Genomic DNA, 122,824 nt, shown 5'->3' with positions numbered 1-122,824 from the left:
CTTCCTTCAAAAGCAGATACCAGGATATCCTCTGCCTTATCACAATTAAATGACCCACATACAAGAATTTTAATTTTCTTTCCAGTTCCTAGCTTATATGCTGCTACGTTTTTGGTCTTGCTGTCTTGATGGGAGATTAAAATACATACCTTGACACTGGTAAAGTGTAGAGATTGGAGGGGATGTCATGTCATAATGGAAACAGTTAATAGGATAATTCTTGGCTCCTTGAGGATAATTCTCACACCATATCTGAGGATGTGTGTATGTGAGTACAGGTGTTATCAAGAGTACGGAAGTTTTGAACCTCTGGAGCCTGAGTTACAGGGCCTCCCTATGGATGTGGGGTTACCTGAAAGATGAGTACACTAAAGTTCATCTGGCTTCCTATGGTTTGTTATCTTTTTCTTTCTTTTCTTTTTCTCTGTGTAGCCCTGGCCTGGAATTTGCTTAAACCCATCTGCCTCTGGCTCCCAGGTGCTAGGTGTATTCCACCACCTGGCTTGTTTTCTTTATTTTTTTGCCAGGTGGTGGTGGCACATGCAGGTAAACATTCATGCACATATATAATGACATAAGCAATTATTTTATTTTTTTAGTGTAATTTTTTCCCCTCGGAGACAGGGTTTCTTTGTATAGCTTTGGAGCCTGTCCTGGAACTCACTCTGTAGACTTGGCTGGCCTCGAACTCAGAGATTCACCTGCCTCTGTCTCCCAGGTGTTGGGACTAAAGGCGTGCACCCCCAACACCCGGCTTAAAATTTAAGTAAAGAAGTCTTTAATCCCAATACTCGGGAGGCAGAGGCACAGGCTGGATCTCTAAGTTGAGGCCAGCCTGGTCTACAGGCTTGAGTTTCAGAACAGACAAAGCTACATAAAAACAAGGAAAAAACAAAACAAAACAAACAAAAAAGGATGTTGGCCTCTATGTGTGTACGTGGTACCAAGTGACAGTGCACCAAGGTACATGCCTGGTGCCCAAGAATGCCAGAAGAGGGCATCAGATGCCCTAGGACTGAAGTTTCAGATAAGCAAGCCATCCTAGTTTTTTTTTTCTTATTTGAGAATCTTAACCCAGGATATACTGCAACTCAGTCTCCCAAATGCTGTGAATATAAAATTGAACCACTCTGTCCAGCCAGATACTATCTGTATATTTGGCAGTAAATATTCATTCTGTTTTTTTTTTTTTTTTTTTTTTTTTTTTTTTTCTTTTTGGTTTTTTTGAGATAGGGTTTCTCTGTGGCTTTGGAGGCTGTCCTGGAACTAGCTCTCTTAGACCAAGCTGGCCTGGAACTCACACAGAGATCTGCCTGCCTCTGTCTCCCCAGTGCTGGGTTTAAAGTTGTGTGCCACCACTGCCCAGCTAACATTCTGTTTCTAAAATTATTAATGCATTAGCAAATATCCTTTTAATAGAGCACAAAGGGCTAGTAATAATAACAGTTATTGTTGTTGTTTTAGACTAAAATCTCATGTGATCAAGCTTGGCAACAGTTCCAGATTCTCTTCTGAAGGAAGACTTTGCAAAGGACCCATGAGTCTGTGTCCTGCTTGCTTCCTTGCATCTTTTCCTACGCTATAGCCATGCCTCGGTCCAGCCATGCAAAGCCTTCCAAATCCACCAGGACGGATCTACATAAAAAGGAAAGCACCCTGAAGAAGACATTAAAGCGGGTTGCTAAGCATAAGTTGTCAGGGAAGATGAACCCTGGTAAACTGAAGGAATTAATTCAAAGAAGAGATGCTAAGAAAGAAATAGAAGGCAAAACTGTCACACCCTCCAGAAGCCTCATGACCAGAGCTGGGGCAGCCCGAATGAATGAGGATATGATGACCCAAGACCTTTTTCAGAATCCAGAGTCCTTAACTTGCAAGGGGTTTACAATGGCTCTCCGAAGGACCTCTCTTAGCAGGCGACTCTCCCAGTGCCCAGTAGTAACATCCATACCTAAGAAAGTGCCACCTTCTAAGAGTGTTAAGAACCAGCAGTGTAATCCTAATACCCAGGATGACACAGTGGTAGAGCACTCAGAAAATGATTCAGTCCCCAGCCAAGACCCCATCGTGTCCCCAGACACAGAGAACCTCATTGGTGAAGAGAGCTTGTGTTTAGTTGAAGATGAGATCCAAGAGATAGCCCAGTCTTGGCCTCAAAGGGTAGAAGAGTCCCAAAGCTGTCCTTCAGCATATGGGAGTCCTGCAACAGATATTCTTTCTGGGCCACCTGAAGGGACACAGTGTGATGGACTACTCTCTCCTGAGACATCAAATGATGTTGTCGGCACCTCCCCTCAGGAGTGTGCTCCTTTGCTTCAAAGATCAACTCCTGAAGTCACCTCGCAGAATGAAAGTAGCAATCAGTTTGAAGACTTGGGGCCACAAGTAGACTGTCTTAAGCTACCAGAGCCTTCTCCCATTCCAATGGGAAGTGAACATAATTGCTTTCCCACCTCTGGTTTTAAGATCCTACCTGAACTGGATCTTAAGAATTGCATGTCTCTTGATGGGTCTATATATCCCACAGCTCTGATAAAATTCCTCTTGGCAGGCTCACAGCCAGATATTGTTGGTGCTAAATCCCAAGAAGAAACCCTCAAAAGTAACCCCGATCAAGCTGGGTGCTGCCCAGATCAGTTTCTGGATTCCACTTCTGTCCTAGGACAGGCTTTCAGTACTCTCCCACCTCAGTGGGAACTTCCTGGTGCTAACTTGGTTCCTGGTGAGGCCCTGGACAAGGTCTCAGACTCACCAGAGGATCTTGGTGCTATTACTTTAGTAAACCAACAAGAAACTATGAATGTGGGCATGGGTACTTCCTCAGACCTGCCTACCTTCCTTCCTAACCCTTCAAACACAGTTGCTACCTACAGTACTCCTCCTCCTGGGCCTGAGCCCCACAGCTATGCCTCCTGTGGGCTTGAGGACCAAGGTGCTATACCAATTTTAACTTTGGACTCAGGACTTGCTCCCCAACCCCCACCAAATGCCGAGGTAAATTCAATACCTCCAGTAATAGCTACAAACAGTATACAAGATGAGAAGCCTTGTGTAAACCCTTTTCCAGTTAACACAGGGTTTACATTTGCCTCCGAGAATGGGCTCCAGAATGCTCCATTGGATCTGACCCAGTGCTCTCAGGCTGCTTCCAGCAAATTGGAAGGAGGGATGATTTCTCAGGCCAACATGGCCAGTGCAGCTGATGTCAAAACCACAGTGTCACAGGCCAGTGCCTCTTCATGTAAATCTACACCACCCATTGTGGAGAGGAAGAAACGTAAGCCTTGTGGGGTCTGTGAGCCCTGCCAGCAGAAGACCAACTGTGGAGAGTGTACCTACTGCAAGAACAGAAAGAACAGCCACCAGATCTGTAAGAAGAGAAAGTGTGAGGTGCTCAAAAAGAGGCCAGATGCCACCACATGGGTACAGGTAAGGGAGCAGCCATGGGGTTGGGGGTATTTTTAGGGCTTGATGAAGCACACCCCCCCCCCCATTTCCCTGACATCTCTCTATAAGAACTTGTGAATGATATCTTGTGGTGGAGTGATGCTGGGGATTGAACCTAGGGCTTCTAGTAAGCTAAGCATGTTCGCTACCCTTACCTGCTTCCTCAACCCTTACCTAAATCATTTTTTTTTTCCTCTTGAGATTGGTAGCCAAGGTTGTATGTAGCTAGGTGAGGATTACCATAATCTCTCATCCTGCATTAGGTAGATAAGGACTGCCCACACTCCTGCTCCAGGTTCTGAGCACACCTGCATGAATGTGAAAGAAAAAAATCCTTTTTCTCCCAGACTGAGTCTCTAGCTTTGGTGTCTGTCCTGGAACTCTCTTTATATAGACCAGGCTGGTCTGGAGCTCACAGCAATCAGTAATCTGCTTCCTAAGTGCTGGGGTCAAAGGCATGTGCCACCACTGACCAATTCTTTTCTTGATTTTTTTTTTATAATTTATTTTATGTGCTTTGTTGTTTTGCCTGCATATATAGGTCTGTGTGAGGGTGCTGGATTCCCTGGAACTGGAGTTACAGACAGTTGTGAACTGTCACAAGGGTACTAGGACTTGAACCCTGATCCTTTGGAAGAGCAGTCCTCTTAACCACTGAGCTATCTCTCTAGCACCACATTCCTGCCTTTGCTTCTGAAATACTTAGTGTATGTACTGTGCTTGGCTGACCTCCTGAACTATTCATATATCAGATGGACCATAGTCTCTTAGCATTATTTAGTTTGAGCGATCAAATATATATGGCTGTTTGCATGCTAAACATGTATTCTTCCTATGATCCATATGCCCCAGTCCCTTCTATTTAATACCCAGATTATCTCAAAATTAGCACAGCAGTACCTCCAGCCATTGTATTCTGGCATAAGACTGTGCTGACAGTGTGTATACACTCTTTACTGCTCCAGATCCCAAGTCAGGTGTTTATCAAAGTGTAGTTAGTTGGTTTTAGTGGAGAACTGCAGCTAGGAACCACTATCTCAATAAAAATATTATTGCAATGTTAGAAGGTTGTTATGGGGACCAAAGAGACCGATCATTGATTAAGGTGCTTCAAGTCTGACAACTTCTTGCTATTCCTGGGAAACATATGGTAGAGGGAGAAAATCCAGGTCATCTTGGTGTGCATTTTTTGCACCATGATGTGCAGGCCAGCCTACCAGTAAATAGTTTTTGTTTTATTTTGCAACAGGGTTTTGTCAGTGCTGGAACTAGCTCTATGGACCAGGCTGGCCTTGAACTCAAAGAGACCTGTCTGCCTCTGCCTCCTGAGTGCTGAGATTAAAGGTATGACCTGCTAGCACCACCGAGCTCCAGTATATAAATGCAATAAATTTCAAGAAGTCATAATTTGTTTTGAGACAAAGACTGGCCTCAAACTTACTATATGGAAGACTGGCCTTTAATTGCTGATTTTCCTGCGGCTTCTTCCCAATTTCCCATGGGGTAAGGTCATGCTTCCTTTGCTTTGCTTTATGAGACAATGTATCACTGTGCTGCACAGGTTGACCTGAGGCCAACATCATCCTCATCTGGAGATCTGGCCAGTGTGGTGGGCACACATTTTAATCCCAGCACCACCAAGAAACAGAGTGATAGGGAGAGAGGAAGGAGGACAGAGGGGACGGGAGGGAGAAACAGAGGAGACAAAGAGAAAATAATCTGTGTTCCTTTTATGATGGGTGGTGACTGGAACATGGACGCCTAAACAAACCCTTTCTTCCAAGAGTTGGGTTTTGGCAGCATTTGGCCAGTGTAGGCAAATGGGTGAGCTCCTGGTTTCACTGATAGACCCTGTTTCAAAAAACAAGGTAGATGGCTCCTGAGGAACAATTTAGGTTAACATGACTTCTGGCCTTCACACATGCTCACATTCACACAGTAGTGTGGGTCTCAGAAGCAGCAGGGGACTCACCAGATCTTCCCATCTGTCCATAAGGAATTCTGCCTGAGCATTGCACATAAGCTATTTTGTTAAAGAGCAAAAGTGAGGTCAAGACAGGAGAAAAAAACCAGAGTGCAGGACAGGGGACGATGTATACAGTGCATGTAGGATACACGCAGCAAATAGTTCTTGCCTTTGTGTGTGAATCTCTTCTTAGAGAGCTAGTTTGCAAGATTTGTTTCCTGGGTACAAGAAATTAAAACAATTTTGTAAAAAGTTTGACTATTTTTCTGCATTTGAGTGTTTGCCTACATGTATGTAAATGCACTGCATGCATGTTGTCCACAGGTCAAAAGAGGGCTTTAGATCCCCTAGAACTGCAGTTACAGACAGCCATGAGCCACCATGTGGATGCCAATGATGGAAGCCAGGTCCTCTCTGCAAATGCAGCAACCACACTGAACCTCTGAGCCATCTTTGTAACACTTTAAAAAAAATTTTTTTGGTGGCTTTTTTGAGACAGGGTTTTTCTGTAGCTTTGGATCCTGTCCTGAAACTAGCTCTGAAAACCAGGCTAGTCTCGAACTCAGAGATTTGTCTGCCTCTGTCTCAGCAGAGATTAAAGGTGTGCGCCACCACCAATCCTTAAAAAGTTTTTGAGCTGGGTTTTCTCTGTGAAGCCCTGGCCTGGAACTCTTTAGACTGGACTGCCTCTGTCTCCCAAGTGCTGGGTCTAAAGGTGTGGGCTAAAACTTTGCTTTGAATTGTGCTTAGTTTTACTGATTTCAGGCTGTACACCCAGCTCCTGGGAAGTGGAGATAGGAGTTCAAATCAAAGTCATCCCTGACTATATAGAAAGCTAGTCAGGGCTATAGGAGATCCTGCCTGGAATCAAATCAAGGGAGAACAAAAATGAACCCATACCTGGCTAACCATACAACTTTTTAACCACATTTAGATTTTGGTTTGCAACACTCTAAACTGGAAAAGGAATGGGAGAGTGGGCAAATCAGCATGAGTTTGCTTTGGGCCAGATGCAGGTGGTGCAAGACGAGGTTATCCTCAGACAGGGCCTCAAGTAGCCCAACTTGGCCTCAAAATATTTGCCATGTAGTCAAGAACTACAAATTTCTCATCCTTCCTTCTGTCTCTACCTCTGTAATCCTGGGATTGTGTGCCAACATGTGTTGCTGCAGCTGGAATCTGGAGGTTTATGTAGGTTAGACACATAACTTTGTTAACTGCTACACTTGCAGCTCAATTCTCCAAAGCAGGGAAAGTTTGTCTGGCTTTTTTCTAGTGGGGATAACTGAAACAAATGCTAATTTACTGCAGAGATTTACGAAGGATTTCATAGGGCATATAAGGACAGCTTTAATTTATTCCGTCTTATTAACAAATGTAAAAATTTGAAGTGTGTGTGTGAGAGAGAGGGGAAGAGGGAAGGAGGAGAGATACCATAGCACTGCATGTTCTGAGCATCACAGCCCATATGTAGAAGTCAGAGGACAACTTTCCAATGAGTCTTCACCTAATGGGTACTGGGGACTGAACTCCCAGCTTGGTAGCAAGCACCCATTACCCCCAAGCCATCTGCAATCTTATCTGATTGCGTATCTGATCTCCACATCACAGTATCTCACTTTCTTTAGTATTTTCAATGTTGAGTGTCATAGCAGTGCCAAGGCTTGTGAGCTTCCTGAATAGCTCTGTCTACAGGGCATGCCCGTGCCTTGCTTTCACTATAATTTTTGTTTCACATGGCAATTTTGTTTAACATGACAATGCTGTCACATTCCTTATGATGTGCTGTGATCTTTTCCCCTCCCTTGAAGTGCTTTCTTGTTGAACTTTAGGTGGCTTGACTATAATCTTAGTACTCAGGAGGATTGGTGACAGGATCAGTTAGTTAGGCTCATTACCTCAGGACCACCCTGGGAAACAGAATCTATCTCCGAGTTAGATACACAGATTTGCCTTCAACACTAAAAATTGAGTTCTCCTTTTTATTGAATGCCAAGAGTCCTTATGTTCTAGAGAGTAGGGTGTGTAATTTTTCCTAGGATGCTGGGTTTTGTTTGGTAGGTGCATGCATGCGTGTACATGTGCACACATATCCTTGCATGCTAGCAAATGAATTCAGGTCCTCCTTGGGCATGCTGGTGACTGCTCTACTATTGAGATACAGACTCAGCCTATTTAATGTCATTCTTGGAAGCACAAAAGCTTCTGAGGGGCTGCAATGCTTAATTATTAACCAGTATTCACAAGACCCTGTGTTAAGTCCCCAGCAAGAACAACAAAAACAAAAACAAAAGTACAAAAGGTTTCCCTGTCATTTGTTGTCCTGTGTTGCCTGACATAAAAACCATGTGGTGTGTCAAACAGCTAGCTCTAAAATGTTGCTAGTTTTTGTTTGTTTGTTTTTAATTCCCTGGTTGCTTTAGCTTTTTCATCCAACCCTCATATATATGAACTCATAACTGCTCTTTGTCCCATGTGCTCACTTCAGTGGCAGGTTTGTGAGGCTAGGATTTTCTTTTTATCCTTCTTCATTCCTTTCCCTATTGTGCCTGGTGGGTACCAGAACCTGCAGAGGTGGCTGCCATATAGATGTTGGTTGAATTTGGTGATTATAGTATGGAATTATAGTATGGAACTGTATGTATATTAGTGAATATTGGTTCCTGTGGTTTTTGCTTGTTTTGGAAAAGGGTTTCACTGTATTCCTGGCTGGCCTGGAACTAGCTATCATTTTAGCTTCTAAAGTTCTGGGATTACAGGTATGTCCTGTCAAAAGCTGGCAATATTGGTGTGTTGGAAACAGCATTTAATATTTATTGGGTCTCCAATGTTGCATTAAACATTTGACTCACTTTAATCTTACAGCAGTCCTGCAAGACTTTCTGCCTCCAGCTACTGAAGAGGCTAGATGATTTGCCTAGGCTGTAGCTGATGTGGAATCAGGATGTGGTTTGGAAGCTCTGTTCAATTTATCCTCCATTTCTTTGAGCGGGGGTGATAAGCAGGCTGTGAGGGCGGGAAGAGCAGAACCCAGCAGTAGTAGCCTGGTTGAGGGATAGTCATTGAAGGAGATACTTTGTAATCCTAAATTCCTTTCAAGTATAAAAATATTTTGTTTCACTGAATTTGTATTGACAGAGGTCAACAGGAATGTCTTCCTCACTATTCCATAGACTGGGTAGTGTGTCTGCCTCCCCAGTGATAAGATTACAGCTACTTCCTGCAAGTGGCTTTTTTCTTCCTTTAAAAAAGAAATCCTGTATGTGGGTAGGGTGGTGCTCAGGATTCACTGTGGAGCCTGGAGCATGTGAAGGTACATTCTTCTCTGCAGTCTTGATACCAGATTTAGCTGGGAGTTTCTAAGAACACAGATTTTTTTTTTTTTTCTCTCCCTTTAGTATTTCTCTGTGTATGTGGCCCTGGCCTGCCTCTACTTGGCCCAGTGCTAGGATTTAAATGTGTACACCTCCAATTCCTGGCATGGACAAAAAACATTGGGTTTTAATTGTTCATTACATTGTTGAATTGCACATGGGTCTTAGTAATTGACGGATGCCATGATTCAAAAGACAATGACACTGGCTACAAGTGAGGGGTGCTCAATTTAATAATGGCACCAGTGGAGTGTGGACACTTGCAAGGACATACTTACCTTGTATAAGAAAGACCGCATTACCCCTGCCCTTAAGACATGAGTCTAGAATATCTTTGAGTTCAGAGTCAGCCTCATGTCTCAAGAAATAGTAGGGTGTGGGAGAGAAATTATCCATGTTAACAGCATTGGAAGACATGAGCTATCCCTCAGTGCAGTTGTTGGTCTTGCAGGTTACGTGGGTTCCAATCAACCACAAGACAGAACACAGCCATCTCTAATTTCAGTTTTCAGGGCAATCAGATTCCCTATTTCTGATTTGGACATGCCATATATATATGTTTTTGTTTTTTGAGATAGGATTTTTTCTAGGTTTGGAGACTGCCCTGGAACTCACACTGTAGAGCTGGTTGGCCTGGAACTCAAGAGATCAGCCTGCTTCCAAAAGTATGCACCACCACCTCCTGGCTGTTTTTTTGTATTTTTTTTTTTTTAAACATGTGTTTCTGGTGGAAATAAGGCAATTAAACATTTTTGCATCAACTTTAATCTAGCACTCCGGAGGCAGAGACAGGCAGATCTCTAAGTTTGAGGCCAGCCTGGTCTACAGAGCAAGTTCCAGGACAGGCTCCAAAACAATACAGAGAAACCCTGACTCAAGAAAACAAAAATTTGTTTTCTGCATCAATCTGTACTGTTAAATGCTTGTAAGGTTGGGATCAGCACTGCTGGGTGTTCTTGACTTCTGACCCCAGACCTCAAACATGTGCACTTCAACACTGTCTACCAAGACACCAATTGCCTTTTAAGGTGGCCTGTGGCAAAATAGCCCTGATTTATTTTCTTGTTCAGGAAAGCCCTTCTGCTCCTGACACCTACAAGCTATCCCTGAAGGCTTTGCATTGCAAAATCCTAAACAATCACCCTTCCAGGTCCAGAAATGGAGCAAGCATAGGAGGGTTTTTATTTTAAAGTTTTTAGCTATGTATCCCAGGTTGGTCAATCAAGTTCATGAGTGCTTTGACTTATTTTTTACTACTGATAGTGTGTGTGTGTGTGTGTGTGAGAGAGAGAGAGAGACAGACAGACAGACAGACAGACAGACAGACAGACAGAGTGTATACCACCTATGTTTGGGTGCCTGGAGGCCAGAAGAGGAAGGAGACATCAGATGTTCTGATGTCCTAGTGCCGAGTAACAGGAGGATGGTTGGAGCAGCCTACAGTAGATGACAAAGAACAAAACTCAGGTCCAAGAGCAGCAAGCTCCTGGGCTCCTGTTCTAGACCTGGGATAAGAGTTCGGGGTTCCATTATAAAACATAGGCTCTCAACTATAATATATATATATGTGTGTGTGTGTGTGTGTGTGTGTGTGTGTGTGTGTGTGTGTGTGTGCGTGCGCGTGCGTGCGTGCGTGCGTGTGTGCGTGCATGTACGCGCTCTCTCTAAAAACATGGTCTCTTTTACCTTAGGTCAGCCCCTCCATTCATTATGTAGCAAAGGACTTCAAATTTGGAAGCCTATAACCTCCTGAATGTTGAGAGTAGGTCTGAACCAACCATTCTGAGCTTATTTCTGATTTTTTTCCCCACATTTGTTTCTCCCCCTGAGAAACAGTTCTTTTTTCGGGATATGGGGACATGTTGAGACAAAAGTCACACAAGGCAGCTATGTCTGTCCTGGAACTTGCTATCTTTATTAATAAAGATAATAAAGTAAGGAGATTAAAGTGGTTGGCCCAGCACAAAACAGCAAAAAGATTTTTTTCTCTGTGTAATCCTGGCTGTCATAGAATTCACTCTGCAGACATGGCTGGTTTCGGAGTCACAGAGATATCCCTGCTGGAACCACAAGGTGGTACCAACATATCTGGCTACCAAAGCAAATTAGGGCTGAGACATTTAGGGTTTTTAGGTTCTCATTTGCCTTCCACCTGACTCTAAATAATATGGCGGTGGCTCTCTGGAACCTTCATTAAATATTCATTTATCATATAATATATATATATATGCCATGACATTAATGATGTAGAATCAAAGACAGATTTGTGTTAGCCAGGCAGTGGTCACCATGCTTTTAATCCAGCACTTGGGAGGCAGAGGCCAGCCTGGTCTACAGAGTGAGTTCCAGGGCAGTCAGGACTCTCACACACAGAGAGAAACCCTGTCTCAAGAAACCAAAAAACAAACAAAAGCTCCATTGTTATCTAAGCTCTGAACTGAGCTATCAAGTCTTCAGGATGCCAGCAGTGGAACAGGTTGCCATGGGAATAGACAGCTTGAGCCTCTGCACACTTATCCTACCCCAGAGGTTTGATACTGGAAGCCAGGGCTCTGGGCACATTCATGCCACTATTAACTAATTTTTCAGAACCGTGCATGTTTCCATATTCCCTTAAGTCACCAAGTGCAATATTGTGTGGATTCACAAGAACTCTACCTACTCACTAAGCATGAATTATTTTGTGGGCATCACAGTTAATACATTCACATAAAATATATATAATGTATCATGGTGACTTGCTTAATATGGAGCAATCAGTGGGAAAGATACTACTTTTTACAAGTGGTAGGAAAGACGTAGGAAGGCAGGGTACTCTGTCTAGTTAAAGGCATGGGCTGTCCTGAGTGATTGATTGGTGTGTGGCCTGCTGATGGCAGAATGCTCTGGTAGTTCCTTGAAAAATACATTGGACCCTATGTATTTCAAGCCTGATTTAATTGATCTCTGGACCACTAATAGAGAAAGGAGACAATTAACTCCAAAACTAGTCCTTTGAACTCCATGTTATGGAGTATGTGCCCATACAAACACATACATGCAAATAAATGCTTAATGATTTAAAGGAAAAAGAAGTGTAAGACCCTCAGAATGAGGAGTCTTCCAGGTTCGGTCGATACCCCAAGATTGAACTTTTGAAACTTCAGCTAAATGATGCGTATGTATGTGTTGACTGTGAGTTCTCCAGCCTGGCCATGCATTTTCAGCTGCTTCATGGTTGCTTGGCCTCCTCAGAGTCCCCATCCCAACCCCCCAGCAGAGCTCTGGGTAGCAGTGGCTATCTTGCCTGCCTCTGCCTCCCCTGCATTGGGATTGATAATAGGGGTGTGTCACTACATCCTTTTCCTCATAAGCTCTTAGTGAGTGCTTGCTATTTTTGCATTGGTGTTACAGTTAGGTCAGAATCCCTTGGTTTAAAACTGAGTAGGATGTGTACCATTTTCTTGTTCCCTCCCTGCCTCCCTCCCTTCCTTGGTTCCTTCCTTCCAGATAAAATCTTACTTACAACATGGTATTTGGTATGTGTCTCAGGCTGACCTTGAACTGAACTCATTGTAGGGCTCCTGACTCAGTTTGCTCTAGATGCTTTCAATGTGGGCATTGAGGACATGTTATTCTTCTTATTATTTGAAGACTGTCTCATTTTAGGTGAAGCTCCTGCCTCGGCCTCCAGAGTTAGTCAAAAGTGTTGTCACCATGTATAGCTTCAGTAGGTCTGCGCGCCCCCCCCCCCCATCTGTGAATTAGTTAAAATTTGTGGATGGCAGGGCACTTGGGAGGGGATGTTCAGTGGGAAACCTAGGAACAGGGGAGTATGTAGCTCATTAGTAGAGCATTTGCTTTAACATGCATGAGACCCTGGGTTCAAGCCACAGCATAAATAAATAAATAGGAACATAACACATGCTGTACAAGGAACATGAGTTTTAATGGCAGCCTCAGAGCCTCAGAAGGGAGGGTAATGAAAACACACCTTCCGGCCCTCACTCAATTCTGAATTTCTGGTTGTGGGAATCTGCAAGTGGAAAACCCATTTTTGGCCTTAAAGCAAGGCAAGCTATCCTGCCAATCCTGCAAATGCACTGCAGAAACTTTGGCCCCAGGAGGCAGGAGCTTAGGCTTGCTTCCCAAGATCTGTGCAGCTGTCAAGGTGGCTGGGATGGGACTGTGATCTGTCCCTGTACAGTCTTTTGGCAGTGTCCTTGGTACCAGCCCAACTTGCCAAGCCACTCTGGTCCTCTGCCACTATAGTATTTTCAGCTGTTTGTTCTAAGAAGAGCAAGGGAGCTAACGGAGGGAGACTGCTCTTGGTACCACCTTTCCTGGTGTCTGACAGGTGTCATGTCACATGCTGCCAGAGTCTAATGGCTACCACCTACTGAGATGGGGTGCAGTCCAGGTGTGTGTGTGTTTACGCACTCACATATGTAGATGTGTGCATGCTTGCACACGGTTGAGGGAGTTGATGGTATAGTCATCCCAGAGTCAGGTTCAGCGTCTGTGGAAGGTGGGTGGTTGACTTCTAACATGGTGTGCAGGCAGGCTCCACCTGGGAACCGCTCTGGAGAGAGAGGCTTGGTTGCTATTGATCTTGGAGAAGAGCCAGAAATGCCCCCTTTCCCCCAAAGGTTCCGGTTGGAGTCTGAGACAAATTTCTTCGGGCACTGAAGGTCACCAGCGCACAGTCTTCCATCTATGTAGTCACCCAGAGAGTGGCAAGTGTATCTTGATAACGCCACCCCCTTTACTGTCTACATCCTGTCCTGTTTCACTTCTAAGTGGCCGATATTTTTGTTGTTGTTCGACTTTGTGGTTGGGCATTTATTGACAGAAATCAAATCCCGTTGTTTCTGGGCTAAGCGCCGCCGGCTGCACCGAGGTGTGGTTCCCAGGAATGAGACACGCAGCCCAACAGCTGAGCTTGCGCTGTCCTTACTTAACCTCCCTTCCTTCAATATCACCAATATTTAGTCTTGCCTTATAAAGTAAAAATGCACAATACCTTCCAGGGTTGCTGTGAGCCCTGATGCCCCCTTAGGCTCAGGGCTATCTCCTGCCGGGTGATACAGAGCAGCGTGACCCTCCCTGCACCAGCCTGTCCTGGTGCCACCCAGAAGTTCCTGCTCAGGGAGACTCCGCCATTGATCCAAAGGTGGCGACCTGGGGGATTTGCCAACATTGTCTCTTACAGAAGCCTCCTGTGATTTTGGTGGCGGCGACCAGATCCTCTGCAGAGAACTCCATGTCGCAGCTTGTGGCTGCCTGTGTCCTGTGGTGAGAGCCCAGCCTCACAGGAGATCCTTTGTCTGGGATAGTGCTAGGCTGCGAAGATCACTTTGGAGTCTCTAAGCTCTGCCTTGCCATTGGCTGCACTCTTTGTGGGGCTGTTTTTGCAAAAGGCATGCCCAGCACGTCTACAGTGCTGGCAGGCCAGGGCTGCCTTTAAACACCATGATAATGATACCAAAAGCAGTTTGCAGAACTGCTCTCTGTGGAGGCTTCCTCTGCAGAAGCAGGCAAGATGGCTACCTCGTGGGCTTCGCCGTGAAGAATGCAGAGGCTAATTAGGAAAGACTTTTAGGGGGAAAAGGGGCATTTCCCTCCATCTTTATTTATGCAAGGTTGTTGGGTTTTTCTCTACCCCCTCCCCCAGTGACTTTTAAAAGTATACATTTTACATGAGCTATTCAGGGACTGACTGACTAATATGTTGATGGTAGTAGTTTTTACAGAGAAGTAGCAAAAATTTTTTGGGGGAAGGGGGGAGCTGGTGTGTGTATATCAAATTAATGGAGGCTCATATTTCAATTTTGCTTTATTTATTTTTTTTTTAATTTTAGGTTACAAAAGAAAACCAGAGGCCCCAGAAGGAAAAGAAGCCCAAAGTTTCAAAGGTAATCAGCTGTTGATTAAATGATAATATCTTTTTTTCCATTTCATATAGTATTTTTCTGTCACATGAGGGTGAATTTGCAATATAGTGGATGTGGATTCTTCCAGGTTGTCAGTGGATACATGGATTTTCTCAACTGAAGTCTCCTTCTCCCTCCCCCCTTTCCCCTTGCCCACATTAGCATTTTTATACTCAGCTTCTTATAAGTCTTGCACAAAAGAAAAAGTTTATATGCATAGCATTGAGTAATTCCTTTTCCAAGTGAGCTCCTTTTGTACCCACCTGCATCTGTGGTTTTGCTCCTGTGGACTTTCAGCTCTATGATAGAGAGAAATTTCTTTTTAAACAACCAGAAAATACTATGGTAAATTTGCCCCCCAAAAGTGTGGGAAGGATAATGTCCTTATGCATGAGCACCTTAGAGCTACACTATAATTGCTTGATGTGAGGTGCTTCCTATGCCATCCTTAGTTTTGGCTGCCTTCAAATTTAAGGAATTCACATCTATATAGATATTACATGCTGATATAGATTGCATGCTGAGAGTTCAGGTGAACCTGATTTGGTTATCTCAGAATCTGTTTTCAGCTTTGTCCATGTTATTTACAAGAGTTAATTTTAAAACCTATGGTCTCACGAGAACACTAGCATCAGTCTAGCAAATTGCTTACAGGTTTAAGATTTCAAATGCTATACAGCAATACTATAAATGCTAGCAAACTTTTAATTTGTAGAAGAAATATTTAAGCAGTAAAACACCTGGTCTATAGAATTATTCTGTATGTTTAATGTAAAGGGACTTGAATAATCATAGCTTCGTGTTTGCAGATAAAGTTTTAGCTTTCCAGCATTCTGAATTGTGATCTCATTGGCTGCCCTGTTGTGTCCATTGGAAATGCTGGCGCTGACAGCTAGAAATTGCTTTGGCTTGCTGGTTTTACTGATCACCTTGAGGTTTCTGTTTCCTGTGTGCATTCAGAAAGGACACAAATATTATTCATCAAAGGAGAAGTGCTTACTAGAAATTGACCACAGAGTCAGCAAAGTGGTAGGCTCTGTGGAATGAGTGCAGCTCATTCTGTGAGTCCTGGACAGATCTGGTAGGTTGTTGTGTTTGTTAGAGCATTAAACATATTTTTCTTCCATCCACCCATAACCTATTATACATCCCAACTATATACTGTCACTGACTTTAATCACTCTTGTTGTCAGGCATTAAATTGTTCAAGTGAGAATGTTATTGGGTTGTGGTGGTTGCACATGTGTAATCCTAGCACATTGTATGTGGGAGCATTCAGGGCCAGCCTCAGCTACATAGTTAAGTTTGAGATTAGCCTGGGTTGTTTGAGAGACCCTGTCATTTTCGAATAAAGTTTTCTCTGCCAACTCTAGCTGTCTGGAATTCTATAGCCCACCTCTATCTGCCCTCCTCTATCACTCCAGTGCTGGAACCCTGTCTTAAAACAAAAAAGAAGTGATTTAGTGTTGATGTTGTCAATTGCTCATGAAATGGGTAGGGATGATGCACGTGTGCATGCCTGCATGCCTGTGCAGAATGTATGCAGAACTAATTGTGTTCTCTAAGTTCCACCCTTATTAGGCAGTGGGAGTTCATTTAATTCTGTTTTGTTAATCTATGTGTGTCTGTCACCTGTTATTTGTCAAGTAAACAAAGCACATATTTCTTGGGGGTTGTCTGTGGGTGTTTTGGAGGGTGTCTGTGGGTGGCCTAATTTATTTTGACCCAGGAAGGACTGAATTGTTGCTTACTAGCCATCCATAGTTGGTGTATGTTGAAGAATAGTAGAGATTGGCATAAACAACAACACCAGTACATATTTTTACTAGAATGAAAAGGTTTCTTTGGGGATGTGGGGGCAGGACTTGAAACAGTTTATTTGTAGACGGGGCTGGCCTCAGATCCACCTGCCTCTGCCTCCTAAGTACTGGGACTAAAGGTGTGCACCATCACCACCCAGCTGGAAAATATTATTGTTATTATAGTATATTTCTGTGTATGTGCAAATGAGTGCAGGTAACCATGGAGTCCAGAAGAGGGCGTCAGCTCTCCAAGCATTGAGTGACAGACAGGTGGAATGGGTGAAACTAGCTGAGTTGAGTGCCCTTAACTACAGAACCAGCTCTTCCATCAGTCATTTTATCCATTTTATTGTCTCCACACAATACTTGTGCATGTGCCCATAGAGGTGAGAAGAGATCTCCCATGGAATACTGATTTGTGAGCCACCATGTGAATGCTGCTATTGGACCCAGGTCCCGAAACAGGGACAAGTGCTCTTGGGAGCCATCTGTCTAGCCCCATCTTCCCAAGGTCTTTTTTTCTTCTTCTCATATGGTGATGTATATCTAAAATCATTTTGAGCCAATGGTGGTTTATAGCTGTAAACCCAGCATGTGGGAAGCAGAATTCAACCCCTGGACTCCACTTCCAAAAGCTGTCCAGGGATCCATATATAGTTGGACGTGGAGGGTAGTAGTAGATGAGGCTAATAAAGGGGGATGTGATCAAAGAACAGTACACATTTGTGAAGTTACTGTTTTTTAAAAAGCGGCAAAGGTGAGGTAGGCTGAAGTCAAGCCTATGCCACTTTCAAAACTTAACCTGTAAGTCTTAACCATCACAACCATGTGGGTATTCTGGGAAGTGTGCACATAAGTCTTCTCCCGGATCCTGTTCCTTCATCGCCAGGAGATATACTCCAATTATTTGAAATAACTGAGAGAATACATACAGCAATGTCAATGAATATTAAACCAGAAAGCAGTCTGCATTGGCATCTTCTAAAGACATGATCTTGTATCAACCCTCCTTCCTTGATGATGCTGATAAGGAAAAACAAGAATGGGCGTTGGGAGGAGGAAGACATCAGTCTTGCTTGACACTAGTGGAAGACAGGACACTTGCACATATCATATATCTTTGCATACATGAAAGCATGGTCTTGAATGGCACAATTTTCAGAAGTAATCCCTTGCCTCATTTGAATATTCCCTAAAGGATTCTAAGTAATATGGGTGTTTGTAGTACACGCGCGCACACACACACAGTCGTCCAATGTGTTACCTGCCGCAGCTAGGAAAAAAATCCAAGTGAATAAATTATAAATTGTGCTCACTGCTTAGAAGGAAGGAAAAGTAAAACCTAGTGCTTTTTAGGTTTTTGTTTCATGGTGTTTTGAAACAGGATGCAGGGTGGTTAACAGAATTATCAGTTGTATCTTTGAGACATACTATTTCCTTCATTTTTCAATTGTTTCTAAGTGCTCTAAGGCTGCATTACTTAGATTTCATACCTTTTTATTTTTTAAATGTTTTGCAACAGTTTAGTTTTGTTTTTGTTTTTTATTATTTTCCAAGATAGGGTTTCTTTGTGTGGCCTTTGCTGTCCTGGCAATAAGTCAGAGATCCTCCTGCCTTTGCCTTCTGAATGATTGAAGGCATTAACCAGCACCTGAATTATTAAAAAATTTTAAAATGATTTTATTTATTTTTTGTTCATCGGTAGTATGTTATGTCTGTGGATTCCCTGGAACTGGAGTTACAGCCAGTTATGAGCTCTCCATGTGGTTGCTGGGAATTGAACTTGGCTCTTTCGTAAGAGCAGTCTGTGCTCATAACCACTGAGCCATCTCTGCAGCTAATTGTTAACATTTTTAAAAGAAATATGGTGTCAGGGTGTGTGTGTGGGGGGGAGGAAATGGTTGTTGTTATTGGTGCCACACTCCTTTAATCCCAGAATTCAGAGGGAGACCAGGACAGCAAGCACTGCACAGTGATACCCTGTCTCAGTCACCAAAAAATGAATGAAAGAAAGAATGCTAAAAAGGATGTGGTGTGTGTGTGTGTGTGTGTGTGAGATCAGACTTCCCATGATGTAATCATACCACTTGACATGATAGCCTTTTTCTGTTTTCTACATAGAACTCACAGCTATGGGCATGAAATCTCAGAGTTCTACATGTAAGGGTCCATTGGGAGGGAAGTCTGGGGAGTTTCCATAAGAAATATCAGCTTGCCCGGCAGTGGTGCACAAACCTTTAATCCCAACAGGTGAATCTCTTGAGAGTTAGTTCCAGAACAGGCTCCGAAGCTACACAAATCCTGTCTCTCCTGCTGACCCCCCAAAATATTATCTAGCCAGGCAGTGGCAGTCCATCCCAGGGGGCAGATCTCTGTAAATTCAACGCCAGCCTGGTGTATAGAGGTAGTTCTAGGGCAGCCAGGACTGTTACACAGAGAAAACCAGTCTGAAAAAAAAAAAAACCAATAGTAATTCTATCACTGAAACCTATTCTAAAAAAGAAATGGCAGTTAATCTGGACATGATAGTAATCCCACCATTGTGGAGATAAACACAGGAGGAAGCCAGCCTGCTCTATCTACATAGTTGAGACCTCATCAAGAGTTGCTCAGGGACATGCTCAGGAATGTAGCTCAGTCTGTAGAATACTTGTTGCTTAAGTGTGTGAACAAAATCTTGGTTCCCCTTCCAACACCTCACAAAACAAATGGTCCCAACCACCGAGATGGTGGAGGCAGGAAAAGTAGGTTCCAGATTATCCTGTTATATTGAATTCTATGTTAGTCTAAATTACATGAGACACTGTTTTGAAACACACACACACACACACACACAGAGCTAGGAGAGAATAATTTCAACAGAAGGGGTTGTACACACAGAGCTAGGAGAGAATAATTTCAACAGAAGGGGTTGTGTGTGTGTGGGGGGGGGGGTCAGCCTAGCACAGTTTAAGCCATGTGCTCTGTAGCAACATTCATTCACAGGCACACAGGGGGTTTCTGGTTTGTATTCTTAGAACTGTAACCAACCATTTTGCCTAGAAATGATTAGACCTATCTCAAGGCTGGATTCATGGTGGACCTTCCCATGTGTAACCATTTGTTTACCACTGCATTGTGGAAATCTCTAATAATCTAAGATGCAGGTCCAACTGTGTACTGATTTGCACCTGTAATTCTAGCCCTGGGGAGGCTAGGAGAGAATGATTCCTCTGAGGTTGAGGCCAGCCTGGCAACCTCCTGAGAACCTATGGTTTCTAGGAATTATTGCAGAGAACTGGAGTAAATACAAGGCAAGTGGGGGCAAATGGGCAATTCAGACTCTTCCAAAACAAAATAGCTGTCATTCTGGAGCACAGAAGTCTGTGTTCACTGTCTTGCTCTGCAACCCAGTGTTCCACTCCACTTTTTGAAGCATTGAACCTGGGAGCTCACAGATTGGCTAGTCTGGCCAGCCAGTGAGCTCTAACAGTCAGCCTGTCTCTAGGCCACATGTCTCCTAGTGCTATTATTACAGACATGCTAGCACATTAAGCACCTTAGGGACTTAACCATCTCCCAGTCCTGTATTTTTCTGATAGTGCTGATACCTGAGGTCACTTTCCTTATTATATATAGTTTCCCACATATTTATTATAGTAATTCAACTGTGAGACACATAATTTCAATAAATGTTTGTTAAGCATTTAGTCTATTGGCTTGACTTCACTTTCAATTAGTAGAATGTCTTTGGCATTAATCTTTTTAAAATTACATTTATCTATGTATTGTGGGGATTGGTGGCTGTGTGCCAACTTGGAGGTCTTTTTCTGATCTATCTCTGTCCTGTCTCTTGACAGTTTTCATAGTAATTCCAGCCTCTCCTAGCCCAGCCTCTTCTTCCTCCCACAATCCATCCACCTTGGCCACTCCATTGTTAAGATTAGAAGTGTGAACCAACATGCACAACACATGGAATAGCTTGTTGGGTTTTCTAAACAGCATTTCTCTGTATATCCTTGTCTTTCTAGAACTCACTCTGTAGGCCAGGCTGGCCTCAAACTCACAAAGATTCACCTGCCTGCCTCTCAAGAGCTGATATTAAAAAGGCACGTGCCACCATCTCCTGACTCAGTGATAATATTTCATCTTCATCATTGTTGTTGTATCATAGGTGATAAAGGACCACAGCTATTGTCCTATCATCCTTGCTGTCTGGGTCAGAGTCTGTTCTTAACACATTGTTGGTACATTCCAGTATTTCTGTTCCTCAGTCTCAGTATCTTTTTAAACCATGCGTCTATCTCTCTGATTCTTTTTTCCTAGACTGAATTCTTATTTGCTAGTTTTGTGCATCTCATTTCATTATTGCTTTGTATATTAAATGATGGAGCTTTCTCCGTCATTTTCTATTTTCTGTGTTTGCATAGAAGCCAGAGGATTACTTGAGTCTGTTCTCCCTACATATTCCAGGGCCTGGCATCCAGTGTGCCCATCCACTGAAGCATCTCACTAGACTTATTTCATTTTTTAAAGATTTTATTATGTGTACAGTGTTCTGCCTGCATGTCAGAAGAGGCAACCAAATTTCATGACAGATGATTGTGCGCCACCATGTAGTTGCTGGGAATTGAACTCAAGACCTGGAAGAGTAGTCGGTATTCTTAACCTCTGAGCCATTTCTCCAGCACCTTCCATTTCATTTTATATTTCTGGTTGAAAGTATGCCTGTGGGTAAGGTTCATACTTGTGAGCTCATAGAAACTTTTGAAATTGTTGTAATGGGCAGGGAGACAGGATATTGTTCTTAAGGAATAGCAATGGCAAATATCTTTTGAAGTTTTGAAGAATGGATAATAGGGTATGGTTTTAGCTAAGTGGTAAAATGATCATCTAGGAAGCTCAAAGGTATAGGTTTGTTTGTGATAGGATCTTGACATAGCCCTAGAGCTCACTATATAGACCATAGACCTACCTGGGTTTGGAGGAGGCAAATGCCACCATGCCTTCAAACACTTCTGAGACAGGGTCAGAGGCCACCCACTCACCCACTTAGCTTGTGGCTCTAGTTAATTTACAGATGACTGTAGCTGTGAAACTACAGTTAGGTTATCACAGTGGTAACCTAGACAGTCTGGAATGTGAAACAGACTTCATTCTTCCTTTATTTATCTGCCTTTTGTTACCCCTACTTGCCCTTGCTACCTTATCTTCGCTGTAGAACACAAGAAAGAATCCCAGCTTGGAAAATGAGACTAACCTTCAGCCTTACCAGCCACTTCTCCAGACTGGGGTGGTGGGATTTCTGAGGGAAAGATTTGCCTCTGGTCAAGATAAAAAAGTAAGTGCATCAAGTTTCCCAATAGCAGACAAACACCATAAAACACCTTAGGACCCCTCTCATAAGTGTATTGGTTTGCCAAGCCCAAAGCTTATGCATTGGTTGGCAAGTTAGCCCTTAGGTAGGAAAAACAAAAGATTTGTCAGGGTTGCTTTTGTAACTCTGATTTTCCTCTGTCAGGCTGCCCTCTGCCATCTGAATGCTGGGATTGAAGGTGTGCACCACTTAGACAGACAGACAGATAGACAGTCAGTCACACACATACACAGATTTCAGGTCCATGTCCTCTTATCTGGGTAATAGTCCTTCTGATATGTTTCTGTTCTTGGTCCTTGGATCAAGAAGAAAGTATCCATTCCCATTCCCCCCCCCCCCCCCCCCCCGGTCTCTTCATGAAATCGTCCTGGCAGGAAAGTTCTGAGCCTCCTTTCTAAGCCATCTGGATGTATGGATACCCAAATATGAGGATTATATACATGCCAGACCAAAGGAACACTTTTTATGGTATTTTTTGCAGGTTTTTTTTTTTTTTTTTTTTTTTTTTTTTTAATTATAGAATCTTGGAGTCTCAGGCCAGTAGCTTAAACCTAGCCTAAATAGTAACACAATTTCAAAGCAAAACAAAATACAAGCTAATCTTGAAAGATGTTTAAAAAATATAATTAAAAAGTAAAATTTCCACATTGTTTCCTATTTTCATGTCCTTAGTGTAGGAATTTCTGTGTTATTTTTGAGACAGGGTTTTTCTGTGTATTGTAGACTTGGGTGTCCTGGGATTGAAGGTGTACGCCACCACAGCCTGGCAATTACCGGTGTTTTCAAAGCAAGTCTATTTATATAGATGACATTACATATCATTGCTATTTGAATTTTATTTTAATTGCCAAATTATAGTTGGATACATTTGGTTTTTTCTATGATAAATTGAATCTTCATACTGTGGGGACACACAGGTTTCTCTGTGTAACAGGTCTGGTTGTCTTGGAACTCCCTGTGTAGACCTGGCTGGCCTTGATCTCTGAACTCGAGATCTGCCTTTCTCTGCATCCCAAGTTCTGGCCTTGTGTCAACACACTCCCAGGGTGTTTGTACCCTCTTAAACATGCATGTGGAATGATCTTTTTCAAGTACATATTACATACCATAAAACATTCAGGTTGTAAGTATAATGTATAATCAGTTTTTTGAGTGTGTATGGGGAACATCAGTCATTGCTACCATCAAACATGTGCTGATAATTGATAAGTGGGTCAGTAAATTGATGCAACAGAAACAGGTTTAGTGCTGTTTCAACACATGGTCTCTCTAGGTCTCAGGTTGCCTAGATTGGCTACAATTTTGCTCTTCAGCGTTCTCCTGATCTTGCATCTGTTGCCTGATGACATTATAGGCATGCTCCTCCTGCTGGAAGCCTACATACTAGGCGATTGCTTTGTTAGAATATAATTCCTATATTATATATATTTTGAAAATAATCCTGCTGCTTTTGCTATATTCACAAACGTGTATTTAGCATTACAATCAATTTAAAGGTATTTCCATTACCATATCACCTTGGTTTTCACTGTCCAGGTCTTACATCTGCCTCAACCCTTGGTGGGCATTCTAATTAATCTATTTCTGTCTCATATATTCGCCTCTTATATTTCATATAAATGAATCGTATAAATCTTGTCTTTTACTCTAAACGTTTGTCTATATAAATCCAGCAGTTGGAAAGATGGAATAGAATCATATGGTTTTCAAATCCAGCTTGGTATATGGCAAGACCGACACAAGGGACTAGAGATGTTTCCTTTGTCAGTGAGTTCACAACCACCTAAAACTCCAGTTCCTAGGGATCCAATTACTTCTACAATACCTAAACCACACTTTTGAGGTTGCTAAATAGTTTTTCAAAGACCTAGCTGGTCTCAAACTTCGAGCTGGCTGCGTCTGCCTTCAGAATGCTGTGATTTAAGACAGGTGGACACATGCCTGGCTATGGACTAAGCTCTTTTAAGTGTGTATGAGTGTTTTGCCTTTTAGGATGTGTGTACCACATGTGGGCACAGTGACTTTGGAGGACCAAAGAAGATGCCATCTCCTGGGGCTAGAGTTGGAGATAGTGTGAGTCACCTCTCCAGCCTTTGTTGCCATATTTTAATAACTGAGAGTTTCTGCTGTTCACCATTTTTTTTTTTTTTTTTAAAGCACTATATTTGTCCCCTTTTGTTTCTGGGCAGTGTTCCATTGTTAAATTACTATGTTGTGTTTATGTATTATGCCCCTTTTGATTGACAGTTGAATTGTTTCTTTCCCTACTATGGAGAATGCACTGTGAAGATTTTATTCAAGGTTGATGTGTGGAGGGATGGAGCATATGCTTCCATTTGTTCTGGATAAGTGGAAGTGGAATTGCTGAGGCATGGCAAGATTATGACCTTCCACCAGCAATAATGAGTTTCAGTTGCAGGTTTTGCCTTTAGTAATTCTAAGCATAGCTACATCATTTTAATTCTTTACCCAATGTGTGCTTAGAGGGTTTTATATAACACTTCTGGCACCTGACTGAAGGAAGACTTCAACATCCTGATTCCCTTAGCTCTAGATTTTTTGGGGGGGGGGCGGGGGACAGACTCTTACTGGCTAGCCTGGGAACCACCATAGACCTCATGGTCTCTTAAGAGCCAGCATTTTTCTAAATTGCTCTGGCTACAGGTGTCTGCCACCATACTGGGATTAGGCCAATGAGATGGCACATTGCCTTTAATCACAGCACTGGGGGTGAGGGTGTGGCAGGAGTTCAAGGTCAGCCTGATCAACAAAGCCAGTTCCAGGCCAACACAGAGAGAAGGGGAAATTGGATTTCACTGACAAGCCCAGAGTAACCTTAATTGCACCTAACCCTGCCTCACTTTTCCAGAATTTCAGTCACTACAAAGCATACATCTGCAAAGAACCCATGAACCTGTTTTTTTTTTTTTTGTTTTTTGTTTTTTGTTTCTGTGTCCCTCCCCTCTACCATCTTCCTTTCATGGATTTATTTGTTATTTATTCTGTGTGTAAGCATGCTGGCTTACCTGTTCTGATGCACCATGTGGAGGTCAGAGGATATTTTTAGTAGTTCTTTCTCTCCTCCCCCCCCCCCCCCCCCCCCCCCGCCCCAACCCTCTTCACCCCCATGTGTGTTCTGGGAAAAAAAAATTCCATCCTCATACTCTGTGACAATCCAGCCTTTTTGCTTCTAACCCTTTTTGCTTCCAGAAGAAGACTGGCATTAAAGGTGCAAGCAACCGCACCTGGGTGCATTGAATCCAGGGCATGTGAGTTTTAAACAAATGCCAGGCAATTGCTCCACTAAGGTATATTGCCATACACACATCTTGGTAAGGCTTCTATGCAGTTGAACCTCCTACCTGGATATCCTTTGACAATAGTTTAATCAGCTTTCTCAAGCTGATGTAATGTACCTGAACCTAAATTAGTTTACAAATAAAATACCAAGAGGCCTTCTGTTAGTGTGTAACACCATCTTGTTAAGTTTATGTTCTTGACACACACACTCTCTCTCTAAAAGGCAGGCTGTGGTAAGGCAGAGATCAGAAGATCTCTATGAGTTTGAGGCCACCCTGGTCTACAGAGCGAATTATAGGACAGCTAGAGTTGTTACACAGAGAAACCCTGTCTCCGGAAAACAAAAGATTTTCTTTTTATCCAGGTAGTGGTGTCACATACCTTTTATTCCAACACTTGGGAGACAGAGGCAGGATGATATCTGAGTTCAATGCCAGCCTGGTCTAGCATGTGTTTCTGTGGTCATGCCGGTGCTGGGAATTGAACTCCGACCTTTTGGTTATATAATGTCAAGGTTTTGGTGAGAAAGTAGTCACGAGAATACATGGAATTCAGAATCCTGCTTTGATTTGTCCTGTAGGCCACTCTACTGAGGGTGTTCAGATCTTTCTGTCTATCTCCCTAGTCTGGTCTGCCTGAATAATCCCTGGTAGCCTAGGGTTGTCTGTGGAGATCAGGCTGTCCTTGAACTTGTAGCCATACTTTTCTCCTGTCCAGAGCGATAGTTCACAAACTTGTGCTTTGTGGATTTTTTAATTTTTGTGACAATATTAATTATATATTCCAGGAAATTAATGCCAATCTCCTGACTCAATCTTCCTTCTGCTGGCATGTGGTGGATGAACCTAAGGCCTCAAAACAAGGGGAAACCTGGGCTCCAGAAAGCCCCTGTTAGGAATCTATTATCAACACTTGTGCCAGTGTTCACAGTGAAATCTCTTTTGAGGAATTTCTGTCCTTAGAAAGCAGTAATCAACTGGCTGGAGACTTGATACGACATGGAAAGACCCAACCTTCCAGGTTCCTGTAGGGCCCTGCATCAGTTATTAGGTGACCTTCAGGATGGAATTTCAAGTAACACTTGGAGAATGCAAGGGGAAACATGGTGAATGACACAAGGAATGGGAACAAGGGCAAAAACCACAAAGCCCTGAGGAGTTTTATAAGGGAAATAATAAGATTTGGGAGCTTGTTCCAATCTAGCTCTGGGAAGCAAAATAAATAAATATTCTGGTCACCTGACCCAGCTCTTGTGTTGGCACTGGGGTACCTAATAAAATATTAGAGGGGGCAGTGAGGCGGTACAGCCTGGGAAGTATCCTGAGACTTCAGGGTGAAAATGAAATCTGGGAAGTTTGAAGCTCTCTTTATACCCAGTGTAGCTCAGGGTGGCCTTGACCCTGTCTCCTGCTGGTGAGCCTGGCAATGGGAAGGACTACCTTCCCAAGTTAGGCTAACTTGTCCTAAAGGAGCATGTCTCAACAAACATTAATTATGGCCTATGATGAAATGCTTTGAACATCAGAGATTATATAATTTCATAGTGTTGTATTTAAGTTCCAGTCATCCATGATAGAATGACTTAAACTTAGTAAATATTGATAATATTCTTCTTAGGACGAATAAATCTCCACTGTGTAATACATGCCACGTTGAACAGCAGCACTGTCCTATTTGGCTACTGTTTGTTACGAGAGCCACAATAAACAGGGATGGATGATGTTTAGGCGTCACTTGTGATTTAGCTTTCTTTCCTTCTTTTTATTGCATTTACTTGTGAATTTGTCTTGACAACCAGGCTTGCTTTAAAGGAATTAATAGGGAGGTCAGTAGGATGGCTGAGGACAGTTCAGGAATTGTTTTGTCTAATGAAGTTGCCATAGCTTACTCAAAAGGCAAATATGTGTTTGGAAATGGTTACATTATTTCTATATATTATATGTATATGCATGTCTTATTTTTTTCGATACAGGGTTTCTCTGTAGCTTTGGAACCTGTCTCTGCCTTCATTGTGCTGAGATTAAAGACATGTGCCATTTCTATATTTTTGAGGCAGGGTTCTCAACTCATAATTTCCCCTAACTCTTCTTCCTGTACCTACTCTTATTTCTTCTTAAGACTGCTTTTGTTTCTGCATGAAACTAAAAATGGATTTGTTTTGGCTATGTAAGAATAGAAAGGTGTCCTACCATCTTCAGGGTGACTCATTTTAGGCCGAAAAGTGCAGGAGCCACCATTTTTAACAGTCACTAGGCCTGATGAGGAACCAGGCTACTGAGGAACAATAGGGTTTATTCATGGGGAGCACTCCAGCCCTTGGTTAGACTGTAACCCTGGCTGTTCTGGAACGTACTCTGAAGACTAGGCTGGCTTTGATCTGCCTGCTTCTGCTTAGTGAGTGCCGGGATGAAAGGTGTGCACCACCACCACCACACAGCAGGTTGTTTTTAATTTGTATTTGTGTCTGTGTGTGGGAATGTGCATGTGAGTGCCAAAGGCATTGAGGTGTAGGATTCTTCCTAGAGGTGGATTTCCAGGCAGTTGAGCTGTGACTGAACGATGAGGCCTGCAAGGTCAGTACACTTTAACCACTGAGCCATCCCTCTAGTGTCTACTGTGGATCCCCTTGACTTCCGGTTCCAGGCCAAGCAGATGGAAAGATCTCTGAATATAATATGTAGAATCCCTTGTAAGGTGTTGCCTTTTTTACTTCTTGAAAAGGAAATGGTTTGTGTTCTTTTTGGAAAACAATGCTCCTTAAAAGCTTTGCCGTAGAAAGGACTTCTCGATCTGAATGAAACCAGAGGTAGGAGCACAAATTAACTATATTCTCATTCTCCCATTGGAGAACTACTGTTGTTCTTCAAGATTTGTCAGTTTTCATCTTTATTTATGGGTGTAAGAATGTTGTTTGCATGTTTGTTTGCTGCCTGCTTATCTGATGATGGGAACATCCAGGAGAGGGAGCTAGGTCCACATCTCCAAACAAACCAAAAAAAGATTAGTAAGAATGGTTATGGTATAGGTCAGTAGTAGAGCCTTTGCCTAGCATGCAGGAAGCACTGGTCCATACGTCCTCAAGTATGCCTGGGATTTCAATGCCACGCTGGACTATAGCCTTGGCTGATTTCCCCTGTACTGTATACATGTGCATGAGTCATATGACAATTTTATTTTTCATCAGATTTTGACAAAATTTGAGCTTCTGTATAAGATACACTGAGATCAAGAGATGAATAAGTTGGACTGGCTCAGTGGATACAGTTTAATTTCTGAGCAGCCACAGAACCCTGTAATTCCACTTCCAGGCATTCTGATACCCTCTTCTTCCCAGGACAGGATCCTGCATACAGGGTGGGCATCCAGGCTCACAGAGAGAAAATACAGTATGCAAATTGCTAATTCTAATGTACAATACTTGGAACTAATTGCCAGGGAACATCCTAAAACTGCTAAAGCTAAATATTCAAGCAGCACACACATCACAACTCATCCACCCTCTTGTATGTATGTGCTTGTACCAAATAAGAAGATTTAGAAAATTCAGTACAAAAAAAGCGGTATCTCCACAGATGAAGTAAAATATTCAATGTATGAATTACTACATAGCAGTTAAATCAGTGAACTACACTTGCACTTAACTTAATGAACAGAATGACAAAGCATCTTTGTCAGTGACAGGAAGACAGTCAAAGAAGTTCATTTAATATTTATACCACATCCTCCCATATCTTGTGATGCTGGGTATTGAACTGAGCACTACAAATCCTTTGCTACATGTTGACCACTGAACTAATGTACTGCTTTTGATTGATTGCTTTCTTGACTGGGGTGTCTTTATGTAACTCTGGACAATCTATCAGACAGGTTTGCTTTCATGCCTCTGACTCTCTGGGATTACAGGAATGAACTGCTATGTGTGGTTTAAATGGGAGTGGGTGTGAGGTGGAGGCAGGTCCAGGACCTAACAAATGTGTTTGAAGCCATATCTCTAAGCTCATTTTAAGTGCTATTAAGTTGTTGAGTTCCAGCTGGGCATAGCTGCTCTCACCTTTTGTAATCCAAGTACTGACACTGAGTCAGGAGCCTTGCCCTAAATTCCAAGTTTGCTTGGATAGGTAGCTATGAACAAAGATATAACAAAGGGGATATGAAGTATTTGTATTATTTCAGCAGGTAATGGGAGACATTTCTGTGCTTGCTTTATAGAAAGACTGTAACAACAAACCAGTAAATGGCCCCAAGCCAGAGTCCATGGAACACAGCCAATGTGGTCATGGGGAAGAAGGGCAGAGATTGGATTTGATCACACACCCCCTTGAAAATGTAGGAAAGAATACAGAAAGCATGACAGGAATTGATGTGGGGCAGTGGACGCCAACCAAGAAAGCCCACTTATCAGGACAGGTCAAGGGAGACCCCGATGCAAATTTAACTGAGGTTGAAAATTCCCAGCCCTCTGAAGATGACAGGATAGAAAACAAACCTTCCCCTATGTTAGCACAGACCATAAGAGACTTCATGAAAAATGTACACTGTTTACCTGCAGACACAAACCTTCTGATCAACAAATTGGATATTCAAGAAATTAGCAAGGTATTGGGAAATAATTCCTCTAAATTGCTGACTGACCCCTCAAACTGCAATGATGCCATGAGCTCCATCATTTCTGATGGAAGTTTTGATCAACTCAAGGAGACAAATGACATCTTGCTCTTCCAGAAGCCTGGCTTGAACTGCCGATCTGGTGCAGAATCCACCATCTATAACAATCACCCTGATACACATAGTGCTGGTAGTCAACCCCAAACCCCTGAGAAGGCACCTATTAAAGAACCTAAAAGTGACTCTCCAGTTCAGCCAAGTCTTTTATCACTAATGAAAGACAGGAGATTGACACTGGAACAAGTGGTAGCCATCGAAGCCCTAACTCAGCTCTCAGAGGCTCCATCAGAGAATTCCTCCCCATCCAAGTCAGAAAAGGATGAAGAGACAGAAGAGAGGACAGCTAGTCTGCTTAATAATTGCAAGGCTATACTTAGTTCTGTGAGAAAAGACACCCAAGACTTCAACTCACAAAAGAAATGTCTTCAGCACCAGGCCACTGTGTTTTTCAATAGCCAGAACACAATGTTCAGTTTGTTGGATAGTTCAGCTACTAACGAAGCACTTATAAGGTCACATCAGCAATCGAATTCACTGGTATCCAGTAGGAAAGACACTGCTGGAGGCAAATCTACCCTTCATAGTTCTGAGATTTCATATCTAATGCCGGTAAAAATTCATAATCCGGAAAACTGCTGTCCGGCAGTAAACAGTGATCCATCATGTCACGATGCACCCTACAGTCAAATTGAGGAGGATGTCGCAGCACAATTAACCCAGCTTGCATCCACAATTAATTACAACCTCACATATCCAGAAAGTGAGAACACTGAAAGGCCACTGGGGAGCCTTGCTGCCAAGACTATACAGCAGAAACATAGTCAGGAGAAAGGCATAGCACAACAGAAACCACCTTCAAATATACAAAACAAACCTAGCATACCGCCAGCCAAGCCAAAGAACAAGAACCGGAAAAAAGCAAAATCAACTCCCAAAACAGACAAACAGAAAAAGGAACCCCCTGTACTTAGCTCTCAAGAAAATGATCAGAAAAAACAAGAGCAGCTTGCAACTCACTATAGTAAAATGCACGACATTTGGATGTCATCAAAATTTCAAAGATTTGGCCAGTCTGGTCCACATGATGTTCCTGTGATAATGGGAAATATTCCTGTCTTTGACCAAATATTAACACCGGTGGCTCATAGTGACATACCCTTACAACACAATACGCTATTTCCTCCTGTCAGACAGATAAAATTCACAAGACAGTCTGAATTGGCAAAGGAGGAAGTAAAAGTTGAACCATCATTCCCCTTACAAATGGAATCCAGCAGGCAGACATTTGAAGATCTGGCAGATGTATCTCAGGTAGAGACTAAGGCAAATGTCACTGAGAAAGCTTTCCCTCTGCCCCAGTCTTCCCCTCCAGTTAACCCGTGTGCTAACATGCCTGGTGCTAATAAAACACAGATTCACCTAGGCGCTCAAGAGAGCCTGATGCATCAGATACCACCAACGTTGCCTGGTACTTCTCCTGAGACACCCTTTCTAGACCTACAGTCCAACCCTAGGAAAGTGAACGTGTCAAGTTCCAATGGAATTACAGTTGTGAATGCAGAACCACAAACACCAAGCGATGGACCATTGGGTGACACCACCACACCCAGAGCACAGGCAGAATTGAATGAGACCATCATGAACTGCCTTAGGGAACCTGCAAAATTGCTGCTACCTGGAAGGAATGAGAAGGACTCTGAGTTGGAAGAGCCAGCCTGTGATTGTAAAGGTGAGTGCTATTTGTCTTTTGGGCAGGGGCATCTTTGGCCCTTTCTAGTCTACCTATGATGCACCAAGTATTTTCCTGTGATTCTGTTGACGTTTTATTTTACTTTGCAAAATGGAAGTTTCAACTGAAACCTTTTTTCAAGTAGAGAACAGTTTTAAAGCAGTTCATTTCATGACTAAGGATGAATTTCCTCCGTGCTTAATTATGTTTGCTACTTGTTCTATCTTTATTCAAATTTTTTTTCTTGTTAAATCAAATATGCATAGATAGAATGTAAAAGCATATAATTGCAGATAGTTGAAAATATCGACAGCTTCTGTCTGTTTTGTTTAAAGATTTTGTTGGGTAACTGAGGTGTCTTGGTGGGTGAAGCACTTTGCCCCCTTAGTGCCCAGAAGCCATTATGGCTGGAGGCTCTCTGACCTCCACATCTTTCATTTTATTTTTGTTTGGTTTTTCAAGACAGAGTTGCCTGTCCTGCAAATCTGTACAGATCCTACGTGCTGGGTCTAAATGTGTGGACCACCACTGCCTGGCTGACAGAAGGGTTTTAAGTTTGGCCTGACCTTTATAGCAAGAGTTTGTCTCATAAAACAAAACAAACAGAAATAGGGTTAGAGAAACAACACAGTATTTTAAAACACTTTTAAAAACTGTAGGAGCTGGTTACTGATCATTCTTTTTTGATAGTTTTGCTCAATGAGACTTGTAGGCTGACTAGTTAGTCACTGTCATCCAGATTTCATGGAAGGACTCTGTGGGGGGTCAGGCCTGTAATCCTAGCCCCAGGAGGTAGAGACAGGAGAGCCAAGGATCAGTAGTGAAATAAAAATAAAACAAAGACAGGGAGATGGTACAGATTGTGTTCTTGACATTTATCTGGCTTGAAGTTTGTGATATAGACGGATTAAATTTCTCCAATGCACGTTTAATTATTGCAACATTTTCGGTCACGGATGGCCCAAACAAAAGATTGTGTTGAACCAAATGTGATAAGTATCTCTCATACTAGAGAGTCGAGTATTGAGAGTGAATTGTTAAATGACAGCTCTGGACTGGAGATGGAATGTAATTAGTTATCTTGAAAGAATACTAAAAAGTGGCTGTATTGCCAGTATATGGTTGGGGTCACAGTGTTAGGAAGATTGAGAAGTGCTTGAGCATCATAGCAGGTGAGGATCTTGTTTTCAGGATAGTGTCAGAGTAATGCATTTCCAGGCAGGTGCTTGTTCAAGTTAGCATAGTATTCCTGGCCCCTTTCATTAGATGGAAGCTATAACACATGCATATAATATTTATACTAGACAGAACTCAAATAACCAGTGATTGTGTCATGGGCAGAAAGTAACCCTGTTCTTTTGAGGGTTGCAAGGGTTCACACCTTGTTTCTCTGTGTAACAGTCTTGGCCATCCTGGGTAGACCAGGCTGACCGAAGTCTGTGTCCCAAGTGCTGGGATTAAAAGTATGTCTCACCCGCTGCTCAACAATCAAGTCTTGTTTTGTTTAGGTTTGGTTTTTTGAGACGTTTTCACTGTATGGCTTTGGAGCTTGTCCTGTAGACAAGTCCGGCCTCAAATTCACTGAGATACTCCTGACGCTCCCTTCTGAGTGCTGGGATTCAAGGGGTGTACCATAACTGACATGTTCACCCCTCCTTGTTCTTACTTCCACGCATCTTCCCATGACAAGGACTGGTGAGATGGTTTCATGTAACCAACAAAGCATTCAGTGATCTTTCAGATGACACAGATTCAATTTCCAGCCTCCACAGGGAGGCTAAACCTTATAGTCATATTTTAGCACGTGCTCTCCGGTGCACATGCAAGCATACAAACCTACAACAACTGGGGATGACCTAGATTCATCCCTTGCTTGCTATAATGCTTGCTGCACCTTGCATGTGCTGGGGAAACACTGCACATTTGACCTATGCCCTCAAACCAAAATAATGACTTGTAAAAATACCATTGTGCTGATAAATTGTTTATTATCTGATAAAGCTAGCCACAGATGTAGAGCCAGGCATTGGTGACACACCAGCAGCCCATACTAGTTAGTGTAGAAGCCAGGCACATACCTTTAATCATAGCATTCAGGAGTTGAGCTATAATGGCTGGGTGGAGAAAGGAGAATTCCTGGGTACAGGATTGCCACTTCAACTTGTTGTGGAGCTATCAGCTTGGCTGCTGCCCTTTTCTGATCTCCAGTGGTTTTTATTAAATCAAACAACTCATCCCATAATACAAAAAAAGAAAGAACATAACAAACATAAGGAACTATATGCAGTAAGTACAAAAAGTATATACAAGCCTGCTTGCTATTCCCAAATTTTACAAATTCAAAACAAACTGGACAAAGAGGCGAATGTCTGATAGGCATTGGAAGAAAGTTTTTATCTTATCCTCAAAGTCTGATTTGTCTTTAAACACATGGGTTATTTTTACTATCATTGTTATTATTATTATTTTGTTAATAGTGCCGACGACCTCTGCTGCCCCCGGTAGCCAATATTTTTGTTTGTTTGCTTTTTGAGACAGGGTTTCTCTGTGTAGCTTTGGCTGTCCTGGAATTCACTCTGTAGACCAGGCTGGCGTCTAACTCAGAGATGCACATGTCTCTGCCTCCCAAGCGCTGGGACTAAAGGCATGTGCCACCAACACCCATTAATAGATAAGGCAGCACAGGCTTGACCCCTAAGACATCTGTTAGTTCTCCTTCCCTGGTACTATGGTTGAAGGTGTGTATCTCTAAATTCAGCTAGTGACTTACCTTTTGTAAGTCACCTCCCAAGTTTTTAAGACAGGCTGTCATGTAGTTGAGATTGGCTTCAAACTCTAGTCCAGACTTAATCAAGCCTCAGCATCCCAAATGTGTGAACAGTGATATTTAAAGTACTTCAGGATTGCTCAAGAGCTGTTGTATTAATATATAAATTACCTGTCACTTACTCCCTGTTTGCAGATGAATTTGGCTATCTTTGGATAGTGCAGAAAATCGAAATAAGTAGCTTTCTCATACATCTTCATTATAAAAAGAAAACATAATTGTGGAAATGTGGTGGGGTATCTTTTACCTGCAGCATGTAGGATCCTGAAGTTAACCAAGGTTGAACAGGAGCCAGGTGCAATCCCAGACCTTTGCCATAGACCAGGGGCATCAGGAGTTCATAGTCATCCTTTGCTGCTTAGTTGAGGCTCTACCGAGAGCTTATTTTATAACATTTGCTACTCATATTAATAAAAAGGTAAAAGAGAGAGGAACTAGGATCTTCTCTCCTTTTACTCATAGAAGAATTAGGAAGGTGGCAACAGGGACAAGTCCAATATCAGTACCTGTTGTCTTATTCTTTAAAGTTGAAACTAATGAGTGAGAGGGGGGAATGAAAGAAAAAGCCCCTGTGCTATTTTGAAAAATTGGGTCTAATAATCTTATTCCTTCCGCAGATCAATCAGACAAAGGCCCATATTATACACAACTGGGGGCAGGACCAAGTGTTGCTGCTATCAGGGAGATCATGGAGACTAGGTGAGGAGATTTGCTTCCCTGCTAAAATCATTCTTCACCATGGACTTGGGTCAATGTAGAGCAAAGAACTTCCTGAAGTGAATGAAGACATTCAGGAGTGTGAGTTGGGTGGGTCTTAGGTTCTCGGTATGACTTATCCTCCTGAGTTCTTCCTCCAAACAGCTCAGAGCCCTGGATATATGCCCTAACTCAGCAAGCCTAAGTGATAAATCAGAGACATGTATTTTTCTACTGTTGTATAGATTACCATCACCAGTGCTTTAACCCTAACTTCCCAACATTTGTGTGGAGGCCAGGCTATTTTCAAGTCAATAGAACTGGGTTACAAGAACAATCTACCACATAGGAGATGGCTTTTAGCCAACATAAATGATAACTGGTTCCGTTTTAACTGATGTTCAGAGGTGAAAATATTAATTGGTCCCACTCTTTACTGTGTTCTGTATTCAGATACGGTGAAAAGGGAAAGGCGATACGGATTGAGAAGGTAGAGTACGTGGGAAAAGAGAGCAGGAGCTCACAGGGCTGCCCAGTCGTCAAGACTGTGAGTACCATTAATCTAACAAACTTTTCTTGATTCTTTGGAGCATGGCTTTTTCCCATGGGTTGCAATAAAAATGTTTTCTTTTGGCTAAAATGGAGACTAGAAAACTTGGCCTTTATTTCGACAGGAAGATGAGAAAGTCTTTACTAGGTTTTGGATTTTCAACAGAAAAGAAATTTAAGTGCATAGTTGGGTCACACATTTGCTCTGGGCATTGAGTCTGTATAGGTATTGAGCCCTGTCTGCCCTGGAACTTAACGTTGTAAACACAGTTGGCCCAGAACTCCCATGAGCTTGGTTTAAAGTTGTGTGCTACCACTGCCCAGTGGAGATTCAAGACCCCTTGAATGGGTGTGGTGATGGAGCCAATGGAGTTAAGGTCACCCAAATGCAAAATGGAGTGGAGGGGAAGTAGGGAAAATTGTGTAGAGGGATGCTCAGAATACCCCTTCCGTGTTAATGCTTAGCAGAGAGAGAGAGAGAGAAACAAGTAAGGTTAAGGTGAAAGTAACCTGAAAAAGTAAGCTGGGCAGTGGTGATACTTTATTTAATCCCAGCATTCAGGAGGCAGAGGCAGGTGAATCTCTTATGGGTTTGGAGGCCAGCCTGGTCTACAAGAGATAGTACCAAGATAGGCTCCAATGCTACACACAGAAACCTTTCTCAAAAAAAAAAGGGGGGGGGGAGGTGAGGAGGGAACTGTAATTCCACTGAACTTTGTAGTTTTAATTAGTTTAACAAGTGTTTGTTCTATCCTTTGAGACTAATTGTCAGTGTAATTTCTGCTGCTGCATAACAAAAAACCTGAAACAGCAAAGTCATTCTTCCTGCCTCCTTCCCTCCCTCCCTGCCTCACACCACTCCTTAGAGAGAATCTTAGAGGTGAAGAGATGTGTCATTGGTTGAATGTATACATACTGTTAATGCAGAGTATCCAAATTCACTTCCCAGCACCCATGTTGGGCATCATGCATGTGTTAAACACACAGGTGCACACAAGCAAAGTTTTTTGTCTTTAAGCTAGACAGTTGTGGCTCACACCTTTAATATCAGAACTCTGGAGGCAGATCTCTGGTCTAGAGTAAGTTCAAACCTTGCCAATGTTGAATCTGCGATAACCAGGAGCTCAATTTCAGTTTTCTTTTCAGTTAACCCATTTGTGCAAAAGGCCCCAAGTTACAACATATGTCTATCTTCATGTAGAAGTTGTTTCCTGGGATAACCTTCTCCCACTTCTGCTATGAGGAGGGGAGTAGGGAAGGTGCAATTTTGTAACTACAGATGGAACTCCTCATCTTTGGCCTCCAGTACATGCTGGTGTTTTTCGAAGTTTTCATGTTATCTTTCATTTTAACCTTTTTGTGTGGGTCTTCTATTTTATAATTTTCTACTTTATCCCCTTTTTATCTCTTGATCTACAATGGATCAAACTCAAGGCCTCTTGCATTCCAAGCAAGCATCCTGCTCCTGTAATAGGCCTCCAAATATTCAAAACCCCTTTTCTATATGTCTGATTGGCTGGCCAGGAACTCTGTAGACCGGAAGCCTAACTGTTGGTTCTGGGGACGCAGTTCCCATACATGTTGAACGTCCTTGCTGGTCTTACCTCCAGCATTTTATCATGTACGTGCACACGCACACACACACAAATGACTATAATGTATACTTAAACTATATATGGTTTTTGTTTTTCATTAGTGTGTATTATTTTTTGGCTGGGTATTGGTGTACATATTTCATGGCACATATTTGTTGGCTAGAAGATAACTATAGAAAGACAGTGTTCTGCATCTGGCTGGCTGTGAGGTCTTTGAGACAAAGCCTCATATTTCCTAGGCTGGCTTCAAACTAGATATGCAGGCAAGAATCATGACAGACTATGCCGTTGCCCCTGCTCAGGAATGCTGGGTTTATGTGGTGTTTGGGACTGAACACAAACATGTTACACGAGACTAATGCAAGGAAGGCAAGCTGTATATCATCAGTTGAGCTATATATCCTAGCCAAAAAGTCTGTACTTTCTACATTGAAGGTCATGTTTCTTTCTTCCTTCTTCCTTCCTTCCTTCCTTGCTTCCTTCCTTCCTTGCTTCCTTCCTTCCTTCCTTCCTTCCTTTCTTTCTTTTTCTTTCTGCCTCTCTGTCTGTCTACCTATCTATATCTGCCTCCCAGTCCTAAGATTAAAGCACCACCTTCACCTAACTTCACCTAGCTTCTTCTTAGGTTATTTAATTGCTGTATTAACATGGTAGAAACCTTTTTAAAACCAAATACAAGTTTCATAAAGTTTGCATGAAACCAGACAAGTCCGTGTTAGCCACATTTCTTTGGCCCTCAATATCCGGAGAAATTACACAGCTCCTAACTATGTATTTAATTTGTTTTTCATCATAGATTTCTTCAAATAAGACATGTCCTAAAGATGTTTCCCTTGACATATAGGGCCTTCATGGTTGTAGTCTCTACATACTGATCCTGGGAAATAATCAGTTCAACCAAGCAAGGCATTTGAGGCCATCATGGATAACATTGGAAGATTCTTTCTCAGAATGCTAGCCTTTCCAGTGCAAAGTTGATCATTATAAGTTAGGGCCCCCTTTTCAGTTCCCAGAATCGACATGGTCTTCTAAAACTACATGTAACTGACATTCTTTTGGCATTCATAGATAAACACTATATATTTGAAATTTAATTGGCTGGGTAATGGTGGTGGTCGCCTTTAGTCCCAGCACTCTGGAGGCAGAGGCAGGCAGATTTCTGTGAGTTCAAGACTAGCCTGGGCTACAAGAGGACAGCCTCCAAAACGACAGAGAAACCACTTCTCGAAAAACAAAAACAAAACAACAACAACAAAAATTTCCTTTTATTATTATTATTATTTTTACAATGAGTCTAAGTCCTACGACACTGTATGAGGCTCCTCTGTAAAAGCCCTTCTTGGGGTTGGAGAGATTGCTCAGTGGTTAAGAGGTCCTGAGTTTAATTACCAGCAAGCACAACCATATTAATGAGATATGGTGTAGAGGCAGGACACTTAACAATTAAATACATCTTCAAATGTGTAGCTGGTGTAGATGAATATATTCTGCATTTCCAGGTACTTAGAAGAAGCAACGATGATGAGAAGGTTCTCTGTTTGGCCCGGATACGTGTAGGTCACCACTGTCAGACAGCTGTGATAGTTGTGGCCATCGTTATTTGGGATGCCATCCCCCGACCAGTGGCAGACAATATGTATGATGAGATAACAGATAACTTAAGATCCTACAGCGGACATCCCACTGACCGAAGATGTACCTTCAATGAAAAGTAATAAGATTGTCTTTGAACTGCTTTTCCATTCTCTTTTGTATGTGGTAAATGTAACTGGGTGTGGTTTTGCTGGAGGGCAGCTCAGACTGCACGGTGAGACCCTTGTCTCCTTTAGAGTTTATTTGGGGGGCGGTGCACTAGTGATTGAATCTCAGCCTTGTTCATCTTATTGAGAACATATCTATCATGCATATATACACCCTCAGAACCTAGAATATTCTTCTATTTGTTACTGTAAGTGACCCAACTCCATGTTAGTATTAAAAGGAACATTCCTCGTTAGAATTTAAGGCCTCTTCCTCATATGAGTGTAGAGGTCACATCAATGGAATCTTGCTTTGGCTTCCATTATCACTAATCTCCTCCCACCATGTGCCCCCTCCATGCCATGTCTATGAAGATGTCACTCCTTTGAAAAGGAGTCTTCTTACCCTCTAGCGATATCTATGCTTGGCCTATCAACACTCTTGGCCCTTTGATCTTTATACCACTGTAAGGTAATGATTCTGAGCCTATTTGGAGACTTATTGCCAATATATAGTACAGAACCGTGATTCATGATTCTCCTGTGTCTTCATAGCATGGTCTTACTGAGTAATCATGTTTTGTTCAATTTCTTATTTCCCAAAGGTGTATAAAGTATGGTATAGTATATTGGTAGATTTTTATCATTTAAACTGAATATGAATTATTTCTTGTCTACCAAATTTAAATACCCTTTGTCAATAATTTGGTGCTTTGTTCCTTCTTTCCAAGTTCATGGAGGACATTGTGCCGTGGCCATGTCTGAAGATTATTCTACATTGTTTTGTGAAGCATATTTCATTTCATAGCTAACATCACATTTATCAAACACTAGGCTTAAAGAATGCATGGCTTTGTGATCTCCGGATTGCTGGGAATACGATGAGTCAGCACAACTCCTTGCTCCTGACTACACTTATTCTAGATTGTCTTACGATATTGTCTTGACTTTCATATCTATAAATTCTGTATAGAATTTAAGGTGATTTTAAAATAAATCCAGAGCTGAGGAGTCTCAAAGTGTTACATTTATAACAAAACAGCCTTTCTATTCCATATTCCTGTTCTAATCCTCAAAGTCATTTCATTGAAATGGCCAGGGATTGCAGTTATGCATCATCATTATTTCCAGTTTCATGCTAAGGAAAATGATGTCATTAATTTATATTATTTATTTATTTATTTATTTATTTTGGGTTTTTGAGACAGAATTTCTATGTGTACTTTTGGATCCTGTCCTGGAACTAGTTCTTGAACTCACAGAGATCCACATGCCTCTAACTCCCAAGTGCTGGGACTATAGGTGTGTACCACCATGGCCTGGCTAAAAGATGTCATTTTAGACAAAGTGTAACTTTTCATTTATCCCATGTATCCAAGTCATGAAGATTTGTTTGTTGTCTACTTGCATTTAGAAGCAACAACTTTAGTTAAATAAGAACCAAGAATGGTTTCAGAGTGAAGAGGAGTGATTTGAGGCTAGGGCATGGTAAGTATTGTAACCTGCTCATAATCCATCCATCTGTATGTCTAATGTCCCCAATATCTTCCAGACGTACCTGTACCTGTCAAGGCCTCAATCCAAAGACATGTGGAGCATCTTTCTCATTTGGGTGTTCATGGAGCATGTATTTAAATGGCTGTAAATTTGGGAGAAGCCCAAACCCAAGAAAATTCAAACTTGCTCCAAACTATCCATTAAATGTGAGTTTCCTTTTTAATCTTCAGTTCATCAGCTATAGTATATAACCAATTATAGTCCCCAATGTTAGCTGTCATAAATTACTAAGACATGTATATAAATTCATATTCTAATTTGTGGGTCTGTCTTCATGCTCTCCAACACCATTATCAGAGCAACCTAGGACTTAACAGGCAGCCTGAGTAGAACAAACCATTTGTCAACATGTAAAGACTAAGAAACCTTCTTATCCACAGAACTACTATAAGAGAATTACTGGAATACTACGTAAATCCAAAATAAGACGCAGAAGATATGTGAGACCTCTGAAACCCAGGTGGTTGATTCTGGAACACAAGGCCCAGGTGAGTACAAAAATTCATCTAGTCCAATTGTAGGAGTGGTTCCGACTAAGTAGGTACTAGTTAAGGGTATATATTTGAATTTTGTTAGGTCAAAGGAAACATGGGTTCATTACCAGCACTAAATCACTACATTTAAATAAAACTAAGTAATGTGCTGCCTGTCAAGGCTTCATACTGATATCTCAATCAAAGGACTAGATTTTTTTGTTCATAACTTAAAACAACAATTTATGAGCACTTGGTCAGTCAAGGTTGCTTCCATGAAAGCATGTTTCATTTTGTCATGTTTATGGGGGAAGTTTTGGAGACAGTTTCTCTAACTGTCCTGGATCTCACTTTTAAGACCAAGTTGAAGTTGGCCTTGACAGTTGCTTGCTGTCTCTTGAGTGCTGACATGAAAGATGTGTACCACCAATGCTCAGGAAAGCATGTTTTAAAAAACATTCATCAGTAGAAATTATATTTCATTAAATATTCAAAGAAAACCACATAATTCACCACATTGGAATTTAATGGAAGGTAAGAAATACATATATTAAACGTCATAAATGGTTGGTGTCAGATATGAGGAAAATCCCTATATCTGCAGCTAAATAAATGTATATAGACATCAGAACAAGAATGAAGTGTATTTGACCTGTAGATAAGTACAGAACTAGTTTCAATAGATGATAACTGTAGATAACTATAGATAACCATAAAACTAGATGTTCTCCTTAGAATATCTGTAGTGTGTTATTAGTACGTTTAAAGCCAGGTGTAGTAGCATTCATCTTTGATCCCAGATCTTGGATGTCAAAGCCAGACAACAAGCCAAGCTATTATCTCAAAGAAACAAGGCGATAAGATTTAATTTTCATCCTACTATATTTCTGAATTACTTTTTTCATATATAAAAAGATACTGTTAACTATTTATTACTCTTATATTGTATTGTAAACATCAATGTCACTGTTTTAAGTGTTGGTTATTTTTAATGGTAAGTTATATTGTAAGTAACATTATACCAAGGCAAAAGCCATGAACTACCAATAGGAGTGTGCATCAGCTGTATAGGCCAAACCTGAGGAATTGGGGAAGACTTGAAGATGTCAAGAATCCTTGGTTAGAGATGTAATAAATAGATGAAGTTACCCCTAGTTGGAAATAATGACAGACTATGGCAGGCGAGACAGCTCTTCCATACAAACTGGAATGTTGGTTTGACATTTCCATGAGGTGAGGTCTGAGTGCAGACCCAGTGCTCCTAAACATCAGAAATTACTGAGAAGAGTAGATGTTTCTAGTTTACACACCAATAGGCAAAGCTCTGTTAAAAAGCCATGATTAGAGCTGGAGAGATACTTCAAGGGTTAGCCTTGAACACAATCCTCCTGGGCTAACCTGAAAAGTGCTTATTTGAAATTCTCAGGACAAGATACATGATATACTTTATATATATTGTAACCTGGAAAACCTGTGCCTCACCTGAACCTCCTCTGTGTCCAGTTCTAATAAGTAATAGGTATGCCTTTTATTCTAAATATCAAGAGGAGTGTTAGTTTATTTTCCTATATATATGTTCATGATGTTAAAATTTCCATTTCAAAAGATAACAATTTCTTGTATTCTACCCACTGTATTATGGTAAGCGAATTATATGTCAGCCACATTATGAAGTTACTTGTAGACTATTTATACCTGAAACATAATTATCTTATGATTATCTTTTATTATAGGAAAAGAAGATTGAAGGGATTTTAAACAAAATGGCTGACAAATTAGCTCCAATATATAAGCAGATGGCCCCAGTTGCTTATCAAAATCAGGTATGTTTGGTTTTTTGTTTGCTTGTTTTATTTTGTTGTTTTTTAAAAACACCTTTCAAATGACTTTGAGCGTACACATATTAAAAAAAAGTTTGTATATCAAAATAGTTCTCATTAGTTGAATTACAACCATAGGCAAATGAGGGATTTAATTTTCAGGTAGTGCTCACCTATCCCATTAGGCGCTCCAGAAGTCTCTGAGGGGCAACAGAAAGTTGAGAGGCCATTATCATCTACAAGGTACCATGTTTCAAAATCAATAACATGGGACAGAAACGATGGCCCAGGATTTAAAGTACCTGCTGACCTGGAAGGGGCAGCTCATGCCCTTAATCCCAGCTTCTGAAAATCCTCCAGAAGCACAGAGTTAAAGGTTAGCCTGTTTTACATGGAGAGATCCCAAATGTTCTTAGCTGCAGAGAGACCATCTTGTCTCAGGCTTTGCCACCACCATTGCTACAGAAAAAAGCAGCTAAGGTTCTTCTATAAAGCACTCACATGATTGCTCATGACCAACTCCAGTTTCAGGGACGACTCCATGACCTCCTGCTTTTATGGGCTATGAATGGATGTACATGGTGAGCTGCTTCTTAGCACATTCATTCTGTGTGTTTTGTGCTGAGGGTTCATTCCTGTTTGTAATTCAAGTCAAATGCCAAAGCACCACACTCCTTTATCACCTGAGGCATCTTGTCTGCCAGCCCTTAATAACACACACACACTCACACACACACATTGGAGGAAGATGTAGGTTCAGTATCCAGTACAAACAAGGTTGTAAAAATCTGTCCCTGATTCCAGTTGTTAACCCTTTTCTAGCTTCTGTAATTGCACACATGTGACACACAGACACATGCAGACAACACCATCCATGTGGATTTATTCATTTATTTTGTCATTTTTAAGGTGAAGTATGAAGATGTTGCTGCCGACTGTCGACTTGGTACTAAGAAAGGCCGTCCTTTTTCTGGTGTCACCTGTTGCTTGGATTTCTGTGCCCATTCTCACAAGGATAATCACAACATGATTAATGGAAGCACTGTGGTATGTACCCTAACCCTTTAGCAGGTATCCCTCCCCACTTCACCCCAGACTGGATTTCCTAGGCTCACTCTGTAAACCAGGCTGGACTGCTTTTGCCTCCCAAGCGTGGACCACCACAAATATAATTGTATTAAAAATATTGTAATATATTTGTTGCACGTTTAATCCTCCCAGCAATCTGGAGGCTAAGTTACTTGGATCTTTGTGAGTTTTATACCATTGTGGGTCTACATGCCTATTCCCTCCTCCCTGTGCCTCAGGTTTGTACTTTGCTTCGAAAAGATGCCCGAGACAGAAATAATCCCCAGGATGAGCAGTTCCATGTCCTTCCACTACACCGGCTTGCAGACACTGATGAATTTGGCTCCCGGGAGGGGATGGAAGCTAAAATCCGCTCTGGGGCCATCGAAGTCATTAAGCCATCCATGAAGAAGCTACTGCATTTCAATGAGCCTATTCCTCGATGTGGGAAGAGGAGGACCACACCAATGAAGCAGAACATAAATCCAGTTGCTGATGAAGTCAAAAGGAAGAGGAACTCTTCTAGTAAGTGTGGCCCACTGTTGCCCCAAATGCATCAAGCAGGTGTTCCCTGAACACCTTTCATCCCCAGAAAATCTGGTATTGCAGCTTTCTTTTTTGTGGGGGGGGGGGACATCCCCTACACTCACACACAAACACACACACACACACAAATGTGTACTTGTATTGTTGGGTTTTACTTTTTGGGCTCCTTAGGGCACCTGCCACCTCTTTCCCAAATAAGTCACAGCCTTATCTTAATTGAAGTTACCTCTACCTCTTGCCTCTTACTTGTGCCCTTGCTGGCTGTGTGTCTGGGTGTCTGGCCCCTAGCATCCTACCTCCTCGTGCTCTTTCTTTCTTTTTGATCCTAGATTTCTGCTATTTATTCTGTCTCTGGCTGTTCAGCTTTTTCAGGGTTAGGGTTAGGTATTAGAGCTAAAGACCCCTGCCTTTTGTGGTTTTTTATTTTTCAAGACATGGTTGCAGGGTTTCTTCATGTAGTCCTCCTCCTTTGGCTTATCTAATTACCATGCTCAATTAAAATTAAATACCTCGTCCTAACATTCAATTTCCCCCTTTACCTCAATAATCCACCTTTTGTCTGTCTTCTCTATCCAGAGCCAGTCCTTTGTCCGTTTGGGACAAATACCCTTAACCCCTTTCCCTGGACCCTATTCATTTCTCTCTCATTCCCATCACCTTTAACCACGTATCTTTCATACACAGACCTCCTCTTAAAAGTTACACCTGCAAAATCATTTGCTGCTGTTTTTCAGCCTGAGTCAGAAGGCAGCCACTTTAAATTTTCTTCTGCCCTGCTTAATCAATGTGGTTTGTTCCTAATCTGTGGCCCCAAAGGAAGCCCCCACTGTCCTCCTTCAGTGTTGTCTGCCTAATTGAGAAAGGTTTTACATTCTTACTGCAGTTTGGCCTATTTCCTAAGATGGCAATTGCTTCTCACCAGTATCATTGTCTTGATAATTCTTAACTCTGGAACAGGGTGTCGTGCATGCAATGGTCACTATTGTTTTTTATTCTCAGAATGCTGCCTTTTAGATATGGCTGGCCAGCAAAAGTCCGTGCTTTTTTCCTCTTTGTTCTTGGATTTTGTTTTTACAGTTCCTCAATGTTTTAACAAAGACCTAATTCTGATAGCTCCTGTTATGGGAGTATGCATTTTCAGGGTTTTTTTTTTTTTTTTTTAATTTTGAAATGAATATGATGAGCAACAGGAAAGATGGCTCACTGGTTAAGAGCACATAGGCTGAGGTGTAGCTCCAAGGCACAATACATCCCTATGACCCTAACATTAGAAGGCTGGTTATTTTGGTGTATGCTTGTAATCCAAGCACTGAGACAGCAGGACTCATAACCAATATCATAATGACCCTGTTTCAGACATACATTTTGCCTGCTTGTATGTCTGTACACCACATGCACACCTGGTGACTGAGGAGATCAGAAGATACTGTCTAGAGTTACAGACAATTATGACTTTCCATGTGGGTGCTTTTTACTCTCCCAGAGAGTAAAAAGTGTCCTTAACAGGACACGTTTTAAAAGACTGAAAAGGCTGGCAGTTGAGAGGCAGAGACAATCAGATAACTGAGCATGGTCTGCATTAGTGGTTTTCAGACTTCCTCATGCTATTTGCCTTTACTGACCATAAATGTTATCATCCCTCCTTTATATAACTGATTTTGCAACTCTGTGAATCCAAATGTAACATTCTTATATTTCAGTGGTCTTAGGCAACTCCATGAAAGTGTTGATGCCCCCTTACATACAAAGGGATCTCGTCTACATAGTGAGTGCCAGGACAGCCAAGTCTATATAGAAAGACACTGCTTACTACAGGCCTAATTCCGGTCAAGTGAATGCTTGCCTATCCAAAAGCTCAAACCAGGAGGCAATAAAAGCATTTTAACATCTGACAAGTAAATGCTTTTCACATTTGTTGTAACTTTCTGTTATGAACTAATAGGGAGATTCAGACAACACAAAAATGAAAGCCTCCTCCATGAAAACAGCTTCCTGTATGTACAATAAACAGGCTTCAGGTGTGTTTCCAGAAACAAGTAGCGTTCTACACTGCACAATGCCTTGTGGAACACACAGTGGTGCTAATGCAACTGCTGGTGAATGTGTCGGATGTGTTGGCAAAGTGGCTCCTCTTCCTCACCCATCTCTCCCCATAGCAGATTCCCCTGTTGATGCTGAGCCTCGGACTAGTCCATCTGAGCAGCTAACATCCAATCAGTCATACCCTCTGGTGACAGATGAGCAGCGATCTGCAGCAGATGAGGCTCTCTCAGACGACCTTTCCTCCGATGAGATTATCATCACTCAAACTGAGTTTTTGTCAGACAGTGAGGAGGTCTACTATGATCCTAGTTTTGGTGGAGTAGCGATAGCAGCTACTCATGGTTCCGTGCTGATTGAATATGCCCGGGGTGAGGTTCACGCTACCACCTCTCTGAAAAAACCCAACCGAGCTTTTCCTATACGTGCATCCCTTGTATACTACCAGCACAAAAACCTGAATTTGCCCCGACATGGTTTTGATCTTTACAGGATTAAATATAAACCCCGTGATTTAAAAAGAAAAAAGCCCGTAGTCAAGGTGGGTCCTGATTTATCCCTTGAATCCAATTTACACCACACAATTCCTTCTCGTATTGCACCGACCTTAACCCACAACAATGTTGTCACTGTATCTTCTTATGCTCTCACTAACATTGCAGGGCCCTATAACCATTGGGTCTGAAGGCTTTTCTCTCAAATTGCCTTTGCTAGAGCAGTGTGTAGTTTCTACGGTGCTGTTCAAAAGAAAATCACATTGGTGTTTACTGTATCTTCATTTCACCCATTTTAATTCTGAGGTAAAATTTAAATGGGGGTAGTTAACTGTGACTATATTTTGATATTTGGTGGAAGGTGTACATTTTTTGCAAAATTTTATAGTTTTAGGTGTTTGTTGACCATGATTGAATCATAGTTTGGTGCTTCAAATTAAGTGTTTACTATGAAGAGGATTTTAACAGGTTGCAATAAGTTGTGAAAACCAAGATACAGTGTTAACTCTATACATACAGTTCCTGGTGCTTAAACACATCAACACATGTAGTAATGAGCTGAATGACTGTGTCATGGGGCCATCCTTCCAGCATCTGATCATTGCTATCATGTCTGCACATTTCATTGAAATGCTTTTTCTCTTAAAAAATCTCTGGTATAAAATAATTCTTTATTCTAGTGGTGGTTGGAGGCTGCTAATTAACTGTAAATATGTATTTTGAAAAGCACTTTCTATTTTGAAAAGTAACTTGAAATAGTATGGTAGCTGAGTCCTATTGTCTACAATGTGTGCACATTTGCATACCAGAGAAGTCACTTATTGTAGTGAAGAGTCACATACTGTATTCAAATGATCTATGACTTATGAAATACAGGATCTCCAAAAAAATTAAAAAAAAATTAAAGTGCCATCAATATCAATTTCACCTTTTTAAATATGAATAAAAAAATTGCCTTCTGAAGTGTCCTCATGATTGAAGTTTATATATGACCCATGAGACATCCTTTTAAAAGATGGGACACATTGACATCAAATACTCCTGGTGTTTCCTTCCCAAATGAGAAGAAAATAGAAATAATTGAGGGGAAAACTCAATTACCATTATTGCTTCTAGCCCAACGACACAGTAAGAGCATAACTATTCATTAATCTGAACCTTTTGGGTTAAGGCAACTACTTCAGTATTCCAAGGTTCTTCCCATTGTTTAATTGATTTATATACCAAGAAAAATTCCCCAAATAAAAAAAGCTACAGTCAGGAAACTCAGTGACATCCAAATGCACGGGTGCTATGACATTCAAGGGATTGGAACAGAAATAATGGTGCTTCTCAGATGCCATAGGAAACCTGCAATTACTATCACAATCTCGGTGCAAGTTTCACCATGCTCTCTAAAGAATAACTTATTAAAATAATATATGGTGCAAAGTTTCTGACTAAGGGAAAGGGATTGTACATAAGGAAGTATCCATCAGCATTCCATTTGCAAGTAGCTTTATGCTCTTCTATTATATACAGTTATGTTGTCCTGATTTAGTGTTTGTGTGCCTTAGATTGCTGTTTAAAAACATCTATTTTTAGCTTAGGGTGTTTATTCATTTTCAGCTGCTTCAGTAAGGTATTTGTTGGTGCATACTATCAGGAATATACTCCCTTGTGAGATTAGCTTTGTGATTTTAGTGCTTATCTCCCATTAGAAATTGTTTCCTTGTCATGCTCATGGGGGGGGGGGAATCTTCTCTTCCTGTGTTTAGTCATTCCTCTATCCATCCCTCTAATGCACATTTAATTGATTCTTCTGGATTTAATTTGCTTCTGTTTTCCACTTAGGATTCAATATTATAAAGAAAATAACAAATTAGCTTTTAAAAACAGCAAATTTTTTTATTTATTTTTTATGGAGACAAATTCTTTCTGTCTTAACAGCCATAGCTTTCCTGGAACAAGCCTTGTAGACCAGCTTGTCCTGGAACCTGTATTTGCTAAGATTAAAGGTGTGGTGTATGCCACCATGTCTCATTCAAGAATGGTCTTTCTTATGAAACACCAAAATAAATTGATTTATGATGACAGTTATTAAACTTATGTCTATTTTAGTGAAACTACAAATTTTTTTAAAACCTTGCTCGTAAAGCTCAAGTTAAGGCTGTTCATAGTCTGAATGTTGAACACATTGTTATATCTAACTTCTATGGTAGCCCAACTGATGCTTTATGAGACTGGGTCTATGTAGTCCTGGCTATCCTGGAACTCACATAGTGAACCAGGCTAGCCTACAATTCACAGAAATTTGCCTGTCCCTGCCTCTGTTGGGATTAAAACTGTGTCACCCCTCTTTAAGCTGTTCTGTTTTTCTTAATGATTGTCAGTCTCATGTGTATTTATATACTGTTTCCAATTTGTTGGGACATTAGGCTAATAAAGGTAAATTTTTACCGCCTGTTCATATCTTAAATGACCTTGCAAATGTAATTCATTCACCTTCAGTTCTTAGCTTTATGGATATCTTTGTGTAACTGACTTGATTCACATTAAACTTTCTGGTACTTTTAGTCCTTCTGATGAGCATTTCACAATAGCATGTGCAAAACTAACCCCAGATTCGTATGTGGGACAAAGCTATGATGACATTTCATGACATCTTTCACCAGTTGTAGTCATATTGACCTGGAATGTGTAGGAATATGCGATTTTTAATACGATGTTGCCTTCGATCACTTGCTCAATGCATGAGATCACTTAGCAATCCCACTGCAATAGAAGTCATGAAGCTTAGGCCCTGTGCCCACAAAGCAGATGTCACGTGTTTGCTTGAAGCCTCTGTTCTTAGGTGGACTGTGCAAAACAAACTTTAGTTTTCTCACCAAGAGAGTACTGTATTATTTTGGATTATCCTCTCGCTTTTTTTTTTTTTTAAAACAAGTCCTCCAAGGAGCTTCAGAGCAAGAAAAGTCATGGTAAAATTAGGTCAAGATTCCCTGATTATCAATATCCTGGGCTTTGTGCAGAGAAATTACTGATGTTACCTATGAAACTAGCCTATTAACTTTCTCATGAGCAAGGCAATCTTTGTCCTTGCCATTCTCCCTGGAAACCAATGTTCGGTTTCTTAAGGACTGGATGGTGAAAATATGCTGAGGAGAGCATATTTTTCTTGTATATACTTCCTAGTCGTTGCACAATTCCTTCCTACCCCTCACCTAGTTAAGTGCCAGCTGTGAATTGTGATGTGGTCATCTTTGTAAATGGGAATGCTGGGTCATTGCACATAGCACTCCTAACCCTTCTCTGCATTGTCACGTCAGTGTGACATATTTAGCCCTGTTGCATAGCCATTACTTGCTTGTGTAATATATTTCTCACAGCATTATAAAGTAGTGCCGATCCTGATGTCAGGAAGGCCATTCAGATATAGTCAGTTCTTCCATGTTTTTCTGAGCATGTTAGGACAGGCTTCTGTATTAATTGTAGAGTCTTGTCTTCTGTAGCCAGTCATAACTATGACAAAATATTGAGAACTTTTTTTCCTTCTTCTTTTGAAACTCTCTCACTATATCGCCCTGGCCTGGTGTTGAACCTAACAGAGATTCCTCCTGCCTCTGAGTACACCACAGACGGTTCTTATAATACTGTGAACTGAACCCAGGGCTTTGTGTGTGCTGGGTTAGCACTACTATTAACCTTACTTCCCATTCTAGACCTTGGTTTTTTGTTTTTAAGGGAATCATGCCTGTATACAATCTTAACAAGTAGCCAAGACTTTTTCTGGAATTCAAGTTGCCATTTGGGTCCTCTGCCTTCCTTTTTGAGATATTATCTCATTATGTAGTTCAGGCTGGCCTTAAACACTGTTTTGCTTCAGCATGCAGGATGATAGTAAAACAACACAGACAGGGAAAAGAGCTCAAAATATGGTGCTTGCCTACTATGCTGGAAGAACCCTGGGCACAATACCCAATATTGCAGAAAAGCTCAAGTGTGTTAGGGGTTAAAAAGAAAAAAAAAAAAAAACACTTCTTAATTGTAAATTAAATATGCCCATTCTCTGGTAGCTTTTCCATCCACATTTGGTAGTTTTTAATCTCAAAACTACTAGCTCAGACCTTACAGCCCCATATCACTACACATAATAGTTTCTGAAATAAATCCTTGGTGGTAAGCCAATAGAAGCTATGGTGATGAAGTCAAGGTGCAGAACATGGTATTGGGCTCATTTCAGCAACAAAAGTGAAATTTCCACATCCTAACAACACCTTGTATTTCCTATCTGCTCTCTTTAATTTTTAACGAAAGTAGATGCTAAAATCAAGATAGTGTTTTGAAAACAAATAGGACATTAACAAAGTAGTATCTCTCCCTAAGTGTGGTCCACAAACCTTTAACTCCAGGTCATGGTAGAAGCACTCGGATTTTAGGTTCAAGACCAGCCTCAGTTATAGACTTACAGACTGCTTTATACAAGCTTCCCCACCTGCCAATATTTATAAATGACTGAAAGCAACAAGAATGGCCAGTGGCTTACTCCATGTGACACAACAATTCAAAGAATATTAGTGATATGTTTATGGGTCTTTTGCTCTCATTGTATGTGCTGTGCCCATAGAAACCAGTAGGGTCCCTTGGAAACTGGAGTTAGACTGTTGTGAGCTGCCATCCTGGTGCTGGAAATCCTCTGGCAGAGTAACAAGTGCTCTTAACCAGTGAGCTACTCACATATGAAATGCTCTTAAACTGCTAAGTGTTTCATGTAGTTATGCAGGATAAACAATTGGGGTTTTACTGAATAGAGCTATTAGGAAAATATAAAAATTATAAAGGTTTGGTTTCCATTGTTTACCTAGCTGTTTTCATTCACATATTAGTAAAGGTCTCAGATTCTCATTTGTTAGCTTAGGCTTATGGTTTATATTTTGTTTTATTATTTGTGTATGTGTATTTAAGGCATGTTCACAATATAGCTATAGCCCCCCCCCCAAATTCAATATATCCCAGGACCAAGTGCTCTGATCCATAGTTGTAGGGGTTGCATGTGTGAGTCACTTTATTCAGTGATCAAAGGCATAGAGATTCCCTAAGTAGTATTTTAAATAGTACTTTTAAAAGCCCCTTGCAATCAAAGTTTAATATATTTGTTTAAATGTACTGAAATGAAGGTTTATTGAAGGAAATGGTGCTAGCTGAACAATTTTAGTTCCTAGCCTTTTGTTATGATTATGCAAAATTACTATCTAACAGGTTGTATTGTCTCTAGATTGTACAGGTTGTCTTGTTGGGTTGGGTTGGTTGAGTGTGAGTGTTCTGCTTTGTGGCCAAATAGACCTTTATCTAGCGAGTTAACAATACTGGATATGTTTGTAAAGTTTTTAGTACTCTCCTTATATGGGGCATTTTACCAACCTCTATATGGAAGTAGTATATTTTGAATATTGTGACACATTCTTTGGTGCAAAGTGGAGGAGGCAGTCCAAGTACCTGAGTATTCAAGTGAGACCTCCTCTTAAGCTGGAGAGTTCTCTTCCCAGCACCTGTTTGTGCAATGATGAAATAGCTGACTATATTTGACTTTACAAACACAGCTCATAGGAAAGATTAAATATTTTTATTGCAATGTATGGTCCTATTTTTTTTAGCCTTTATGGAGTTAACATTGTGATAGGTGCTTTAAGAGAAATATTTTTTCAGAAATGGTTTTATAGCTAAAACTATGGGCAGCTTTTGCATTGTGATGTATAGGTATCATGAAGTGTTCCCTAAGGAGAAAGCTATATGATCCATGAATTTCTAGTTCGATCATTTTCTCTCATATAGTGTAGATTAAAACACTTGCTATTAGCTTGGTTTATAAGAAAGAGCAGAATATTTTATTACCAGTTGGTGTGAAATATTCATTCATCTTCCTTGCCATATGCAGCTATGCTAAATTTCCTCTAGTCACATAATCATTTTCCTGAGTTTTGGGGGTCTTGCCACATAATATGTTGATTTTCACCTATTGCCATCCTATTGTATCTTGTTAATTGAAATTTTTATTATAGAAAATGCTGTTACGATTCCAAAAAATGTTTAATTTAGTTCTTCATATATGAGGGAAAAACAGTTAAGGAGAACACCTCATGTCAAAGGGAAAGAAAATCTTATGGTTCTAATCCACTATTAATACTGAGTTCACTGCACAGAATGGAATGCTTGCTAGCAGTACTTGAATACTTGGGAGTTGGAATTGCATGTTACTTGAAAGATCTAATTAAGCTAAATTTTGGTGCACAGCGCAATTGTACATGATTTCATGTTTATGTAGCAAAATGCATTGAAATGTACCTGTATTGGAATCATAAATGTAAAAATAGTTGTGGAAATTTTCTTTATATCTCATTTGTTTAAAGCATAAATTTTCTTTTTTATTATAACTAAGTAAGGATAAATGAATACTGTAACTGAAAATATATTTTAAATCTTTGTGTGTGTGTGTGTTTTCTTTTTAAGCTATTGCAAATTGTATCATTCCTGATTATACACAATTTTGTGGGTGGTATAAAATAAATTTTATACTTCTATTTTGTACCTGGTAGTCTAATTTTTCTTTCCTCAAATTCCCTGTTTTTTTTTTTTTTTTGTTGTTTGTTTTGTTTTTGTTTTTGTTTTTTTTATTTCTTTAGCTGCACAGTGGTTGTGCCGAGGGAGTGAGTTCAACACCAGCCTGTTGTCTACAGAGCTAGTTCCAGGACAGCCAGGGCTGCACAAAGAAACTCTGTCTCAAATACAAACCAAAAAGAAAACACAGATCATGTTTAAACAGAAAAATCTGTGCTACATAATATATCAGAGGTGATGCTTAGCATATGCAAAGCCCCAAATCAATCCACAGAATCCAAAGAAAGGGTTTTTGGGTTTTGTTTGTTCTCTTTTTGGTTTTACTTTGGAGCCTGTCCTAGGGCTAGCTCTGTAGACCAGGATGGCCTCAAACTCCACCTGGGACTAAAGGTATGTGCCACCAATGCCTGACCTGGTTAGAAAGGGTTGTTTTAATTGTATTTAATGTAGGTGTTTTGTCTGCACCAAGTACATGTCTGGTGCCTATTGAAATTGGAAGAGGGCATTCAATTCTCTAGGACTGGAGTCACAGATGAGCCACCATACAGGTCCTGAGAACCTAGGTCCTTGGAAAGAACAGGCAGCGCTCTTTAATGCCCATCTCTCCATCACCCCCTCAAATGGTCCTAGTATGTTTAGGCATCTATTGGTTCCCATGTTACCGTCGTCATTGGTAATGACCAAAGTAGCTTAACTTTATATAGTTTTTGCCATTTGTAGAATAAAGATGGACTGTTCCCTAGATTAACCAATACAAAAATCTGCTTTGTGTTTTGTTTTAAGACTGTGTTGTGTTACAGTCCATGTTGGCCTCAACCTCGGTGTCAATTACTCCTACTTGAACGTCCTGAGATCTGAGATTACAGATATATGTATATCAGTGATCTTACAGATACTGATCAGATGTTGCCCACACTTTTTCCCATTCCTCTGATGGTGATTCATATATCTGAGCAGAAACAATTTTTGTGGCTTATTGTATACTAGCACTAGTCCTCTCCATTATGAAATGCACCTAGTCTTCAATCCTGTCACTCTGGAGGCAAAGGCAAGAGGATCTCTTGAGTTGGAAACTAGCTTGGTCCAGAGTGAATTCCATAGTAGACAGGATTATACAGAGAAACCCTGTCTTAAAAAAACAAAACAGCTGCAGTGAGGGAGGAGGCGGGATTGAACCTAGGCAGTGATACAGCTTACCTCGCCTTTCCTACACCATTCCCAAATGCATATGACTACCCTTAATTTTGTGATAAATTCCTACTGTTGTGCTCAAAACCAATAACAATATGCAATTTGCTTTCTCCTTTCTGCTGTGATTTATTATTATTATTATTGAAACCAGATCATACTATGCGTAGTTCAGGCTGCTGGCTTTTGAACATCAAGTTCTGGGCTCGCTTTACTTGCCTACACTACCAGAATACCCACTCCCCAAACACACCCTATACTGCCTGAGAGTCTCTCTCTTCTCTCCTATAGGGAAGTAAATCCAAAGCCTCAAACTTGCCAGGCAATTGCTCTTAATACTGAGCTACTCCCACACGCTCCCTTACTTGGGTGTGTGTGTGAGAGAGAATGAAAGTGACAATGATGGCAACTCTTGCTTCCTCAATAGGATATGAGTTAGTATTTCTCCTATTGATTTTACCAGGCATTGAACCCAAGCATCTCTTATTCTACCCAAGTACTCTGCCATTGGGTTTCTCCGGTAGTCCCCTCTACTTTTTACACTATTTCCCTAAATTAACCATGGCTGGCCTTTCCATCTCATTGTTTCCTCCCAAGGTGGAGCATTGTTAGAGTGCTTCACCATGTCCCTCCACAGAATTTCTCTAGTACTTAGCAAAGTGATAGGATGTAGTTAATAATCCAAGATTTGCATGACATACTACAAAATAAAAACATCTTTTTGTTTTGTTTCTGTTTTGAGACAGTTTCTCTGTGTAACAGCCCTAGCTGTTTTGGAAGTAGCTCTGTAAATCAGGCTGGCCTCAGCCTCCTGAGTACTGGTATTAAAGGCCTGCTCCACCATCTCCCAGCAAAACCACATCATTTTAAAAAAAATGTTAGTTTTTCCCTTCCCTTAGATGTGTGTATGTCTAGTCTTTCTTTTTTCCTCCCTTCTTCCCTCTCTTTTTTTTTCTTCCTTTCCCCTTCTTTGTGGTGTGTGTGTGTGTGTGTTATCCCAGGCTGGACATGTACTCAGAGGAATCTGTCCTTAACCCTCTAATTTCTGGAATTTACAAACATGACCTCCTGTATGCAGACCTACATATAAACTTTAATGGGAATATAAGGGCCTGGCACTCTCTCTGTATTTCATGGTTGTTTGGTAGAGGTTATTGACTCTGCATTCTTAGACGGTAAAGAAAAACTATATAGCATAGAACCAGAATGCTTTTCCACCTACTGACCCTGGATTGTCCAGGGATTAAATGACATGGTACCAGAGCCCCAATTATTACAGGCAAAGGTGAGCCCAGAGCAGCCGCTGCCTTTCTCAGTTTGGCCTCCAACACTCTCTGATCTTTGTAGTTTTTATCTTCCAATTCCATTTGTTCAGAAATGTTGACAAGCCTTTTCTACCTTTATCATTTATATATCTACTTCCACCTGTTTCTGTTTCTTATTTTTATTAAAGTGAAGAAAGTGTCCTTTCCACCCCAAAGATTTTATTCTTTCCTGTGCCCAGTAGTATATTTCCCTTGGGGACTTCTCTACGACTGCAGCTTTTCTCCTTCTGATGAAAATTCTCTTCTTGGATCTTTGCGTTTTTGTTTTTAAGACATGGTTTCTCTGTGTTTCCCTGGCTGTCTTGGAACTTGCTGTGTAGACCGGGTTGGCTTTAAATTCTCAGATATCTGCCTGTCTCTGCCTCCTGAGGTCTGGGGATTGAAAATGGACCCCATGGCTCCTGCCACCAACACTGCTGCCAACATCACCACCATCACTACCACTACCATCTTCCACACCCCACCATCACCACCACCACTGCCCTACCCTAGCTTAATAATTGTATCAGTCTCTAAATACACTAGTCTGATGTAAAACAAACAAATCCTACCTTTCATCTTGCATCCTATTTTAGCATTACAATTTCTCTTCTAGTCATAGCTATTTTATAAAATGTTTTTGTATATGTACTCTTTATACACTTAAACAACACTGGCAAAGTGTTGTTGGTGTTGTGTACCTTTAATCCCAGAACTTGGGAGGTAGAGGCAGAAGGATCTCTGAGTTTGAGGACAACCTGGTCTACAGAGTGAGTTCCAGGACAGCCAAGGCTACAAAAGAACCCTATCTTGAAAACCAAAGGAAAAGACAAAACAAAACAAATGAAGTAAACAACACTCTGGGCTAAGCAGCTATGACTATCTGTCCTCCAGCCACAAATTTCATATAGTGACATCCTAAGCACTAAGTTAATTGTCTTTAAAGCTTTAACCTTCAAAAGAATAGAATTTAAAAGATAAAATCATTGACTTTATAAAAGAAGTTCCAAGGATGATACCTTTACTCAGTTGGAGTACTTACCTAGCATGCATGGAAACTTTGTACCATAAGAAGACAGGATGAGAACTAGGCAGTCTATCTGCTGGAGGGACCTCAACCAACCATACTGGCATCCCAAACTTTAGACTATTTTCTAAAGTGTTTTGCCTGTATATAGGCATGTACAATATGTGAACATGTGAGTGTTCAGTGCTTGTTTGAAGTCAGAAGCTGGTATCAGATTTCCTGGAACTGGAGGTTATGACAGTTGTGAGGTACCATGTGGGAGCAGGGAATTGAACCCAAAGTCTTCTGCAAAAGCAGAAGCAGAAGCAACAAGGGCTCTTAACCGCTGAGCCAACTCTTTAGCCCCTGTCCTCAGACTTTTAGTCTCCAAAAACTTGAGAAATAGTACCAACCATTTTGAGTTTAGTTAATGCTCAAAATGGCAAAGAAAGTAAAAACCCAAGGGAATATTTGAACTGCAGAGGGGAGGGAAAACAACAAAGCAACTATGCATGATAGCCCTCACTTGTTATCAGCCTACCGGAGGCTGGGGCAGTAAGATCATTGGAGCCTATGACCTGACAACCATCCTCAGAAGAACAAGGAAATTACTAAGAGGAAAGGGGTGGAGTCCAGTTGATAGAGTGCTTTCCTACATACATAAAACCACTAGGTTCCACCTTTATTAGTGCATAAATGGAGCATGGTGACACAGATCTGCAACCCTAATTCTGAAAGATAGAGGTACAGAGATCAAAAGTTAAAGGTTCATGGTTATAGTGAGTCAAGATTGCCATAGCTGCATGAGACTGTCTACAAAACAAAAGGCAAGAACAACTGTGATGGTTAAGGTTAGGGGAGACCCCTGCCAAGCCTGAGCAAGCTCTAAATTCAATCCCCAGAACACACATACTAGGCTAGAACCAGTTCTCACAAGTTGTCCTCTCATCCCAACATATATTTTATATGAACACACACACACACCCCTCTCTCTCACACACACACACACATATATGTCCTTTTGAAAGATTGGATTATTAAAACAATAGAGACAGTACCCACACTTTTCAAAATGCAATTGAAATCATCTGGGAATGGTATGAGCATATATAGGTAGATAAAATAAAACTGAAAGTCCACAATTACTCCCATGTGTACATAGTCAATTGTCTTTCAACAATATATATAACAAAGTATTAAGCAGAAGAAATCACTATTCAATAATTGGTGCTGTGGAAACTTCTTTTTCTTTGGAGGGGAGCGACAGTGCAGGGTTTTTAGACAGGGTTTCTCTGTGTAGCTTTGGAGCCTGTCCTGGAACTTGCTCTCTAGACCATGTTCGCCTCAAACTCATAGAGATCCCCCTGCCTCTGCCTCCCTAATTCCCCAATGCTGGGTTTAAAGGCATGTGCCATTTAGCCAGCTTGCACTGAGATAGGGTTTTTCTGTATAACAGCCCTAGCTGTCCTGGAACTAGCTCTGTAGACCAGGCCGGCCTCAAACTCACCAAGATCTACCTGCTTCTGCCTCCTGAATGCTGGTATTAAAGGCATGCACCATCACTGTCCAAATTGCACTGGATTTTTAACTCACACACAAAATTAATTTGAAATGGATCAATCAGGTTTATGTTCTTAAGTTGGAAATCAATCTCTAACTTATGTGTATAGTGACTTCTTTTATTGTTCTACTAATAAATAATTCTTGGGAGTCAGATATTAGGGTATAAACCTTGTAGATTACAGAGTGACAGAGAAAATGATCAGCTGACCCTCCTCTCCAACTTCCCAGGTTGAAAAAGCTGGAGATTATTTACAAGCCCCTCCTTATTCCTCCTTGTATCTCTATCTCTTCATCTGGGTCTGCTAGAAAACTCTATGTCCTTTATTCTGGCCAGCTGAACATGGACTCCACCTTCTGAATCAAAGTTTGACCTCATTGGCGGTCTTGGAGTGACAAACAAATCTGCAACATTCATGAGGTCCAGTACTACAGACTGACTTTAGTTTAGTCCCTGAATTCTCCAGTGTGGAAGGAGAGAACAGTCTCTCTAACCTGCTCAAATTCTCCATGACTCCTTAGTGTTGTCACACAGAGACACATCATATATACACATGCCACAATAAAATTGCACACACATGAACCGGGCAATGGTAGCATACACTGTTAGTCCTAGCACTCAGGAGGCAGGTGGATCTCTATGAGTCCAGACTGGTCTACAAAGCTAGTTCCATGACAGGCTCCAAAGCTATACAGAGAAACCCTGTCTCAAAAAAAGAAGTTGTAAAGACAAAAATAATGCCATATGGTGGTGGCACACACCTTCTATCTCAGCATTCAGGAGGCAGAGGCAAGTGGATCTCTGTGACATTAAGGCCAGCCTGGTCTACAGAATGAATTCCAAGACAGCCAAGGCTACAGAGAAACCCTGTCGCCAAACAAACAAATGCTGTAGGGATTTAGAGATGGCTGAGTGGTTAAGAATTACTAGCTGCTCTGTTCTTCTAGAGGTCCTGGGTTCAATTCCCAGAACTACATTAGAGTATGTAGTTTCTAATCTAGTACCCTCTTCCAGTGTGCATGATCATAAGCAGATAAAGCACTCATATACATAAAATACACAAATAAACCATGGTCGTGGCATAGGCCTTTAATACCCAGAGGTAGGCAGATCTCTGAGTTCAAGGCCACCATAGATTACAGAGCTAGTTCCAGGACAGTCAGGACTGTGCAGATAAACCCTACCTTGATTAAAAGAACAAACAAACAATAAAAAAATTGCAATAGAAAAGACATTCAGTGTTGACCTCTGGCTGTCATACAACCATACCCTGGCAAGCACACATGTAAACATATCCAAATAGATAATGTGAATAAATAAAACTTTTTTTTAAGTGGCATTGTGGGGGAGGTTGTCAAAGATATGACACATTTCTTGTGGGAATGTAAAACAGTCCAGCCATTGTAAAAATAGCTGAACGTTATGTCAAAAGATAAATATAGGATTATCATATGACCCAGAATTGTACCCAGTGGATACAGTTTATTCCCCCAAAGAATTGGAAACAGTTCAAAGAAAAGATTGCGAATGCCTGTGTTCTGCAGAGGAGGGAAATGAAAAAAAAATTTTTTTTAAGCAGGGTTAGATTATATAACTCTGAATAAACTGCTATTTACTGTGTCATATCCTCAAGGCTGGCCTTCAACTTGCACTAATCCTCCTGCCTGGGAATATAGGGATGTACCACCGTGGCCAGCTGGAAAACTCTTTTCCTTCCATTATTATAGGTTCTACTGGGGTCCTATAATAAAAGATAGACTATAAAACAAAGGTTTATATGTCATCAAAACAAAGGAATAATGAATTTAGAATGTGGTGGGCATGACAAAAATCCCATATCAACGTAAACTATCCCTTGATCAGAAAAAAAAAAAAAAAAAAAAAAAAGTAGCATGAAACACTGATTATGGCTGTGTAAGTCTGTTATCTCAGCTACTCAGGAGGCTGAATTAGAAGGAGTACAAATTCTGTTATAAACTGAATTCAAGTCCAGCCTAGGCAACTATATGAGACCCTGCCTCCAAGAACAAAGAGGACAAAACACAAAGAAGATTGAGTAATAGAGTGTTTTTGCAGAATGTTCAAGTCTTGCAATAGTCTCTGATAACACACTCTGTCTCTGAGAGAAAACATCATGACAAAGAAAAAAATAATTTTGGGTTTCTAATGGCTGTATGGGACTAACTAATGAAGCTATAGTTTGTGTGTGTGTGTGTGTGTGTGTGTGTGTGTGTGTGTGTGTAAGACTGCCTGGGGCTCCTGGCTCTAATCCCAGAATTTGAAGCCAGAAGCAGAAATGCCACACTTTGTCTATATATTAAATTCCAGTCCAGCCAGAACCACTACTACTACAATTGTTTGTAGTCTCAAAAAATAAAAGAAAGCCAATCATAATGAAGAAATATAGAAATATTTTCACTGGGCAGTGATGGTGCATGCCTTTAATCCTAGCACTTGGGAGACAGCCAGGCAGCCAGGAAGATATCTGTGAGTTCAAGGACAGCCTGGTCTACAAGAGCTAGTTCCAGGACAGGCTCCAAAGCCACAGAGAAACCCTGTCTTGAAAAACCAAAAGGAAAGGAAGAATATTTTCATACAGTGATTTTAATTACAGTCTATTACCTGATGGAAGTGTAGGGTCACTTTCCGTAGAAGACATTTTATATTCTGTCACTAAGAAAAATAGAAAATGATTGAGATGTTCTTGCCTAATTGCTTTTGGCTAAAATTATTATTTTTTGTTTTTTGTTTTTCGAGTCAGGGTTTCTGGGTGTAGCCCTGGCTGTCCTGGAACTCACTCTGTAGACCAGGCTGGCCTGGAACTCATAGAGATCTGTCTGCCACTGCTTCCTGAGAGCTGGGGTTGAAGACATGTGGGATTAAAGACTGCCTAGCTAAATGTAAGTCTTAAATCAGAGAGGAACTTGTTGGTGTAGCATTCTGGTTTCCTTGAAAGTAGAATTAACCTGCCAGATGGTGGTGCACGCTTTTAATCCCAGCACTTGGGAGGCAGGCAGATCATAAAGTGCTCTCCATTGCTGAACTATCTAGGTCCTTTTTGTTTGTTTTTAAAAACTGTTTCCCTACATTGCCCTGGATCTCCTGTGTCTTACTATGTAGAGCAGGCTAGTCTGTAAGTCACAGAGATATCTGTTGCCAAAGTACAGAGATTAAAAGTATATGCCACAATGCCTGGGCTTTCTTTTGGAACTTTTTGAGAAGGAATATCAGATTTTACTTTACTTTATTTCTTCCTTTTATTTGAGAAACCTAGTCTAGGGTGTTTTGAATATATACAAATACCTATAGTTTGCAATAGTTTGACCTCAGGGTGACCTTAGTATGGATGAAAAATAATTGATGAATATTTCTTCACAAAGCTATACTTTACTAAATTGCTATAAATTATAGCTAAATTGGGGAAAAGGCCACTCAATGCTTCAAAAACATTGACTATGTGATCATGTGATTATAAAATTTAACTGAAAAGATACATGTAACAACACAAAAGGTTACATATTCTATTACATTAGTTAGTATTGTTGAGACTGAATGAAAAAAAAATGAAAATGACTGCTCCTCTGTATGGTGGAAGAGGACATTTACTATAGATCTGTGGGAGAGCACAGCCAGAGGCAGGGACATCTAGGAGAGGCCAGGGTGGACATGGCCAGAACGACCTGGGCCATGTGGAAAACCAGGGGTAGAAGAAGGGACAGAGGGAACCAGGTGCAGCACCAAGGTGGGCAAAGGTCCTAAAATGGCCAGTAACCAAAATGTCTGGATTATACAAAGAAGCCCCTGGGGTGAAGAGTTCAGGGTAAAGAGTGGGTGTGCCAGCCATTCCCTGTAACAGATAGGGACTGGGGAATGCTGGGAGAACCTGGCAGCCAGTTTGTCCTTGGTTTGACACTTCGGAGACAAGGTGTCACAAAGCCTAGGCTGGTCTTGAACTCCTGCTGCTCTCGCCTGCTACCCCAAAGGCTAAAATGACAGATTTGCTGGGCAGTGGTGGTGCATGTCTTTAATCCTAACACTCGGGAGGCAGATCTCTGAGCTCAAGGCCAGCCTGGTCTACTGAGTTAGTTCCAGGACAGGCTCCAAAGCTACAGGGAAACCCTATCATCATGCTTGGCTCATCTGATTGTACTTATATGAAATCTACTGAATTGTAGACTTGTAAACATTCTGGTCTTAGTGCTGAAGAGATGGCACTGCAGTTAGAAGAACTTGTCTCTCTTGTAGAGGATCTGGGATAGATCCCCAGCACCCCTGTGGTGGTTCATGACCATTATTAATGACGGTTACAGGGAATCCTCCATCCTCTTCTGACTTCTAAGCATTCACCCGGTGCGCATACATATATGCAGGCAAAACCCTCTAGAAATGAAAACAATAAAAACATTTGTAAAAATTCTGCCTGGTGTAGTGGTTTGTTCCTGTAAGTCATGGGCACTATGAGGCTGAGGCAGGAGGATTATTTGAGCCCAGAAGTTCAAATCCTGTTAGGGCCAATGTTGGAAAATGTATACACATATGTATAGCAGGTCTTTCTTTGGATCACAGCCCTTTAATAATTACACTGGGGCTGTTTTTTTTTAATTCAGGGTTTCTCTGTATAACAGTCCTAACTGTCATGGAACTTGCTCTCTAGACCAGGGTGGCCTCAAAATCCAGAAATCTGCCAGCCTTTCCCTCCTGATTGCTGGGATCAAAGGCGTACGCCACGACCACCCTGTCCTGTTGAGGCATGTTTTTTTTAATGTGCATTGTTCTTTTTTACCTGTATATATGTTTGTGTGTTAAGACATTTGTGTGCTGTCATGTGGGTATGGGGAATTGAACCTGGGTCTTCTGGAAGAGCAGTCAGAATTATCAACCCCTGAGCCATCTCTTCAGCACCAACAGAGACTTGTTATTAATTATGGAACTTGTCTTTAGGTTAGGCTTGTTTCCAACTCGTTCATATTAATCTACATTCTGCCACATCGCCTGTTACCTCTCCTCAATACCATGCATCCAACTTCTTTTGTATCTGGCTGAGGCACAGTTCCTCTCTCAGGTAGTCCTGAGACTCTCAGGTAGCTCTTGCCTAGCTATTGGCCGTTCAGCTCTTTATTAAACCAAATAGAAGGTGCAGTAGACAGGAGCGGTAAGATAGGACAGACACATCTTCACACAATATACAAAAAGATACCACACCACAAATGAAAGTATCAGTATATCTTCCAAATTGATTTCTTATGTTAATTACACTTCCATTTAAAAAACAGTTGAGATCTTACATATTCATTCTTCCAGGCAAATCTCACTACAACAGAAAACGGACAGCCACAAGATGGCGGCCAACGCGGCGTGGCCACGTGACTCCCACTGGCTCTCCAGCCTCCAGTGAGGAAGCGCGTTTGCCGCAGAGCCGGCACAAGTACAGCCAGCCGGCGCATTGTTAAGCGAAGCCAAGGTAACCCGGCTCGGGCGCGCTCTAACTCTGTGTGCTTGTGAACGCGCACGCGGGGAGCGCGCACGCCGAACGTCCCTCCGCCGGCGCCAGCGCCGGTTCCTCCCGAAGTCGGGAGGAGGTGCGGCGTGGAGGGAGACGGCCAAGTGGGCGCATGCGCCTGAGCTTGACGGGTTTTGAAATGGCTTCGGTGTTAAACCGGACCCGACTCAGGTGAAGGTCTGGACAGTGCTTTGAGCCGGAGCGGTGGGAGGCTGAGTCAGGCTGCTTCCGCCCGCGGCGAGTCGGCGGAGGGGTAGGGGGCGCCTGAGGTGGGAGGCGCGGGCGGGCGGTGGCGGCCGCGGCGGGGCGGGCGAGCGGCGGACACGGCCCCTTTTGTGCGGGTCGGAGCAGGCCCCGCGCGGCGCGCCCTTCCCCCAGCGCGCCGGCTCCCGGCCCCTCCGGTGCGGCCTGCCTGCTCCTCGCAGCCTGCTCGGGCGGACGGCGAGCGTGCTCGGGCCAGCGCCGCCGCGGCGTCGTCCCAGCCCGGTCCCGGGCGCCGCGGCTGTTTTCCGGGGTTAGAGGCTCTCCCAGCCCGGCCTAAGGGCCTCGGGGACAGCGACGTCCGCGGGCCCCGGTGGACGCCGTGGCCGTGGCCTGGGGCGCTGGGTTCCAACTTCCGCGGCCTGCGTCCTAGAGAGGCTGGGACGGGAGGAAGATGGGCGTCACAGCCCGGCCTGTCGGGTCCCCAGCTGGGGGTGTCAGGCCCACCCTTTCCTTCTCTCTTTGACTTCGGGGGAGGGATACGGGTCTTGGCAGTGGTTCTTTTAGAGGCGTGCGTTCTCCCAACGGCCTTTCCTCTCCGGAGTGGAGACTAGGGTGACAGAGGCCGTAAGTGATTTCACTAGTCACATCTTCAAGTCACACTCCTTATCAAAATGGTATTCACCAGTACCTTTGCCTTTATGGGGGAGGGGGTGTCACGACGCAGTTTCCGTTATTGACATAACCACTGCATGATCTCAGTCCATAGCTCAGGCTATACTTTTTGTGTCTCCCAACTTTGTTTACATACAGTCTTCTGGATAGCCCTAGCTATAACGCCGTATAAACCGTGTTGGCCTGGAATTTATAGAGATCCGCCCGACTCTGCCTCCTGAGTGCTGATATTAAAAGTGTGTGCCACCAAGCATGGCCAGACCTTTTTTAAAAATGTCATTGTAGTCCTGGAACTAATATAAAGAGACCTATTAAAGAGGGTATACCTACTGGTCTTCTTGATAGTGTTTTGTTTTATTTCAAAGGTTCAGTTTGTACACATTCTATTTCCAATTCTCTTTGGAGCATGTCTTTATCAGTCATTTCTCTAAAGTAGCCTTTTGTGGTGTTTGTTGGTTGAACTTTGACACATGAATCCTTTCTTCATAGATATCTGCTATAGAAGAGAAACAAGTCAAGGTTTCTCCCTCCTTGTATCATGGCTCAGTTCGGAGGACAGAAGAATCCGCCATGGGCTACTCAGTTTACAGCCACTGCAGTATCACAACCAGGTCAGGCAACTGAACGATTGTTACTGTGAATGTTGTGTGTGAGTAGGCGCTATCTCAATTGTGGTGGACAGCAAAATGTTTGAAAATGATGTGTCATGTTTTAAGGACACTTGAAAATTAACACATCAACAACAACAAACCTATCTAGCCGGGTGTTGGTGGCACATGCCTTTAATCCATAGAGTGAGTTCCAGGACAGGCTCCAAAACAATACAGAGAAAATCCTGTCTTGGAAAAAACAAACAAAAACAAAAAAACAGGTGTTTGGACAATTTTATAGCATTTTTTGTTTTGTTTTTGGCTTGGTTTTTCTAGACAGGGTTCTCTGTGTAGCTTGGCTGTCCTGGATCTGGTCTTAATAGACACGCCAGCCTGTAACTCATAGAGATCTTCCCAGGAGTGCTGGGATTAAAGGTGTGTGTTGCCACTGCCCAGTGTTTGTTTGTTTTTATTTATATCTTAAGAGTCCTCCCCCTCTACTTTTTTTTTTCTTTGTTCAAGACGGTTTCTCTGTGGCTTTGGCAGCTATCCTGGTACTAGCTCTTGTAGACCAGGCTGGCTTCAAACTCATAGAGATCCACCTGCCTCCTGAGTGCTGTGATTAAAATTGAGTACCACCACTGCCCTCATATCTTAAGAGTTTTTAAATTTATTAAGGGTAGACTAATGGTTTTGTCATAGTGTTTTCATACTTAATGCACATGAGTAAGGTACATTCTTTCTCTTTGCTGCACTTTACCATTTTTGTTTTGCATTTGATATAGTCTCTCCACTAGCAGTAATCCTTCAGGCATGGGCTACCAAACTTCAAATACCGTAGCTTACCTCCTTTTCTGTAGTTCTGGCTGTCCTGGAACTTGCTCTGTAAACCAGACTGGCCTTGAATTCACAGAGATCTGCCAGTCTCTGCCTCCTGGGAACTAAAGGTGTATGTCACTGTGCCAATAATTAGAATTGACTTAATTATGTGTTGTAGAACATTAATTTGTTAGAACAAATCAACCTACCTTTCTCCCTGCTTCCTTTCCTTTCCCAGTTTGTTGTGCTGGGGGTTTAATATATCTAGTTTCAAATGGAATATATTTTATTTAGGATGATTTCAGTTTTAAGACACATTTTAGGTCAGGTGTAGACCTCAAAAAAAAAAAAAAAAAAAAAAAAAAAAAAACCCAAAACCAAAAAAAGCAAACAACGACAAAAAAAAAACCCATAAATTTTAAATATGTTAAACAACTTGTAGGGGGAATTTATTTCACCTTACAACTCTCAGGTCACACTCCCATCACTGAGACAAGTCAATAGGAACCTAGAGGCAGGAACTAAAGCCCCACAGGCTTATCTGTAGGTCCCTCATGGAGGAATTTTCTCAATTGTGGTTCCCTCTTCTTAGATAACTTTTGTCAGGTTAACAAAGGGGAAATAAAGGAACTAGGACAATTGACTCTTTGTCACCTTGAAGCACAAGCACATTTTTCTATGTTAGGGTTATTACTGCTGTTATAAAACACTGATTAAAAGCAACTTGCTGTTAGTAGCTGCTCCTTATAGCTAGTTCAGTCTGCGTTCATACAACATCTAGGACCACCTGTGGGGTGGGGTGAGGCACAATGGGCTGGGCCTTCCCACATCAATCACTAAGAAATGTCTCACTAGCTTGAATAGAGGCCAGTGTTGGAGGAATTTTCTGAATTGTTGTCTTAGCGTTTCTTTTGCTGTAAAGAGACACCATGACCATGGCAACTCTTATAAAGGGAAACATTTAATTGGGGCTAGTCTTATAGTTCAGAAGTTTAGTTGTCATGGTGGGAAGCGTGTTGGAATACAGGCAAACATGGTACTAGAGAAGTAGCTGAGAATTCTATATCTGGGTCAGCAGGCTGCAGGAAGAAAGATTGAGCCACTGGGCCTGGCTTCCACTTCTGAAACCCAAGCCCACCCTCGGTGACAGACTCACTTCCTTGAACAAGGCCACACCTATTCCAACAAGGCCACCTAGTCCTAATCCTTTCAAATAATGCTACCCCCATGAGCCTATGGGGGTCATTTTCATTCAAACCACAATAATGGGTCCTTCCTTCTCAGATAATAACTTTGGGTTGTGTCAAGTTGACAAAAATTGCCAGCTAGGACACTTTTGCCAGTTTCCTCTCTAGTGTTTTTAGACAAGATCTCTTAGAGCCCAGGCTGGCCTTGAACTCCTGATTTTCCTGTCTCTACTTTGCCACATGTTCTATGAGTAACGTAACCCCCACATACCTATATCTATACATGTATGGTTTTGTGTGTTTGAAACTAGGTCTCTGTGAAGCCTTAGCTGTCTTGGAGCTTGATTATATAGACCAAGGTGGCTTCAAATTCATAGCCATCTTCATGTGTCTGTATCCCCGACCTTCTAGTCTGGGATTAAAGGTTATATCATCATATCCAGCTCTGAAAAATACTTTCAATTAGAGTCTGGGTATAGATAAACTTGGTTGTGTTACTGCAGTATAGGTCAGTAGAGCCAGCTTTTTTTTTTTTTTAATATTTGTCATGGGAGGTCAGAGGAGGTTCCTACAATGAAACCTACTAATCTTGATCCCTCTCCTCTTTTAATCTCATTTTAGCTGCACTAGGTGTTCAGCAGCCATCACTTCTGGGAGCATCTCCTACCATTTATACCCAGCAGACTGCTTTGGCAGCAGCAGGCCTTACCACACAAACGCCAGCAAACTATCAGTTAACCCAAACTGCAGCATTGCAGCAGCAAGCTGCAGCTGCTGCAGCTGCATTACAGCAGGTGAGTTTCAATGTGATAAATGAGATGATAAAAATGATAGCTGGAGTTGCTCTCTGCTTTGTTTTCTCTTTCACCTGTTCATTTGTTTTCTTTTTGAGACAGACTGTCTGCATTGTTCATGTTGGCCTTGAACTCATGACTCTCCTACTTAGCACCTCAAAAGTGTGCTAGTATGACTTAAACAATGAAAAATTGTAGATTTAAAAAAAAAAAAAAAAGTATTCATAGTCAGGTGGTGGTTATACATACTTTTAGACCCAGCAATTGGGAGGTAGTGGCTGGTATATTTCTGTGAGTTCAAGAACAGCCAGGGTTACACAGAGAAACCCTATTTCAAAAAAAAAAAAAAATTTGTTTTTTTTTCCTGGTGTTAAGAATTGCACTGTATGGGGTCTGCAGAGATGGCTGAGTGGTTAAGAGCACTGACTGCTCTTCCAGAGGGTGTGGGTTCAATTCCCAGCACTCATATGATAGCTTACAACTTCTGTAACTCTGGTTCCATGGGACAGGACACCTGTGACGAAACACCAATGCACATAAAAAATTGACAATTGACCCCTTGTCAACTTGAAGCACAAGCACATTTTCCTATATTAGGGTTATCACTGCTGTTATAAAACACTGACTAAAAGCAACTTGGTGACATGCATTTTAGCTTGGCAGTAGTAACAGTGCACACCTTTAATACCAGCACTGACGAGGCAGAGGCTAGTGATCTCTGCAAGTTCGAGATCACCCTAGTCTACAAAGTGAGCTCCAAGGTAGTCAGAGCTGCAACACAAAGAAACCCTGTCTTGAAAAACCTAAAAAATAAAAAAGTAAAAAAAAAAATTAATGAATAAAAAATTACACTGTGGCTTTTCTTGGTGGCACATACCTGTAATCTCAGCACTTGGGAAAGGATAGAAGGAGAATATTGTGTTTGAGTCCTTACTGGAATGCATAGCAGGACTTTGAAGACAAAACAAGTTACTCAGCACAAAGTATATTTGCATAGTTAGAAATCTTAAATTCTTTGTTTTTATTTTTCAAGATAAGATTTTTTTGTGTAGCTCTTGCTGCCTGGAACTTACTCTATAAACCAGGCTGGCCTCAACTTCAACAGAGATCCATCTTCCTCTGCCTCCTGAGTCCTGGGATTAAAGGCTACACTTCCACACTCCAGCAGAATCTTAAATTCTTAGATCCTGAGTTGGTTATATGTGCCTTAACTATTGTGCTTTAATGGCTCTCATAGATAAATAACCACCATTTTGTTAATTGTAGATAAGAGTAGCTGGTTTAGAAAATTTCAGTGTAGTTTTTATCTGTATGTATGTACTTTGAAAAGTAAGTGTAACCTTGTCTTTCCTTTAATACCCTTTTTCAGCAATATTCACAGCCTCAGCAGGCCTTGTATAGTGTGCAACAACAGGTTAGTATAAATTTTTTTTGCTAAAAATTGGTTTAAAAATCGGGCAGTGGTGGCACACACCTTTAATTCCAGCACTTGGGAGGCAGAGGTAGGTGGATTTCTGTGAGTTCCAGGCCAGCCTGGTCTACAAAGCTACACAGAGAAACACTATCTCAAAAAAACAAAAAATTGGTTTAAAAACAGCGATTCCACCTGGTGTTGGTGGTGCTTGCCTTCAATCTCAGCACTCTGAAGGCAGAGGCAGGTGGATCTCTGTGAGTTTGAGGCCAGCCTGGTCTACAGAGGGAGTTCTGGACAGGCTTCAAAGTAATATAGAGAAACCCTGTCTTAAAAATAGCAATTCCTCTGTTCCCTCAAATTATACTGATAGACTTTTTATATTTCTTTTGACCATATACCTCAAAAAGTGATTTTTAATCCTTTGTGTGGTATAGGGAACAGGTAAATCCACACCAAACCCAACACACCATTTCCCTCATCCCCCAGATAAATCAGCTTTTAAAATTTTAACTTACGTAATTTTTTTTTTTTTTTTTTTTTTTTTTTTTTTGAGATAGAGTCACACTGTGTAGCCATGGCCTGGGACTTTTATCAGCCCAGGTTGTCTTGGAATTCACAGAGTTCTGCCTACCTTTACCTCCCAAGTGTTGGGATTAAAGATGTGCACTATCACTGGCCTGTAACTTCTTTATTTTTATTAAATGTAGCTTAATATTTGTTTACTAAATGAGTTACTTAGAAATATTAGGTGTATAGTTTGAAGTAGTTAATGGTTATTTTTCACATTGTTTTAATAAACTAATGTATAAAACCAAGATTCAGTGACTGAATAGATGACTTAGTGTTTAAGAGCACTTGCCAGGTCCTCCAGAGGATCTGAGTTCAATTCTTAGCACCCATATGGTTGGCTTATAACTGTGAATCCAGTTCCATGTCCAGTGGCTCTCAAACACTTGTAACTCTAACTCCTGGGGATCTCATGCCTGTTTTGGCAAAACACCCATATACATAAATTAAATAATACATTTTTAAAGATAAAATTTTGAAAGTTAAGAATAGTTCTATGAATCATCTATGAAAGAGCAATCCTGATTTATCTTATTTGTTTTCTCTTACTTTCAGTTGCAGCAGCCCCAGCAGACCATTTTAACACAGGTTAGTTTGCATTTGAGTATCTGAGTTGAGTTTTATTTCTGTTGTAGTTTGTCAATAGGAATTTAAAGATACTTGATTTGTGTAATAACATTTTTCAATATTTATTGTTAAAGATGGAAAGTGTGTTAATGTGTTTTGTGTTGAGAATACTGTATTATGTATTGCATATTTTCCATTTAAAAAAGGAGTAAAAACTACATAAAACTCCAACTAATAACCAATAGGAGGTAGCTTCTTTGGTAGGAAACTAGGTATCTGAAACTACTTGGGTAGCATAGACGCTTTTCATCTTGTAATTCCTTGTGCAGTTGTGAATCTGTCAGTTTTATTTTCTTGAGATAGGTCTCTTGTATTCCAGGCTAGCCTCAACTGGCTATGTAGTCAAAGATGACTTTGAATTTCTTGTCTTCCTGCTTCCAACTCACTGGTGCTAAGATTATAGGCATGGTCCACTATATCTGGTTTATAAGGTGCTGGAAATTATGTCAATAAAATGGAGAACACAGAAATACAAATACATTTCATGTCTTTTTTTTTTTTTTTTTGGTTTTTTGAGACAGGGTTTCTCTGGCTTTGGACCCTGTCCTGGAACTAGCTCTGAAGACCAGGCTGGCCTTGAATTCACAGAGATCCTCCTGCCTCTGCCTTCTGAGTGCTGGGACTAAAGGTGTGCACCACCAACACCCAGCTACATTTCATGTCTTATTTTGTTCTCCACATATGTACATGTATGTGCACACAGGCACATTCTCATGTACATGATATATACATTACACACACAAAACATACCCCTACCCCAATCACACATGTTTGACAATCACTCTGGCAGTTAAGTTATATCCTCAGACTTTGTTACTTTTCTTTTTAACAAACTTGGTGCTAGAGAGATGTCTGAACATGCACTTGAGCTGCTCTTCTTGGGCCCAACATTCAGTTTCTAGTACCCACTTCTAGGTACTCTGGTGCTGTCTCTTGACCTCATTGGGCAGTACCACTTGCACACATGAGATACTTACTCATACACATAAATAAAAAATAAGAATCTTAAAATGTAGGTGCATGTCTTCAATCCCAGCATTAGGGAGGCTGACACAGGTAGATCACATAGTGAGTTTCAGGCCAACCTGAGCTACAAAGTGAGACCCTGTCTAAAACAAACAGAAAAACCCCACCAACAATATGTCAATTGAGAACTTTACTTCCTGTAATAATTAAAATTGGTTCAAGCTTGATTAGATAGCAATTGGTATGTATAATAAGGTTCTATTTTATAAATCAAACAAACAAAAGCTAAATTTGCTCTGTGGTGATCACTTAGTATATATGAGTTTGATCCTCAGAACTTATACACAGGCGTGCATACTCACACAGAGACATTTGAATATACACCACAGAATAAGAACTAAAATGGAGCCATGTGGTGGTAGCGCAAGCCTTTAATCCCAGCACCCGGGAGGCAGAGTTCCAGGACAGTAAAGCTACACAGAGAAACTCTGTCACAATAAAACAAACAAACAAACAAACAAAAAGCCTAATATGGACAAATCTCAGCACTTCCAAGGCAGAGGCAGGCATTGCCTACAAAGTTAGTTCCAGGACAGCTAGAGATACTATACAGAGAAACCTTGACTGGGGGAGGGGGACGGGAGAGAAAGAGTGTAGTTCTTTTGTTAACCCTTAACCGAAGCATTGGTTGGTTGCTTGGTCTTTGGAGTTAGGATATCATAGTAGTTGCCCTTGCTCAAGCCTGTGGCAGTTGACACTCATGCCTCAGCTTCCTATGCTGGGATTATGAACCTCCATACTTAGAGTCTGGGATGTGTGTGTACTGGTATATACTGGTAAGTGAGGAGAACAGGAGACAACCTCAGGTATTATTCCTTGTATGCCATCTATTGTTTTGTTTGTCTTATTTGAGACAGAATCTCTTACTGCCTTGGAACTCACATTGCAGGCTAAACTTGAGGTCAGTCAGTGTGAGCAGGAGTAGCTTCCTTCTCTCCAGATTATAAACAATCACCATCATGCCTAGTATTTTTTCTTTTCCGGTTTATTTTGGGAATGGAGCTGTTTCTTTACTAGTATAATACCTGAGTTTACAGTCACTTTTACTCTTTATTATAGACAGTAACAAGTCTTAATGTGATGTTGCTTTTGTTCAATAGCCAGCTGTTGCATTGCCCACAAGCCTTAGCCTGTCTACTCCTCAGCCTGCGGCACAGATTACTGTATCATACCCAACACCCAGGTCCAGTCAACAGCAAACTCAACCTCAGAAACAGCGTGTTTTCACAGGAGTGGTGACAAAGCTACATGATACATTTGGATTTGTGGATGAAGATGTATTCTTCCAGCTTGGGTAAAAACTTCATTAGATGTTGATAGATGATATATGTAGTAACACTTTCTCAATCATGGAAAAAATATAGTGTATAATTTTATTTTTAAATCATTATGTTTGTATATTTATTTATACTTAAGCTGTTTTTCATTTTTTTTCTTAGTTTTTAATTTTTAATATTTTTTGATTTTCGAGATAGGGTTTCTCTGTATTGCTTTGGAACCTATCCTGGAACTAGCTCTGTAGACCAGGCTGGACTCAAACTCAAAAGATCTTCCTGCCTCTGCCTCCTGAGTGCTGGGATTAAAGGCGTGTGCTTACATTTATTTATTTATGTCTGCTGGGTGTAGGGTTATACACTGTGGCTGTTAGAAGTAGGGAGTTGGTTCTCTCCTGTCATCACGTGGGTTCCAGGGATCAGGCTCAGTCCTCAAGCTTGGTAATACATGCTAATTGATGTCTTTTTAATTCTTATGTATGTATGTATGTAAATTCTTATTTTATATATTGATCCCAGTTCCCTCTCCCTCCAATACCCCCCGGATCCCTCCCTCCCATTCCTCCCGCACTCCACAAGGAGTGTGATGCCTTAAAGGATGAATCATCAAAATCTGTCAAGTCAATTGAGTAGGGTCTAGACCCTCTTTTTAATTCTTTATAAATCTGTTGTTAATTAGGTGGCATCTCTAGTAACATTCACATCCAGGCTAAGAATAAAATTAGAGATTGAGGCATGAATCTTGAATCCCAGCACTTGAATGGCAGAGGCAGGTGGATCTCTGATTTCCAGCATGATCTACAGAGTAAGTTCCAGAACAACTGGGACTTTACAGAAAGACCTCTTTGCCTCTAAAACAAACAAACAGATAAAATAAAATGGAGGTTGAAACAAATCAATAAATAAAGTAAGATGGAGGTTGAAATAGCTTTTTAAAATCTAATCTTGTTCTTTTTATTATTATTATTAAAGATTTATTTATATTGTGCATATAGTATTCTGTCTGCATGTATGCTTTCAGACCAGAAGAGGGCACCAGATCTCATCACAGATGGTTGTGAGCCACTATGTGGTTGCTGGGAATTGAACTCTATAAGAGGAGCCAATGCTCTTAACCACTGAGCCATCTCTCCAGCCCCTCTTGTTCTTTTCTTTTCTTTTTTTTTTTTTTTTACATGTTTAATATTGACTAAAATTTTCTCAATTGTATGTGTGTGTCTATTTGTGTATGAGCACATACATGCTTTGAAGGAAAGGTACACTCACCTGGGCATGTATGTATGTAGGCCAGAGGTTGGCTTTTTGTACTTTTTTTAAAATATATAATTTATTTATATTTATTGTAAGTGCATTGGTTTGAAGGTGTCAGATCCTCCTAGAACTGCAGTTATAGACAGTTGTGAGCTGCCATGTGGGTGCTGGGAATTGAATACAGTACTCTTAACCACTGAACCATCTCTCCAGCCCTGGCTTTATTATTCTTTATTGCCCTTCATCATATCTTTATTTTACTATAAGGTCTCTCACTTCACTTGGAACTTGACCATATCTGCTAGACTTGCTGGCCTTCAAGCCCCAGGCATCTGTCACTGTCTTCCCAATCCTGTGGTTATGGATGTGTGCCACCATGCCTAGCTTTCATGTGGATTCTTGGGATTCAGACTTTAGTCCTCATCTTGTACAGAAAACATTTTACCCAGTGAGTCATCTCCCATGCCCCTAAAAATTAGGGTGGTGGTTGTTTTGAGGTAGGATGTCCTTGTGTAGCTGTAGCTGGTTTGGAATTCATTGTTGGACTGGACTCACAGTGAATTTACAGAGACCCATCTACCCTTCCTTCTGAGGGTTGAGATTAAAGATGTTTGCAACCATGTCTGGCCAAAGAATGTTAAGGTTTTTTTTTTTTGTTTGTTTGTTTGTTTGGGTTTTTTTGGTGGTAGTTTTGTTTGGTTGGTGTTTTGATACAAGGTGAACTCTGTAGCCTTGGAGGACCTAGAACTTGCAGTGTATACCAGGCTGGCCTTGAACTCTTAGATATCCACACTTGCCTCTGCTTTCTGGGTGCTAGGATTAAAGGTGTGTACCACGCTGTCTGTCAAACATTTTCAATTAAAAAAGACAAAACAAAACAATTCCTTGCCCTTCTCCCCAAAAATTGTATCAAGATTTTATTTATTTATTTATTTTGGTCTTGATTTGTTTTTGAGACAGTTTTTCTGTGTAGGTTTGGGATCTGTCCTGGAACTCACTTTGTAGATCAGGTTAGCTTCGAACTCACAAAGATCTGCCTGCCTCTTTCCTGAGTTCTAGGATTAACGACATGTAACACTAATCCTTGACCTACCTTATTCCTTTGAAACAGGGTTTATCACTGAACCTGTAGCTAGGTTAGTGGCCAGGAAAACTTGGTGATCCTGTTTCTGTTTCTCAGGTTGCAGGCTTGTGGAACTCTGCCTGGTTTCTCATGGGTTCTGCTGATTTGAACACAGGTCCTTAGGTTTGCATAGCAAGGACTATTGCCCCATTAGCCATCTTACCTTAGGTAACTTTAGGTGACTTTAATGCACTGCTTTAGAAGTAAGTGCTATGTTAGGGAAACTAATTACTGTTCAAGATTTTTGTGTTGTTGGGCCTCCTTTTTTCCTATGATCGCTCTAAAATCTTACCCTCGGGATATTATAGTGACAGTTTTATACATAGAGGAGTATTGAGAAAACAGAAGGACAAATTGTTCCAGTACTTGAAACTTTCTTATTTTAGATACAGTGGAAGGTGAAATGTAATCAGGTTATAAATGAGTCTAGTACACTCAACATTCCTGCAAGAGATAATTAATTCTTCAGTTCCCAACATCCATGTCAGGTGGCCCATGGTTGCCTGTACCTCCAGTTTTGGGGGAGGGAATTTGATACCTTCTAACTATTGGGGTACCAGTTCATCTAAGCACATCCATAGGAGACCCATAATAGGTAATTAAAAATGAAAATAAATCTTTTATGGCTGTGGAGATGAGATGACTCAGTAGTTCAAAGTACTTGTTATTCTTGCAGAAGAATAATGTCTGGTTCCCATGACCTGCACTGTGCCAGCCACTTGTAATTCTAGTTCCAGGGATCAGACACCCTCTTCTGAGCTCCATGGGCCCTGGCATGCACATGATGTGCATTTTTTTAAAATGGTTTATTTTTATTTCACGTGTATTGGAATTTTGCCTATATGAGAGTGTTGGGAGTCCCTGAAACTGGAGTTATAAACAATTGTGAGCTACCATGTGGATGCAGGAAATTGAACCTGGGTCCCCTGGAAGAGTAGCCAGTGCTCTTGACCAGTAAGCCATCTTTCCAGGCCTGTGGGCTACATTTTTATGTGCATCAAAACATTTATACAATTAAATATAAAAACATCTTTAAAAGAGTATACTATCCAGACTTCCATTTTAGTTGTAACATACTTTAAAATCACTGTAGCCTTTGAAAGGCATTGTTAGTCAGATCTTTGTGAAGCTTGGTGTACATAGTGAGTAATAGGCATGCCAAGGCTCCATAAGAAATCCTGTCTCCTAAAGAAGTAAAACAAACAAATACATAAATCTTCTTTTTCTTCAATTGCATATTGTATATAAATCAGTTTGGGAGTATTTATAATTACCTTGTTTTTTCCAGTGCTGTTAAAGGGAAAACCCCCCAAGTTGGTGATAGAGTATTGGTTGAAGCAACTTATAATCCCAATATGCCTTTTAAATGGAATGCACAAAGGATTCAAACACTACCAAATCAGGTACATAACTATTGAGTTTGGTACTATAGAAATTTGATACTTGACTTTGCTGATTTATAATGTCATTTCTTTATAAAGACATTGTCTATTTATTAATTTTTGTTTGTTTTTAGAATCAGTCCCAAACTCAACCTTTACTGAAGACTCCTACTGCTGTTATTCAACCCATTGTGCCACAGACAACATTTGGTGTTCAGGCACAGCCCCAACCCCAGTCATTACTGCAGGCCCAGATTTCAGCTGCTTCTATTACACCACTATTGCAGACTCAACCACAGCCCTTGTTACAGCAGCCACAGCAGAAAGGTATTAAATGTATTATCGCTTCTTGTTTCTAATGAATGTATAGGGATGGTTTACATGCTGCTAAATACAAAGATATTATGGACTTTGAGAAAACATGGAAGGAAACTTAAGTATCATGAACAGAACTTTTTCTACCTTTTTTTTTTTTTTTTTTTTTTTTTTTTTCTTGATTGTTTAAGACAGGGTTTCTCTTGTATCCCTGGCTGTCCTGGAACTTGCTTTTTAGACCAGACCAGCCTTGAACTCAGATTATCCTGCCTCTGCCTACCAAGTGATGGGATTAAAGGTATGCTACAGTTTGCTTTTTGTTGCTATGATAAAGCACCATCTAAACCAACTTAAGGAGGGAAAAGATAATTGGTTTACAAGTTATGGTCCATCATGAAGGGCAGTCAGTGCAGGAGTTGAGGCAGGAATTGAAGCAGGGCTGTGGAGGAGTGTGCCACTTACTGACTTGCCCTCTGAGGCTTGCTTACCCTGTGTTCCTAGACCTCCCAGTACCAACTGCCTAGTGGTTGTACCACCCACAGTGTGCTGGGCCCTCCTCCAATCAATCATTAGTCTAGACAGTGCCTCACAGACTTGCCTACAGTGTAGTCTGATGGAGACAGCCTCTCAGTTGAGGTTCCTTCTCCCCAGGTGATTATAGCTGGTTAAAGGTTGATAATAAAGCTAACCAGCACAATATGAAAGGTGATTGATTGATTGATTGATTGATTGATTGATTGATTGATTGATTGATTGATGTTTGGGGCAAATACACATAAATTAGACACTATTGCCTGAACCTAAGTGTGACACATTATTCTCTTATGTTCTCCTCCCACTGCCCTCTCTGGGGTCTCCCTCCACCTCTAGAGGGTTCCCTTCTCTCATTAGTCTTTGTTGTCTCCTACTGCATGTATTTTATTGTCTTATCTTCACGATAGATCCCTTGCTCTCCTTGCTCTCTTTTACAGTTTTGTTATCTACAATATAAAAATATACACAGGCATTTATTTAAATTGAGTTTCTGCATATGAGAAGAAACATACAGTGTTGTTTTGAGTGCTCATTTTCTATGGAAGTATGATTTCTGATTGTATCCATTTTATTACAGATACCAGGATTTCATTTTCTTTATGCATTGCATTGTATATATGTATATGAAACTACATTTTCTATGTTTGCCTGTTGATGAACTTCATTTCTTATCTCTTGTGAATAATATAACTATAAACATGGGTGTGTAAGGATCTCTGTAGAATATTGACATATAGTAGATGGGGTTTCTCTGTAGCTTTGGAGCCTGTCCTGGAACTTGATCAGTAGACCAGGCTGGCCTTCAATTCAGAGATATGCCTGCCTCTGTCTCCATAGTGTTGGGTTTAAAGGTGTGTGCCACCACTATGTGGCTGACATACAGTCTTTTAGTATGTATATGTATACTGTGTAGATGTAAACGTGTCCAGTAGTGCAGGTGAGATCAGAGAACAACTTTGCAGAAGAGCTTTCTTGTACCTTTTTTTTCTAGGTATAGAACTCAGGGTTGTATGGCAAGATGTTCCCCCACCCCATTTCCTGAGTCGTCTTATTATCCCTATGATACTCCTTTTTTTGTTTGTTTGTTTGTTTGGTTGGTTGGTTGGTTGGGGTTTGTTTGTTTGTTTGTTTTTTGACACAGGGATTCTCTCTGTAGCTTTGGAGCCTGTCCTGGAATTCACTCTGTAGACAGGCAGGCCTTGAACTCACAGAGATCCTCCTGTCTCTGCTTCCCAAATGTTGGGATTAAAGGCATGTACCACTACCACTCTGCTATATCATAGTTTTGATTGTTATTTACATTTTGTTTTTTAAGGAAGGGTTTCTTATAGCATAGGTTTGCTAAATTCACTGTGTATCCAAGCATCATTTTGAACCACTGATCCTTCTGCCTCTATTTATCAAATCCTGGGATTATTTGTTTATTTTGGTTTTCATCATGACATCTTTTGGAATGCTCACTTTTTGGATTTTTTAAAAATTACTTGTAATTTTCTTTTTTATCCTTGCTCCTTTGTCATAGCATCTGAAGGGTAGGTAAGTCCAAAATTCTTTGCAAGGAATTGGTTATGGTTGATGCTTTGTCACTCACTCATGCTGTATCATTTTTCATTTCAGTTATCCCAGTATTACTGATACTGGGTTTGATTTCTTGCAGGTGTCAGTAGCCATAGATATCTCTGATTTAATAGGATCCTTTTCTCTCTGCAAATGAATAATCTCCAAGTTGGTATTTTAATATTATCTGGTTATCTTATTCTATAGTATTCATTGATTTAGTGTATATCTAGATCAGGTGTTGACAAACCATAGTCCATGATTTTTACCCCATAATGTGAGTAATTCTGATACTGAACAAATTTGAAAGGAAAATTGTCCCCCCATTCTTTCTTGTTTGTTTGTTTGTTTGTTTGTTTGTTTGTTTTGAGACAGGGTTTCTCTGTGTATCCCTGGCTGTCCTATAACTAACCCTACAGACCAGGTTGATTTATTGTCCTATGTGGGAAAATAGATAACTATGTTATTTTATAAAGTAAATTTTTAGTTTTCTGTAACAGGGAGAAATCACCAAATACCTCTTCCTTTACTTAGAAATAACTTTGGACTGGAGAGATGGCTCTTGTAGAGGACTAGATTCAATTCCCAGTACCCACATGGCAGCTCACAACTATCTGTTACTCAAGTCCCAGTGAATCTGGCATCTTGGTATATGCAGGCAAAACATCAGTGTACATAAAAGAAAATTAACCATTTTTATAAGTAGAAATAATTATATATTTTGTTGATTTGGGAAACAGACAACTTACTTTGTTACCTTTTTCTTACTCAGCCTTGTGATGTATTTTGAGCTTTGATTATTTTTTTTGTGTTTTCTTCTGTATCTTTTGAAGCTGGCTTATTGCAGCCTCCTGTTCGTATAGTGTCACAACCCCAACCAGCACGGAGATTAGATCCACCATCAAGATTTTCAGGAAGGAATGACAGAGGGGATCAAGTACCTAATAGAAAAGATGACCGAAGGTATGTTTGAAAATCACATTGTGGGCTGGAGAAACAGTTTAAAGGTAAGAGCACTGTCTGCTCTTCCGGACCAGGGTTGGTTCCTAGCATCCATGTGGTGGCAGCCCTGGGGCTTCCCATTCTCCCTTCTGCCTTTCTTAGGCATGCATGTGGTACACACACATACATGCAGACAAAACATAAAATAAAAATAAATTATAAGTTGCTATTAGTTCAAAGGCTGAAGCCATCTGGACTATATAGAGAATACCAAGCCAGCCTGGTCTTTATAACAATACTCTCAAAAATTAACAAATAAAGGAAAGAAAAAAGAAATTAAAAGAACTATTTGTTTCTGCCTTGGCTGCTTAGAACTTCTGGATCCACTTGCCTCTGCCTTCTGAGTGCTGGGATTAAAGGTGTACACTGCCACACTTGGCAAGAGCTATTTCATAATATCAATAAGTATTAGTGATTTTATTTTTACTACACTTATTTAATTTGTGCCTGTTCCCATGCCATGGTATATGTATGAAGGTCAGAGTAAAACTTGAAGCAGTCTGTTCTCTTCTTTTACCATGTGGGATCTGGGAATGAAACTCTGGTCCTCAGGCCTGATATCAGAGCCTGCACCTGCTGAGCCATCCTGTTGGCCATGGAGTGATTTTAGACATCCTTGCTTTAAGTCGTGAAAGGGACAGAGAAAGACGCAGATCCAGAGAAAGATCACCTCAGAGGAAACGTTCCCGGGAAAGGTCACCCAGGAGAGAAAGAGAGCGATCCCCTCGAAGAGTCCGCCGTGTTGTTCCACGATACACAGTGCAGTTTTCAAAATTTTCTTTAGATTGGTAAGTTTTCCCTTCTGTTTTTTGTTTGTTTGCTTGCTTAGTTTTATTATTAACATAGTTTTGTATAGTTTGGTATAGAGTATAATTGTGAGTATGTTTTTCTTATAAAATTTATTTAGTAACATGAGGCTCTAGGTTCAGTTCCAATATCAAAATCAACCAACCAAGCTTCTAGAGAACATTTCTTTGTAATGAAATTTTCCTTTAAGGTTAGAATCAGGATTTACTGTTAACTTTTATTTTGAAAATAAGAAGCAATAATAAAATTGTTAAACCAGGTGTTTCAGCTGTTTTGTTTGTTTTTTGAGACAGGGTTTCTCGTAGTTTTGGCTGTCCTGGAACTCACTCTGTAGACCATGCTGGCCTAGATAGCACTCACACATATCTGCCTGCCTCTGCCTCCTGAGCACTGGGATTAAAGGTGTGCACTATCACCATCTGGATAAACCAGTTCTTTTAAGAATAACTGTGGCAAGATACTGTAATGTAGAAACATTAACCTATTATATACATATACAAACTTGGTGTCTTTTACATGCTTCTGTCTTTATTGGATTAACCTTTACTTAGACTCTGAAATCAGAAGGAGATTACTAAATATCTCAGCTTCACCCACAAAATCTCATTAACTTACAGAATTATTATGAAATTGATTTAAATAGCTATAGCACTTAGCCTAATATATAACAGTTACAAATCCTCTGTCATTCATGGTGGTAGTGAGCACCTAGATCATAGGATAACAGGTGGAAAAATAGATGGATGTGGTGGCACACATCTTTAATAACATCACTTGGGAGGCGGAGAGGGGTGTATCTCTGTGAGTTGGAGACTAGCCGAGTCTACTTATCAAGTTCTGGAACAGCTTCGACCACATAGAGATGCTGTCTTAGAAATCAAGCTGGATGTTGGAGCACACCTTTAATCCCAACACTCGGGAGGCAGATGCAGGCAGATCTTTGTGAATTGAAGGCCAGCCTGGTCTACTGAGTGAGATCCAGGACAGCAAGAGCTACAAAAAAAACCCTGTCTTCTAATACAAAACAGCCCTAGATTGACAGTAAACTTAGAAAAATAGTATTTAAAAGCTCTTTAGCATTGTTACAAGTAACTATGTCTGTTTCTGTGACCTGAGGCTATTTCTACCTTTCAAAAAAGGATAACATGAATATTCGTGATACTAGCCTATTAAATCTTAAAATTTCTGTATATTATGTTCTAGATTAAGAAACTAGTATTTGTTATTTAATGCCCTTGTGACATGTTATATAGTTGTAGTCAAATCAAGTAATCTTAGGTTATAATAGTGTTTTTCATCATTATTTACTCTTAAGTAGTTGCCATATTTCAGAAAAACCCAAAGGGAACCAAAAACATTTCCCAGGAGCCTCCAAAATATTGGTAAATGGAGAACTTTTTTTAGTTTTTTGTTTGTTTTTGTTTTTTTGAGACAGGGTTTCTCTGTAGCTTTGAAGCCTATCCTGGAACTAGCTCTGTAAACCAGGCTAGCCTCAAACTCAAGAGATCCGCCTGCCTCTATCTCCCAAGTGCTGGGACTAAAGGCATGCGCCACCAACGCCTGACAAGAAACATTTTATTCTATCTGTTGTCAATATTCAATGTTTTTCTTTGAAAACTTGTAGACTGAAATTTCTGTCCTGCCTAGTACCGTAGTCATTTAGTTCCAAATAAACACACAGAGGCTTACATATATTATAAACTGTTTGGCCTATGGCTCAGGCTTCTTAATGGCTAGCTCTCTTAATTTTTAACCCATTTCTATTAACCTATGTATTTCCACATGGTCTTGGCTTACTGAAGAATGGCTGTGTGTCCTATCTTCCAAATAGCTCCATTTTGTCTCCCTCTTGACTCGCTTCCTCTTCCCACCCTTTTCCTAGTCTGGTAGCCCCACCTATATTTCCTGTCTGACTACATCCTGCCTGTCCATTGTACAAAATACTGATCGGCCAATAAGAGAAACATATTTACAGCATACCGAAGGACGTCTCTCATCACTTGGTGATAGAATATGAAATACAGTAGCCATCTAGTTCTTTACAAGTTAGACTTTCACAATTTAATTTTACCACCTTTGTATAAATATCCAGAACATTAAATGAACCAATTGCAAAAAAGTTTTAAATTTCTTCTGAATTTGTAGAAGTCAAAATTTCTTTACACAAATGTGGTTAGGAAGTAATGTGAAGGGAAATGAATTGTTTGTACTTAATCTCTCTGTTCCATTATAGATGTTACCCCTTTGGGGTAAAATATGACTTGTTAATTTTAATGTTGGAAATTTTGGATTCAATCTCTTAAAAATAAAAGTGAAGAAAATAGGCTTAAGAAAAAAGTCTCAGAGGTTAAGAGTTTGATGTCCAGCTCCGCTTCTGCAGGTCACAACCACCTGTGCACATAGCCAACAGGCTAAACCTAGCACATAGTTAAGTGATAATAAAACAAAGTTGCAAATGATACTGAAGGGGCTGGAGAAATGCCTCAGTAGTTAAGAGCATTTGATGCTCTTTCAGAGAAAGTACACTCAGTTCTCAGCATCCACATGGAGTTGCTCATAACTCCTTTCCAAGAGGTCCTACACCCTTTTCTGGTACCCAAGTACACATAAGATTAAGTAAATCTTAAAAACAAACCCTTTTCACATTTCTGTTATCCTGACAGTGGCGTCAGGATAACAGAAATGTGGAAACTGGAGTGTTGCTGTAGCAGCAGCATCAGTGGTTTATCTGTACATAGCCACTTTTCCTGTTTTGGTGTTTACAGCACATGGACCTTTTGGGTGTTATACAAGTATTTTACTACTGAGCTACCTCCACAGACTATCTGTATTTTTTATTTTAGACTTCAAATAAAGACAACTTTTTATATATTGTATTTCTTTTTTTTTTTTAAGAGTCATGTCTTTATATCAAATAAAGACAATTTTACATATAGATAGATTAGTTGGTATTTCATAGTCTATTTGCAGTTTGTTGATGTCTTTGCCTGTTTTTTATTTTTATTTCTTCTCCTTTAGATTTCTTGAAGCAGGGTCTTATTGTACAAAACTGGCTGCCCTGAAACTTGCTTTGTAGGTCCATTGTCCTCAAACATTAAATGATACTCATGCTTTTTGCCACCCAAATTCTGCTATTACAGGCCTGTGGCACCATGCTTGCCTGTCTATTTTAATTCATTGTGTTTTTAGGAGACACTGATCCTTTGACTAGATTAACTTATCTTTGAGTTTCTCTTTCTGCCTGCCAGCCTGCTAAAGAAAATGAAGTTATTTAAAATATTGTCAGAAGGCTGGAGAGATGATGACTCAGTGTTTTAAGAATTCTGGCTGTTCTTCTAGAGGACCCAAATTTGATTCCTGATACATAGATGATACCTGTCTTAGTTATTTTTTTATTGGTGCGAAGAGACATCATGACAAGGAAACTTATAAAAGGCAGCATTTAATTTGGGGCTTATGGTTCCAGAGGGTAGTAGATTCCCCGACCATCATGGCAAGATAGCATGGCAGCAGGCAGGCAGGCAGGCATGGCTCAGCTCTATAAAAGCAGCTTATTTCTAAGCAAAGGCAGAAATAGAGATAACTGGGAATGGCATAGACTTTTGGAACCTCAAAGCCTACCCCAGTAAAACACCTTCTCAAATAAGACCACACTTTCTAATCTGTCCCAAACAGCCCCACCAACTGCAGACCAAGCATTCAAATATGTAAGCCAACAACTATTCAGTTCCAGGGTATCTGATGCCGCCTTCTGACCTCCTCTGGTATCAGTTATTCAGCTGGTGCACAAGCAACACACACACACTTTTTTTAAAAGCCATTGTCACATACAAATGGTCAGGAATGTATCCCCTCTTTGCATAGTGATCTGGCACAGATGTCTTAAGGGTATGGAGATACGAATGATTAGAGCTAATTTGGATTTTTATTTCATGTGAATTTACCCTGAACTTTTAGGCTTCTACCTGTCTCTGGAGTGCTAGGATTAAAGATGTGTGCCATCACACCTTAAATTTTTCAATTTAAGTATGTTTAATCTAAGCACTTACTATAGAACAAAAATTGTATATTTTGCTGGATGTTGGTGGCGCACACCTTTAATCCCAACACTCAAATGCAGAAGCAGGTGGATCTCTGTGAGTTTGAGGCCAGCCTGGTTTACAAAGTCCAGGACAGGCTCCAAAGCTACACAGAGAAACCCTGTCTCAAAAAACAAAAAACATCATGTTTTTCTACCTATCACAGATGTGACTGATTGGCATTCAAATATTAACTTGGTGCCCCTCATCACTTCTTAGTATATATTTTTGTATGAATTGTAATTTGTTTTTTCAAGTGTACATACTTCCAACTGAGGGGTAACTCCTTTTGTTCAGATAATCTCTAGAATTGGAGATGTAGTTATTTCATTTTATTTTTTATTGTTATCTTACATATCGTAGATGTAGTAGTTATTTTAAAGGGTATTCTCTAAGGAATTATAAACTGCACACAAAAAATATCGAAGACAGTAACATTTAGATATTATTTATCCACCAGTGTACTATGTCGATTTGAATCTGTGCATTTTTACTTTGTAAAATTTTGTATAGCTTCTATTCATTATCTATGTCTATTTTCCAGTCCTAGTTGTGACATGATGGAACTAAGGCGCCGTTACCAGAATTTATATATTCCTAGTGACTTTTTTGATGCTCAGTTTACATGGGTGGATGCTTTCCCTTTGTCAAGACCGTTTCAACTGGGAAATTACTGCAATTTTTATGTGATGCACAGAGAAGTCGAGTCCTTAGAAAAAAATGTGGCTGTTCTTGATCCACCTGATGCTGACCACTTGTACAGTGCAAAGGTTTGTATTCCACTGTGATGCACAATTTGAATCTCATAGCTTATGGTGTTATCCTTTATTTATTTATTATTTTGGTTTTTCGAGACAGAGTCTCTCTGGTTTTGGAGGTTGTCGTGGAACTAGCTCTTGTAGACCAGGATGGTCTCGAACTCTCAGAGATCAGCCAGCCTCTGCCTCCTGAGTGCTGGGATTAAAGGCGTGTGCCACCACGGTGTTATCCTTTAAAATCTGGTTGTTAGATAGCCAACCCAAACTCTGATTTTCTCTGCCTGATTGTGTCTTTAACTATTTTAAAATGTTATTTCAACCCCAGTCTTAATTCTTAAGTTATAAAACAATGGCTATTGTTGTCATTTTAAACTTAAAAAATGTGAGCCACTTGATCTTGAGTGCCATGTGACTTCCTATAGACCCAGATAAAACTTTATGTTGGATAAATTTGTTAAAGACTAGTCTTCAGGCTATTGCTTAGTCAGTTTGCTTCTGTTTTAAAAGATTGACCTGAAAAATCCCTTCTTGAAAATGCAAGTTTGATAAGGCATCGAATACCACTTTTTTTTTCTGTAGCATTTTATTTTCCATTTTTAGGAAAAAAAAATATCTTACATGTAAATTCAATCAGTAGTACTCATTTTTTTTACATTACTTTAGACTTTTGACAGGATTGAATTATTTGACTATAATAGGTAATGCTGATGGCTAGCCCTAGTATGGAGGATTTGTATCATAAGTCATGTGCTCTTGCTGAAGACCCACAAGAACTTCGTGATGGATTTCAGCATCCTGCTAGACTGGTTAAGGTAAAATGAAATGTTTATTTTGATTTTAGTTGTGTATTTGTTTATCTTAATTCTTTGCATAAAATTGAAAACAAGCACATTTTAAATCTTGTTACTTTAATAATATTAAATCTATTTTCATATAGTTTAGATTTTTTTGTTTAGCATGTGGCTTTATTTCTGCTTTTAGTTCGGCTGTGCATTTGATGCTTTATACTTGTAGCCTAGTAAAATCTCTTGGATGCCCTTAAAGTTTGTATTTAAGCATAGCTGTGTTTTTAAAAAGAATTCTTATCTGATGAAATATTTAGAGGATGAGTTATGATGTTTAAGTCCTATTCCATTGCTGAAATGCAGTGTGGAACATGATGAACTGAACTCTTCCTTGCCTGGCAGATACCAGAGGTAGTAATAATGATATTGGGAAGGTTTGTGCCTTTCCTTTCTGAGAATCTATTTATAATTTGATAGGCTATGTTATATATGTAAATGATTCTTTGTTTTGAATTAGTTTCTAGTGGGCATGAAAGGCAAGGATGAAGCCATGGCCATTGGAGGCCATTGGTCTCCTTCGTTGGATGGACCAAACCCAGAAAAAGACCCCTCTGTGTTGATTAAGACTGCCATTCGTTGTTGTAAGGCTCTGACAGGCATTGATCTAAGTGTATGCACACAATGGTAAGTACCAATTCATTTCTTGATTATTTTTAGGAATGTTCTTCTGGTAGTTTATGTAGCTGTTCTTGTCAATCAGCCTTTCCCCTTTCCTTATTTATCAACACTGGTCATGCAGGTAAACTCAAAGGAAAATCCCCATTTGTAGCAAAAGTTTATTTGGTGCCAAAAATGTTTTTGGGAAGGGGCATTAAGAACTAATCAAAATATACTGAAAATTTAAATGTTTCATTATGCTGTACTTTGGAAATTGGATGAATGTTGAAAAAAACTTTTCATTTCATATATAGCTGGAGAAGATCGTCCAGAGAGAACTTCATTCCATTATAATTCCTTTGTTATAAAGTGATGTAGTTGCTGATTATTTTTGTTCAGCCATATTTTCTCTTGAGGCTTATTTGTCTTGTTTATTTTAGAATATTTCTTACAATTTAATTGAGAATATTCTTTTTTTAGCACATGAAATCTGAACAGCTTTCCAGCTTCTTCAGGTATTCTCTAAAAGATGGGTAGCTCTGTAATCAAATCAGAAAATTCTTTGTGGAAATGTATTCTTTTAACCAATAAGCTATTATACAAATGTACCAAAAGAGGAACTATGGCTTCTATAATTTTTTTTTTTCTTTAGACCAACCTCAAGTTCTTGCAGCAAAATTTCTTTACTTGATGTGCTACAAGTGAACTAGGGTCTTTAAAATGTATTGTAGAATTTTTTTTCCAACATGCTTCTTCCCTTGCAACAGGTACCGTTTTGCAGAGATTCGCTACCATCGCCCTGAGGAGACCCACAAGGGGCGTACAGTTCCAGCTCATGTGGAGACAGTGGTTTTATTTTTCCCGGATGTTTGGCATTGCCTTCCCACCCGCTCAGAGTGGGAAACCCTCTCCCGAGGATACAAGCAGCAGCTGGTCGAGAAGCTTCAGGGTGAACGCAAGAAGGCTGATGGAGAACAGGCACTGAACGCTAATCCCTTTTTCTATTTCCGCTTCTCACAGGCACAGGAACACAGGCACAAATGCACACCACACACTACATAACAGACACACATGGAGGAACATAACTGGTAACAGCGACTGGTAGTCCAGCTTTCAGCAGTATAGTTGTATTTTCTTTTATTGTAAAAATCTGTCTATTATGCTAACTTAAACGTAAGAGTACTGAGACCTCAAAGAAAAACTTGTGCTTCTATTGCACAGAATTTTGTTTTTATCATAGGTCTATTTGCTGGAATCTGGGACCAGTTGTTGAGCAAGATTCAGTATTAAGCCATTTTAAACATTTTGCCATTTTCTCAAATTTTAAAAAATTTTCTCTTTCACGGTCATCAGTTCTAGTCATGGATATTTGAAATTGGACAACCACAAGTCTGAGACATTTGAAATTTCAGGCTATGTGGCAACGTCTTGGGTACATTTCAAAGGTCTGACTAAATCAGTCTTTGGGTGGCTTGAAAATTGGGGTAAGATCACACACTGTGTGGTTAATGGAGACCGGCAGTGTCTGTGTATCCCTGATATCCTTTGTGTTGTAATTTATCACCCTTTTGTGTTTCACAGATCTGGCTTTGATTGGCTGATGTCTTTGTGATCAGTTAAAAGTGGTAGAATGTATGTATGTGGACTTGCCTAAATAATAACTTTAGGAGAAGACAATCTGAAACATTGTGACCTTGCACAGATCAGCAACAGACTTTTAAAGAATAAATGACTTACAGTTGAAGGTTTCAGAATAGTAATTTTGTTCTCAACTTTGTATGTTAGGATGAAGAAGAGAAGGATGATGGTGAAGTTAAAGAAATTTCCACTCCTACGCATTGGTCTAAACTTGATCCAAAGGCAATGAAGGTAATGGAAAATGTATACATATGTATACACACACACAATAGCAATGAGGAAGGATGTTTTAGAATTTTTAATTTCTGAACAGAAATTAGTAAATTTGTTGAGACTGAGAGAATTGTTTCAATCATCCTGGGTGTGGTGGCTCATATCCATTATCTCAGATTTGGGAGGTAACAACAGGAGGATTGCCATTCATTTCAGGGGAGTGACTTTTAGGATAGCCCCCTGTCTAGAGGGGTAGAGGATGGGGCATTGTGGCACATACACCTTTAATCCCAGCAAAAACAGGCAGATCTGAGTTTAAGGTCAGTAGAACTACAGGGCTACACAGAGCAACCTTGTCTCAAAAACTAAAACAGATAAATAAAGTAAAGGGTATGGGGCATTCAAAATGAAGCCCTTTGGTTTTCTGTACTACGGTGTGTTGTGCTTGTAGACATAAATTAAAGAGGCTGTATGTATGGTTCAGTTATGTAGCATCTGCCAGTGCTTCCGGTGTAATACCTATGTTGATAGCACTGTTTTCTGGTTTGGGAATGACTAGGGATTGCAGGATTTGTATGCCTAAATAACCTAAATTTAAGGAGAATAGGAGAGGAAAAAGGTAAATCTGATTAGGTGGTAATGCACTCGGAAGCAGAAGCAGGCGGATATCTGAGCAACAGCCCTGGCTGTCCTGGAACTCACTCTGTAGACCATACTACCCTCAAACTCACAGAGATCCTGTCTGCCTCTGTCTCCCAAGTGCTGGGATTAAAGGCATGAGCCATTACACCAGGTGGTGAATCTGATTTTTTTTTTTTAAAGAATTTCAAAGTTAAATGTAGTTAAGTTTGCTACTAAACTGGAAAAGAAAGTAACAACTTCAAAAATCTTTGATTAAGGCAGCTGTGCTAGTGTTTCTGTGCAGTAGATCTGGACTAGTTATCATGTGGTTCTGTATCCGTGGTCCTTTAAATTGATCAGATCAGACTGATCATTCTTGCTTATTTGTGTAGCAGATGCATTTTTGAGACAGGGTCACCCTATGGACTGTACTTGCTGAGGAGACAAGGCTAGCCTCAAACTCAGAGAAATTGATTTGCCTTTCTTTGCGTTTGAGTTCTGGGATTAAAGATATATGTCAGGACACCTCATTGTTTGGATTTTTTTTTTTTTTTTTTCATTTGAGGAGGTGACATTAGCTTGCTATAACACATGTGTGGAGGTCAGAGGATAACGTGAGGGAGTTGCTTTGTCAAGGATCAAACCTGGATCATCAGGCCCTTTGGCAAGTATTTTTACCCATTGAACTGTCTTGCCAGGACATTTTGTAAAAATTGGTCAATTTTCTTATTTTTAGCATAGGGTTCTCATGTAACCTAAGCTGTTCTTGAACTTGCTATATGGCTAATGATGGTCTTGAACTTCTGATCCTACACTTTGACCTCCCAAGTGCTATAGTTATATAGGTGTGCCACCAACACCACACCCAACAGTTTATGTATGTGTGTACCAGGCATGTATGTATATGCCTGGTACCTGCAGCATCAGAAGAGGGTGTTAGAACTCCTGAAACTAGAATTACAGATGGTTGTGAGTTGTCATGTGGGTCCTCTACAAGACCAGTAAGTGCTCTTGACTGCTGAGCCAGCTCTTCCAATTCATTTTTGAGATGAGGTCTCACTATGTTGCTGAGTCTGTGTTAAACATTTTGGGCTCAAATGAACCTTCTATTTCAGCCTCATGCATATTTTGGTCTACAGATATGCACTATCATATTTAACTAATGAATCTTTTATATTTTTGATTGTTTTTACTATAGCCCTAGCTGGCCTCAAACTCAAAGAGTTTTGCCTACCTCTGCCTCTAGAGTGCTAAGATTAATGATGCATACCCTTGTACCTGACTTGAATCTATGACATTTTTTATTTTAAAATATGTGCCAGATAGTGGTGGCATATGGATTTAATGCCAGCAGAAGTGGATGGGTCTCTTGAGCTTGAGGTTAGTGTGGTCCAAAGAGAGAATTCCAGGCCACCCAGGGCTATACAGAGAAACCCTATCTTGATAAACCAAAAGAATAAAATACATAACTAAGCATGGGGGTTATTTGCACTCCTAGCAAGTACTTGGGCTGAGCCTGGAGAATTATAAGTTTGAAGGCAACCTGTTGTGTATAGCTAGACACTGTCTCAAAATAACAACAACAACAAAAAACCAATTCAACTTGTATTTCTTTTGATTATTAATAACAAGTACTTTTTTCCAATTACAATAAAAAATAGACTCATGTCTATCCAATATAACCTAGTAAAATTCATAGGTAGGAACCAGTGAAATATCTCAGGAAATAATAGCTCTTGTCACTAAAGCGAGTCACCTCCCAGCATTTGTCCTCTGACCACTATTCATAAACAATAGCACACTCCTCAAAATAATTCATTGTATTAAAATGTTTGCATTTGTTTCCTTCTACTTTCTTACTGGTTACAAGGATTTTGATAATTGTTTGGTTATATGTTAATGTAAAGAGTATATCTTATTCTTTTTCAGTTAGCACTAGTTTTCCCGGTGTAATTTTTATTTGTTTTTGTCTTTCAAACAGGTTTTCTCTGTGTAGCCCTGGCTGTTTTGTAATTCACTCTGTAGACTAGGCTAGCATAGAACTCAGAGACCCACCTGTCTCTGTCTTGAGAGTGCTGGCATTAAAAGCATGAGCCACTATCCCCAGCCCCAGTGTAATTATTTTTAAGCATTACATTCTGTTAAGAATAAATTCTTTATTTTGTTAAAATACTTATTCTTGCCAGGCAGTGGGATTCTTGGCATGTGCCACCTTACCTGTTTTAAAATATTTTTAAGCAACTTAAATTGTTTACAGTGTTCAAGAGATGTCTAAGTACTTAAGAGTGGGTATTACGTTTTTAGAGCTCTAGAGTTCAATTACCAGCATTCACATGGGGCAGCCCACAAACACTTGTAACTCCAGGTCCAGGTTGATCTCACAAGCACTCATGTGCACAGATGTACACACATACCTGTAATTATGTTTTTGGTTGTGAGCCTAGCCTTTAATGGCTAAGCCATCTCTCCAGCCCATACCTGTAATTAAAAATAAAACAAAGCCAGGTAGTGGTGGCACATACCTTCAGTCCAGCACTTATGAGGCATATACAAATGGATCTCTGTGAATTTGAGGCCAGCCTAGTATACAAAGCCGGTTCCAGGTCAGTCAGGGCTGTCAGAGAAACTGTTTTGAAAAACAAACAACAAAAAAGGGGGCTGGAGAGATGGTTCAGTGGATAAGAGCAATGGTTACTCTTCCAGGGGACCCAGCACACACATGGCAGCTCACACCTGTTTATAGCTCCAGTTCCAGAGGATCTGGCACAGAGATACATACAGGCAAAACACCTATGTTCATAAAATACATATATCTTTAAAAAAGAAAAGAAGTCTCTGCCTCCCAGCACTTGGGAGGCAGAGACAGGTGGATCTCTGTGAGTTTGAGACCAGTATGGTTTACAGAGCTAGTTCCACGACAGGCTTCAAAGCAATACAGAGAAACTTTGCCACAAAAAAACAAAAACAAAAAACAAACAAACAAAAAAAGAAAAGAAAAGAAAAATGAAAAATAAATCTTTAAAACAAAACATTCTAGAGGTAGGCTTGGTGATAATCTTGGGAAGTGAAAACAGGAAGATCTGGTGTTTAAGCCTGCCTCTGCTACATAAACAATTTTGACCAGTCTGGGCTATGTGAAACTAACTCAGTAAAATAGAAGGGTCAGGGTAATGGCTCAGTGGGTGAAAGTGCTGCTGTACAGGCCATCACAAGTAGAGGTTGATTCCAGGGAAATGACAGAAACCATAGACCCTGTATCAGCATGGTAAATGGCAGGAACTGACTACTGGAGGCTGTCTTCTTACCATCACAAGTGCCATAGCAAGTGTGCCTTTGTATACACACTCAAAAGCACATGTTTTAAATTATTTTTCAAAAATATTCTGTAATTTGCATTTTCAAAAAACACTGTATGGTCAGTGTCTCTTCCCCTAATTATGGCTTTTTGAAACAGTGTCTGACTATAGGTAGCTCTGGATTGCCTAAAACTTCCTATATAGACCACATTAGTCTTAAATTTGCAACTTTCAAGAATCAGACAAAAGATAATTTGTTTTTTTATATCATACTTTTTTCTTCTGTGTTTTTATGCTCCATATATTTAGGTAAATGATCTCCGAAAAGAATTAGAAAGTCGAGCTCTTAGTTCCAAAGGACTAAAATCCCAGTTAATAGCTCGCTTGACAAAACAGCTTAAAGTAGAAGAACAAAAAGAAGAGCAGAAGGAATTAGAGAAGTCTGAGAAGGAAGAGGAAGATGAGGATGATAGGAAGTCTGAGGATGATAAAGAGGTATGTAGTCCATATTTGCATACTGTGATGTTATTAATATTGTCTAGGAGCTTTTGGAACATGTAACAAGTTGTGTTTGTCTGTAGTTTTGAGTTATAATTTAAATGCAGTAAAATACAACATTTTTCTTTTTCTTTTTTTTAAAGACTGTCTTGCTTTGCAAGCTCAGTCTGGTCCGAACTAAGTACTCAGTACTCATGAGGTAGATCTTAAAATTGAGATCAATGTGGGCGATGGTGAGACTTTTCCTTATCAAAAGGGGGTGGGCTGGTTGGATGGCTCAGTAGTTAAAAGCTGTTGCTGTGCCAGAATACAACCTGGGTTCAGGTCCTAGTACCAACATGATGGTTCCCTAACTCTAGTTCCAGGGAATCCTGCTGCATCTTGTATGGCTTCAGTCTGTGGAGCCCTGGCTAGTGGTGGCAAGGGAATGAAGAAAGGACAGACATCCATCTAAATGAAACTGAAATCACATGGGATTTTCGAAACAGTACCACTGCAACTTGGAAACTTACCATGTTATTAAAGTACAGCACACAGGCAGAATTTGTCTGGTCTAGGTATAAGATCTTTATAGGGAGCAGTCTTAGGCTATAAATACCCAGAAGGAGTTAACTGCCAATGCTAGTCTTTGCACATATCCATAAACACTTATACACAGACTTAAAGTAAACTTTGCCACCCCTCTTAAGTATGGTCTATTTTACCATGGACTAATTAATCTTAGAATCCTTGGCAGGCCTTGCTCATGTCAAAATATACAAAACCAGCCCTTCTGCGACTCCTTATGGGATCTAGTGCCCTCTTCTTACCTCAGAGGGCACTAAGCATATAGTTAACATAGGTAGATACAGACCAAATACTTGTACACATAAAGTAAAAAGAAAGATGAAAGAGGAATATAGAGCACACTCCAAAGCCACAGAGAAATCCTGAGAGAGAGAGCACAAAAAGTTATAAAGTAGCCTGCCAGGGTTTTGGTTTTTTTTTTTTTTTTTTTTTTTTAAAAAAAGTCATGTAGTTAATGAAATTCAAAAGAATTGTAGATGCTGTCTTAGAGTAAAGAAGTTTAGTGAGATATGACAAAAAATATTGTTTTCTTTTTGGTTGAGAGGGTGTCACTAAATAGTTTAGACTGGCCTAGAGCTCATTGTGAAGCCCTACTGACCTCGATCCTGTGACTGCCTTTGTTCTTGAGAACTAAGATTACAGACATGTTCCTGGCTAAGAAATGTTTTAAAGTTTGATGAGCTTGGCATGTAGATCCATGGAAAAGTACTAGTCTAATGTGCCTAAGGCTTTAAATTAAATCTCCATCACTGGGGAAAGAAGAAAGAGTTCTGGGAGTAGTTGAGGAAATGTGCTTATTGAAATGATGACATTGATATTATTGAAGGTAAGGTAATACGGTTCAGTCAGTAAAACATGGACCTGAGTTCAGATCGCCAGTGCACTTGTAAAAGCCAGGTCTGGTGGTACATGTGCCTATAACCATGGAACTGCCATTAGTAGTGCATCCGGGAGGCTCTTCCAAACTCCTTGCTAACCAGTGTAGCCAGTTGGATAGCTCTGGGTTCAGTGAGACTCTATCTTCAAAACTTGGTGGAAAGCTATAGAGGAAAGCAACTTAATATTGACCCTGGTTAGCCTCCACGTGTATTTGTGCGTACATGCACATTGACTACATAATGCAAGCACTATTGAAGCAAATTTTTTTTTTTATTTGATGATAATGTTTGTAATTATATAGTGTTTACCAAACCTAGCTCTCTTCAAGTTCACTCCATGGGAATAAAAACTATATCTAATCCGGGACAGATCTCTTTGAGTTCAAGGCCTCCCTGGTCTACACGTTCAAGGACAGGCTCCAAAGCTACAGAGAAACCCTTTCTCGAGAAAACAAAACCAAAGAAAACAAATCTGTAAGAGACAAGTGTTGGGGGATAAAGACTTTTCTCTGTTTCCAACAAGTAGAAAAGATGGAGTTCTGTTTACAGGTCAGCTTCTCAGCCCCATTGGGGTTAGTTGATTGCAGATAGGTCAAAAAAGGGAGGAGGAAAATTCACGTCTTCTTCCCTAAAAATAGGAAGAGATCTACCAGGAACTTGGATGCTATTCTTCAATCCTTTCATGATGTCATTTTTATGGTCATAGTTGTTAGTAGGTATCTTTAGCTTTAAAGCTATGAGAGGCAGACTAGACAAGTGTAGGTCACATTAACTTTGTATTCTACTTTTGGGCTTACCTTCTCTCAAATGATAACATTTCTTTATGCAGAGCTGAGTGCAGCAGAACTCACAGGCATACTGAAGGCAGAGATGCTACCTGGGCTTTCCCGTCCTATCCAAACAGCTTGCAAAACTAGACAGTGGCCTCACAGTCTTTTTTTTTTTTTTTCTCCCTAAGGTTTATTTATTTAATTTATATTTTGCATGAAAAGTGTTGCATATACGTAAATAGTGTCCATAGAGTTCAGAAAAGGACACTGGGTCTCTTGGAACTGAAGTTATAGATGGTTGTGAGCCACCATGTCAGTGGTAGGAAAAAGAAAACCTGAGTCCTCTTCAAGAGCAACAAATGCTCTTAACCACTGAGCCATCTATCTCTCTAGCCCAAAGTCTTTTTTTTTTTTTTTTTTTTTTTTTAAAGCATGTTTGTATAAGTCAAGAAATTTCACAACTTGGTTCTCTTTCACTTTGGGTTTAGGGGTAAGAGGTGGGCAGGAGACACTTACTTAGGTATTTAGGTTTCATAGCAAGTACTATTCTCCATGGTTCTCTCACTGAAGTCTTAAAAGTAGCATAGATGGAAGCTGGGCATGGTGGTGGCGCTCACTTTTAATCACAGCACTTGGGAGGTAGAGGTAGGTGGATTTCTGAGGCCAGATTGGTCTACAAAGAGAGTTCCAGGACAGCCAGGGCGGTCACACAGAGAAACCATGTCTCACAAAACCAAACAAAAAGAAAAGTAACATGTTGGTGGTGGCAAGGAACTTTAATCCCAGCACTAGAGAGGCAATTGTAGGTGGATCTTTGCGTTCCAAGGCCAATCTTAACTAGATAGTGAGTTCTCAACCAGCCAGAGTTATACAGAGGGACCCTGTCTCAAACAAACAGAAAAATTCATTTGTGTTTGTTTATTCTATGTGGGGTTAAACATGCCACTGGACTTGCCCAGAGGTCAGAGAACAATTGGTGGAGTTCATTTTCTTCTTCTTCTACCCTGTGAGTCTGGGGAATCAAACTTAGGCTATCAGACTGATACCCCACCCCACCCAATTTTAGTTGACTTTTTGAGAGGTGTTACTGATGTGACTCTGGCTGTCCTGGAAGTCGCTATGTAACCAGCTTGTCCTTATGGTCCTACTCTTGTCTTCTCTGACTTTTTCTGTGCTGGGATCATAAGCATAGTTACTTAGTCATTTTTTGTTTGTTTTTCGAGATTGGATCTCTCTGTTTAGCCCTGGCTATTCTAGAACTAACTCTGTATGTAGGCCAGAGCCTGCCTATGCCTCTTGGGTTCTGGGATGAAAGGTGTACACCACCATGCCCACTAGCATTGCTTTTTTATTTTAATAACTAAGCTAAAAGCAAGTAAAGCTAGAGGATTTGTTAGATTCTTCCTCAGTAACACCAAGTGTGGGAGGTTGGTGTGAAGGGAACTGAACTCTGCTGTGGCAGACCGTCCATTATGCCTAATGATCCTGGGAACTTCTTGAGGACATTTATTGTGATGCATCTTTGTGACAGCAGGGCTTTAGTCCTTTCAGTTTATGTTACTCCTTTATAGCAGGATAGAGTGTATTGTGTCCATAACCTCTCTCAGGAACAGACTGTTTCATCAGGAAGTCTTGATATCCTTTAATGAAGTTATTTCCAGAAGCCAGATATGTTCATTGACACTTGCTGCTAAGCTTGACAACAGCAATTCAGTCGTTAGGACTTGTGGTGGAAGGAGAGAAACAACTACCTGTCCCCTGACCTATACATGTGTGCTCATGCCCCTTAAATAAACTAATGTAGTAAAGGTCATTTAAGAAAGAGAAGAGCCATAAATGATCCTGTCTCTGTTTTTAACCATTATGGCTAATATAATCACTGTAAGAAGTCAGAAGACTTTGATTTTGTTTTTTGAAAACAATTCACTCTAGCAGAGGCTAGCCTGATACTATGTATCTAGGTTGGCTGGAACTTGAGGTCATCCTTCTGTCTGTGCCACCAAGTGTTGGGACTACAGTCATGAACCACCACACCCAGCTCCTTTATTTTAGAGTACATTTCAGTACACATGCACTTTGTACATGGAAGCTTCACCATAACTTAAAATTTCAAATGTCTAGGAGGAAGAAAGAAAACGACAAGAGGAAATGGAACGCCAGCGTCAAGAAAGAAGATATATTTTGCCGGATGAACCAGCCATAATTGTACATCCAAACTGGGCTGCAAAAAGTGGCAAATTTGATTGTAGCATCATGTCTTTGAGTGTCCTTTTAGATTACAGATTGGAAGACAACAAAGAGCATTCGTTTGAGGTAATGTTAGAGTTTGAATTAGAACCAAAATAATACGCACATTGTGACTGACTCTTTAATATATTAAATCTCTTACATGTTTCTTTGATTGCTCCCATTGTTTGTGTGTTTTTGGCCACCATTATTTATTGTGAGAAAGTCAGATTTGTCCTCTAAGGTCTCCAATAGATGAAATAGACTAACTTTTGCTGTTTAATTCCTGTGGTGTGGTTTTGTACTTTTTTGTTGTTGTTTTGTTCTTGTTTTTTTGTTGTTATTATTGTTTTTGCTGTAAATTAACAGATAAGATCTAAATTAATCTTTGTTTTTAATTTTGTTTTTTTGGAGAACATTTCTAGTAGCTCTGGCTGACATTGAAGTAGTTTTATAGCCCAGACTCTTGAACTGGTCATCTTGTCTCTGCCTTCTGTGCTGCAGTACAGGCTTGTGCTCCTGAGACTGTCCTGTGGCCATTCTTGAGAGGTAGTGTGTTCTTTTATCAGAAGATACATACCTAGTTGTCTTTTTATTTGTGTGATGTCAGATCCCCTGGATCTGGAGTTATAGATATTTATAAACCGCCATGTGGGTGCTGGGAATCAAACTGAGCCTCCTGGAAGATCAGCCATTAGTCTTAATCACTGAGCCATCTCTCCAGCTCCTGGTTGTCTTTCTTGAGAATGGTGTAATATATTATTTTCTTTAGAATTAAAATACCATTTAATGGTTCTGAAAATTTTGTGACTGGTTAGATTGTACGAGAAAGTAAGTGGTATTATCTTTCAGTTTGAGTATGTGTTCTCTTGTCTCTTCTCTCTATCTCTCAGCAGGATCTTACTACATAGCTCTAGCTGGGCAGGAACTTGCAGAGATCCACTTGCCTCCCAAGTGTTCACTACCATGCCCATTGATAGTGCTGAGAATTGAACTCAGGGGCTTATGCATGTTATGCAAATCTCAATTACTGAGCTACAGCTCCAGACTTTTTCATTTTTAATAGTCCTACTGAGTTTGTAATTCAGTTAGGACTTCAACTCATGATTATTCTGCTTCAGTAAGCATAACAATATTGACATTCTGTTTTTTATGTTTGTTCTGCTTATATGGTTCTGGGTTTTGTTTGTGAGATGGTGTCTCATGCAGCCCTGTCTGGCTTCAAACTTGCTATATGACTCAGGCTGGACTTGAAGAACTCCTGATCCCTCTCCTTTCCACCTTTGATATGTAGAATCATGGATGTGCAGCACTATATCCAGCTCTAGTTATTTTGACAAAGTTTCATATGACCAAGGATGATGGTCAACTGTTGATCTTCCCACCTTACCTTCCAAATCCTGAGTTTACAGGTATATACTACCGTGCTCAGCAAGATATGTATATGTTTAAAATATCTTTTACACAGAGCATGATGACATGAACTTGTAATGACAGGATTCAGCAGTTTGAAGCATGAAGAGCACAACTTCTGAGCCAGCCTGGGTAGATAGAAAGGGCTTATCTTTAAAAAGAAGCTGGGTGGTGGTAGGTAGCACACACCATTAATCCCAGCAGTCAGAGGCAGAGGCAGAGGCAGATGGATATCTTTGAGTTCAAGGCCAGCTTGGTCTACAGAGTGAGTTCCAGGACAGAGAAATCTTGTCTAGAAAATAAAAATAAATACTGCTCTTTTGAGGATGTTTATTTATTTATTTATATAGAGGGTCTCACTGAATGGTGGTGACTGGTCTGGAGCTCATAAATAGTCCAGACCAGCCTGCAAGTCACAGAGTTTTGCCTGTTTCTGCCTCCCAAGGGCTTGAGTCACCACAGCTAGTTGTTTAAAGGATTTTCATGGTCCTTACCTCATTCACTTCCATTTTTAAACTTCTTGATTTCTTCTTCATCTCCCTCAAAATATTATAGCTCTCTTATAAGTATAAATAATAAGTGTGGTAATATAGTACTTGATAAATGACTGATGGATTTATTCAGTATTTCTGTTGAATTTGTCTAAATTAGTATTGGTGTCTTTTTATAGGTTTCATTGTTTGCAGAACTTTTCAATGAAATGCTTCAAAGAGATTTTGGAGTCAGAATATACAAATCATTACTCTCTCTTCCTGAGAAAGAGGACAAAAAAGAAAAGGAGAAGAAAAGCAAAAAAGATGAGAGAAAAGATAAAAAAGAAGAAAGAGATGATGATACTGATGATCCAAAACCAAAACGGAGAAAATCAGGCGACGATAAAGACAAAAAAGAAGACAGAGATGAGAAGAAGGTCTGTAATTTCCAGGATTGTAGTGACAAAGGCCAAACTGGAAGTGTTGAATATTGTATTGGATATTTGAGACTGTCTCAGAAAACTAGAGTTGGGTGTGAAGCCACATACCTGTAATCTCGTATGTCCCAGGCAGAAAGAAGAGAGTCAGCAGTCAAGTACAGCCTGAGCCACAGAGCAAAACCTAATTAAGTTATCTATAACTAATTTTATAATTTGTTTTACTCCTTTCTTCTCTTCCTTTTCTTTGTCCTTCCTCTTGATTTAATGTTTATATTTTGCCTGTATATTTATCTATGGTCCATATGTGTACATGGTGACCTCTAAGTCAGAAGAGAAAGTGGCTCCCTAGAGATTGAAGTTAGGTTACAGATGGTTGTGAGCTGCCATGTAGGTGCTGGTGGGGTTCCCTGGAAGAGCAGTCGTTACTGCTCTGTATGTCTGAGCCAACTCTCTAGCTTTTCTTCCTTTTTTCTGTTTCTCTCTGTCCTCCTGTCTTTCTTGCTGTATGCTGGGACCTACTTATTCTCCTGCCTTCAACTTCCAAGTGCTCAGATTATGTATGGCCATGCCATCCTTGAATAGGTTATTACTGTTGTAAGCAATCTGTAATTGGACTCGTTATAAATACATCCATTTAATGGATGTATTTGCTTGTCTGTTTTGTCTTGATATTACTTAATTTTAAGGTATCTTAAATTATAGAAAGAAGAAAAAAGAAAAGAAGATTCTAAAGATGACGATGAAACTGAAGAAGATAATAATCAAGATGAGTACGACCCAATGGAGGCAGAAGAAGCTGAGGATGAAGAAGATGGTATGCGGTAGATGACCTCAGGGCTATAGAGTGGATAAACATTTTCTGCTTTTTTGACTTTTTGGAAATTTTCTTGTTTTTGTAGGACAGTCTTACTGTGCAACTGATTCTGGCCTATGTATCCCAGATTGGCTTTGGGTGACATTCTTTGCCTCATTAGTGTTATTACAAGCTCATCCTACCTGGTTGTTCTATTTTAATTTATACTTGAATACTTAATGGTGTTTGCCATTTTTCTTTCATCAGTGTTTGTGGCATTGCATTACTCTTAGGACATTTCCTATGGTTCCTATGGAAGCCAGGACAGCTTTTAGGAGTTGTTTCTCTCCTTTACCATGAGATCTGGACATTGAACTCAGGTTATCAGGCTTGTAAGGCTAGGGATTTATCCACTGAACTATCTTGCTGACCCTTGCTGCTTCTCAATCTCTCTGAGGTCCTTAAACCTGTCAACTAATGCTTTTCTATTAGGAACTTGGCACTGACAGTCTCTTCTACAGCATGTTTGAAAACGTTTACATCCTCATACCTAAAATTTGTGCTCAGCTCTTTTTCTCACTGAGGCCTATTCTGAAGCCAACTTTATGTAAAATTGCTTCATACACTTTGCAGTATGGTCTACAATGTAGCATTATTTAACTTATGTCTTCCCACACTGATTATTAGTACTTAAAAAAATTTTTTTAAACTTGCTTATTTTTTGTGTGTGAGTGTTTTACCTTACCTGCATCTCTGAACTTACATGCATGCCTGATGCCCCTGGGAGTCACAAGAAGGCATTGGATCTCACAAGCCTGTAGTTACAGATGATTGTGAACTACCATGAGTGTGCAGGGAATTGAACCTGGGTCCTCTGCAAAAGCAACCAGTGTTTTTTTTTTAAGTGCTGACCCATTTCTTCAGCCCAAGAAATTTTAAAATTTGTATTCAGTAGTGTTTGAAATGGTGATTAATCTTATTTGTAATCACAAGAGTAGATAACATGATATGTTTTGATTCATTAAGTTGATTAAATTTGTCCAGACCTGTTGTAGCAGATCTTTAATCCCAGCTGTTTAGGAGGAGTAAGGCAGGGATATCTTGAATTCAAAGCCATCTTGGACAAGGTAGTAAGAACCTATGTCAGAACTGGTAGTTTACGAAGTGCAGGGAAAGCTTCAGTTTAGTCCCCAGAACTGGAAAAATTATTTTTTGGTCAAAATTAAGATGTTCTTTAGTAGCTGGGTGGTGGTGGTGGTGGCGGCGGCAGCAGCAGCAGTGGCATACACCTTTCATCCCAGAACTCAGGAGGCAGAGCATTTCAGTGAGTTTAAGGCCAGCCTGGTTTACAGACTGAGTTCCAGGACAGTCAAAGATACACAAAGAAACCCTGTCTGGGAAAACCAAGGGGAAAAAAAAAAGTTTTTTTGTGTTACTAGGGATCAAACCTGAGGCCTTACATATGATAGGTAAACATTCTACCACTGAGTTATATTCCCAGAAAATTAAGATTTTCTATTTAAAGGTACCAGTTTTTGAAAGATATATGTGTCTGTTATCTTAGCACTTTGAAGGCTGAGGCGAGAATTGCTGTGAATGAAATACTAGCATGTGTGAATATAAGACACTATCTCAATTTTTAAAAAGTAAATTGTAATTTTTATTTGTTTGGTTTTTGAGACAGGGTCTCTTTACATAGCACTACCTATCCTGAAACTAGCTCTGTAGACCAGGTTGGCCTTAAACCCTTAAAAGCTCTGCCTGCCTCTTCCTCTGAGAAGCTAGGGTTAAAGGTGTGTGCAACCACACTCATCATGTCTTCACCTTAAACTTTTAAGATTTTGTATTACATTCTGTGTTGTGTGCGTGCGTACATGTTTAGGTGAGAGAACAATTTGTAGAAGTCAGTTTCCCCATGTGGGTCCTGGGATTGAACTCTGTTACACTTGGTGCCAAGTATCTCTCTTTTGACCAGTCTCTTTGGCCTCCTATTTTGCTTATTCTTGTGAGCATGCTAATATGTGAGTACAGATACAAACGAAGAGATCATAGGCCAACCTTGGATTCTGTTCTTTGCCTCTTACCTGGTTTCAAAACAGTCTTTTTATTTGCCACTGCACACACTGGCTAACTGGCCCAGGAGTTTTCAGGGATTCTCCTCTCCCCACCTCCACCTCTCCAGAACAGCAGTGGGATTATAGACTCAAGTTGTTGTCTTGTCTGATTTGTATGGGTCCCAGTGATTCAGACTCAGGTGCTCATGCTTTTTAAACAAATGCTTTGATCATCGAGCCTTCTCTCCCAAAATTTTCCAATGTTATGTATAAAGTTAATGATGTAGGGGTACATACGTACCTTGGCTCCTCAACACTAGGGAGATTGAGACAGGATGAGAGCTAGTTTGAAGCTAGCTTGTGATATATAATGATACCAGATATTCAAAGAAACAAGGGGAAATGTCAGGTTTTGCATGTATATATAAATGGGCTGAGGAGATGGCTTAGTTGCTCAAGTGCTTGGTGTGCAAGCATAAAGACCTAAACTGGACTCCCTTAGTATTCACATGGCATTGTAGTAGCAACCTTGGAGAGGGTGAAGACAGGTGAGTACCTGGAGCCCATGAACCAGCCTAGCCAAACCAGTGAGACACTCTCTCTGTAAAATGGAGAATCAACAGTGGAGGAAGGCACCTGACATCAGCCTCAGGCCTCCACATACACAGGACACACGTGCACTCACAAATTCTTAAATACAGAAGTCAGTATGTTTGATTCAATAAAGCAATGTTTCCTTTTCATCAATTTTTAAAAATTTCATATTATGTATGTGATGAGTATTTTGCTCACATGTATGTCTGTGTATTGTAGGCATCATATAGCTGAAGTTAATGGCAATGAACTGTCGTGTGGGAATTTATAAATGTCCTGTTGTTTTGTGGTATTTGTGTGTGTGTGTTTCTTTTGAGATAGGATTTCTCTATGTAACCCTAGTTGTCCTGGAAATCTTTTGTAATCTAGGCTGGCCTCGAACTCACAGAGATTTTCCTGGCTCTGCTTCCTGAGTGCTGGGGTTGAAGGCGGGTGTCAGCACCACTAGGCTTCTTTTTTTATATATATATATATATATATGATTTTTATATACCTGTTATTTCATCTTTTGAGAATTTCTGTAATGGAAAAGTAGTTTGGGTTCCTACAATTGAGATTTATGAGTAAATCTTTTCTTTTACATTTGTTTTACAGATAGGGAAGAAGAAGAAATGAACAAGCGAGATGACAAAAGAGATGCTAACCGATACTGCAAGGAAAGACCCTCTAAAGATAAGGTGGGATTTTTGGATTTTTGTTTATTGGGGTTTCTTCTCTTCCCCACCCCCCCCTCCTCCTCTTCCTTTTGGATAAAGTACTTATTGAATAGGATTTTGGGTATCTGTGTTTGTTGAAGTTTTCTGTTCATATTCACATATAAAAACCACTCAGTTGAGCTAAAACGAAACAAGGATCTTTTTAAGATTAGTGCTTTCATATAGACAGAGCCTTGATTTTTCCATGGTAGTAAAACCTGTATACCATATTGTCTGTTCATTCTAGGAAAAAGAGAAGACTCAGATGGTCACAGTTAACAGGGATCTACTGATGGCCTTTGTTTATTTTGATCAAAGCCATTGTGGTTACCTTCTTGAAAAGGATTTGGAAGAAATATTATATACTCTTGGATTGCATCTTTCTCGGGCTCAGGTAATAGACCTTGTGGTTTAAAATAAAAGGAATATTTATGACTTCTTTTTTTTTCTTAGAATAGAAGCTACACAGGTGCTCTTCCACTAAGTTTTACATCATAGCTCAGGAACTTTTTATTGAGGTTATCCTTCCAAAAGCTAAGAAAGTAAAATAAATTCATTTATCTAATATCATAAATGCTACCTATTTTTCCTGTGGTTTTATGGAACAAGAGTCTCATTTTGCAGCCCAGGCTTGCTTCACCATTGTGCCAATCCTGCCTAAGCCTCCTAACTATTGTGTTTACAGGCACAAGCCACCAGGTTGACCTTTTACCTTTCTTTTTAATCTAAGCCTTTTTAAAAGAAACTATCTTTAGAGCCAGTAAGATGTCTCAGTGGGTAATGGTACTTGTTGCCAAATGTGATCATCTGAGTTTGATCCCTGGGACCCATATGATAGGAGAGAGTCAGCTCCTGAAAGTTTACTTCTGACCTCTGCACACAATTTGCCTTTTAAAGAAGTTCTAGAAGGGCAGTGGTGGGACACACCTTTAATCCCAGCACTTGAGAGGCACAGATAGGTGATTCTCTGTGAGTTTAAGGCCAGCCTGATCTACAGATTGAGTTTCAGAACAGCCAGGACTACACAGAGAAACTCTGTCTCAAAAAAAACAACAACAAAGGAAAACAAAGCAATCTTTGGAGCTAAAAGGATGGCTCAGTGGTTAAGAGCATGCTGACAATGCCTGTAACTGTAGTTTCAGGATATCTAATACCGCTTTTATGGCTTTTTCAGTGTCCCACATAGATGTGTGTACACCAACATATCTACATAAAAGTATGGGGTGTCTTTTTGTTTGTTTGGTTGGTTGGTTTTGGTTTTTCAAATCAGGGTTTCTCTGTGGCTTTGGACCTGTCCGGAACTAGCTCTGTAGACCAGGCTGGTTTCAAACTCACAGAAATCTGCCTGCCTCTCGATTGCTGGGATTAAAGGTGTTCACTCCCAACGCCTGGTCTGACCCTGTTTTAAAAGTAGTTTTAACTTGAGTTCTCTCTCCTGCTATTCTTCCCTCTTTTCCTCCCATGACACACGAGGCTCTTCTCCCCATTAAGAAGAAAGTTTGTTCCCTCTTCCCTCTAATTCTCTTCCTCAGGACTAATAAAGAACCATTTCTAGAATTTTTTTTAGTAATTTTATTTGTGAATGAGTGCTCTGTCTACATGTATACCAACACGCCAGAAGAGGGCATCAGACCCCACTATAGATAGCTGTGAGCCCCCATGTGATCCCTGGGAACTGAACTCAGGACCTCTCAAGAGCAGAGTGCTCTTCACTGCTGAGCTGTCTCCAATCCATTTCTAGAACTTTTATGTTGTCATATTTATAGAATATTAAATTGTTATATATATATATATATATATATATATATATATATATGGTTTTTTTACTCACCAATTTGTCATCAGTTCCATCATAAAAATGGAATATAGGAGAGCTCAGTGACTCGCATCTGAAAGCCTTGTGTTTAGGTATCTTAGGGAAGAGGATCATTGCAAATTTAAAGCCAAACCTGACTAGAATTTTAAAACACATAACAAGAGAAAATAGATTTACATCATTCTTTTTATAGCTGCTCAGTATTCCATCATATGGATGTTTCATAATAGACATAGACCTCTTATTACTGGTGGGCTTTTGTGGGGTAGGGGTAAGGCAGGGTTTCTCTGTAAAGCCCTGACTACCCTGAAACTAGCAGATAGCTATCTGCCTGCCTCCATCTCTCAAATGCTGGGATTAAAGTTATGCACCACCCTGTCCAGCTTTCTGGTAGTTTTTGTTGTTCTTGTTGTTATTTAGAATTAAACATCATTAAATTTAAAATGAGTTGGTGTTTATATCAACACTTAGAAGGCTCAGGCAAAAATATTGTGAGTTCAAGGCCAGCCCGAGATACATAGCAAGACCTTGTCTTAAAAACAAAACACCCAGCCGGGCAGTAGTGGTGAACACCTTTAACTCAGCATTTGGGAGACAGAGGTAGATGGATCCCTGTGAGTTCAAGGCCAACCTCGTCTACAAATGGAGTTCCAGAATAGCCAGGGCTACAGAGAGAAACCCTGTCTCAAAACAAAACTCTGGGCTTGTGAAATGTCTCATTGGGTTGAAGTTCCTGTCCCCAAGCCTACTGATAATACATCTGTCCATTGGACAGATGAGTGTCACAGCACATGTAAATAAACACCACCAGTTTTTATATATACATATGTATATAATTTAAAAGATCAATTTATAGAGAAAATATTCTAAATACTCTAAACTGTATAATAGTAGATAGCTGAGAAAATGATCACAGTTGATGCTTATTATTTTTGAAAAGTATAATACAGTTCTAGGAGAAGCAAGAAATGTGCTTCAGGACTGGAGAGATGACTCAGTGGTGAAAACCAGTTACTATTCTTGGAGAGAACTTTGGTACTCTTCCAAGCACCCACGTTAGGTGGCACACAACTGTTGGAACTCCAGTTCCGGGAGTTCTGATACCCTCCTCTGGCCTCCTTGGACACATGAAACACATGTGGTTGTACATACATGAAGGCAAAAAACACACCTTTTTTAAAAGAAAAAGAGAAATTACCTACATACAGTCAGCGAATATGTATGGTAGCACACACTTTTAATTCTACCATTCTGGAGACAGAACTAGGCAGGCAGGTCTACAAAAAAAAAAAAAAAAAAAAAAAAATGTGCTCCAAGCTAGCGATCCAACTCAATAGTGATGACTCAAGTCTGAATGAGGCACTGGCTCATTACTGCAGTGAAATACAGTATTTTCATCTTTTTCATTTGTTTACTTGCTTGAGTAATAATAGATCAGATAATTATGTTTTCATTTTACTTTTTATTTGCTTGCATAATAGGTAAAGAAGCTTCTCAATAAAGTCGTGCTTCGAGAGTCCTGCTTTTACCGGAAATTAACAGATACCTCAAAAGATGAAGAAGACCATGAAGAGGCAGAGTCATTGCAGGAAGATATGCTAGGTTTGACACATGAAAATTGTGGGGCCTTCTTTTGTTTTGATTTGCTTTGCTTTTGCCTTACATTTTTCCAGATAAGTTTTGTCTCTATAGTCAGTCCATCCTGGCCTTGACATTAGGATTTTCCTGCCTTAGCCTCCCAAGTGCTGAAATTACAGTCATACAATAGATGGCCTGATCTTGCTCTTTGTTGTTTTGTAACTGTATTACGCATAAGTTGCTAAGGAAAAATGTTTTATATTCTAGGAAACAGATTATTACTTCCAACACCAACAGTAAAACAGGAATCAAAAGATGGAGAAGAAAATGTAGGACTTATTGTGTACAATGGTGCGATGGTGGATGTTGGAAGTCTCTTACAAAAATTGGAAAAGAGTGAAAAAGTAAGAGCTGAGGTAGAACAGAAGCTCCAGTTATTAGAAGAAAAAACAGGTGAGGATATCGCTAGCTGTGCTGGTGCTTTTAAAATACTTTCATGAGAACATTTGCACAAATCAGCCATACTCTGTCAATTTGTCTAGGCAACATACAGAACTTTATTGTTAATGTTTAATTATGTATGTGTGTGTGCTCCTGTGCATTTGCACACATGCACACATTTGTACACACGTGCACTCGCACAGAGAGAGAAAGAGAGAGAGAATGAGAATGAGAATGAACCTGACAAGGTAGGGGCATCAGATCCCAATTCCTTGGAGCTTGAGTTACAGGCAGTCGTGAGCCATCCTAATATAGGTACTAGTAGCTCTGGTCCTCTGCAAAAGCAGAGCCTCTGAGTCAGTGCCAGACTTTGTTTTCGTTATTTTTGTATCTTTTATGTTAGATTTTGAGACAGGTTCTTAACTGTGTAACCTCCCAAGTGCTAGAGTATAGACATGAGCCTTTTTGATCTTTTCTAACCTCTTCTAGAACCATGTAAATTTTACCATTTTCTATTTTATCTAAATAGTCATCAAAATTGGAACCTGAGCCAGGCACTCAGGAGACAGGCAGGTAGATTTCTGTGAGTCGCAGAAACAGTCTACATAACAAATTCCAGGCCAGCCAGAACAGCTACACAGTGAGACATTGTCTCAAAACAAAACAAAAGGAACCTGAAATTGAAAGTAACACTATTTAAAACTGTTGATAGTTTCTTTTTTCTTTCTCTTTTTTTGAGACAAGGTCTCACTTTGTAGCTTAGTGTGTTACAGACGTCACTATATAGCCCAAGTTACCCTCTGACTCAGTCCCTTTCTCAGCTTTATGAGGGCTTGATATTACAGCAATGTTGGAGCATACCTGGTTTGTGTTGTACTTTACAACTAATGAAAGTAATTTAACTTTTATAAACATTACTTGTTTGTTTGCAATATTGAATTTCAGTAAATTCATGCAATTTAAGTTGCTGCAAGTTGAGCTATATTCCTAAGTCTATTTGCATTTTTACTTTGAGACAAAATCAAAGTAAGTTTCCCACACTGAGCTTGAACTCATTCTGTGGCCAAGGCAGGCTATAAACATAGGATCTTCTTGTCTTGGCCTCCTGAATAGTTAAAATTATAGGCCTTTATCATCAGGTCTAGCTACTTTGGAGTGCGCATTTGAGCACATACATCATGGCACACCTATGGAGATCAGAGGACAACTTGTGAGAGTAAGTTTTCTCTTTCTACTATTTGGAGTCAAAATGGTATATTTTGAAATTTTTTTTAACAGATGAAGATGGAAAAACTATATTAAACTTGGAGAATTCTAACAAAAGCCTCTCCGGTGAACTCAGAGAGGTCAAAAAAGACCTTGGTCAGTTACAAGAAAACTTGAAGGTTTCAGAAAACATGAATTTGCAATTTGAAAACCAATTGACGAAAACACTTAGAAATTTATCCACAGTTATGGACGATATCCACTCTGTCCTCAAAAAGGTTAGATAACTTTGTCTTTTCTATGTTTTCATGCTTTATTTAAACTTTAAAATCGCTTACTGCCATCTTCAATGTTATAGTCTTTATAGTTGTTTTAGAAATAACTATAGATTCCCAGCATTCCAGCCTTCTAGAAACTATTAAAAAGTAATCCTAAAGTAACTTTTCCTTCAAAACTTACATATAGTATATATTTACTAGACCAAACAGGCTAATAAAATTATACTTTGTTCTTATTTTATAGGATAACATAAAGAACGAAGACAGAGATCAGAAATCCAAGGAAAATGGATCAAGTGTATGATAAAATGCGTTTGATGATGAAGAGTGGTGTTATATAATGTACTATATAAAAAATCATGATACAGGAATGTGTGAAGGCAATGCATGTTTGATTGTGGTAGTATAAACATATATCTTAGTTCAAATGATGTATAAAGTTTTATGAATGTGAGTCTGCTTTTGAAAATTGCCTGTAATTTCTAGCATTCAATTAAATATTCACTGACTGGAAGAATTTTGCATTGCAAAGTCTTTTAGGATGAACTTTGTTATAGTTTTAACCCCAATAAAGTTCATCAGTTTAATTGACAGTAACATTTAATTACTAAATGTCTTTTATTGAAATATGTAGAAAACTTGCTTTTATTTATAGAACTATTGTTAGTTTTGTAGTTCATTTTTAGTTTTGGTATAAACTAAAAAAGCATGCTGCTTAATATTTGAAATTTTTTGAACTAAATATTTTCATTCTCTAAATGCGTTTGTTAAGAACTCAATTCTTAGACTGGGCCTAGTGGCATATTCTAGAAATCCCAAGATTTTGAGTTGGTAGACAAGACTGGACTACATAATGAGATGTAGTCTCAGAAACAATGCCATTCATACAAAATACACTGTATCTAAAACCACAACTAAGGAAGCAATATAGAGCTAGCATTGTGCTTAGAGTTTACATAAATTGCTAGTCTTGATGGTACTATTATACACTCAATTGTTTTACTTGCCCTGAAAAATTCTATTTTAATTTTGAGAGTTAAGACAGAAAAAAAAAAAAGCAGTGGACATCAAATGTACAGTTTAGTAACAAGCCAGTAGATTGTCAGTATGATTGATGCCTTAAGTTAAGTCATTAATTAAAAATATTTTTTTAATTAATCTGTGTACTTCCTTCAGAATTTGGTGGATGCTTAAGACTTAAAAAAGACAGGAAATATGATTTACTGTACATCATTGATTTTTTTTTTTAATGGGGTAAATTATTCTTCACAGCATATTTGAAAATATTGACAAGTTTTAAGGTGTTCTTTCTATTAAATGGATGCTGCTGACATGTAGTTGGTAGAGCTAAGAGTTTTCTCGGCATCCTGTGTTTTGTGAGACAGCCCAACAAGGAGTTATTCAGGCCCATATACCAGTGGTGCTCAGCTTGGGAAAAAATGAGGAGGAGGAGAGTGGCTAGGTGACGATTGTGTGTCACATTATACTAGTGAAAGCAAACTTATAGCCAGTTATGGGCACATGCCTTTGATCCTAGGACATGGAAGCAGAGGCAGGCAGATCTCTTGTGAGTCCCTGGCCATCCTGGTCTACATAGCAACTACCACAACAGCCTGGGCTGTATAGAGACCCAAGGGAGGGATGGGAATGGAGATATGGCAGAATTTGTTAGAGGTAATTCCATTTTTCTAGTTAAACTAGAATGCCTACTGCCATAAAAAGATATGTTTTGGTGGGGGGGGTTGTTTTGGTTTTTTTGCTTTATTTGACTTTGATAGAACAATGGCCAAATATTCACTATAGGTACATATGATAATGTAAAGTGTCATATTAACCTATTGTCTAAGCTAAATAGAATCCACTCCAAATGTCTCTTTAATGGCTGTCTTAAAGAACTGAAGATTCTTTCAAGTCAGTTTTTGTTTTAAATTGTTTCTTTTTGTATATGGGGGGAGGGATTGTATGTTCATTTTATATTTTATGTGTATAGGTAATTTGCCTGTATGCATGTCTCTGCAACACATAACATTCCTAGTGCATACAAAGATCAGAAGTCCAGAAGTGGGTGTTGGATCTCCTGGAATTGGAATTATAGGTGGTTATGGGCTGCTATGTGGGTGCTGGGAATTGAACCATGTTCCTCTAAAAAAGCAGCAAACTGCAGAGCCATTTCTCTAGCACCCCCATCCCCACCCCATCCACAGCCCACCCCACCCCCATCCCGAGACAAGGTTTCTCTGTATATCCTCCTGAAACTCTTTATAGACCCGCCTGGTCTCAAACTTAGAGAAATTGGGCTACCAAAGGCATGAGCCACCACTGCCTAGCCAAGGGTATTTTTAATCTATGCATAGTCACATTACTGATATAGAGTCATGTGGTTTTTTGTTTTGTTTTGTTTTTAACTTGAACTTAATAAAATGTAACAATACCAGCATACTGAGAATGTATTGGGCTTTTTTGTTTTGGAAGCAGGATTTCTCTGTATAGTCCTGGCTGTCCTGGAACTTAGTCTGTAGCCCAGGCTGGCCTCCATCTCAGAGATCTGCCTGCCTCTGCCTCACTCGAGCTGAGACTAAAGGAGTGTGCTGCCACCACCCAGTTTAGCAGCTGCTGTCCTTAATTTAATCAGTAGCAGTTCAGGTAAGTCTGTTTCCCCAGGCATAGACTATCACAGCCTCTATAGAACTCAGAATGGGTAGTTGGAAAGATGGCTCAGAGGTTAAAAGCACTGACTCCTTCCAGAGATCCTGAATTCATTTCCTATTGACCACACGTTACACATGTTATCTATGATGAGATCGGTGCTTGATTCTGGTGTATAGGTGTATATGCAGACCAAAGGTATTTCTGCTGGATGGTGGGGGCTCACTCCTTTTTTTTGGAGGGGGGAGCTTATTTATTATATATTCAGTGTTCTGCCTGCATGTATGCCTGCAGGCCAGAAGAAGGCAAGAGATCTCATTACAGATGGTTGTGAGCCACCATGTGGTTGCTAGGAATTGAACTCAGGACCTTTGGAAGAACAGCTAGTGCTCTCTCTAGCCCCTAGTAGTACACATCTTAAATGTCAGCACCTGGGAGGCAGAGGCAGGAAGATCTCTGTAAATTTGAGGCCAAACTGCTCTACAGAGTGAGTTCTAGGACAGCCAAGTCTGCTATTACACAGAGAAACCCTGTCTTGAAAAACAAACCAAAAAAGGTATTTCCATTATTTTGTAGAAAGCCCACAGTTGGGTGAGGAGGAGGAATATTTGTGAGCAAAAAAAAAAAAATCTCAATACAGCTAGGCATGGTAGCTCAAAACCATAATGTCACCATTCTGAAAGCTGAGGGGGAAGGACTTCTCAAACTAAAGACCAGCCTGGGTTAGAGTGAGACTATACTAGATACTGTAATAAAGCTGGGTGTTTGAAAGGGTTGATTCTTTATTTGCCTGCATATGTGGCAGGAGGGAAAGTGCTTTGGAACTTCAGTTGTATACAGCTCGAAGGTGAGAAGAACAAAGATCCATTTTGTTTGTTTTGGTGTTCTTTATTTTGCTTATTGTAGGAGATTAAACTTAAGCCTGAGTGCAAGCTAAGCAAACACCCCTAAAAATGCTTTTAAACAAGAATTATAAATTGGGTGTGGTGGCACAACCCTGTGTTCTCAGCACTCAGGAGGCTGTGGCAAACAGGATCAAGAGTTCCTGGCAGCCTGGACTCTAGAGACCCTCCCTGTCTGTTGAGTTATGACACCCACATGAACACCAGTGCACTCACGCAGGTGCATGCGCACGCGCGCACACACACACATAATTGTTCTTTAAAACATTGATTTATGTATCAATGTATATGCAGAGACTAGAATTCTTATGTATAACTCCTTGAAATTTGAGGCACTGGTAATCGTAAAACTTTATAGTCTTGTAGCTTAGCTAGGTAGGTAGAGAGGCTTACTTACTGACACAAAGGAAATAAAATCAGTGGAATTGAGGCACATGAGTGAAGGCTCAAAACTCTAAGAGCCTCGGTCTCTGGTAATTGCATCCATTATCCCTTAAGTAGCAAAAGAAGTACAGTCTTATAGAAAGAAGAATGACTAACAACCATCAAAGAACAGGAGCCTCTTACTACAAATAAACTGCTTAAAACAGGTCTTGCAGCTGAGTGTTGGTGGGTGGCGCACTAAGCACTGGGGAAGCAGAGGCAGTCCTGGTCTACAGAGTGAGTTCCAGGACAGGCTCCAAAACTACAGAGAAATCCTGTCAAAAAAACAAAAACAAAACAAAAGACAGGTCTTGCTATGCAGCCCTGACTCTACTGATAACAACATTTGCAGCTTTGGAAGCTGCCAGAGCCTACAGAGTGCTGGAAGTGTGCAGCTGTGCACAGCTCTACTCCATCTCAGTTACTGGCGATATTTAATTTCAAAATCTAGTCATCAACCTTTAAGGCGATTTTAAATTTTTACATGTTTGTATTTTACATATATAAAATATATTCATTTATAAATTTTATATATGGGTATTTTACCTGTATGTGTTCCTGTTGCCCACAGAAGTCAGAAGAGGGTGTTGGATCCCCTGGAACTGTAGTTACAGTCATAAACCACTTTGTGGGTGCTAGGAATTGAACCTGGTTCCTTTGGAAGAGCAGGCAAACCACCATACACATAAATTTTAAAACCAGGATATTTAATCCCAGAGGCAGGCAAATCTCTGTGAGTTTGAGGCCAGCCTGGTCTACAGACCTAGGCCTGTTACATAGAGAAAGAAAGACTGTCTCAAAAAAATAATTTTAAAATGGAGAAATAAGGGGAAAGAACATAGAGGTAAACCATCAGTGGTAGGGCATGCCTTTAATCCCAGCACTCCAGAGGTAGAGGCAAGTGGATCTCTTGAGTTTGAGGCCTGATCAAGTTCCAAGACAGGCTTCAAAGCTACACAGAGGAAACAAAAGAAAAAGCTAAATTGAGCTCTTTCTACCTCACCTTCATATGCTTTAATGGAGTGAGACATCAATAGTATAGTTGTGAATTATAACCACTTGTGTGGTGGTTTGAATGTAATTGGCCCCCATAAGTCCATAGGGAGTGGCACTATTAGGAGTGGCTTTGTTGGTGTACGTTTGGAAGAAGTATGTTACTGTAGGGGTTTCACATAAGCTCAAGCTATGAGCAGTGTCTCAGTCCACTTCCTGTTGCCTTCTGATCAAGATTTAACCAGGACAGTGTCTGCCTATACACCATCCGGTTCTGCCATAATGATAATGGACTAAACCTCTGAAACTGTAAACCTAAATGTTTGTCTTCATAACAGTATCCATGATCACGATGTCTCTTTACAACAAAAGAAACCCAACTAAGAAACATTGAAGGCTTTTTTTTTTTCAGAATTAGTAGAAATAACTAATGAAAGGACCTTAAACATGAAAGAGCCTTAAACTGAATGAGCTAGCTTAAGTTATATTGGAATGTGAAAGAGTTTATATTTACATACATTGCTCAACATAGAATCAAGAAAGTAAATGCACTATGAATAATTTTATGTGGTCCACGATCATTGGGGGGGGGGGAGGGAAGCTCCAGGTATTACCATTGAAATAGTTTTCTATAACAAATTATCATTTGCAAAGTCATGTTGGAATTTGCAGTTGATGTACCTATTAGCAACAAGCTTTCAGTTATGTTGTGGACAAGCAGTACATGGTTCCTCACATTGCCTGATGTCTGTATTATGTAAATGCAGTCTTTGGCTGAGCCTGGCTTCCCACTGTTAATTAGATCTTGTGTCTGTGTGCACCTTACTGGTTGTTGTTGACCTTTATGTTTTATTTTAATCAGGAAAAGAACAAAATTTACTTCTAACATATAAGGTTAATAGTTAATGGCCATTCATTTTGTTTCTTAGATGCATAAAACAATTGCAAGCCAGGCTACACACACTTGCCTTTTCTGGCTAAAATGTGAATATTTAAAGGATAATCTACTCTGAACCATCTTCCATGACGTAAAAAGTACACTAGCCTCAGGTCTCACCTGTGTCATTTACTGAAGCCATCTGTTACTTTATCCCCAGGCCTTCTCCCAGTTTCCAAAACACAGAGGAAATTCATTTACCTAACTTCTCAAACTGTTGCCAGGAGATGGGTGTTTAATCTTGGAGTTGTTATTTATACAAAAGAACCAGGTGACCATCACTGCAAGCACTTGAATTTGGGATACAGTGTGCTGCTTCCCCCTCATCCTGATTCTAGCCTTTAGCATGTACTTACTCTGTTGTAAGGCATCGTCAGATTTCTGGGGCCCTAAGTATCTTCAGATAATTGTATTCAGTGTTATTTCAGCAGCACTCTCAGTTCAATTCACTTGCTAACAAATGTATTTATCTGTATAAAAGGCCCAAGTTGACCTCAAACTTGACCTCTTGCCTCTAACCCTCACCCCTGCCCCCATACAAGGTTTCCTCTGTGTAACAAGTCTGGCTGGCCTAGAACTCACTGAGATCTGCCAGCCTCTGCCTCCGGAGTGCTGGGATTAAAGATGTACACCACCACACCCAGACATTTGGTTTTGCTTTTTTGAGACAGGGTCTCAGAGTAGTTGAGGATAACCTAAAAACAAAACAAAAAACCCAAAGCTGATCATCCTGCCTCTATCTCTCAAGTGTCAGATTTACAGATATGTACCTTCATTCCGGGAGAAGATTTCTCCTCTAAAAAACAGTAAGCCAGTTCTTGGGGATGTTTTGAACTTGGAGACAATCTTTATCTTCTTGGATAGGATAAAAATGTATAAAGGTAGCCATCATTTCCTTGGATGCCCTTGCCTGAGATTATGAAGTTAGACATGCATTTCTATTAAATTAGAAAATAGCAGTTGCTCTGTTAATGTACCTGCAAAACAGTGCCAAAGACTGTCCCTGTCTGTTGGACAGTGGTGATGCATGTCTGTAACCCCATGTAAGGGCAAGTAATTTTAGCCACTTTGCTGTGCACAGACTTCTACTTTCGATTTGATCCATGAGAAAGAACTTCTGTGAGCCACAAAATTAGTTGATAAAGAGACATTTATTCTACAAGGAAGCTTAATTAATATAAAGAAATAGAGTGGGAAGCTTAGTTAAAACAAAGAAATAGCCAGGTATTGGCGGCCCACGCCTTTAGTCCCAGCACTCGGGAGGCAGAAGCAGGTGGATCTCTGTGAGTTCAAGGCCAGCCTGCCCTACATAGTGAGTTCCAGGACAGGCTCCAAAGCAATACAGAGAAACCCTGTTTCAAAAAACAAACAAACAAAAGCCACTTCACATGGATGACAATAGTATTAGGTAGAGCTCAGGTACAACATACCCGGTTACTCTCATCCCTACCCTGTCTTAGCTCCCATCCCTATCAACCTCCCCATCCTTCCCCACAAGTCTCTTTTCCATGTTCATGTCTTTTTGTTTTGTGACCCCCTGACCAGGGTTGTCTGTGTGAACACAGGCAGGGAACTATCACCTGAAGCCTGGTGGGCTGACATGGGTAGACAGATGAAAACTCCAACCCCTCCTTCTGCATCATCAATCAATGAACAATATTGGTTTTTTTGTGGGGCGGAGGTACAGGATCTCACGTAGCTCTGGCTGGCCTGGAAAGTGCCATGTAACAGAATGCACTCATGCATATAACTCTAGTACCTAATAAAAGCATCCTTAGGGAGATTAGGAGTTCACAATCATCCATTCCATGAGACCCTGTCTCAAGGAGAAAAAAAAAAGGTCATCTTCAACTATACATCAAATTTAAGGCCATTCTAGATTCCATGAAACCCTGTCTCAAAAATGCTCACCCTTTGCTGGTGATCAACTTTAATGTCAACACTAGCACTCAGGAGGCAGAGACAGGTGGATCTTTCTGATTTTGAGAGGCCAGCCTGGGCTATACAATGAGTTCTAAGACAGCCATTGCAGACCCTGCCTCAATAAGTAAATAAATAATCCACCCCAAATGTAGTGAGATATTCATGTTGTGATCTGTCAGGTACTTTAGGCCTTAGTCAAAACTGGTTGTACCTGGGCTGGAGAGATGGCTCAGAGGTTAAGAGCAATGACTGTTCTTTCAAAGGTCCTGAGTTCAATTCCTAGCAACCACATGATGGCTCACAACCATCTATAATAAGAACAGGTGCCTTCTTCCAGCCTACAGGCAGAACACTGTATGCATAATTAATAAAATAAAATAAACTGGTTGTACCAATGTTGCTGTGAGACTTAGGGTGACTGTCCAGGAATCCTGCTGTTTCTGTCCTCGCTGCACGGTTTGGAAATTGCTCATCTGCACTTCCTGCCTACCCTAGTATTGTTATCTTCCTTATCAGGTCTTTGATGAGGTTGAATATTAAATTATCACAACTATTATTCTCTCTTCCTAGTTAGATATATTAGGTACTAGACTTAAGCTTTCCAGCTTAGGACAACTCTATTATAAACTCTGTTATGCCTTCACCCTAGGACTAGATAGTTAGGTCTTAAGTCTGTATGTTCTTGATTTTCCTTTTCTTAGAGCACACTTGTTATTCACTATTTTGTATATAGTTTTGTATCAAGCCTAAATCTTTTCTTTAGACTAAAAGGAGAGTTGTAGTGAGATATTCACTTTGTCCACACCTGTAGCACAGACCACGCCTATTGGGGGTGGGGACAGGGGCAGAAGTTACCTGGGGGAACTAGATCTGAGGAGGGAGCCCAGGGAACTCGCTTTTGCTTGCAGCACTGGGACAGAAGAGCATCTGGAGGCATCCCTGGGACCAGGAACCCGCTGGTGTTCATCTGTCTATGTTGTAAGTTATTTCTCCCTGAATAAACATCATTTTCCTGATCCTTATTAAACCACAATACCCAAATAATGTGAATAGCTTTTCAGTTTCCAGTGTTGTGTGGGTTTGTTTGTATAAATGTTTATGAGTGCATGCCACATGTCTGTGTTGCCCTTTGAGGCTAGAAGAGGACATTGGAGTTACAGGTGATTGTGAGCCACCTTATGTGGGTGGGCTCTGGGATCCAGACTCAGGACCTTAACTGCAGAGCCATCTTTCCAGTCACATCTTAGTCAGTGTTCCATGACCAAAGCAAGTTTAATAAAACAGAGCATTTAATTGGTGGCTTGCTTACAGTTTCGAAGGTGTGGTCTGTTATCGTCATGGCAGGGATCATGGCAGCAGGCAGGCTTGGGGCTAGAGAAGTAGCTGAGAGCTACATCCTGATCCACAAGTGGAGGAAGGTGGGAGAGACAGAGAAAGAGGATAGGCTTGGCCTGGGCTTTAGAGATCTCAAAGCCCACCCCCAATCCTTTTAATCCTTTTGAGCAGTTTCCCTTCCTGGTGACTCAGCATTCAAGTACATGAGTCTATAATAGGGCCTGTTCTCATTCAAACCACTGCACCCCTCAATTTTCAATTATTATTATTTTTGACCCACCATAGAATTTTAGTAAGCTGCCAGGCATGGCAGTGAATGCTTTCAATCCCAGTACTCAGGAAACAGAGGTAGGTGGATCTCTGTGAGTTTCAGGCCAGCATGGTCTACAGAGTGAGTTTCAGGATGGTCAGGGCTACATAGACCCTGTGTGAAACAAAACAAAACAAACCCACAATTTTAGTATGCTTTTTTTATCCTATTAAAATACCTTAATGTGAACATAAAATTACTTTCAGTGTATTTTCAGCCACCCTAACATAAAATATTGCTTACAAATGCACTCTCCCACCTCAAGCCAAAAAAAAAAAAAAAAAAAAAAAAAATTGTAATTATCAGAAACATGGCTTGAGAATTACCTGTCCCAGGCTCAGGTACATGTGGAGAGCTCTCACTAACAGGTACTCTTAGATTCAGGGAGAATGATGGTTACACATGCTACTAATAAAGCTCAGCTGGAAATGTATGTGGGGAATCTGAGAGTAAACTTCTAGAAGTTTATTACACTTTACAGACCGATTGGCTGTTTACCCCGTTCTATTGATCTGTGTCTGGCAAATGTTGCTAAGGAGTCTGGGACTATTGTGGATTGGTAAAAGAGCTACTCTTTACTGTTGAAACTTTGGGTTGAGTCTAACCCAGATCACCCTTCTGACCTCAAATTGGTGTAAAGTGAGATGCCAGTCTTAGCCCTGTTGGAAGGAAATACCTTTCACACTGAAAATGACACAATTGTTCAGCCTGTTGACAGGTATATGACTGAATGGGCTACCAGGTCTCTCTTCCCAGTGTGTTGACCAGGAGCCTTTACTTACCTAATATTTTCCACATGTTTGACCTTGCCCAGTGAAGAAGGTAGAATGTTGACAGGGCCTTAAAGTGGCATTCTGCAAATCACCATTGTCAAGGGATAGAGAAAATATCTGAGACCTTGTAATCTGTTACATCCTCCATTCAATTCAGCCTACAAAAGCAACCATAGAGAATGCATAAGTAAGTTAGTGTGCCTCTTTGCCAATAAAACTGTATTTCTAAGCTAATAATCTGAACTTACTATAATTTTTCATGTCAAGAGGCAGATTGTCAATGAGAGGTGGTTGAGGAGGGATGGGGAACCACTGCAGAGGGCAGACTGCTGATGGGAGGAGATGAGTAACACTGCAGTGGGCAGACTGCTGATGGGAGGTGATGAGTAACACTGCAGTGGGCAGACTGCTGATGGGAGGAGATGAGTAACACTGCAGTGGGCAGACTGCTGATGGGAGGAGATGAGTAACACTGCAGAGGGCAGAGTGCTGATGGGAGGAGATGAGTAACACTGCAGTGGGCAGACTGCTGATGGGAGGAGATGAGTAACACTGCAGTGGGCAGACTGCTGATGGGAGGAGATGAGTAACACTGCAGTGGGCAGACTGCTGATGGGAGGAGATGAGTAACACTGCAGTGGGCAGACTGCTGATGGGAGGAGATGAGTAACACTGCAGTGGGCAGACTGCTGATGGGAGGAGATGAGTAACACTGCAGTGGGCAGACTGCTGATGGGAGGAGATGAGTAACACTGCAGTGGGCAGACTGCTGATGGGAGGAGATGAGTAACACTGCAGTGGGCAGACTGCTGATGGGAGGAGATGAGTAACACTGCAGTGGGCAGACTGCTGATGGGAGGAGATGAGTAACACTGCAGTGGGCAGACTGCTGATGGGAGGAGATGAGTAACACTGCAGTGGGCAGACTGCTGATGGGAGGAGATGAGTAACACTGCAGTGGGCAGACTGCTGATGGGAGGAGATGAGTAACACTGCAGTGGGCAGACTGCTGATGGGAGGAGATGAGTAACACTGCAGTGGGCAGACTGCTGATGGGAGGAGATGAGTAACACTGCAGTGGGCAGACTGCTGATGGGAGGAGATGAGTAACACTGCAGTGGGCAGACTGCTGATGGGAGGAGATGAGTAACACTGCAGTGGGCAGACTGCTGATGGGAGGAGATGAGTAACACTGCAGTGGGCAGACTGCTGATGGGAGGTGATGGGGGCAATAGGAACCACTGCAATGGGAAGACTGTAGATAGGAGGTGATGATGGGGGAGATGGGAACCACTGCAGTGAGTCAGACTGCTGATGGGAGGTGATGGGGCAAACAGGGCTAGACTCTGACTCTCCAGAGAGTAGGCCGGGGTAGCACAGCTGGCTTTCCTGCCCTCGGTGCTAGGAAAGCCATAAACTCTCTAACCACGTGTGAAGACCACCTCTCTGTCACATTACTAAAATGTGGGTCAGAGGGCAGGTTTCAGAGCCTGAAATACTGCTTCCTGAAGAGAAACTGGTGTATCAGCTTGTCCAGGGCCCCAAAAGCTGAGAGGTACAGATAAATCATATTTTTAAAACATCAGATTACCTCTTCACACAGACGCACACACACAGATTAATCCTTTACACACAGAGATAGACATGCCGACAGATAGACGACGGAGGGGAGAGAGAGCACTTGAGAACTTGAAAGGGGAGCTCAGTCTTCTACAGCAGAAGGTGGAAAGCTGGGCCTCACTCCCATCCCAAGGTTAACAGGCAAACCCTTGCAAAATTGAGCTGGCCTCTCCAGGAGCCTGATCTCAAAGGAACTGTTTGCAGTGAAGCCTCCTGCCTTAAGTGTCTTCTCTTCACTGATTCTTACTGAGGTAGAGGATAAAAGATGCTCAAGACACCTACCTACCTACCCCTCAAAACTGTGTTGTTGGGAAGTACACTGGCTTTCCTCAGCTCACTTTCACTTACCAGTTTCTTTAGGCTCTGAAACCTGCCCTCTGACCCTCATTTTAGTAGTGTGGCAGAGTGTTGGTCTTTGGAGAGTTTATGGCTTTCACAGGGCCCAGGGCAGGACGACCAGCTGTTCTTCTCCAGCTTGCTCTCTGAAAAGTCAGTCGAGCCCCGTGTGCCCCACTACGATGGTCCCCACTTCCTCAATAGCCTCCCATTGGCAGTGCCCCACTGCAGCAGTCTCCTTCCCCCATTACCTCCCATGGGTAGTCTGCCCCAGTGCAGGGCCCAGATCTCCCTCCCTCACCGCCTGCTCCTCGGCTTCCTCCTTCTGCCTTCCTTCACCAGCACAGTTGCTTGGCAAAGGCCCACATCTCCCTTTGAGGAGAGTTCCCAGGCTTGTTTCATGATGAACAAACTTGCTATAAAACATCATAATAGGGGTATTACCGGGGAGCTGGGTGCTGGTGGTGGTGGTGGTGCATGCCTTTAATCTCAGCACTTGGGAGGCAGAGACAGGTGGAGCTCTATGAGTTCAAAGCCAGCTAAGTTTTCAGAGCTAGTTCCAGGACAGCCAGAGCTGTTACATAGAAAAACCCTACCTAAAAAAAA

At 40.5% G+C, this 122,824-nt stretch overlaps 2 protein-coding genes and 1 non-coding gene across 4 annotated transcripts; all 3 read left to right on the top strand.

The window, feature by feature from the left end:
- Positions 1-1,587: 1,587 nt before the first annotated feature.
- Tet1 (tet methylcytosine dioxygenase 1) lies at positions 1,588-47,309 on the top strand. Its single transcript, XM_051186810.1, has 12 exons — positions 1,588-3,429; positions 14,628-14,681; positions 29,367-31,551; positions 34,996-35,077; positions 35,528-35,621; positions 38,718-38,929; positions 40,510-40,660; positions 40,895-41,002; positions 42,721-42,810; positions 43,717-43,854; positions 44,115-44,400; positions 46,578-47,309. Exons 1-12 carry the CDS (start codon positions 1,588-1,590, stop codon positions 47,144-47,146), a joined length of 5,811 nt encoding a protein of 1,936 aa, XP_051042767.1. The 3' UTR covers positions 47,147-47,309.
- Positions 47,310-64,134: 16,825 nt separating this feature from the next.
- Ccar1 (cell division cycle and apoptosis regulator 1) lies at positions 64,135-111,178 on the top strand. Of its 2 annotated transcripts, XM_051186795.1 has the most exons (25): positions 64,136-64,279; positions 65,474-65,595; positions 68,202-68,374; positions 69,744-69,788; positions 70,911-70,943; positions 73,109-73,302; positions 76,945-77,059; positions 77,173-77,365; positions 80,278-80,407; positions 81,073-81,234; positions 85,877-86,102; positions 86,789-86,902; positions 87,393-87,559; positions 88,300-88,510; positions 89,318-89,401; positions 93,610-93,795; positions 98,135-98,326; positions 100,323-100,562; positions 101,268-101,379; positions 104,601-104,683; positions 104,949-105,095; positions 107,999-108,119; positions 108,363-108,548; positions 109,815-110,020; positions 110,265-111,178. In XM_051186795.1, the coding sequence occupies exons 2-25, from the start codon at positions 65,523-65,525 to the stop codon at positions 110,322-110,324; spliced, it is 3,453 nt and encodes a 1,150-aa protein (XP_051042752.1). In that variant the 5' UTR covers positions 64,136-64,279; positions 65,474-65,522; the 3' UTR covers positions 110,325-111,178. The 2 variants fall into 2 exon arrangements, with proteins under 2 accessions (XP_051042753.1, XP_051042752.1); XM_051186796.1 differs by lacking the exon at positions 93,610-93,795 and having other exon boundaries at positions 64,135-64,279.
- Positions 87,198-87,262, top strand: LOC127224444 (small nucleolar RNA SNORD98). Its single transcript, XR_007834720.1, has one exon. It is a non-coding gene; the product is annotated as a small nucleolar RNA SNORD98 (small nucleolar RNA).
- Positions 111,179-122,824: the final 11,646 nt, after the last annotated feature.

The sequence above is a fragment of the Phodopus roborovskii genome, unplaced genomic scaffold (assembly GCF_943737965.1).
Source record: "Phodopus roborovskii unplaced genomic scaffold, PHOROB, whole genome shotgun sequence".
Classification (NCBI taxonomy): domain Eukaryota; kingdom Metazoa; phylum Chordata; class Mammalia; order Rodentia; family Cricetidae; genus Phodopus; species Phodopus roborovskii.
Note: the sequence above shows the minus strand (reverse complement) of the source record. Positions and strands in the feature narration are given on the sequence as shown.

Coding starts and splice junctions, on each gene's coding strand:
- Tet1 (XM_051186810.1), top strand. CDS start 1,588: ATGCCTCGGTCCAGCCATGCAAAGCCTTCCAAATCCACCAGGACGGAT. Junction 31,552..34,995: donor GCCAGCCTGTGATTGTAAAG/GTGAGTGCTATT, acceptor TTCCTTCCGCAG/ATCAATCAGACAAAGGCCCA. Junction 40,661..40,894: donor CTCCAAACTATCCATTAAAT/GTGAGTTTCCTT, acceptor TCTTATCCACAG/AACTACTATAAGAGAATTAC.
- Ccar1 (XM_051186795.1), top strand. CDS start 65,523: ATGGCTCAGTTCGGAGGACAGAAGAATCCGCCATGGGCTACTCAGTTT. Junction 80,408..81,072: donor AATAGAAAAGATGACCGAAG/GTATGTTTGAAA, acceptor CCTTGCTTTAAG/TCGTGAAAGGGACAGAGAAA. Junction 105,096..107,998: donor TGCATCTTTCTCGGGCTCAG/GTAATAGACCTT, acceptor CTTGCATAATAG/GTAAAGAAGCTTCTCAATAA.